Here is a 139,801-nt window from a genome sequence, read left to right on the forward strand (position 1 = left end):
TGTTTGGCAGACGTTTTCCGCCCCAAAGCGACTCACAGGTCAGCCTGCACAACTAAACAAAGAGCATCAGCAGAGAGGCAGCCGGTAAGTGCCGTAGGTCTTCTGCAGCATTGCAATCGGAGATACAGCGATGTTACCCTTTTAATATGAGTGAACTAACACAGCAGACAACATAGTGAGCCCATTTAAGAAGTGATTCATTATTGTACAGCCAGATTCACGAGTAACCTACAGACAGTCAACAGCGAGAGCCGACGGTGGGCAAAGGGCTGAGGAAGCAGTCAGGACTATTTTGTTGAAGTGAAGTAAAAAAAATAGGATTTTTCAGATTGCTCAGTCCTCAGACTGAGGGGAAGAACATTCCACCCCACAGAGGCCATGGTCAAAACACAGGATATTAATTCCTGATGTTTCAGGCCCGGAACTGTCAGACGACCTGATGCGGAGAAAGGTTAGTGGCCCTGAAGCGGTGCTGGGTTTGATCTTGCAGGTGTGGTGCTGTCGTTCCCTCGGCAGCCTTGAATGCCAGCATCCTACACTTGATGGAAGCGGCAACTTATAGCCACTGGAGAGACACTGGGGGGGGGGGGGGTAGGCTGTTTGGGGAGGCTGATATGGAATCCAAAGAATTCTGCGAACTAGCCAGCAGTTGAAATCCAACCAGGAAGGAGCTGCGATTATGCGGGACGACCTTATCCCGGAGCAACAGTGTGACTGACAGCTTCATAAAGTACAGGCAGATTCATCAGACACAATATAATAGACATTTACCAGGTTACTGTTGCTATGCAATGGGAGAAGGTGAGGTTCCTCTCAAGGATGACAATAAGATGACGCTGTCATCAAATTGTTTAGCATGATATGCACCTTTTGTTCATATTCTGATGTCAAAAGATATTAGCGCATTTTGAAAGACGATCGCGGCTGTATAAGCATTTGAACATCAGAACAGTGCAATGAGATGCAGCCTCAGCCCCCGCTAGGGGACATCCAGTACCACTCAAGTCATTGCACCCAAGACAGACAAAGACAGCTCAGTTGAGTTTTTTTTAATCCTTCCAGCCGCCACCCAGGCAGATGAGGCAAGCTGAGTGTCGTGCCAAGGGAGACGACTGCCCTGCTTTTTCGATGTTTCCTTGCACCTACGTAGAGTTTGCCCATCGATCCCTGGTGCCAGGCGTGCACTTGCCTGGAGAGTGAACGTTGGGCTTGCTAAGTAAAGGTAAGGTGCCCTTTAATGGCAAGGCTCCACCTTCTCTCCCTGAGACTACCAGACGTCTCGGACTCTCTTCATGCTCCAACGGGTCCAGTGTCAGTTCTCTGTCAAATACTGTAGCACTGCATGCTTACTACATGCAGCAGTTTTTTTTTTTTCTTTGCTTAAGTCAGATTCGTAATTTCCGTCATATTGCCTTCTGTTCTTTCAACGCCCTTTTGCGCGTTTGAAAATCATACTCCCATAAAATGTGCCACAGCCACTCTCTGGGGTTTTGCTCACGGTTTTCACAAGCGGTTTTAATTTAGAAAATACCTGAGCATCCCGTCGAGGGCGCCAAGTGCAAGAGATGCCCTGTTCCGGCAGCTTCCGCGGGAGCAGGTAGGGAGACGTAATTCGATCCGGCGCCGAGGGAGAACTAGGCCTAGCTCCCACGGATGCTGTGTGCCATTTAATGAAGTCTCCTCTCTTTATCATGCTTTACTTAGGGGAACTTGATGGTGTTGAAATTGCCATGGTAATGAATCGTTTCGGAAGTGATTCTAGAACCCCCTCCGGTCGTCTTCTGAAGCCATAAAGGGGGGGGTGTTTGGGTCGCGGTATCGACTTTTCACTCACCCCCCCACCCCCCAACCTTCGTCCCACCTTATTAATGTCATGACATTTATTATTGTGTGCAATCATCTGGGTGTGGAGTCCCCGTCTGTCTCACACTAAAGGGTAAAGCTCATTTTGGGTGAAAGTCGGTCCCCCATACTTTCTTTTTCCTTGGAACCAACTGTGGACGTTTTCATAGAACCAAAGAGGTGGCAGTATCATGAGCCCAGGAATCCTCTCCATCTTTTTCAGAATTTTCCCCTTATCGTGATCCGGCATGCGGCGATCCTGTGTGATACCGTTCGGCACTCGCGCGACAACACTCTCAGCCCTTTTTTCTTTTAATGTGTCCGACTTGGACGTGTTGTTTTAAGGATTTTTTTGCCTGCCAATATATATGTGGTTGCATTCTGAGAGATCAGGCCACTTAGAAAGTAATTAACCTGAATTAACTTGGGGTATTTCCAACAGGCTTGCCGAAAAGCTACGTCGGACACTTAAACTCCTTTTTATTCTAAAATAAATCTGAACATGTCTGAGGCAGGGAGCTGCAGCCTTGTTTGAATATTTAAATATTTACCAAGAGCTGTCCAGCACACCGTTAGAGATTGCCAGTGTTCCTATTAATACTTATTCGTTTAACAAATGGTCTTATACAACATGAGCTGCACAGCCAAGGTAGCGAGGGCCTTTGCCTGCTTCTTACGGGACGGCAGACAGAACGCCGGCTAACGAAGGGGAGATAACGAGCGTGGAATTAACACGGGGTCGAAGCGGCAAGTGGCTTTAACCGCAGATGACAAGTGGGAGGGGATTCTGTGTGGAGGTGGCTTATGCGCCATGCTCGTGTTTATACACCATGCTCCTGTTTATGCGCCATGCTCATGCTTATGCGCCATGCTTGTGTTTATGCGCCATGCTCATGCTTATGCGCCATGCTCGTGTTTATGTGCCATGCTCGTGTTTATGCGCCATGCTCGTGTTTATGCGCCATGCTCGTGTTTATGCGCCATGCTCATGCTTATGCGCCATGCTCGTGTTTATGTGCCATGCTCGTGTTTATGCCCCATGCTCATGCTTATGCGCCATGCTCGTGTTTATGCCCCATGCTCGTGCTTATGCGCCATGCTCGTGTTTATGCGCCATGCTCGTGTTTATGCGCCATGCTCCTGTTTATGCGCCATGCTCGTGTTTATGCGCCATGCTCGTGCTTATGCCCCATGCTCGTGTTTATGCGCCATGCTCGTGTTTATGCGCCATGCTCGTGCTTATGCGCCATGCTCCTGTTTATGCTCCATGCTCGTGCTTATGCGCCATGCTCGTGTTTATGTGCCATGCTCCTGTTTATGCGCCATGCTCGTGTTTATGTGCCATGCTCGTGTTTATGCGGCATGCTTCTGTTTATGCGCCATGCTCATGCTTATGTGCCATGCTTGTGTTTATGCGCCATGCTCATGCTTATGCGCCATGCTCGTGTTTATGTACCATGCTCGTGTTTATGCGCCATGCTCGTGTTTATGCGCCATGCTCATGCTTATGCGCCATGCTCGTGTTTATGCGCCATGCTCGTGTTTATGCCCCATGCTCGTGCTTATGCGCCATGCTCGTGTTTATGCGCCATGCTCGTGTTTATGCGCCATGCTCCTGTTTATGCGCCATGCTCGTGTTTATGCGCCATGCTCGTGCTTATGCCCCATCCTCGTGTTTATGCGCCATGCTCGTGCTTATGCGCCATGCTCGTGCTTATGCGCCATGCTCGTGTTTATGCGCCATGCTCCTGTTTATGCGCCATGCTCGTGCTTATGCGCCATGCTTGTGTTTATGTGCCATGCTCGTGTTTATGCGCCATGCTCGTGTTTATGCGCCATGCTCCTGTTTATGCGCCATGCTCGTGCTTATGCCCCATGCTCGTGTTTATGCGCCATGCTTGTGCTTATGCGCCATGCTCGTGTTTATGCGCCATGCTCCTGTTTATGCGCCATGCTCGTGCTTATGCGCCATGCTCGTGTTTATGCGCCATGCTCCTGTTTATGCGCCATGCTTCTGTTTATGCACCATGCTCCTGTTTATGCGCCATAAATGGCATTGATAGCAATACCTGCATACTGTGCAATATCATTGCTCTGTATCCAACATCTCCACTCTACTCACTGCACATGATCATTATTACCATGTAATACCTAAATAATGTACGATAAAGTACACTGCTTATCACACTGTATATTCATATATTCAAAATCCTAATTTAGTTATTTATTACATATGTATATAGCGCTACAGAACTTTTGCACTATTTGTTTATTGTTTGTTGTGTGTACATGTTTGCACTGAAGGTGCTGCTCTTCATCTCATTATATATGTGTATAGTGACAATAAAAGGTATCCATTCATTCATTAATGCAACACATATTAAAATTTTATATATATATATATATATATATATATATATATAAAAAACATGAAGCTGCCAGTTCAAGTACAGGAGACTCCATGAGCAGAATGGTTAACCTGAATCGGTCTCCATTTGGTATTCGGCAGTGAGCATGGCAGTGTGGAAGTAGTGTATAAGACATACTGCTATTAATCTAGAATGGTAGAAAGCCACCAGCGCTCTTGTTGGACCCCACTTAAAACGATCCTTTTGGGCCCCCCCTCTCCTTCCAGGGTAGTGACCGTTTCTGGCCAACAGGGGGCCCTAAGCAAATGCATGGTGTGGGTAGTGGTTACCGCTGCTGCCCCTCCCTCTCCGATAGCCTCCCAGTGGAATATGTGCAGTGCGTCCCTCTGCTCATTTGCCTGGTGGAATGGACGTTTTTTTTTAGTCTGGCTTGTAACCCTTGGGACCAGGTGGTTGCACTTCCAGAAACGTGTGGCGTTTCGCTTTCTACTGGTAGATATTTAGCTACAAAATAGAAGGCATCGAGCAAACCTGTTTACTTTGCGGAAGCGCATGCTAAGCAAGCGGCTGACACATGTAATAAGACGTGATTTCAGACTGGTAAACACTCCGCGGCAGGTTAGCTGAGACAGCTTGAACCGGAGGCTGCAGAAAAACCTTTTATATTTCAGATCCTTTCTCTGCAAGTGCACAATTTACATGCCGTCTCACTGTTTCAGTTCCGGTTCCCATGTCTGAGAGCTGCAACATGTTTTCCAGGGCGAGTAAACATCCCACAGTTAATGTCGTAGTGGAGATGAATCCCAGCTGGTAAGTCATACAAAGCGGAGCTCTTTCTCGTCTAATACCTTTATTAAGCTAAAGTGCTCAGTCTCCTCGCAGGCGCAGTTAAAAAGCCAATGTAGTTGTCGATCTGGGAACGGTAAAGGAAGCCCTTCACTGTGGAAAAAAAAATCACAGAGGAACAGAAAGGCTTTGATGGACTTCCTGTGAGGCGGCCATATGCACCCATCGTCGATAACCTATCCCCTATACCCTTGTCAGCAAAGTTGTTTTATTGTCTGCCTTGGGGAGGGATAGCTTTAAAATGAGTGTTGCTCCCTCCCCTCCATCAAGGCAGGGACTGCCTTAATAGGCCGTTAAACTGGGCCTCGGAACCAGCGAGGAAAGCCAGTGAGTTAACCGAATGAGGTAGGTGAAAGATAGTGTCGAATTTAGGCACCGTCCTGACTGACGCGGAGTGGAGCAGGGAAGCAGGAAAGGGCAACAGGGCTGGGATAAATAAAAGGGTTTTAATCAGAAAACGGAGCACGACAGACATAAAGACGTCAGTGACGGAAATGGGGATACAGACTCGAACGCAGACTGAAATACACAGTCAGGACTAATCACAGCAACGAGAAACAGCTGGTGAACACGGGGAATCCACACGAGGTAGATGAGGGGGCGTGGCCGACGAGAGGGTAGGACGAGCTGAGCATGACAGGCACATTCATTGTCCGTATGGCAGAAGGATGGAGGTTCATAATTGATTTGGTATTTTTTTTCACCTGTCACTGTCTTCTAACATTAGGCAGTTATTTAATCATGCGTGGGGGGCTTATGTACCCTGTCACGTCACCGCGGGACGATCATTAAAGGTTTGCCCACAGTTAACAGCTGTGTAGGTTTTCACCTCCATCCAGTGTCTGAATTGCTACAGTAGAATAATGAGCTGCCCTCGTTAACCTCTGCTTAATTTCCAACCAATTAGTTAAAAAACATGTTATGTCGCCGTAATTGATAACACTGGGTTTATGGGGCTTATTTACAGGTTGGACAGGCGCTGAATATGTTACCATGGAAGCACTTTCTCCAAAAGTCCCGGGGAGTGGAAAGAAACGATGCCGTTGTACGTCCACAAATTCACATGTCTGTTTCGTGGCGGGTCTAGAACAACAGTGTGTGATTTGAAGTGTTTTGACGCTCCGCGTCTGTGACACGAATACCTGAAGAGGTCAGAGTTATACATTTGGCTCAGAAACATCGAAGAGCGAATTACCGTAGCTAGAGATGTCGTCCGTTTGATCAGTGCTGCGGTGTCCGACTCTGCGGCCAGCTGCAGGCCCCTCCCTCTGGCAGCCATACCCACACCTCACTGCGTTTTGTTGCCATTCTGTTCGGCTACTGGAGGAACGCAGTGTGTAACGGTGGCTAAGAGAGTGACGTGAGCAGTCGATGTCACACAGGTGAACATCTGCTTCCATTTATGTATCATCATGGCAGCTGCATATTTCACCATCCAGTGGTGGACTTAAAGAACGTGCCGTCCACTGTAACGGCCCAGTTACAGTTTCGGAAAACTTAAATTAACGGCTTGTGTTAAATTCACTGCTCGTTTTCTGTTAACTGCTCAGGAAAAGCTTTCATGTACATCCAACGGCTTACGGTTTTATACCGCGCACCTTGTTTTTTATGGGAAGAATGGAAATTAGTGCCATTTCGCTGGTGCCAAGGTTAACTAACACCTTAACTGCCTCACATAATTATACAAATTTTTTGGATTCCAGTGAGGTTTGTTTGTTATTCCAATCTTGTAAATTCACAGTGACTCTATGAGGCCGTGTATAGTTACAAGGTTATGTGTGCAAGTCTCAAAAAATAAATGAATTGTATATCATAATACCTCCCGATACTTCAGGTTCAAGTGCTTTTACACCCCGGTCACAGACCTGGATTCCCTGTGTGAGATAGATGTAAACAGACCCCCTATGAAGTCAAATTCCTGAAATACCATCCGCATTTGGGAAGAGTTTTTAAGATTAGAGGGGAATGATTAAAACTGTCAGTCGAAGGTGCTGACGAAGGAATGTCAATGTGTCCGTTTCCGCTGCGTGGGATTCTGAGCACGAAGCGAGGTTTTGGCGAGAACCTAACGACCGCGCGATGAGCTCCTCCCACTGCCCCGCCTCGCAGAAACGGCTGCTGAATAATTAAATGGCCGGGATTAAAGCACCTCGTAAGTTCAGCCGCGCCATTTGCCAGTGTCCCGATCATCCACGCGATTTCCCACATGGGGGGATTAGAGCCAAAGCCACATTTCTGGGATCACGGAGGCCTATTTCATGGATGGCTACGCAAACCTGAAGGTAATGGTGGAAAAGGGGCATTGGATTCCATTACAGATCTGTTACCTCATGGCGCAAGTTAATTAAGCCAACTCCGGGGATAAGGACCTCAGCTTCAACTCCATGAAAGATTGAGAGGAATAAATAATTAATCACTAAACAAATAAAAGCAGGACGGAACATAATAGGTCATTTCTCACGGGCCCGTGTTCACATGATGACGGATAACGCTGGCTCCGCTAATGGATCGCGATTTATAAGTTCTGGGCCTTTGTTTTCAGCTGCCAGCTCTGCCGCAGCATCCATCCTGGCTCGTTGGTGTCGTCCACCCCACTGTCGCACCCCTACTTTCGGAAGCCACAATTAAATCCGGGAAGGTTGAGTGGGCACGCTGGCTGTAGCCACTGGCCCCGCTGGGTTGGCCTTTCAGAGGTCGCAGTGCCATCTAGTGTCCGCCGGGGGATAAGGCACGGTGAAACACAGCACCGCCGCGCGTTTATTCACAATAACCGGCTATTTAGCGGCTTGACTTGGCCTTATTGCCAAGGCGCCACCTACTTCTCATATGAATGAAGTCTTTCCTTATGTGACGATGAGCAGAGCAGCATGTATTCGTATATTACCGGTGTACGTGGTTTGATAAATCGTTTGTGCATCTAGTGAAGTGGATTATGCACTGATAGTAGTGAACACAAACAATCAAAAAAATAATAATTTGGGAAAATAAAGAAACTATCGGGACGCTCCAATACATTCTTTTCCGGGTCTTGTTTATGTCGTGTCTGTGGATTATGCCATTCTGAAATTCCATCACCACGTTCTCCACACGTAGCAGAGATCTCTTTGTGTGATCGCTCCTTGACTCCATCTTTTTCTTTCACAGCCAAACAGTTTTCTCTTAACCCCCCCACCCCCCCCCCCACACACGCACCAATCGCCCTCCCCAGAGAATATGCGACCCATGGACTCATTGTCAGCTTGCCAGTTATAAACGATCCCCCCCCCCCCAAACTGGTTCTGAAGATCCGCCAAGGATGCGGCCTGACTTCTGTGTCCCCGATGTTGTAAAATAGGTCGTCCTTCTGACACATCTAGATACAAAGGAAAAGAAGGACGGAGGAGCTTCGCCGGAAAGCGAGTGGGCTGCCCGTGGCCTCACTGTACTCCTTCTCGTCTTGCCAGGGCTGCCCAGCAGTTGCGGTGCCTGGGAGAGGTTTAAAGGGCCCAGACTCAGAGACGGACCACTGAGCAGAGAGGCTTCCGGTACAGGAACCAACAGCGGATAATAGAGCCCGATAAAAACATTGGTGCCATTGCGAGCTACAGGATCTTGCCGCGGACTGGTGGAGCAGGGACTGCCCTCCTGCTGTCCGGCCAGCAGGCAGAGGCAGCTCACACTGAGAAGATCTGCAGCCTCAGCATAGATGATCCTCAGACCGGAGCTCCTCAAACTTGGCCTTCGATTCCAAATCTAGGCTTTGTCTTCAGTTCTCCCAGGTAGTTAATTTGATAATTACTGACTACAGAAAGGTCACACTGACTCATAGTCAAAGGAAGCCTGGAAAATCAGCACTGCTTGGCCCTTGAGGACCGTGAGTTGTGTAGACCCGCCTTATAGAGAAGAAGCTCTTGGCTCTATTATCGTGACGTGACTGGACGCACCTGACAGCCCTCTCATTTTCCTGGCGGAGTTCTGACAGGATTAGCTAACACTCAGCATCCGAAATGTCTCTTTCATCAAAAGTGGGGTGAGAATCAAGGCTGAGTAAAACAGACCATGATAATCACAGCACCCTTCCTGCTGCACATACCTCTTCAGAACAGCCCTGGACACACTCAGCCATGAAGGCCCGATACGTGGTCGCAGTTTTCTCAGTGGCATTCCTAGGCTTGCACATGCCTCCGTGCTGTGGCCTTTGAATCGGAATCCCATTTGTTCCTCCATCGTGTTCAGATTCCACGTACTTGGCATTGTACTCCCACATATTGAACCTGACCCCTATGACCCCGCCTCTCACCCTGGCCACACCCCCTTTGCATATCCAGCCCCTCGGCCCCTTTCAGCCAGTCGGCCAGCAGTCATCGTGTGCCTGCCACCAATCGGGATAATCTCTTCGCCAAGCCAGGCTCTCAGCGCCGAGACACTAGCGGTGTGCCCGCACTTGAAGCGTATCAGACTTTCATCTCCCAGATGTGGCCTGAATGTTTCTCTGTGGGTTCCAAATTTCACATCTGTAAAGCCGAGGTAGAGAGAGCGGCGCTACGTGCTGCTGGGTAATCACATCCATACTCGCACGGGGCACTTCACACCTTGATTGGCCAGGTGGGTTTCCACAGGCATTGCTCTCCTCCTCAAAGCTCACGCTAAGAATATCTGCAACCTCGACATAATTAACGTGAATCTAACAGTGGAGCCCTCGAATGTTTTCGTGCATCTTGACGGTAGGCGGCAACATTCCCCGACTTTGTTCAAGTGTCAGCGAAGTTTTCTGTGTGCGACATGTACGCAGACCACCCCCCAATTACGGCGCACAGAGACCTCCACACACACATCGGCCCACAAAGATTTGTGGAGATTAATCTGAACCGAGAACCCGGCCTGCTTGTACCCAGAAGCTTCTCTGTTCAGGGGGAAAGCATCAGGAACCTCAGACCACCTCCCTGGGATTCATGCTTCAGGACGGGGCAGCAGAAGTCTTGACTTGGGTCTTTGAATAGCAAGTAAATCTTCCATGCATTTTACACATTTTAATTAGCTAATATCTGGGTGTTTTTCACTGGGTTATTCCTTGTAGGGCATGGCTTATCCTCTGCGAAGACTTTCTGGAAAACTCCACTCTGTTATTTTCATACGTGGGAAATAGTGGGGTATTCTGACACAAATTCGTAAATGAATACATCCAAGGATTACATTTTTGATCATTCTGCCTTATGCCTGCACTCCATCCATCCATCACTGTAACCACTTAATCCTAACTGGGGTCGCAGGGGGGGGATCGGAGCCTATTTCAGGAACGAGGGGCACAGGCGGGAACCAACCCTGCGCAGGCACCAACACATCACAGGGCGCACACATACACACAATTATAGGGCCGATTTAGACTCACCAATCAACCAACCCTGCACGCTTTTGAACCGTGGGAGGGAACCAGAGCGCCCAGCAGAAACCCACAGGGAGAGTGTGCGATCTCCACAGAGAAAGAACCCAGGACCAAACCCAAGACCTTCTTGCTAAGAGGCTGCAGCGCTAACCACTGCACCACCGTGCCGCCCCGCCTATGCCTGCACTCATTTTCTTAATTAATTCATTATATTATTCACCAGTGAAACATATTAGTTTTAGATATAACACAATTCTACATAGTGTAGCGACAGTGAGATCTGCGCTTCCCGGCCTGTCTCGCAAGCGCTCGCGTACATAGCTCTGTGTATGTGTAATTGTAAATAGCCCTTGTATTGTTGTTCTTATGGTTACAGTTGCCGTCCCGATTGTGTCGTGTATATTTCCTCCTGTCTTATATGTACCCTGTCCTATCCTTGTGTGTTCCAAGTCTGTATAACTCTCCCGCCGTGTGTGCACCTTACAGCTCGGCGTCTGGCCATGTTGTATTTCGGCTGTGTGTATTTGGGGATCTGTGCTCATTGGGTGCCTGTTATAGTCCTCTTAAGGACTGAAAATAAAAAGAGCGTGTTCCACCCCAGAAAGCAAGTCTCCTTGTCCTTCGCTGCTCTCGCGATGTCTGGGCCCATCCAGTGCCACAATATATTTCAACTTATTGGTTTTAGTATTTTTTTTTATCCACAAAGTCAGGTGAGTAATTGTAATTGATAATTATTAACCCACAAACCTTGCCTGCATTAAATCAATTAACCCACCACATCCAGACCCCCCCATCTGTTAATTACTGGAAATAATAAAGATATCACGTACTGCCCACTGCTGCCTATGTGGTCCCATAACACAGAGCTTGTTTATGACACAACACTGAGCTGTAATTAGCTAATGACTTAAAAAAAAGCAATTTTAATGGTCTGTGTGTTTTGTTTATGCTTAGAGGTGTAACGCCATAGCAGAGCAAAGCCGCATCTCTGTGGATGCCAGCTCTTAACTGCTAATGTCCTCTTATTGCCACGAGTTATTTCCATCTCACACTGAGCCTTGATATGAATTCCATGTGTTTTACGCTGAACTGGAGGCTACTTTAAAAGGACGACTTGAGAAGTATTATAATGTATATTTAATATGCGTATAAATAAAATATTCGCGCATAAACGCAGGGATAGCCTTTCCCTGTGGCTGTATAGCTTCCCTCTTTGATGTCACTGCAGCAGCAGCCGGCTCGGAGCAGACACGTGCGCACACTTCCCACACGTCAAACTGCCGGCGTCGCACGCGTGTTACACGCCGGCCAAACCATCTCCGCGGAGCAAAAGTCCAAACGCGGAAGGAGTCGTCCATCTTGGCGACGAAGAAGGGCCCTGCCCGAGCTGCGCTGGCGGCGTACCAGAGACGAGCCGAGTCGTGCCTTTCCGGAATGTTCCCTGTAGAGATTTTTGAACGCAGAGAGGGGCACAGGCGAGGCAGAGCTGGAGAGACATCGAACTGGGGGGGGGCCCTGTGTTCCCGGATTTGCATGGTTTGGCAAACGGGCACAGACTAGCCAAAGTGGCATGGTTTCGGATGGGGAGAGGCGGGCAGGTGGGACCAAGAGTGGGGCAGCCATTCACGATTTTTACTGGAGGATGAGTGGGGCGGGGCCTGTGACGCTAATGCTAACATAGCGGGCAGGTATCGACGGAGTTAGCCGCCGCTAATGGCTGTTTAGCGTGGCTCAATGTGACGACCAAGTAATGAGTGCTAGTGAATACCCAGATATAGCAACAGACCCCCAGAGGGCAGAACAGGCTGATATATATCATGTATAGAGGAGCTATATAGGGCTTGGTATTTCAGTCTTTTTTTTTTTTTTTAAAGATTTGATGCCAAATTCAACTAGAAGAACTTTCCATCACTTTCGTTAAGGATTCCCCGCCTATGTTTGGTCCTGGTGGCTGGGCCTCATTGTAACACCTTACATGCAAGAGAAGTTCACGGCATTTCTGAAGTGTGTAACCGTGAAATTTTACACGTACGTTTCACGCTATGCTGTCTACCGATGGTCAGAAGCAACATGGGATGGAATAAAGGATGAGTAAATAAAAAAAAAAAAAAATATATATATATATATATATATATATATATATATATATATAAAAAAAAATAAATAGTGAATGTAGGTAAACAGGGCGGATGCCAGAGAGAGTGATAGGATCAGGGCTGTCTGAAGTGTGAAGTGTCGGCTCTGAGCAGTGAACAATTCCGCAGCCTCTCCGGAGATGAGGAATGACTCCCTTCAGAAAGGGAATGAGATTTCGGGGGTGTAGCTTACACAGTGTCTCTCTGGTGAAGGAAGGCAGCTCCGCACTGTCTAGCGAGGAGTGGCGGGGGGGGGGCTGGTTCTACACCCTTATATATTTATTTATCTGTATGGATCTTTGTCAGTCTTTTGTTTGTGTTTTTTTGTGCTGTTCTCAATCTAATGGACCCCCGCCCTCAGAGCTCCATCCAAGCGCGGCGGCCCAATCACCCAGCAGGTTCCCGTCCAGCGGACCGGCGCGGGAGCCGTCTGGCGCCCCCTGCATGACGGGCAGATTGCTGACAGCTGTTTTGCAGATCCTGTGCGGGGCAGTTGCTGGGGTTCTGACTGTGGTTCTGAGAATGCAGACCCCCGTGGAGACCTCAGTCCGCCAGTACGGGGAACGGAGCGGGAACCAGGAAGCGTCTCATTCCACGCTGAGATTTAAGCGCCTGGCAGAAGTAACAGTACTTACACATTAGCACCTGCCAATTAATCTGGGGGCTAATTACTGTGCACCCAAAACCCCTAATCACATCGTAATGTCATCTTAATTGACAGCTTAATCACCAAAAATGTGTAATTTGGACGTTGCGTGTAAGACCTGATGGGGACAGGGACATCTCGACTCCAGGTGGCGCTGTCTGCTATACCCTGACCTACACAGTCTCCCTTAAGCACTCTGTACCACTGTGACTCCTGCAGCTTCTTGGAGTGGGTCACTGCATTCTCACAAAAGCATGTCTGAGTCAGCAGACCTTCAGCTTGCCTGTCAGCCTTCTGTTGGTCTTGTGAAGACCATCGCTAGGGAGCGGTAGCTGAAACACACCACCTCTTTCAGCTCCTGACTGACAGCCACCATTTGCCCCATTTAAATTATAAACACATGCCTGTAGCCCAGTTACCAGTGAGCGTTTCTTTGTTACCTCCTCTATGTTCATATCTGTCCATTTTCTGTAACCAGTTGTCCTATTCTGGGTTGTGGGGGTCCGGAGCCTATACCAGAGGCACAGGTGCCAGGCAGGGAACAACCCAGGACGGGGCGTTCACCCATCACAAGGCACACTCACACACCATTCATTCACACCTATGGGCAATTCCGATACTCTGACCTCAACATGTTTTTAGACTGTGGGGGGAGACCGGAGTACCCAGAGGAAACCCCACAACAACATGGGGAGAACATGCAAACTCCACACACACAGAACTTGGGCAAAGAATCGAATTCTGGTCCCAGAGATGTGAGGCAACAGTGCTAACCACTACATCACCATGCCACCCACATTCATAGCCCTAATATTAAAATCCATCCTGCTGTGTTTCGCCAAATTCTTTCTGATGTCAGAACTTGACATATTTTATTGATATTGCTCATCCATTTAATGCCACTTCCATTAACACCGAGCGCCAAGATCAACAAGGACTGTCATTCTTATCATCACATCTCTTCTTTAGCTATAAAATAAAATCTTCAATTAGGTCAGCCGCAAAGAAAGAAGTCAATAATTCACACGTTTAGCAGCACATGACAAGCGTCGATGTGAGGAATCGAGAATATTCCATCTCTGCGCTTATTAATTTCCGTGATTGAAAAGCGTGGCACGCTGGGGCCCATGCGACCCCCGCCTCACAGAGCGAGGTGTCACGGAGTGAACTTCAGCCCATATCATGTGCAGACACACAGCCCCCCATCACCACAGCTCTGACACATCCCCCCGAATTTAAAAAGGCATGCTGTCACCAACGTACGACAAAAGCCCGTTAAGGACGTCAGAGTTCACGGCTCCTCACCGCCGGCTCGCTGATGTGTCGCTGGGAAATCTGTCTCTCTTCAAAACACAAGCCGTCGGAGTTTAGTGTAATTTATGCCTGTTGTCAGTTTAAGTCCCTTATCCCTGTTATGCCACACGGCAGTACAGAAACACAGTGCTGACTGAATGGTAGGGAGTATTACCGTCCAAGGCTGGGATGACATCACGTGACAGGCCTGCTCGGTCTTCCATGCCGAACCGCAAATAAACTAAAACAAGCATCTCAGCCCCAGATAACTAAACCAGATCTAGTTGCCCAATTCCTTCCCCCAAAAGCCAACGCCATTTTGTCTCTTTGGGTCGTCCTCTTTCCAATTTCATTGTTCAATAATTGATTCAGATTATAAACATACAAGATTACAAAGATACAAATCAGATTATAGAGGAGGTGGGTCCAAGAAAATAAAGGAGGCGGGATCAACCAATAAGATGCTTGGACCCACCTCCCCTACAATTTCATTGGTTATCTCTCTGTACCAATTCTTCATTCAACCCTCGGAAATTTTTTTATGCAAGTCAAATGTGGTTTCATTTCTCTCCACATTCATACCCAACTAAAAGGCACCATTTTGCTCTCCCACCTCAGTGTCACATGGTTCTCTTTACCATCCTGACTAGGGCAGGTGACACATGGGTAGCAACCCCTGCTCGCATCCTGAATGTTTCTGGATCAAGTCCCCAGTCACCAGGCTACATTGTAGAGGAAGTCGCTAAACTGAAATCGCTGTAGGAAAATGTGGCCAGCTGTATAAACAGGTAATCAGATGCTTTGAATGCTGGGCTCTGTTATTAGAAATGTGTCTTCGGTGTGTACAAAGTGAGTTCTGCTTGTTTTTTGATTGGATTTGACACAAAGGTGAGCTACGGAGTGTTTACTGGATAAGCTTCTATGGGTACAGAGCCATCGAAGGCAACCATGTCCTTCCTGAAGACCGTTGCCCCAGAAAGACACGTAGATCCATTTTTGTTTGTTTGTCGACACAAACAAAAATGTCCTCGCGCTTTTATAAGCTGCCCCGCAGAATGCAGACGAGGTTATTTGTCATGTTGTTCTCTGCCAACGGCTGGAAGCTCCAGAAGGTGCTGTATATTCATCTGCGGTGTATTTATCATCGTGTGAATAGACCTTGCGGGTGGAAGTTGCCACCTCGCCTGCTAATCTAACTTGATCCCTGTATTGAGTTTCTCAGAGGGAAAGGTTAACCCCGCGACTATCCCCCAAGGACACCTTCCTTTCATACGACTGCACGGCGCAGGGGCCAGGCACACATCGGGGGTGTTTACCGGCGACACGCCGGCGTGCTGGGCCTGCGTTAAGGGAGCAGGGGTGAGGGGTCCTCCAACTTAGTCGTCTTAGTCGTCTAAAGTCGTGGCTCTTTGTATCGAAGCCAGAGCATGCAAGCGGAGTGATGAGAATTTCCATTCATCGCTCGCGGAGCGGTACGCTTCCTGCACTCAACCTGCTCACAGTCACTCTGGTCCATCTTCATCCCCGCTCTGATGAAGTCACTCACTGCTTGCTCCAAAAAAAGGAACAATCTGCATTGTACTTTAATTTTAGCTTGAACTGTAACTCAGCTGAGCATCCAAATCCACATTCAAGCAGAAATGATTTATTTCAAGTGGTGAGCGGGTGATGTTCAAATATGTCGCTCCGCGCTCGCTCCCGCTCCGGCCAAAATCCTTTCGCTCCCACGCCGCGCTCGCTCCCGCTCCGGGCGAAATCCTTTCGCTCCCACGCCGCGCTCGCTCCCGCTCCGGGCGAAATCCTTTCGCTCCCACGCCGCGCTCGCTCCCGCTCCGGCCGAAATCCTTTCGCTCCCACCCCACGCTCGCTCCCACTCCGGCCGAAATCCTTTCTCTCTCACGCCGTGCTTACTCCTGCTCCGGCCCGAAATCCTCCTGCTCCGCTCTCCCTCCTCATTTCCGCCTCACCCACATGCTCTGGTCGAACCAGAAAGGAGCAGCAGCTGAACCCAGAGATCCCGGTTATAGTTTCTGGGCCAGAACGTGGCATGCATGTGCATGTGTGGGATAGAGGTGTTCTTTCCTGGGAGGCGGGTGAAGCAGGCATTGGGGTCACTGGGAGTACTGGACCTCACTGGGGAGTGTTGACTCATGCTTGGAAAGTTCTAAATAAAGTATGGGGCAGGTCACGTACTTTACCTGCACGGAAGTAGCTTGTGTTCCAGAAGACTCTGTAACCGCTAATCCTGGGCACAGGGGCCTGGAGATGATCCCAGAAAGTGCTCGTCCACAAGACTAGGGCAGGGCCTGGACAGGATGCCAGCCCGGGGGGGGGGGGGGGATGGGTGGGGGGTGGGCAGTGGTGTAGTGGTAATAAATAAAGTGGGCAGTCTATATACTGTACATCCATGAAGACACCCCTGTGTATCATTAAAAACGGTGAATAAACTACAGGACTGCATCACCACTGAAATCAAGTCATTATCTTATTATCGTATTGATGGGGAAATGGATAAATTCCTGTCCAAAAATGGAAATACATTTGCACTGATTCAGAAAGGTTACCCCTTACATGTGTTAGCTAGCTAGCTTCAACGCAAGCAGCATCAATCTGCAGGCGACAGTGCAGCACTTGGTGATAACTAACGTTAGCTTTGCTGAGAAACAGAGAACCGCTCATCCTGTTTACTGCTTTCAACCCCTATCCGAGCTCTTTTGGGGGCGGGTTCGCGATTCTTGCAAAATGTCGTCCGATGTCCACCACTCCGTTCGCACACTGCAGGACCCGTCACTGATTGGGGGGGTCAGTTTGTTAAAAGGGCCAGTGTGGTACGCTGTTGTAAGTTAATGCAGTGAACAATGAATTTTTGCCTCGAACCTTTTAGACTGGATGATGACAAGTGAGTAAATCATCATGTAAAGGTGAGGACTGGACTGGAGGACTGGAGCTGAGTACCATTAACACGCCCTATTGGTCCGTTTTAAACTTAACAAGGTGAGTCGCCTCATCAAGGTCACCAGGGCGTGTCGCATTTAAGGTAGCCTGGATAAAATGTAAGTGAACGAATATGAAGCTTAAATCCGACAAGTTACCCTGATAAGCCAATAACCCCGCCACTAGTGAACAATCACTATGGATACAGGGGTTAGCATGTTAGCCCTGGATCCTGCTGTTTTCAGTGCTCCCAACAATATACATTTTATTTATAAAAAAACACTGAAAATATGCCGATTTAAGACATCCATGCTTCACCTGCATTAATATAGTGAACTGAATACACTTATTACTGCTGTGTGGAGGTCTGGTATATTTACTTTGAATTTGTTATATTTAATATCTTCATGTCTGAGTTTAATTAACTTAATGATATAAAATTAATCCCACTGCTCTCCTATTGTCATGTTTTTCAACAAGATTTTGCCTGACATTAAACACACAAATACATGTTTTTGGAATTACATGCCATTTGGGTTTTAAAAAAAATCATTCCTTAGACGGTTTCTTTCATTGCATGGCCTGCAGTGTAAAAGGAAAAGAGTAAATAAACAATAGGCAGAGCAAGTTTTTCTTTTATAACACATTTCTTTCTGCTCTGACCCCAATGACTAAGTGCTAATTACTGTCAAAAGAGACTCTAGAACAGTGGTTCTCAAAGTCGGTCCTTGGGCCCCACTGCCCTGCTTGTGTTCCAGCTGTCCCTGCCCTACACACCTGGATTACCTGGATCAGGTGTGTTCAGTCAATCAGAAGCTGAAAGACAGCCGGGACTTGTGTGTGGGGCAGGGATAGCAGGAGAACAAGCAGGGCAGTGGGGTCCGAGGACCGACTTTGAGAACCACTGGACTAAATGTTCCTGTTAACCAGAAACCACATATTTCCATTGTTCTGTTTTTAGCTGAACATCATGTGTAAAACCAAGAACCCCCCCCCCCCCCCCCCCCCCCCGCTGTAATCATCTTACGCCTTCCGAGCCCCAGAATCCCACTGTTTCATTCATAGGCTCCCACCCTATAAAGTCCGTTCTCACCTGCTTGCTATGAGGTGAGCTGGACACGGCCCCCGTCTTTCCGCTGCTTCTGGGATGGATAAAGGTAACGGTGACATTTTATCGATCTCTCTCCGGATGATGGCATGGCAGTCTGTGGTGCCGGTCTTTCATATACCACAGTCCTTTATTAGGCTTGTGCATGACGAATGGGTTCAGACGTGCATTGAACTGCTTTTGACAAGGCACGTGCAAGCGTTGCTGAAACACAGACACATATAACATTAAAAATTAAAAATATAATATTGAAAAACGATAAACAGAAGGAAAATTTATTTTTTCTCTATTAATAAATTAGACACACATGGGGTTCAGCAAATAATGTTCAGGCAGTAATGTTAGAAAATGTAGTCAATGTCTTCAGCAGCCAAACTAACTTGAATATAACGTGTTGAGTGACTACAGTAATGTAAATGTATTACGTTTGCGTGTTAAGCGCCAGTGTAATATTTGCGTGTTGAGTGGTTTGGTGAGTAACAAGTGGACTATTAAGTAGCTACTGTGCGCTAAGTGGCTAATCAAACATTAGCGTGACAGTAGCGTGTTACGTGGCACAGTACTGCGGGGCTACATGTGGCTGCTGCTGTGGCCTTGCCGAGGCATGCTGGGATACCCGCCGGAGTGCAGGGACCGGACGGACACCAGCAGGAGGTGCACCAACATCCCCGCTGGACAAGCTGCTGGAGCGGGCCACGCAGCACGCCGAGCTCATATACCAGGTTTCCGAGGAGTCGCACATCCTGTTTGTAAGTTGATCCGTTCATCCATCCATCTATCCATCCATAAGCACTTGTCCACCTTGGATGCATGAGGCCACAGGGCTAAGATCGGCTGCAGATGTGGTTGGTTCCAGCCCCAGGAAAGCTTGCTGTGGCTTCTTCGCTTCTGCAGCCTACTTGTCAGGACCAATGGTAATTAACTGGAATCGTGGCAGGACTAACGCCAGCTGCTTAAGGCGTGCACTGCTCTGGATGGAAGCTTTAGCCAACAAACACAACACGCGCTAATAACTCACTGCCGTCTTAATGACAGTCTGGCAACTAGGCGGGCAGCTCCGGTTTTGCTGATGCTGGTGCCAGATTATTTAGCAGAGTTTAAGGTCTGCTGAGCAAGAGGCTGGCATTGATACTGAAAGGCAGAGATGCTTCAGTAAAGGAGGGTGAAAGTAGACTGGCACGGTTATAGATATATTTCAAAAGAAGAAAACCATGAAGCTAACATTATTCTCCTTTAATACATCGGTTCTACTGTTAATCCTAAAGAGCTTCATATTATTAATGTTTTATCTTCTTAAGTCCGTACGTTCAGCAGACCAGTAAATTCTAAAGTAGAATGATCTCCGCTTCCTCAAGACTTTTATAGTATTCTTTTAGCAGGATCTGTCTGGATTCTTGCAGCATGCAGCTTTGTAAAGGCGAATCGTGTGCTCTGCTGTGCAGGTGGATTACAGCAGGGCGAGTCCGAAGGGTCTGCACTCGAATTGCTAAAATCCCGTGAATGAGAGCGGCTCTGATGCGGTCGGACGTGCACTCGTAGGCCCTGAGAGCGGTGTCGGGGGTTCACGCTGTTGTCGTTGGCAGGAGGAGATGTTCATCCCTCTCTCCATGCGCTCCCAACACCTGCAGCGAGGCCAGGAGTGCAACATAAACAGCATCTCCATCCCCGGATCCAAGGTGGAAGCCGAGTCGATATCAGTAAGCGGAGGAATCTGGCCTCGAGCTGGCATAACACAGGGTAACGGGTCTAATGGGGGTAGATGTGCAACAGTGTGCAATCTGATAAGGTCCAGAGGTCCCACGTTTGGTCTGAGGTTTCAACCCACAAGAGCATCCTCAGGAGCTGGGAAAGATCCATTTTCTTTAATATCAACCAGCATGTAGTCAAGACTGCTGCCTTCAGCTACAAAGAAACTACCAGAAAAAAAACAACTGGTTGTAAATAAAAGGAGGTGAAAGAGAAGAATGAAATGATTAACTGCAACATGCTCCTCACTAACACTCAACAAACACAGGAGTGTGCTGATTAGGATGTCGATAATGATAATGGACGTCATGCCCAAAACAGAACGCAGCAGCGAGGTGTTCCTGAATCTTTACTCCGCCTCATTCGTTTTAACGCTTATCTTGTTTACCAGCAATAGTATTTCTACCTTCCTGTGACAATATAAACAAAGAGCGTGCTGTCAAGGCTTATTAACACCTCATTGCTGAAACACTGAGCCTGAACCATGTTGGCACTGTGTTACAAACTCCCCCGGGTTACCTCCCGTGTGTGAATTTTAAATAATGTATCGCAAACTCAAAGCTTAGCTAGCTGCCTGTAAAACAAAACTGGCGAGAGATGAGCGGAAGAGGTCGGGAACCAGTCCCACCTGGTCCGAACCGGTCTGAACCAGTCCTAACCGGTCCTAAGAGCAGTGCATCCTGCTCTAGCGATTCCACTCCCAATGGAGGTGTGCTACAGAGTGCAGAGGCAGCCAACAAGCTAAAGGACGAGGCAGGCGAAGCATTACGATCCATCGAGATGAAAGACAGCACACGTCCCCTTGCTGTTGTACCCCTTGGGAAAGGAGATCAGATTTATAAACAGTATACAAAAAGTGTACCGCTTTAAAAGATGCAACCCCTTTGGGTAAACGCAGCTGCCGCACAACTCGGTTACTTCAATTCACAAAAGTTTAATGTAAGAGAATGATTAATATACACGCAGTAGCTAGTCGATCAGGTACCTGCCAGGTAATGAAAACATATGCTCCTCCACGGCCAGTCACATGGCTGCAGCTGAATACAAAAATACAAAAGAAGGTGACGATTCACTGGCGGCTCTGAGACAACAAGACAGTTTATTGAACTGAAAACAGGAACGCAAAAGTAGCTGAACAGTAGGAAAAAAACAGAAAAGCAATAAATACAAAATAACACATAAGGCCGGCCTGAAACCAGACTTGAACCCCGAATCGGAAGGTTAACACTCTGCATCCTGCATGCTCAACACGCTAGGCTATGTGGCAGTCCGGGGAAGAGGGAAAACACATTAGGGAAGACTAGGAACTGAGGCAGAGGGAGCAGGTTGACCAGCAACACCTGCTGGCCGAAGGGGGAGGGAAAACATAGGAAAGTGATGGACTAAATAACGGGGGGGGGGGAGGCGGGATGGCCTGCGATGCCTGCTGGGGTACGTGGAAGGGTTACAGAGGGTGGGGTCGGAAAGTACAGACCCTGACGATATAAAATATATTGACCAACATAAAAACATCCAGGTGGGGGCTGTTCTGTGAGCAGAGAGAGCAGTGAGCGGTGAGAGGAGAGAATTACGAGGCTGGTTGAAGCTAAGAGGGAGACCGCAAGTGCGAAAACGGCAGCATGGTACCGCAGTGGTACGCAAAAGGCTTCTCCGAACACACGGCTCTTGCGATGGTTCTGGAGACAAAAGCATTTAGCTGGATGGACCTGAATGTTTCAAACAGTTCTTCAGAGTTGGAGCCTTTTTCGGAAACCTCGTGATCTAAGCCATGGTTCTCGTTGTAGGACGAGTGGCTCCTCCACACGGTCCTGGCCCTGATCCGGTCCTGGATGGGGCCCCTGCTGGGCCTGGAGGCCTCACTGGGCCAGTACGACAACGCCCCCCGCGGTCCTGCTGGAGAGCACCCACTGGCTGGCGGGCAGGCTGAGGAGCCTGGAGCAGGGTGTGGTGGTGCTGATGGGGAAGGTGCACCACTCCCCCCGACCCAAAACATTCCACTACATGTTTGTCACCTGATTAAATGTATCAACCAATCAGTTCACCCTTCATTAGTTCATGCTGGGAGGGCTGCAGATGTTTCAGTAGGTACTTCTACTCCAGACACTTTCATGTCTTCAATCGTTTTAATGGATCAATCCCACTGACGGGGGGGGGGGATTTTTCTCCTGAGACAGGGTCAGGTTTACGTTAAGCTCCCCTTCCGGATCCGTCACCCACCGTGATGGATTAGGATAAATAAACATGGGAAACGCAGCCATGCACATTTTCCCAGGATCTCGTGCCATTTATCAAAAGCACCAAGGCAAACAGGCCATCTGGTCCTGACCAGTTCTGACTCCACCAATCATGTTTTAGGGGCAGAACACGGCTTTACGGCAATTTATCTGGAATGTTCCAGGCTCAGATTTCAGGCCGGGACCTGGCGCAATACACCCCGATTTATACACTTATCCTGAATCCCTTGCCTATTTATAATACTTCACTATGAAAATAGGGCGCAATCATTAACAATATTATTACAGAGCTCAGTTGATGAATGACAGTAAAGATAAGCTATGGTTTGACATGTTCTTCATTCGATCCTCTCGACATCTCTCCCCCCCCCCCCCAGATGTTGAATGAGGATGCCGTCGTGGCAGACCCAGTCCCTCCCGCGGGCTGGATGCCGGCGGACTTGCCTCAGGCCCCCCTGGAGTCCGTGATCAGGGATTACATCCTGCTCACCTGCTTCCGCAAGGACGTCCACAAGGTGGAGACCTTCCTGAAGCTGCTCCGGTGCCGGAGGACGGACAGCGCCGCCTGTGTCGCCGTGCGGCGGGCAAACTCGCCGTGAGCCCCGGGCACCGCCAGCGGAACTGGAGGGCCGTGCATTCGGGGCTGACCGGTGAAGCATCTTTCTGTAGGTTCTGCTCCATTCTTTTGTTGTTTCGCACACTGCCACTGAGATTGCTCCTTGTTTGCAGTGGAGAAAAAATTTTTAAAATAAATTGAATTATTGAACTGAATTAATAAGCGACGTTTTTTTTGCTGGTAGTGAGACACCAGACTAATTAAATAAAGGGGCACTTTTCTCACTCGAGTAAAGTAATGTTCTAAGAGGTAGTTCTATGATATGATTCCCTGCTGTGGCCGTAGAGATAAAGACCAAAATAACAGAATGGTACCACTGTGGTGCTCTGCTGATCGTTTTGTGCAGTTTAAACATGACAAATCCAGTCATGTTGGACCAAACCAGGGCCATTTCTCCTCGTGTGCCCCAGATTTACACAGATATTGCCTTCATTAAAGTCACAGAGCAAGACAGCAATACTATAGCTTAAAGCAATGTTTTTAATACCCCCACTGTTGTTATGTATTGCGTTTATTTATATATTTCTCAGCACAATTAACTTACCAATTCGATTTATTTTTACAGGCCAGAGTTTAACTGATATTCTATTATGACTCTGAAAGGTTTCTATTTAATTTTGCCTGGAAACATGTTTGTTAGTGTTAGTTAATCAGAAGTGGTGTAATAAGCATTCTGTCAATTAAGCGATTTAAAACTTCCTAATAAATTTCGCGTTTCCTGGTACAGTATGAATTCCAAAAGTTTCGAGTATGTCAGGACAATTATAAGCACCAGAAATTACGCCGTAATGAGTTCCCAAAGTCCAATTAAACTGCTGACTTTATTTATTTAACTGTCACATTTGTTTTTGTTTGACATATTTATACATTTTAAATCTCAAAGTCCTTAATGAGCGTCGAGGACGGGTGGGGAGGGGGCTCATTATGAACTGCTTTATGAGAATTATCAGTGGGGGAGTGTCATTTCCATATATAATGGCAGTTTTTTGCGTCTGTCCCCGTGACTTTGATGTCATTCCCATCAGACCTCTGTGCCTGCCGATTTTCATCTTTTCCAGAAACTGAGGGTTTGTTAAAACAAACCTTGCCGCTGTGAACACAAAGTGCCCAGCAGGAACTGCCCAGTCTGACCCCTTGGTATGCAGCTCGGTCTGGCCCCAGAGTCTGTCGGTCTATTACCCCAGTTGGTCCTGGTCCCTGCATCTCTGTCAGTTACCCCAGCCGAGTCTGGTCTGTGCGTCTCTCAGTCTGTTACCCCAGTTGGGTCAGGTCCCTGCATCTGTCGATTATCCCAGCCAGCCCTGGTCTGTGTGTCTCTCAGTCTGTTACCCCAGCCGGCCCTGGTCTGTGCATCTCTCGGTCTGTTACCCCAGCCGGGTCTGGCCTGCGAGTCTCTCAGTCTGTTACCCCAGCCGGACCTGGTCTGTGTGTCTCTCGGTCTGTTACCCCAGCCGGCCCTGGTCTGTGTGTCTCTCGGTCCGTTACCCCAGCCGGCCCTGGTCTGTGTGTCTCTCGGTCTGTTACCCCAGCCGGCCCTGGTCTGTGTGTCTCTCGGTCTGTTACCCCAGCCGGCCCTGGTCTGTGTGTCTCTCGGTCTGTTACCCCAGTTGACCCTGGTCCCTGCATCTCTGTCAGTTACCCCAGCTGGTCCTGGTCTGTGCGTCTCTCAGTCTGTTACCCCAGCTGGACCTGGTCTGTGTGTCTCTCGGTCTGTTACCCCAGCCGGCCCTGGTCTGTGCATCTCTCAGTCTGTTACCCCAGCCGGACCTGGTCTGTGTGTCTCTCGGTCTGTTACCCCAGCCGGCCCTGGTCTGTGTGTCTCTCGGTCTGTTACCCCAGCCGGCCCTGGTCTGTGTGTCTCTCGGTCTGTTACCCCAGCCAGCCCTGGTCTGTGTGTCTCTCGGTCTGTTACCCCAGCCGGCCCTGGTCTGTGTGTCTCTCGGTCTGTTACCCCAGCCGGCTCTGGTCTGTGTGTCTCTCGGTCTGTTACCTCAGCCGGCCCTGGTCTGTGTGTCTCTCGGTCTGTTACCCCAGCCGGCCCTGGTCTGTGTGTCTCTCGGTCTGTTACCTCAGCCGGCCCTGGTCTGTGTGTCTCTCGGTCTGTTACCCCAGCCGGGCCTGTAAGGTGCAGCAACAGCAAGACGAGTGAATGGGAAACGATCAATGTGACCGACAGCGGCGCAGTGAAACGAAAGGGCAGTTAGCATGAGGAAATATTATCTTCACTGTGACTTTAATGTTCACAAGTGGACCAAAAGATGCCCATGATTACTCCCAAAAAAACAATACAATGAATGCCCCCCCCACCCCCACCTTGCTCCCCTGCCTCCTCCTCAGGAACATGGGCTGAATTAAACCTAGCAGGGTAGTTGTTTCTCTGCCTGACGCTGGTGTCTAATGGACCCCAGCTGACAGCATTACTACAGCCCCATTGGGAGCCAAGGCCCATTCTCAAGGTTTCTGGGTGTGGGTCCAGTAGTTAGTGACTTATTACCTGAAAACTGTAGGTTGGAGCTCTAGGAAGGGCCTCATCCTAATGACTCCAGCCAAACTGACCAGCTGCGTAAACATTTTAAAAGTGCCTTTGGATGAAAGAACCACTTAAGCAACCTAATGTAACGTTCGGTTGCAGGAAGGAGAGTGGGACAAGACTGCTACACCAGGAAGCTGGATTTAACGCTGGCTTTCTCGGTCTGAATACAAATGCTCAGGGCCAGTGGGGTCATGGCTCTGCTGTACAGTGCAGGGGGATTGTGGGTAATTGCGAGGAATTGTAAAGAATCTCACAGCCTGTGACTGGAGGAAGTGCCTAAACTGGTACGCAGTTTGTACACAGTTAAAAGTCCACTGAACTGGATTTTATAATGGTCGATTCTGAACAGGCTTGCTTACACCTGTCGCCTAAATATAACATTCAGTCCCGTCTGACACTGGTCACTGCAGCTTACACTCGACGACTAACTGAATGGCGGCATTTTCCCCATAAAATACGCATATTTTACCTTTGGATAATTTCCAGTTCTTCTGTGCAGCAAATGGCTCTTGATACGGCTGCTTGGTTTACTTTAATAATCGCTCATCCACTCGTGTAAAGGGAGATTTTTTAAATAGACCTGCGAACTTCAACACTGTATTAGCGAAATTAAATGACAGAAAGCGCGGCAGAAAAAGCGAGGCGAGCTATTAAGGCGGAACGTATTACGGCCGGATTTTAAACCTCCCTGTGCACTGGCTAAATTAACACCCTCACCCAGTGCTGTTTTTTGTATTTTTAAACGCTTTACCTAAATTAAAACCGTTTGAATCAATAAATCAGTCCCAACACAATCCTAAGAGGCAAGGCTACGAAACAGCAGGTAACAACATTAAGAAGAAATCCTACACCACTCTGAAAAAAAGTAGAAGAATTGGATTAAACTGCCAGGGTCTTATTAATCTAACAGAATCTAACGCCCTTCTTAAATAGAAAAAAAAAAAAAGATTATGATCTTTGCTAATAACTCCCATTTTTCATTCCATTTTTGCAAATGTCACAACGACAGAACGGATTAATTCGAAAAGTTTTACTTTCCTGTGCTTTTACATACACAGCTCTGGAAAAAATGAAGAGACCAGAGCATATATTTTGTTTCACTCATTTCTCAATTTATGGGTGTGTGTCTGCGAATAATATCTTTGTTTTTTGCAAACTGCAGCCTGGCAGTGAACATCACACCTACACTTAATGTTTCTCATCCCTTTTGAAGGTCACTTGATGTCATCCCGTAATTCATGAGAAACTGTAGATAAGTTAACGGTCATCTCTGGCTTTAGAATGTCGTTTCCTCCCTCTACCTGGCTGGTTTCTGGTCGTTCCCAGTGTCTCCTGCTTATTCTTGTGTACTTCTGTCTTAGACGATTTGAGCCTGGAAGCAACCTGCTGCTCAGCGTAGCCTTCTGCCAGCAAAACCACGATTAAACCAGGATTTAAAAATGCAGATTCTTTTATAAATGTAGAGTGGTATTTTTAATTTTTTTCCCACGACTGTAGACCTAGATGAACATCCATCCATTTTCCAAACTGCTTATCCTACTGGGTCGCGGGGGGTCCGGAGCCTATCCCGGAAGCAATGGGCACAAGGCAGGGAACAACCCAGGATGGGGGGTCAGCCCATCGCAGGGCACACTCACACACCATTCACTCACACATGCACACCTACGGGCAATTTAGTAACTCCAATTAGCCTCAGCATGTTTTTGGACTGTGGGGGGGAAACCGGAGTACCTGGAGGAAACCCCACAACGACATGGGGAGAACATGCAAACTCCACACACATGTGACCCAGGCGGAGACTCGAACCCGGTTCCCAGAGGTCTGAGGCAACAGTGCTAACCACTGCACCACCATGCCGCCCCCCTATATGAACATATGCTGTATAATGGTATTGCATAGATGCAGAATAAACACAGAGTATTAATGTAGTACCTCTGTGGAATTTCTGTAAATTCGGATTTTGGAAGCTCGCTTTATAGTGGTCTTTACCCCTACTTGGATGAGCGGCTGGAAGACGGAAGGACGGATTCACGGCAGTGAAAATAAACAGCATAGTCTGTTGCCATCTACTGGCCAAAGACGGATACAGCACACAACCGTGTAAGCCGCGGAGGCAATTAAACGCGTCATATTAGGGGACGAGACGGAAAGTTTTTACCCGTTGTTCTGCAGAGGTTTTGAAGAGGAACCGTGAAAGGGCTGTCTTAATGAGCATGTTTCAAAGTATGATGGATAAAAGGGATCGCCTCTTGAGTCCACGGCTGCTCGCAGCTAAAATGATAACGCAGTCAGCGTTTTCCGTAAAAGTGACGGACTGACCTTCTCCGGAGGTGCCACGCGAGCAAGGTTAACTCAGTACGCCGCGTGTGATGATTATTAGCTTAGATCATCGACATTAAATAATACGAAATGACTATTACGATTATTGGGCCTATGTTATAATGCTATATCCACTGCAAGTGCATAATAATAATAATTGCCTGGTCCCTTTTGTAATTACTGGATACTTTCAAATTGTACTTTCTTTTATAACTTGACCCCATATCTGTAATGAGCTCTTGTTTCATCCGTATTCATACATTTTCTCATATGATTTATGAATTCCCATCCATCATCTGGTGGCTTAATTAAGGACTATTTTACTCACTCCTTCTAAGTCGGGAGAGTCTCACTGCGTAACACTGCGAAGAAGATCACACGTCCTTTTGTTCTCCGCAGAAGTTCGCGGAATGTTCCAGAAGTGTCCTTCCCTGATTTTCTCTACAGGCACAGCAGTGAGACTGTGACGTCTGTCGTGATAACTTATCACGTGACCCCCCCTTAACATAACATACCCGTACAATACAACGTAATGTAAAAGAACCAATCAGTACAGCGAAGACAGAAGCACTAATAGTATTTATCTCAGTAATGTAATGCAGGGTTGATTTGAGTTCTAGGTTTCCTGCTACTGGGGCTGTGGGCAGCGCCCCTCTGACGCTGGTGTCAATGCTATGTTGTGGGACTGCAGGTTCAGGGTTAGGGCTGCATTTGTGTTACTGCTGAGGAAGCAGATTTTTTTTTGTTGGGGGGGGGGGGGGGGTGGTGTTATAAAAATGATAGCTAGAACGTGAGAAGGTATAGATTTCATGTATGTTATATCCTGAAATGGGGGATGAATGGCCTTCAGGTTTAGCAGTGACAGATACAGTAACGTCTGATTTAAATTCTGTCTTATTCTCTCTTCATCCTTGCTTGACTGAAGCCGATTATGAAGCTGGTGGGCTTCAAAGATACACCCTATATTAATGGAGCGAAACACAGCTGTTATCTAAAGCATGCGAAGAATGTGACAGCTCCCTAAACGGAACACGCAATCTAAAACCCAGCTGACAGCTCAGGCACAGAAACGGACGGGCTTCAGGGTGGAGAGCAAATTGAAACAGACAGAGATGAAAATGAAATGTAAACCTGGCAATGGATGTGTGAACACGGAACCCCGCGATCATGTGCCACTCAATCAAATTCCGTATTGTAGTGTTCCGTATTTTGCTCGTCTGTTTTTTGTTATTGAATTGTTCTAGTGTTCCGCATTCTAGTGTTCTATATTTTGCTCGTCTGTTTTTTTTGTCATTGAATTGTTCTAGTGTTCTGTATTCTAGTGTTCCATGTTTCATTGTTCTGTGTTCTATTGTTCTGCCTTTTGTATTTTACTCACCTGCTTTTATCATCGAATTAGGCAATCAATTTCCACGTTCTAGTGTTCCGTATTTTACTCTTCTGTTTTTCATCATTGAATTAAACATTAGGCAACTACAACACATCTTTGAAAGGAATCCATGAAAGCGGTTGTCCCGGAAGAGTGTGAATGTCCTAGTGGGGTACATCACCTCTGCCTCATGTCGTTCTGGGTGAGCTTAGTCTGCTTGAGGTTGCGGTATTCTCGTCAGCTGTTTGTGAAGCTGTGAGGTCGCTACTCGCTCAGCAATACGAGCAGAACATCTTTGTCTGTGCACGACATAGCGTCCTCCTGTGGTGCAGCAATCGACATTTCTAACGTTTTTTGGTTGCTCTTCTGCATATCTGCTGCAGTGCCCTGTCTAACCACCAGGTGGAAAAGCAGGTAGCGTATAATTATTCCGCTGTCATATGCGGTGTTCAGACCCACGGGACCCTGTGAATAAGCCAAGTCTGGTTCATGCAGGATTTAGCATTCATTTGCAGGTGTTACACCACCGCCTGTACTCCTCACATCATCTAATAAAAGAAAACTGTTCCTTTGAAACAAGAAAGAGTCTGAAGTGGTAAGTTAATCAGCAACCACAAAGCATTTGTTTTAATGATTCTTTTGATATTCTAATTTTGGTATATCAGTGCCAAATGAATCAGGCAGTCTGGCAGAAAATATATGCAGAAGCGTCAAAATTCAGTATCATTATGAAATATAATAATTGCTCTTTTTAGTGTAGCGCCAGCGCTCAGCGTACTCAATGCAGTGTCATTATTTATGTGTGACTGATTGATTCCACACTAATTAAAATGCCGAAATCATATCACCGGCAGGATAAAACAGCATCCTCAACAGGACAGAAATGGGACGTGTGCATTTGCGACTTGCTCGTTATATAAACCGCCAGCAGGTGGTGCTCTCCGTCAGTGATAGCAGACAGTCAATCAGCCTGGTCTCACAGCGGCGTGCCTCTTCACAGAAATGAAATAGTGTGCTGTCTTTGCGGCGAAGTAGTGACTTTTTACGGCAATATATTTGAAGTGTCATATATTATATATTAGTTCACTATTGCTTCTTCTACATAAAATTCCACACCAATATATTTCACATTTCATCTGCTTCCAGTGCATTTCAAGCAAGCATTCGTCTGATTTATGTCCACTCACTGAGGCCATATGAAATCTCCATCTTTTTATATGATTTTTGTGGCTCCCAGTCTAATTAAAATGGAGAATATTCTAGACCTGTGACCCCCAAAAGTGCCACCCATTACCCAGTTTTACATGCACCCCCTCACAAGACCTGCCAGTAGTACAAAGAAGCATCCATTAATCTGCCTCCCTGAGCTGTGATCTTATGACGGCTACACTGGCTTTGTGGTTCTCAGCTGTTTCATAATGCTTCATATGAATTAGCGTTTCACAGGGCATTGTGTTTAACAGCAGTGATAACATCGGCTGCACCACACCGCTTTTCCAGTAATGCAGGTCGCCACGGTTACCAGTGAGGGAAGGACTGGAGGGAACATTTGCAGTTGTTCTGGGTATCGCCTGCAGTGTTTAACCCTTTCAGACCTGCTACTACCCTGCTCACTATGTGGGCTTTTGTGGAAATATTGTTATTACTACAGGCAGTCCCCAAATTAAGAATGTATGACTTACAGACAGCTCGTACTTACTAACGGACTGCCGTAAAGCTGATTTTATTAATAAATTGAGTTAAACGCAACAGCTTGTGATAACGAATGCACACGCACCTTTATGACGCTCGTGAAATCACTGCGTAGCTTCAGCAGTTCGTGGGTTTGAGGTACAGTACAGTACTGTAAGTAGTTTTATTTTTACTGTATACTTATCATTGTTATAACTTTTAAATTAATAATTTAATTATAAAGACAGACTAGGGAACTGATTTCGTTTGTAATCTGGGGACTCTCTGTATAAAATGCTATTAAGTCATAAGGTCTCTCTGCTGCAATTACAAAAATCGCCTCCAGGTGGCAGTAAAACTCCTCATATCAAAATGCCCTCCCCCCCCCCCCCCCCCCATGGAGTATAATAAATTTAAGAAAATGTATCCAGGGGGTTTTGCCGCTTGTATGATCATCCAGCCATCCTTAATTTAAGTGCTTATCATAGTCGGGGTCACGTTACTTCTGTAAATATAATTATGTCATAGAGATGAAGATAAGCACTTTGTAATGGGAGCAGCTTCCTGTCATGGTAGGTGGTATCACGTCACCAGCTGCATCCCGGCTCCTACTGCAGACACTTGGATTTGAGTGCGCTTTGAAATCTGAGGTCCCCCTGGCAGTGAAGAGCGTGAACGATCACTGCACTTCAGCCCAAGCTGGGCCCCACCTCTCCTCCCGCACAGGGCACAGCGACGGCCCGGGAACCAGCCTCACTAGGTTAACATGGTTCCAGGATCCATAAGTTCCACCGCAGGCAAGTTCCTCTAAACTAAGAATGGATTCCTAGAGCCGGGCACTATTGCATCACACTTAAATTTGATAAAATATGTAGTATGACGGGTGGCACAGTCATCGTGGCACCAGAGCTGAAGACCACAGGTGGCTTTGGGTACACTGTGGCCCTGTCAGCTTTTTGGCCCCTGGGGGCCCATAGGGCCACTCTGCCCCCTGATCTGCTGTGCTGATGAGCAGACAGAGGGGCGCCAGTGGCCATGCCCTCCCTCTGCCCCCTCCTTCCTGTGCTTCTCCCTCGTTTCTGGAGGCTGCGTGTTTACGGCCGTCCGGCCTGCTTTGATGTTGATGCCGAGGAGTCACGCTGGGTCTCGTCCCCCTGCCCGTCTTTAAGGACCCTGCACCGACTCTGACCTGAACGCAGCATACTTGTCTGGCTGGGGCTATAACCTGCACAGCAGACTCTGTTCATCTCAACATCATTCCCCTAAAGCAGTGTTTCCCAACCTCGGGAACTCCCAGACATTTTCGCTCCCTCCCAGATCCCATCACACCTCTACCAGGTATTCCATGTTCTTGATCAGCTGGGAGGGAGCAAAAACATGCATCATCTGGGGTCGCTGCGGACCCCAAATTTAAATTAGAATGCAGGACACACGTCAGTCAGGATTCTGTCTGCACATCCTGTATATCATTTTATTGTTAGATTTTTTAACCTATGATACAAGTCATTGAAAGCTGAATTTACCTCGAATAGGTGCTACAAGTAACAGAAGGGAAAAGGCACCTTAAAGTGAATATTTTCAGCTGGAAAGTCCCAAAATAACTTGAGACGTCCTTTTCCAAAAAAGCACACAGGAAGTGGTCCAAGCTTAAACAGGAAGTGCTTTGAGGCTACAACTGGATGGCGGTGTTTAAGAGGTGTCTGTAAAGAGAAGGCAGGTCACAATCAGGACGTGTGCTGTCTGCATTTGTCTTGTAGCAAAGCGAACGTTTGTGTGAGTTACCGATCTTCCAGAGGAATCACCTAAGAAGTGTGCCCATCTCTTCCTGAAGGGGGCAGTATGGAGCAGGGGACAAGCCCTGTCGGCCTGCTGCCTCGGGATTATGAGCCTGTATGCAGTGTCTGGAAAGCTGTTCCGTTCTCTTGTACAGGAGCTTTGATGTGTCAGGAAATTGCTTGTCATTAACCCCATGATATCTCTGTGTAAATAATTACCCCGTTTCTGAGGCGTACTGACTTAATGGTGGGGGGTGTCCCCTCCACCAGACGACCCCCTCCCTAGGCCAGCATGTGCGGCAGGGTGGAGTTCCTTCTTCCCTGAGGGCTGGAAGCAGGAGGGCAGGAGGTGTCCATTGAAGTTGGGTCTCCAGGATGCATAGCATGTAAGAGGAGACCCCTCTGATCTCACGCCACGTCGTGACGCAGAAACGTTGCATGAGGAGCGCGGCTGATTGCGGGGTATTATGAAGAATGTCATCGGGGTGGGGGGAGGGGGGAAGGCGGAGCCAGGGTCGTGACAGGCTCTTCAGAAATATTTCATGCTCGAGGTGGGGGGGAGTGCGGGGGTATGGTGGTCTGCTGCATCGTTTTATAAAATCCCCCAGATGTATAATGGATGGAAGCTATGACAGACGTTAATGATAAGTCAGTAGCAGGTGGAGCAGCACCCCCTTGTGGCTCGTTAAAGAATACTTTAACCCACTGCTAGTCCATGCTGGCAGGGCAGGTTGAGGATGGGGTGGGTGTTCCCAGGTTTGAGGAATCCTGAAATCTGTGGACCTGAATGCTACAAAAACAAATATACATATACATCTCTTTATTTGTTTGGCTGACCTGTGTGTAAGTTTTCTTTATAAGATAGATATTTTACTGGAACTCTTTAGGTTAAGTGTGTTGCTCAAAGGGTACCTGTTGATTTTATTTTAATTACGTTGCTGTCGTTTCTCTTGCTATGCCTCAAAATAAAGATGGCCACAGACGAAATTCTGTGTAATTAGTGTATGGGACGCTACTATAAATCACGCCTTACATGCCCAGGATGGGGCTCCGAGTGCAGCGATGGGAGCCAGAACCCTCTGCTGTCCGTAATGTGCTGTAATCCACTTAATCATAAGCACGTCAGCTCCGTACCCACGCGGACCTTCTCTCCGCCGTGCGGAACCCATCGTCCTATTAAGACCGAGTTCAAGTCTAAGTCCCATTTTCATCCTTATTCTCGAGTAAAGATGAGAAACACATGTGGCCGGTATTCGCAGACCGATATAAAGTTCCCCTGCGTCTGTCGCGCAGCTGTTAACATCTGGCGGAGCGGCAACTTAGAACCGAATTCGGCTACCCGCCCTCATTTGAATTCGAGGAAATCGGCCCTTACTGAGCGCGTGCAAACCCAGCCCATTCCCACAGAGCTGTTCCCGCCACAGTGTACTGTGTACGATACACCTGGTCTGTATTCACTCAGAAGTGCACTTTGAAGTCCTGTCCTGTAATTACTGTAACGTTTATCCATTTCGCATATAATTATAGGATCTTCTAATATTCTTTTTTGTTTTTAACCGAGACGCATGTGGTTTAATTTTTTTTTTACGTGAAAACCAGCAATGCTAGCATTTTTTTATGAAGAATTTACGAAAGAATACAAAACAGAAAAGGCAGTAATCATGCTTCTGGATGTGAGCCTCTGATCAAAAGGCTACGAGCGTAAAATACCGTCAGTGACTTTGTTCAGAAGTAAGAACCCGACAGTAGTTTATAAAATAGGTTCGTAACTCAGTTCTTTATCTTGATTACTTCTTGATTATCTCATTTACTGAAGAGTTCTGTGTGAAATTAAATAGTGATTTGTCCTTAATTCATGAAGTACCCATGTAATGATTAATTAGTAATACATTCTATCAGTTATTTTTCTGTAATTAAAAAATAACCTTTAGCATTTATACTGTTGATCATACAATCACTGTATAAGTATTAATTTCTTTTGAGATTCCACGACAGGTATGTGGGAATTAAATCAAAGCGGGCGCGGTGTTTGGTTTTGAGGACTTCCCTCTTCCGTGTTAAGGCTGGGGCATCTTTACCTTCATGCTGTCCACAAATTGCTCCGACGGTGTTCAGACGAGAGGGACGCTTTCCTGCTTTACAATCTGGCCATGGGACAATCTGCCTCATAAGGGAAATGGGTAACTATTGACGCGTCTTAGATGAAAGTCGTGCTTCACTTTTGTATCCTGGGCCAGGAGTTCAGCTTCGGTGTTTGACAGGGAGGAAATGTTTTGAGAGCCTGCAGCTGTTCTTCGAGTTCCTGTGCTTGAGTTCCTATGCTTGAGTTCCTGTGCTTGACTCATCAACCAGCCGTTCTTTAGCATCTCTGCATGCTGCAGGTAAGTGAGACTCGGCACTGAGCGGACTGACATCCAAAGGAACCAAAATGACATGATAAAGCAGCCGTCGGGTCGGGTCGGGTCGGGTCGAGCTGCGCTCCGTCTGGATTCGTGTGCCAGATCACAGAGATAACCCAACAATTACAGAACCTCCTGGCACAAATGGACCGGCCCGGACCAGCTCAAGTCCAGTCGTGTTACGCACAGTGGAGCCAGTAGAAGATAAACCTAACCTTAACCCTAACCCTAACCCAGCAGCCAATCACTTGTTCTCCAAGTTCAGTGAAATGTCACGTGTCCGTGAGTCAATTTTAATTCCAACTGAGAGCAACAGTGGCTCCCCACCTAGAACTTGGGGACCTGCAGCCAACTGCCACTTAGAGAGGGGCAATCCTATCCCTTACAGGGTGATGGTCCGCTGTCAGGGAGCCCCGTGTCTCCACACCCACCCCCCGACACACCATGCTGCTGAGAAGCATGCTCAGAGCATCCAGCCGGGTCGGCAATGCCACAGCGATGGCCTGTGATCCATTATTTCCCAGCATGCCGCAGCGCTGACTCCTGCTTTATTTCAGACACACACACTCTAGTCTGGCTCTCTTCTCTTCCCCCGGGACGTCCCGCACATGGTCTGCATCTGAGAAACCCCCACCTTCACCAGATTTCCCAGCCAACCTCCTTGCTCCCGCTCACTCCCTTGTCTTCTGGAGCAGGTGCGGCCAGTCCGTGGGCGGGGGAGAGTGGGGGGGGGGGGGGGGGCAGCACGACCATGATGGAGGATCCGCAAGGGCTTAGCGGCGAAATACCCACAGCGGAGGCGTGAAACCACAGACGTCACAGATGGCAGTATCCAGTTCGCAGCGGCGATCTGGCCCATTTTTATTCTGGATTTCACACTCATTTGCTGAATCTCCAGAAGACCTTGCTGTCATCTTAGGAGACTCCAGCTCCTGCACATCTGCATATCGTCCACCGGGGGGGCGCCGGTCTTGTCTCAGTGCTCATGTCAGTCATGCAACCGCAAGGACAAACGGGGAGGGGGAGACCACATCTCTTGCCCAAAATACCCCCCAGCCCACAACACGACAGCTTGTGACGAGGCACCAGCAGTGCCGGCCCCGGTTCCCGCCATTTCAATCCTGTCAGTCTGAATCCCCCTAGTCTGAATCCCACCAGTCTGAATCCCGCTAGACTGAATCCCACCAGTCTGAATCCCGCCAGTCTGAATCCCACTAGTCTGAATCCCGCTAGACTGAATCCCACTAGTCTGAATCCTGCCAGTCTGAATCCCGCCAGTCTGAATCCCGCCAGTCTGAATCCCGCTAGTCTGAATCCCGCCAGTCTGAATCCCGCTAGTCTGAATCCCGCCAGTCTGAATCCCGCTAGTCTGAATCCCGCCAGTCTGAATCCCACCAGTCTGTATCCTACCAGTCTGAATCCCGCTCACCTCTGGTTCACTTCCTGCCCCAGTGCCACACGCCGGGGGCACGTCACATTACTTTCCGTGTTGCTCATTACTGGGGTGCCTGCATGCTGTGTCTGTTTCATAATATGCATACCCCCCCCCCCCCCTCCGGAGTGGGCCCAGGTATATTACTGATTTTAGGCAAACTTCCTTCCAAAAAGCCTGCAAATCTCAAAAGGAGAACTTTCTCCCTCACTATTCCAGCACTCCTCTTGCCCCCCCCCCCCCCCCCCCAATCCCCCCTCCCATTTGGCCACGCTTGTCATCATCTGCTCTGGCATCAGACAGATGTGTCTGCGGAGTGTCTGCGGGGGTGTTTAGCACAGATCGGCTAACGCTGCCTGATGGGTCCCAGGCTGAAATGATGGGGGGGGCATTAGAATGTGACGGCGGTCATTAGACGCACACGCCGCGAAAGCGACCGGCAAAGCACCCCTTCTGCACCTGGGCTTTACTCTGCGCGAAGCTCCAATCATTCCTTCTCTCTGCCCCTGCACCTGGGAAACAAAGCCACATTCACAAATAATACTCACAAATAAAATGCTCAGAAACACGCTCAGATACACTCACAAATAATATGCTCATAAATAAGATGCTTGCAAACACAAATATGGTCACAAATACGCTCACAAGCAAGCTGGCTCTCTAAGGTGCTGAATATAGGATACAAGACTCCCCAGATTGTGTTATCTCTTCCTGGTTGAGTGGACTGAGAACTGGCATCTGTGTCTGGGGGAGCATTAAAAGCCAAATGTCGTGTCTGTCGCTGTGGGGAAATTCCCTGCTGCCTCAGGTCTGATGAATGTCAGGCGTCTCTGCAGCGATTCAAGGGCCCTCTGACACAGGGACATTCGGAGGGCAGACTGGGTACGTTCCTCTCAGCCTCGAGGAGGCCGCCATCTTGGTTCACCTCAGTCCCTTTCCGGGCCTCTCGTCCGTGTTTAATGTACCGAGGGCCAAATACCAAATGCTGTTTTCAGACATTCGCATCTGATGTTACCCTGGATGCAGAATGCTACGTCGCACCTCAGAGAGGTCACATGCACCCCACAGAAGGTTTGGAAGTCCAGTCTCCACTAAAGATCACTCAAAACATGGAACTGGACGTTACAGCCTTTCTATGGTGCAGAATCTGACTGACACATCAGAGCTTTTGCGTACATGATAATCTCTCGACATAACATTTGATCCCTTAAGTTAGGGGTTACAAACCTATTGATGACCATGGTCCAAGATACGCTATGCGATAAACAGATATGGGGTCTGGTGGACCAAATTTAACTAATTAATAAGATTAAAGATTATTACGTTTAATCGTTCCAGTTTTTTTCATGTGAGCAAACCATGCCAACATTGGTGTTCACAAAAAAGGCACGCTGTTAAGGGTCCTCTTCCACGGGCTCAGGGAATTGGGTGAATTCCATTTTCCTGCTGTTCAAAAGCTCTTCTTCTCCAGGCACAACTCATAGTTTCCTGTGAAATCAGCTACGTTTAATTCAGTATAAACATGTTAATGGACTGACTGACTGAGATAAGTAACTGAACTTCAATGTTGGACACTCAGCTAGTCTGTATGTGGGATAAATGAGCAAAATTAAAAATAATGATCAAAAATTACCTCCATCAGCATGAGCTTCTGCTTTACGGCTTATTTGCGGAGTGCTAATGAATGCAATTAGAGCTACGCTTTAAGTGGGAGAACCCTGTCAGCGTCAGACTGGCTGGAAGCCAAGTCAGCTCGCTGTTTGGGAAGTGCATCAGAGCAGGAAGAGACAAACTCCCGCCATAATTCTACTGTGTTAAACTCTCTGCCCCCTCTCTGCTTTCTGTGCTGAGATGACCGCCCTCCATCCGTTCCCCAATCCTGGCTCCAGGACCACCCAATCTCACTCATAATAGGTTTCAGGATTAGCCAGCTGGTTAATCAGGCCGCCTGGTGCTGGAATGGCCGCGATTGCTCCAGGAGAGCAGAGAGATGGTTCGGTTTGTACTGCATTGGAACCCGCGGTTTTGCAGCTGCGAGGGGAGATGAAGAACGTGTGGGAGGCTGTGACCAGGGCTCAGGTGAGGTAACAGCAGGCCTGTTTCAGGTCAGTTTGTACCGAAGTGGATTCAGGTGAACTCTCCATAAATGTCCAGGACAAAAGCTGCTTTCCCACCATAAGAACTTTTTTCAGGAACCAGAACCTTTTTCCAGAACCAGGAACATTTGTTGCATTCACATTGCATTAACTCGGCCCGACTGTAGTTTCTCAGAGGCAGTTCCGGAACCCTTATTTTGTTTCTAACATGAATTACCCCTTACAGAGCTTGGTGATTGGTTGACCACAAGCACTGGTGCTAACTTAGAAATGACACAGAAGTGTGGAGAAATTGTAGGTCATTGAGAGCGAATCTGAATGAATGTGGGAAAATGGACATTATGTGGTACAGCAGTCAGCTCTGATCACAGGTCAGGTGAGTCTGGTTTTTTTAGATTAAAACATAGACCTTGGAAGGGTGTTTTTTATTAACCAGTGAATTTGTATTGTATGTGTGTGGTCTTATTCGTGCAAACTAAAATTTCGATACACAACATAGACTCCATGGCGGCTGTGCTGCCTGTGGTTTTAACGTCAGTTTGTCGTTTAGTTCACCAACAAGTGTCTGTCAGTTGCTGTTTTAACATCGTCATAGCAGTATTACTAGTATTACTTTCGGTCAGTTAAACTGTGCCCACCCTCGTCTGGCAAAATGGTTCTGTCCGGGACTGTAACATGGTTCTGCTGGAAGCCAGCACCCGGGAGACCGGCAGGAAAGTGAATTCCTGCCTTCTGCTCATACTGGACGTTCAGCTTCATGTTGCTGGTAAACCAGTCGCCTAGGTTTCTGAAAGTCGCACTGTTTAATAAATGGGGCAGTCCCTTCAGCCACTTGAGTCTGGCCATTTTTAGCCCCCCAGCCCAGTCTGTGAATGGATCAGTCCGTGCTGCCATGTGACCCTGAAGCTCCAGCTCCCCAGTCTCACGCAGCATGGAGCAGTGCAGTCCTGTTGAAGGGACCCAGCTCATGCAATGGAGGAGGGGGGCTGTCTATGTATGACACGTGTGTATGTGTGTGGACATGTATATATTACATCGTGGGGACATTTGGTCCCCACAATGTGATAAAAAAAACGATTTGTTATTTTGACCTTTTGGGGACATTTATTCAGTCCCCACAAGAGGAAACTCAGTTTTATAAAAATCCGAGAATGCAATGAAAGAAAATTAAAAATGCCAAAAGTCATTGTATTATGTTTGGTTACTTATGGTTAAGGTCTGGGTAGGGGTCAAGGACACCATTAATGAGATTAGGGTTATGCAATTTGAAATAAACGGAGAGTCCCCACGAAGATACTATTACAAACCTGTGTGTGTGTCTGGGAGTTTGCCAGTTTGCCAGTCTCTCAGCCCACATGTAAACTCCAGGTCGGTGCTGTGTATTCCTTATATGTCAGCTAATATTGATAAAGTGAAACAGACTCGCCGAAACGTATTTCTGAGAATTTTATTTAGCATTTTTCTTAAAAGTGGGATGACTGGGATCTCAGGTCAATCTGAAACTGCAGTTGGAGTTTCAAAGAGTCTCTTCACTGTGAGATTTCCTTTCCACCCACAGAGTTCGAACACAGAAAAACGAGCGTAATGACAACTCGGTCGGCACCTGAAAGAAGAGAAGGACGCTCAGTGCCATTTACACACCGCAGGGTGTCGTTATGCCACAAGCCAGTGCGTTGTTGGTGTGTGAACTCCTCATATGGGTGCCTTTGTGTGGGTTTACCGCGCTTAAAAGCTTAAAAAAGATGCCATCACACCTCAAGATCAAGGTCCTCTTTTTTTACCAAAGTTATTTAACAGGCCTGTAAGATGCGGAGTTTCTGAAGCAGAATGACACCGGAATCTTGCTATAGAATTAGCTTTTTGAAAAACCGCCTTAATTTTATAAACATTTTTTTCTATGTTAAGAACCTGATTTCCAATACAATTTGTAAAACAGGCGCTGTTTCAGTCCGGTAGTGTTTTGTACAGTATTTGCCGCTTCTGCAAAGTGACTCTCGAGCATTTATCGATTTTGAGACACATTTTGAGGCTTATTTAACAGAGAAAGATGGTGCACTAGAAGAACCAGACAAAACCCCAAAAACGTCAGCCATCCCCTCTGACAAAACCCATAATTACTCTCCTGCCCTCGGCACGTAGGGAGGCCACCGAATCAGGACTGGGGCAAGAGGAAGTCATTCTGGGAGGAGTTGTGGTGAGCAACCCTTGGTCTGCATTGAATAATCCCGTGAAACCGAGAGTGTCGAACTTTGTCACCTAAGATAACACCAGTGTCGCGGCAGCACAGCAGGCTTCTGTCCTACAGGACTTTACGCCTCTAATGTACATCACGTTAATTTAGCAGAAGCTTATACTGAAAGCGACATGCTTTTTTTTTTTCATATAGCAGAGGTAGCCAGTCCTTGGAGTAACTGGGAGGGGTCAAGAGCCTTGCTGAGGTACCAAAGGGGACATCCATCTGGCGGGATTTGAACCGGCAACCTTCCGGTCACAGGTACAACAACTAAACTGTCTAAGTCATATCATGCTTTCTGAAATTTTCATGAAGACAAAGCTCATCGTGCAAGAAGACCAACCCCCCCCTCACCCCTGGTGTGAGCACCAGGCTTTGCTTGAGGGTGTGAGTGTGTGGTTCCTGTATACATTACATAATACGGACCAAATGTCCACATAATGTCACGAAACTTATCATTTTAGAAAATCAATTTAATAAAAATTTATGATTGAAATCAGAAAAAGGCCTTCGGTTATGATAAGGTCAGGGTTGGGTAGGGGTTAAGGTCATCATAGAGCGTTCCCTGAAAGATATGAATACACGCGGGCGTGTGTGTGCGTGTGTGCGTGTGCGTGTGTGTGTGTGTGTGTGTGTGTGCGTGTGATGAAGTGACCCAGCATAACTCTTTAAACATACTCTAAAACGACTGCGGTTTACCAGTTCAGTTTAACAAACATTTTTTTCCACATAACCTACTTTAGTCTGTCTATAGCACACGGCTGCTTATCCAGTTCATAAACCCAGACACTCTTTCTGCAGATACTTTACGTTATTTTTATCTTAAAATGTTGCTATTGAGTTTCTTTCCCCATTGTTCCGCATTCTCCTGTTTTAAAGTTACCAAAATTGTGCAGGGACCGTTAGTTTTGCGAGCGACTTCAAAGCTCACTGATGTCATTAACGTAGCCGTCGCTCAACAAACCGTCCTGTTGTCTGTTTTTACGCCTCACATCCCAGCAGGTGACGACTGTTAGTGAAGTAAACATGTATCTGTTTTTGTTGCTGCATGCGCGTGTTCGGTTGTGCTGACTGTGCCGTTGCCATAGCAGTGCTCTAAAGCGCCCTATTTATAAACAGTGTGGTTTCGACACGCAGGTACCTGCGTCGTAATGGCCCTCTTAGGACCCACGCCGTCGCACCGAGCGCCCAAACAGGATAGCGCAGCAGGTCTGTGGCGGGGCCGTCCCAGACCCTAACCCCCGACCTTTGCTCCTGCGTCCTAGTGAGTGTCTTATGTTCTGGTCGCCTAGGAACCATCCTTCTTCAGGCTCAGCCCAGATCGCTGTGGCTCGATGCTAATAACCGCACAGATGCGTTCAGGGACTAGAAACTTGATCTTTTTTTAACCGCCCTCCGCCAGAAAGGCCGCAGCGGAGATGGTGTAACAAACAGCTGTAAAGAGAGCAGAGAGGAGCCCGGTGATTACGCTGTACCGGAGGAGTTTCTGCCTACTGAAAAGATCCGGGGATGTTAAGTATTCCTGGGGCTTGAGGGAAGATTGGCATTGGAGGTAAGATACTCAGGGCTATAGCCCATAGTGATCAGACCCTAATGATGCTCATGATCTGCACCAACTGCTCTGATAGCCCTGGCCAGCTGTGTAGGTCTTGGTAGTGAAAAAAAGGTCAACTCACTTATAACAGACTCTCTGCATGACCACAAAGCCACCACATCTAACTGCCCCGCCACAGGGGTGATGGAAATGTTCTGCTCACTGTGTGCTGTGAAGAGCTACCTCTGCTTCTGCTGACCTAGCAGAAATACCACAATCAAGAGAGGACCGATGAAAAACAGCGCATTGCCCCATACTGTGATATGTCAAAGGGGACATTTAATACATGTCAGTGCGCTTTGATAGCTGCCATGCAAACCACATGTGATGTTGCCGTCGATGCATTTGCACCTGGGTTTCAGAGAAGGACTCGGCATCATATCCCAGCATGCCTTGCGAAAAACAGGGCCGTCACCCTGACCTGCTGGAATGACAGTCTAGTCTGGTGTGTCATCAAACCCAAACCAGAACATTTTCAATCGGATCACGATATAATGGGACGTCGTCATCATTGTCATGGCTAAAGGTGCATAATTCAGGTCCAGAAAGTAAAAATCCAGACCGAGATTTTGTTTCAGCCAACCAGTTGAGTACTAGGTCACTGTGACTCTTTATGCTCAACTGGTTGGTTGAAACAAAATCGTGGTCTGGAGTTTTACTTTCTGGACTTTCCACCTCTGGTTATAGTGAACCCTTATCTGCAGTACAGATTCTTTCTTCAGGACAGTTGTCTGCAGGACACATTCTCTGCTAATATTAGCCTCCTGATATTTCTACCCTTCAGTTTTAATAAAGAATGTCCTGGAAATTTAGGATCACCTCTAAATTCATGGGACGCCCTTTAAAGACGGGTCATCCCTCGATGCTGCGTCTTCTAGAGCAAAGGCCCTCTCAGCCCCCGCCTGGCCGTCCGTTATGCTTTCATTATCGCACGCCGTCATTTGCATACAATTTGCACGTCAGATTCACAAAGCATTAACCACACAGTTAGCAGAGCTCTCGCTAACAGTAACACGGACTCCCTCCCATCCTTTATTGGCATTTTGTTTGTCTGTTACAGTTCCAGATCATAGCTGGATTCCTTTTGATTCTCTAGCATCGTTAGAATGACTGATTTCCATCTGAATGGCATCGGTCTGACACAGGATACGAATGACATGCTCCTCAGTACTGTACTCGTCGCCTCAGTCGCGCTTCTGCCTATTAATTTTTAATGCGATTCTGATATTGTTTCAATTATTTTATCTATGAGGAGCAGATCGGGGGCTGGGCGGCAGTATCCCTGTCGAAATCTTCCCTCAGGTTGTCTCAGTTTCCTCTTGGTTCCCCCTCAGTCTCGTGCCCCTGCCCAGCCAGTTTAAGACCAGTTTCTGTCCCCATAGGGACAGGACAGCCCAGTGACACCGTGACTGGCGTAGGATGCAGGTGCTTCATAAGTAAGATGTCTGTGTATTCATTCGTTCCTCTGATCCTCATTCATTCGCTCTCTCAGGGTCATGTGACCATTATCTATGACATCATCAGCTAAAGCTAGATAGTCCGTTTGTAATATCACAAAGAAAAAGGACCAGCGTGATCCAGTACACTAACATATCTGGATGTGTACAGTACATCCTTGGCCCCCCAGCCTGTCACAGCTGGGTAATCTGATCATGATCACCCTCCCCTTGGCAATTTTTACATCCCATTGACACTATTTCCCAGAACTGTCGTTACTCTCTGTTTTCCCAAATACTTTTTACAGTTACTCAGTTTTTCTCCCCATTTTTTTCTATCCCTTAAAATAAAGACCTTAGTGGCAAACTGTATTCCGAAATCACCGGACCGGTGTCATTTTGGCCAAAGCATTGACAAGGAAAGACAAACTCTTTCGATCCCAGGACGAAACTCTTGAAATGGACTCAACCCGCCAACCTTCCAGTAAATAGCCAAATATGGTCACCGCCACAGAGATCAGAGAGGGAACGGGATGACCAGCGACAAACAGATGGGCTCGATCATCACAACAACGAACGCGCTATTTCGAGGCCTCAAAACCCCTGACAGAAGACAGAATGTTCTGGAGGAACGTAATGTAGATGGTCACTGGGGGTCGATATGGGGCGGACAGCCCCTAATAGTGATAAACAGAATGCATTTCAGACTGATCGACTGACTGATGGATTGGCCAGAGGAAAAAAGCCACGGGTTATGCATGATTATAATGGTTATAAGCTAGTGAAGCTTGCATCAGAAACAAAGGCTGTGAAAACTCACATTTCACAATCCTGGTTTTAGATTCATGACATCCTGGAAAACACAATGTAGATTTTCCTCAGGCTACCGCACTTAAGCAGGGCTGAGTAACTGAATTGATTGCCTGAATGGGAAAACCCAGCGGATCCTCTTTGCTGTTCTCCCGTCTACACAGATCTGTAACCTTTCAGCTCGGCTACTTGGGAATCGGCCGTTTGTTCCTTGCATTCGTAAACAGGGGCTTTCTGAGTGTACAAAGTACCATTGTCTCCATTGTTTTTTCCCCACCAACAATAGACATTCAACATGCTTGCAAAAATGCAAGAAACAAAATTCACGTGAATCCTACATACCAAATCCTCAACGCCAGAAACGCCAAACCCGAGGCTGTGGATACGTCTGAGTAGCTGAGATAAGTAATATATTTTGTCTCCGAAGCCTTCAACATAAACATAACAGGAAATTACATTTGAGGCATCTCAGAAATGCAAAAATATCTTTGTTTCTCCAGAGGCCATTCCTGACAATGGAAGAAAGTGTTGACTGAACAATATAGAGCAGAGAAGCCTGATCATCTGCTGAGGTCATGCCTCTTGTGATGAGGTTGCCTCCCATCCTGCGTCTCTGCGAGCGTGATCTCTGACTCACATGCTGCACGCTTGAATGCGACGCCTGGGGCCTGCAGCTGCTCATTACATTTAAGTCCAAAGGCGTGTTATGACCCACGCCATCGGCCAGGATACCAGCTACTGTCGAGAGGAAGTGAAAATCCGTGCAGTAAGACACCACAAGATGAGCGAGATCGCCAAGAGACCACATTAACTGGGGGGGGGGGGGGGGTCAACACACAAACGCTATATACCCCTATTATTCAAATCGTGGTCCGTGAGGTCCGAGCACTGCTGGTTTCCCAGCCTTCCTTTACCTGTGAGCCAAGTGTGAAGCCTCTGACCAATCAGAATCCGGAATTTTTAAACTAACTACCTGGGAGAACTGAAAACAAGGCCTGGATTTGGGATCGAGGTCCAGATTTGTAGAGCCCTGCTATATACACTGCGCCTAAGGACCGGTTTACACTCCATGGTCACAACACACCCACACACACGTCATGCCCGTCACGCGTTCCCTGTGCATCTATGTGATTAACGCCAGACGTACACGCGGTGCAGTACCACCAAGGATCTTGAGGGCAGTATGATTGTAGCAGTGTTTGTATGTGTGGTACAGTTAGTATTAAAGTAGCTTTTTTAGGAATAAGGGGCCAGAAGATATTCAAAACAAACTTCAAAAATTAATTTACATGAATGAAATTGACACCAATGCATACAGTGAACTGGTTAAATTTGCAGACGACACCAAGGTGGGTGGTGTGGCAGATACTGAACTAGCAGCACAGAGGCTACAACGGGATCTGGATTTAATTAGCGACTGGGCTGATATCTGGCAGATTAAATTTAATGTAGATAAATGTAAGGTAATTCATGCAGGGAGCAGAAATATAAAGTTCAGATATTTTATGGGTTCCACTGAAATAAAGGTGGCTGATTATGAGAAAGACCTCGGTGTGTATGTTGATGCTTCCATGTCCCACTCTCGCCAGTGTCGGGAAGCAATAAAAAAGGCCAATAAGATGTTGGGTTACATCTCTAAGTGTGTGGAGTTTAAGTCAAGGGAGGTGATGCTACGATTATATAATTCCTTGGTAAGACCCCACCTAGAATATTGTGTACAGGTTTGGTCACCATACCTTAAGAAGGACATTGCTGCCTTGGAAAAGGTGCAATGTTGGGCTACAAGAATGATTCCTGGTCTTAGAGGAATGTCTTATGACGAGAGGTTAGCTGAGCTGAATCTGTTTAGCCTCGAGCGAAGGAGACTAAGGGGGGACATGATCCAGGTTTGTAAGATTCTAACAGGTCTGGATGCTGTTCAGCCAAATGGCTATTTCAATATTAGTTTAAATACTAGAACTCGTGGCCATAAGTGGAAATTAGCGGGAGAACATTTTAAAATGAATCTGAGGAAGCACTTCTTTACACAGCGTGTAGTTAGAGTATGGAATAGACTTCCTGTTAGTGTAGCGCAAGCTAAAACCCTGGGTTCCTTTAAATCAGAGCTAGATAAGATAACAACTCTATTAGTTCTCCCCAAATGAGCTCGATGGGCTGATTGGCCTCTTCTCGTTTGTAAATTAGTTATTTTCAGAGGCAAGAAAAAAAAATATCCCAAACAGAATTGTGTGAATCTGTGTACAGCGCCTTCAAGATTTAACCCAGTTTAACCCAGTAACCCAGTTTACGCTTCTTTTGCTTCCAGTCCCATCTGAGCTAAGAAAGCAGCACCATGTGTACAAAGTACAATGAAATTCTAGCCTGAAATTCTGACTTGCCTGCTTTCATAACATTATTTTTCCATACAGTTCCAGTTAGAACTTCAACATTTATATTATACCAGGAAATAAGACTTTATATCAGTTTTAAACAATTTTCCTACAAAAGCAACTTTGCAAAGAATAATAGTGGATATGTAGTGTAGAGCAAAGCAGCCACCTCTCAAAATACCCCAACCTCAGTGTTTTTCCCTCTGAAAGGGTCCAGTGATCGAAATCTAATATTGTTCCTAATCCACAAAACGAGCTAAATTGAGCTAAAGGTTGCAAAAAAAATGCCCCCAGATAATGTCCCATTCACACCTCAAGGTGGGTGTGGGAGCTAATAGACTGGAACCCAGGTCCCAGAGGTGTGAGGCAACACTGCCAACCACTCACTGCCTCCAAATAAACAACTATAAAAATATATGTAAGCTATTTTACTATAAACTTCTTGGTAAAGTATCGCGGATGACAAATACGCAGCATACCAGTGACCTGAGATATGTACATGTCCCGCCCGGCTCCTCCGGTCCTCCTGGGTGCCACACGCCCTCGTTAACCTCGTGTGGAATCCTCACGTTTGCCGGCTGTTCTTTGTTTCCAGTCATTGGTCCTGTGTATTTCAGTCGGCATTCCAGTATGTTTCCCCCAGTCCAGTCATTGACGTTACATGTGTCCTGTGCCCTTGACAGGATCGATTCCCGATAAGCCCCGTATTGCCCAATTCTCCGTCTCCCCGCTCCTGCCTCCTGCTTCCCCGGTCCGTGCTCATGCCATCCGCTGTGACAGTACACAAGGGTTAAATAGAAATTGAAACTATTTCGTTCTGAAAAACTAACCAGGACTAGCTTGTTTTATTATAATTTTTTTGTTCAGTAAGCCATGGTATGAAAGGGATAAACCACTTTGAGGGGTGTGGTTGTAGGAAAAATATCAACGACATTTGACTGGTATGATTCAGATCAAGGACGGTCCTGGGACTGAACTGCCAAGCTGGGGGTTAGGAGTCTGGGTTCGGCTTTCAGTCATGTCCAAACCTGGGGATCTGAACTGGTTACCAAGTAAACCCTTGCCACTGCTTTCATAATAGTTAGCTCTCACTGCTAATGCTAACAGCAGTTGCCCCCCCTGCCCCATATTTATCACAGCTCATAATGTTTTACACTCTTTCTGCTCTGATGTTCCGAAACTTCTGACGGCTAAAACCAGGCAGCTGGGTTACGTTCCCCATTGATAGGAAGCTGTGAGACTCTTAAAACCCTTTAAATACAAATATTTATGCCCCCCCCCCAAGCACCCCCCTCCCCCCCAAAGGAGCTTATGAGCAGGAACTGGAGTGGAATGGTATCAGCAAGCAGATTTGTGAATTTTCTTTATTATTCTAAGATATCTGGGGGCCTGTGAGCGGCACTGGGAGAAAGACGGCGGTTTGGCTTCTCAGAACCAGAGGCCCAGCCTGCCGCCCCATCACCCTCGACCCAGTTACACACCGCGCTTTCACTCTCTTCCGTTTGGCGTGACGCTGGCTGGGTGGTGGGTGGCATTTGCAAAAACAAACATCGCATGTAAAATAGACACACAGACGCGTGCACATACTCCCGCATGTACAATGATGACTTGAGGAGCATCGTACGAGTCGGGTGGGAGCCATCAGGCTTCCTGTCTGACACGCCCATTTCAGACCCCCCCCCCCCCCCCCCCCCACCAAACGAGCTGATTCTCAGCCGACCTCAGAGGCCATTTACAGCCACCAGCTAGCAGCTGCTCATTTTTTTTTCTTGTCCCACAAAATTCTTCCCGTCGGTTTGGAGTGAAGAAAGTTCATGGTTCCCTGTCGGCTACAAAGCTGAATCTATTTAGCTGCTTACTTGACATCTTGGTGACTGACAGCATACATCAAATAACAGCCCTGGGGCCAAAACTCTCATTTCCACCAACGCTGGTTTTATTCAAACAGAGAATATTCTAGAATAATGCAGGTTAATTACTGCGTTCAGCGGTGCTACAGCAGGGACCATCACGTGAGCAGCTCATGTCCTTAAGTTCCATTCTCGGTTCTTGCCCAGATCCAAGCACCTCATTATCCTTGCTGCTGTGATTTCAGGCTGGTTGAGAGTAGAACCCCCCCCCCACCCCCCCCCCCGCCAGTGCTTGTAACCTGATGCCTCCGATTATCTCCGGCTTTCTGGCACAGAGAAATAAACTCGAACTCATACCTTCCCAGCGCTGAGTCCTTCTCTGCTCACAAAGTACAGTAACCCCACATCAAGCCCATCAAATTTTCTCTGTCTGAATCCCGGCACCATGTACTCATGAGTCAATGGATCCAACTGGGATAAAATACCGTCTATACTCTCCAAAAAAGGCTGAGAACAGCTCACTTAACATCTGACTCAGTTGCAATAAAAGGTTTCCCAGTCCGAAAAAGACAGGGTCATTCATAGATCCTCCACAGGTGACAAGACCAGCCACATCCCTGCTGGCCAGACCCCGCAGAGGGCAGTTTTTGACCTGGAAGGGGGCTGTGTTGAGCATGGGCTGCCGTCTCCGTCCAGTTCGCAAGCCACGCTGTGAGGCCTTGGGAACTGCACGTTTTTCCAGCTTACAATGAAACAAATTGCAGCCTTTTAATATTTTTGGGGGATTTTGCAGAAAAGAACGAAACAGCTGTTAATTATTAATGCTTAAAATTGCAATCGTTGGCACTGCAGGAAAACGAGGGGCGATTAAAAGTTCGGAGGTACGTTACTAAGGAAACAGAAATACAGACCCGTGGGCGTGTGAGCACCAGCGCCGAGAACTTGGATGTCGGCAGGTTACCGTCGTGTTTCGGCTGTTTATTTCGCCAGCTGTGTCGCCACGGCAGCAGCAGCGCGCCCTTTCTGTTACTCCTCGTGTAGATTGGGTGGCTTAGCGAGTCCACAGGTAGGCACACGCCCGGTTAATCGATTTTACATCCCGCGGCGAGGGGATTTCATCATTCAACTGCACCATCCATGATTCCAGTCATGCACGTTCTAGGTAATTCTAATCTGTTTACTTCGTGTGTGTAAAATCACCGACCAAACTGCCGTGAATTTTATTTTAAAGTAGGGCAGCATTTCGGGTGGTGAAGAGGCCGCTTCTCCTGATCGGCTTTCACAGGTATCGCTAATTTCTGGGAAATGTTTTTTTTTTTTTTTTTTTTTTTTCGTTACAGGTGCCGTAAACTCTCGCTTCTCTGGAACACTTGACTTCCTGTGAAGAAGCAGTTTTTCGAAGAGAGAGCAAAGCAAGTCCACACAAGACATAGATAAAAACCACGCGTAACGTCACTTTGGACTCTGCTGCTGATTAGCCTGCAGTATCTGAGAATTTTCATCTCTTTATCTTCTTCGGTTGGGTGTAACCCCACTGCAGCAACTCTCTCATTTATTTTGTTTACACGAAGATGAAGGATCAGAAAGGGTGCTGTGTAGCGGGGAAGGGGGATTTAGGGCGATTTCCAAGGGCCTCCGAGTGACAGGGGCCCTAAAAATTTAGAACATAATTGGATTGTTCTGGGCTTGGGGCCCAAAATGAGTAACACTGCTGCCCATCGAGGTAGATGAATGAAATGTCCTTAAAACAGACACAACCGTAATTGAAACCCCATTATATATTGACCAGATTCAAGAAAACACATCATAAGATTTATACATAGTCAAAGAATTCAAATGTAGCATATAAACAAAGTATATAAACATTTGCATACACTGTTGGAGCGAATTCACATGAAAACTTAGGGATTATTATTACTGCAATGATCATCTGCAGATTTTAACTCTCAGTTCAGTTGCTTCGCTTAACATTATCCTAGTTAATGTAGCTGCTTTTAAGCGTCAACTCAAAGCAGATGGATGGTAAACACTCATTTAAGGCCTGGATTGCAGTGACTCATCCACGAAGGGCCTGGTCGCCACTTTCCCATCACCAGTGAAGCGCCTTCTCTGTACCTTGTAGATGAGCACGGTAAACTTAATGCCATTTATCACCTGGAGGAAGCGGGCACCTTTGAAGGCAAAAGAAAAAAAAGTCACACCTCGGTGTGTATGTGATAAGATGTTCTGCACAGAGCGCAAAGCTAAATATCGCACATATTACCCAAGCGGGTGAGATGGAAAAAATGTCTCACAGATGAAAAGCCCCACTCTATCAAAACAGCTATTTAAGCGCGGTGGCAAACAAGCTAGCCAACCACACCCCTAATACCTCCTCTGAATGAGCCTGCATCTCACCAACACACACCGGGCTCAGCCACGACCTCTTCGATCGAGGGAATGTGAAGTAAAGAGAATTGGGAAACTGCTTTTGCAGTCGGCGAATTCTGTTGATTGGGAAAGGTGCACCCTGCATCGGGTGAACACCCCACATTGTGCCCCCATCCCCAAATCCTGTTGCTTTTTCTTTTTAACGGGTCTGTGTTCAGGTGTAATTCTGATGTGGAAATAGCAGATGTGGCCGATTGCTCCACACGGTCTGGGTGTGACACACGTCAACTCATTTTTAGAGCATTTTACTATGTGTTCGCTCCACGTCCGGATTTCCTCCGTGATTTTTTTTTTAACCCTCTGCAGAAGCTGAAGGTTTTCCCACCATGGCTTTGAGCTTCATTATCCCAAAATACCTTGTTTACTCATGTTAAAGAAATTATGAAAGCAGGGTTTTTGGGATGTATTCTAACCGCTGGCGACACATGTGCAGGAAACATTTGGTGCTTAAACCCCGAAATGGAACCGATTTGTTGTGTCGCCCTTTAAAAATGGCAGTGGTTCCCATTCCAAGGTTCACCTTACTTGCCAAACCTACTTCTCATTTAAAAAGTAAAATGACGAAATGCTGCAGCCGCCCCCCCCCCCCCCCCCCCGCCTGCTGACTCACATCCAGTTTCCAAGACAAAAAAATTGGCTTAACATAATAGTCCTGTTGCCAATACAGAAACAGAATTGAATCAACATAACAGCCCTGTTGCTCAAAGAGAAAAACGATCCGCTCAACATATTAGCCCTATTAGCAATACAGCTAAAATATAGACAAATTAGCCCTTGCAGAGAGTTAGCAAACTGAACTATCTTACAGAAAAAAAGTTCCACAAATCTGCCCTATTGCTTCTACAGAGTTAGCCCAACAATTTAGCTCTTTTGCCTATATAATGACTTAGAAAAAATAGCCTGTTGCCTATACAAAGTTAACGCAACAAATCAGTCTTGTTCTTCATACAGAGAAGATAACACTAGAAATTAACCTTATTGCCCCTATAGAATAGTGTACACAATGAATTAGCTTTCTTGCCCACATAGAAAGTGCTATCTCAAAAAATAGCCCTTTTGTGTACACAGAGAGTTAGCACAACAAATTAGCCATACTGGCCTCAGGCAGAGAGTTAGCATAGCAAATTAGCTATGTTGCCCATATAGAAAACCTTAGCTCAACAAAGTAACCCTGTCAACCTTAGCGTTGGCTCAACAAATTAGCCATGTTGCCCTTTGAGTTAGCACCACAAATGACCTGTGTTTCCCTTAGAGTTAGCCCTTTTGCCTACACTGCGAGTTAGCAGAACAAATTAGCCCCGTTGCTCTTAGAGACAGAGTTAGCTCAACGTATCAGGCGTGTGGCCAGATTAAATCTGTCAGCCATTTGTGGTCTCCATTATATCAGTAAAAAGCTGAGCCCAATCATGATTCATCCATGACCAGAGAGTGTGGACTCACCCCGAGACACGGCCGAGATCTTTTCACAAGTTCTGTGACATTTTCAGAGGGTAAGAGGCCTCTTCTAGTAAGAAGGTTTACAAAGGGCTGTGAAGGTATTCCGATCACAGGAAACTGGGGTCCTCAGTGGTGTCACCCAGAAACAGAAGCTCAGATGAAGAAGAAGAGCATCATGAGAGGCTAGATAGCATCATAGTTGGCTTTGGTGGTGGCATTTTTAAGAAGCAAAGCAATCATTTTCACTCCCCATTCAGGTCCCACTGTCTTCTGATGCCGGTGGTTATGGTTCCCTGCCCATTATATATTCCGTGTCCATAGCCATAGTCTGTCTTCAAACCATCTTCAATCCATAGGTCAGTAGCTACGTTTTTTATTGGTTCAGTAGGGAAAAGCATTTAGGTCTGTTTTGGCTGATTTTTATTACTTTTTGTTTCGCGTTCAGTTAGGTACTTATTTTTGGCGATAAACAAGCGGGCTTCAACAGTAGCGCCTTGAAATCTGAAAACGACCCATTTGTAAATAGTCAAAATGAGGTTTCACACATTCAGTTTTACTTTTCTTGGTGTTCATAGCCTTGTTACACGCAGGTTCGAGTAGCAAATCGCCGCGATGCTTGGCAGTTTTTTGCAGACAGGCTGTTTGGCGGACAGCGTAGTCCATCATAAAGGGTCGCCACGCTAAACCGTCTTACCGCCCAACTTCCTCTTCTGTGTCAAGCCAACCGTGTGGCCAGACCGAGTCTCCTAAAACATAAGGTGCCAACAGATATTTTGGAGACCAGGCCAACTCCCCAGCTGGCTGCAGAGTGGGAGAGGAAGAGTGCTCGAGATACGACAGTGGCGGAAAAGCCAGAGGGCCATCCCTGTGGACGGCTGCAGGCCCTTGGAACGTGAGCACGCGCTGTCCACTCGTGCAAACAGAGGCTCATCCGAGAGAAGCCTTAATGATCACAAATCCACAGGAAGCATCCTGAGATGCTGGCCGAGAAGTCGAGCTCGACCGGCATCATGAAGGATTTTGGGAATCCAGTCCAAGACGACACATCAGTCTTTGGCACAGAAGCAAACGTGATGTTCTGCTGCATTTAGTAGTAATACATTTTTAAAGGTATTAACCAGCAGAAAGGACATTGACTGCCATCCATATATGTAGGTCTGGTTCACCAATAGCGGTGAGTCAGAGGGATAACAGCTGGGTGAAAATGACAAGGGACACTCTGCGGTTGAGTCACCTCGCAGATCAGTGAGGGAGGAGCTTGATAACCCTGAGAATATCCAGGCCCCGAACATGATTTGGGAATAGCAAGAGATTTAGCAAGGGGGGAGCCTGTCCTGAGCAGGGCGACTGCTGGGATCGACCACTAGCAGCTGAAATGAATACACCGACTGAGCTCTAAACTGAGCTCTTGATGAACCCACCCGTCTTGGTATCTTCGAGCTAAAGCACTTCCACAGCTAATGAGGAAAACAGTCTTAAACGTCCTCTTTTTTTAATCTCAGAAGAAACCCGTGAGAATTTTCCATTTGGACTCTGACGTCACTGAGACCAGATGTTCCTCGAAGTCCCCGGACAACCTGCTCCTGCACACTTAACCCAAGAAAAATGAAACTAGATCGGGTGGAACTGTCCCGGACAATCCTGGTCTTTTGCACTGCATAAACCGGTCAGCATTACGTGGCACACACGTTTCATGCTGGGAAGCTCTGAAGGACCATGGGAAGCCACATTACTGAGGTCTCCCTGTGGAGCGTATCTGCAAGAGCAGTGCCCTCGCAGTCCAGTTCTGATGTAGGTTGAACTTCCGTGAACATGGAAGCTACTGAGCACCATCTGGCTACACCACAGCCATCTTCCATCCATTTTCACTTCAGACTGCAGTTCTACTCACTGGCGGAGAGGTTCCCTGTATTGGCCAGACTCCTCGTCGCAGGATTCCTGAAAACACGCCTTTACATCGTGCCTCTGCCTTCCTGTCGGAGAGGAGGAACAGACTGCAGCGGACCGTACAGACAGCAGAAAGGATCACCGGTGCCCCCCTGCCCTCCATCCAGGACCTGTACCTCTCAAGATCCAAGAAAAGGGCAGGAAAAATCATCACAGACCCCGCACACCCTGGACACAGACTTTTTGACCTGCTGCCCTCCGGCAGACGTTATAGAAGCCTGCAGACCAGCACCACCCGACACAGGAACAGTTTCTTTCCCCTCGCCATCTCCCTCCTAAACAGCTGAACTGTCGCACTGCCAAACACCTTCAGCACTGCACTGCACTTTATGTACACTCCTTGGTATATATCTGTATATATTCTGGTATCTATTCTGTAATCTCTGTTTTTTTCTTCTGCTTATAAGATTTAGATTATTTTATTGTACTGTTCATTGCTCATTTATACACACATATATATACTATGTACATACATACATATATTTATATTTATTATATATATATTTATAAATAGTATAAACATATTATTATACAATATGTACAAACAACACTTACATACACCTGTTAACACTTGTCTTATACTGTAGAACAATCCATATTCACAGTCATATTGTAACTGTATATTATAGTATTTACACTTGCTCTGGATATTGTTCATTGTATCCTTACACACTGCTGTTTTGTTTTTTGTTTTCTTTTTACACTACTTGAGAGACAACATCTACCGGAATCAAATTCCTTGTATGTGCTTGCACATACTTGGCCAATAAACACGATTCTGATTCTGATTCTGATTCTGATTCTGATTGGCAGCAGAGCCTTCAGACGAGCGGCTGGGAGGGGGCTGGGTGGGTTGACCTGTTGGGCCCCCCCCCCACAGGCATCTGACCAGCCTAGGAAAGGGAGACTGTCAGGGGCCCCACGTCTGCTGCCTGACACGCGTTGCGGTGCCCCCCCCCCCCCCTCCGCAGCACAAAAGCTGAGCCCTCCCCCCCTCGGTCCCTGGGCCACCACTTATCTCTCCGTGTATTATTTTTATTACAAGTTCGTCGTTCGTCTCATTCTGCTCCAAGGCGGCGGCATTGAACGCAGTTAAAAATAACCAGCAATGAGCTGGGAATCTGTGTTTGTGGAAAGAAAAATAATTATGAACAGGGAAGTCCTGATAGAGGATTCAAAGGGGTGGGGGGGGGGGCATCAGTGGTCCGGGTGGGGGGGGCCGGATCAGGCTTAAAGGGCCATCTGCAATAGCTCAGCGTCCAAGTGGCAGACGGGACAGCAAGACTCGAGGAGGGCCTGCGTGTCGGGGGGGGGGGGGGGGGGGGGGGATGGGGGTCACAGACAACAGATTTCTCAGTGGGATGGTGGGGGGGTGTTCCGGTGAGCCCCACTTGCTTCACCGTCGTGTCGATGCTTTCTGGTTTGTTACTGGTCCATCTGCAATTTTCACTGACATAACAAAGTTCATTCATTCCCCAGATTGGGGGAGGGCGCACACTAACCACAACCACGTCTCCCCAGGGCGAACACGCATAGATCTGCACCCCCCCCCCCCCCAGCATTGTGACTACATCTATTTTTATCCAGGTAAATCCTTCCCTCCAGATGTAGCGCATTTACTGCAACGTCATTCACGGCTTGGAGCCCAGAAGACGGTACAGCGTCTGGATGTGTGAGAGGAACGGATGAAAGGTCTGCGTCTGCGCGCGTCTGCGCATGTCTGCACATGTCTGCGCATGTCTGCGCGTGTCTGCGCAGTGATGCCTGGAAGTCCGTGGGGCCCTAACGCTGTAACTCATTTAAATGCTGGGTGTGCGTCGTTCTAAATTTAGAGCGTGTAAGAAAGACGAGCTTTTCCCAAATGGTAATAATTACACATACAGGTTGCAAGTTTTTTTCATTCAATATATATTTTACATAACAAAAATTCCACATACAATATACGAGTATATAAATTTTTTCAGTAGATGTCCAGGATGGGCCAGCATCAGCCATTCTTATACATTATATTTTTTTCCATTTTTGTGGCATACATATTTGTATTTTTTTTTTTTTTAAAAAAAAAAAGGTACACGATTTTTTTCTTCTCCTATTTCAACGTTAATAAAATATAAATTATTCATAAGATGTGTAACCAAGTACAAATAAAAAACAAAAAACACCTCAACATAGAAATACTGGAAAACAACAGGAATGGCAATAGGAAGGTGCTACAGGTGAGCTTCCAATGTCTCTTTGGTCTGATGGGGGCAGAGCGGCAGAAGTGCTGTCAGTCTGAAGGGATGGCAGTCAGGTTGACTTTGGTCCAAAGTCCTACAGGCTCAAAGCACTGCTGGTCCAGATCAGTGTTGGACCAAAGCCATTCCAGTCCTGAAGAAGTCCAAAGTACTACTATCGTTACAGTAACAAAGTGCTACTAGTTCAGAATAATATTGGCCTAAAGTGATCCTGGTCCAAAGGATCATTGGTCTAGATCATTACTGGCCCAATGCACTGGTCTAGATCACTGTAGACCCAAAGCACTACTAATCCGGATCAATATAGACCAAGAGTACTACTAATCCAGATCAATGTAGATCAAAACTGGTGCTAATCTAGATCAATGTAGATGTTAAAATGTTAGAATTCAGACTGATAAGACTCGTGCACTACTACTAGTCCAGAACAATGTTAGTCTAAGGCACTTTTAGTTAGAGACATGAATAACCAACAATACTAAAAAATAGGCTACCGTTCCTGTCTAAGTAATACTGCAGGACACCTCCACACAGCCGGGGTGAGATGAGTCCTCATTCACTTCCCTGTCTCTCTCGACCACGAGGGAGCTTGACCTAAATGGCCTTTCTATTCCGAGGCCACTGACGCGATCCGTGCAAGTACTGAACTAGCACGGTTTGGGGGAAATGATTTCAAAGGGGAATCGGTTGCAGTCTGACCTGAATTCTCGCACCTGCCTTCTCTTGAAAGGTAAGACTTTGCTGCGGCTGGCGGTTTGATGGAGGAACTCGCCGTCTGATTTCGAGGTATGAGACAAGACGGGGTAACTGAGAGCGCCCTGAAAATCTACGCTTCTTTTTAGGCCGAGCTGAGCCAACAAACCATACCTGTTTCAGCCTTCATCTGGTAAGATTCAGCCAATCCTATAACAGGGACATGCCATCCCATCATAAACATGGCTGCACTACACAGCTAATGCGACCAAGGTGAGCCAAACCAACAAACACCATGCTTCCCCAGAGAGGCTGCAGTTTCCATCTTCAGACACTATAAATAGACTGTGCCATTGAGGACCCCAAAAGTTCTGCATTCATGACGAAGTCCCCCTAACATTTAAATACCATGAAACGCAATCTGTACAAACCGTAAGTCTACGATCATGACTGCGGGAGTTCAGAGACTGTAAACACAATATACGGATTAAATACACCAACAGGCCTCGGCTTACAGCACCGGCCCTGTTTACAGTGATTCCCTGCTGAGAAAAAAAAATTAAAATCACACGATAAACTCAGTGATACCGCTCTCCAGTCATAACAATAAATTGCGGGAATTTCATCCAGAAGAAATAAACGAGGAGAGGATCTGCGCCTGGAGGCCGATAACTCCATTCCGTGATTTCATTCCTCATCCATATTCAGTCAAACGCAATAAACAGCATTCAGCGGTCAGATGTAAAAAAACAAAAAAAAAATAATCGGCTGCACGAATCCCCCATGTCCTGATTGAATTTGTACTGGCTGGTGTTTGGCTAAGCGAAACCTGAATGAGCACCGACGCTGTCGTTGCCGTCTTAAGACCAGAGACTTTTCAGAACATTACACCTAAACCAGGAAAAAAGCAACTTCAAAACAACGAAAATAAATTGTCACTGCTGAGAAATTAAGCCATTTAGGTCAAGTCATTTGTTCAAAAAGTACAACATCAAGTCACCTCCCATTTCCCAAAAGGACTTGAATCTGTGATCTTGGTACCATCCCCAGCTAGTGGGAAGCCCACTTAAGGAGAGACGCCCTCAGATCTCTTACCAAGTTTCAGTCTGAGCAAAACTGACCCACCAAAATATTGACTTTGACCTTCTGAAAAATACCTTCACTGCACCAGCATGTTGCCCCCCCCCCCCCCCCAGCCCTGACGAGGCAGGTTCTCCTTCATCGAAATGCGCTACGACCGAAAAACAGTGAGAGCGGCGAACCCAGGATGTCAATTTCCCAGGTTCCTTTGCTAAGATACAGTTATAATAACAGTACATTCAGCTCTATGAAATGGGTGGTTGTGGAATAATAGAAGCTTTTGCTGGTTTCGTTTAAGGCACATGAACGGCAGACAGAAACAGCAACCAGAGAGAATCTTTGCTAATAAGGGGTTTCTTTTTTTTTTGCTTTTACAGTTGAAGGCCGTTGGAGAAAAACTGAAGTTTTCAATTGCATACACTCACGGCTCCGGGTCTCAGTCATTAATACTTTTTTTTTTTTCTCAACGAGTGCCTGACCTAACCAGGCCCAGTGTTGTCAGGGGAGCCGTCGAGCTCATGTCCCCATTTCTCATAAGAGGGACATTCAGAACCGCCTTGGAGATCCACAGTGTTGATGGACTGTTCGCTCTGGCCTGGACGAACAGAAATAACAAGCCACAGGCATACAAAGTGAGAGCTCACCGCAAGGCGTGGCGGGAGGCTGTCACAGGTAATACTGGCATGAATCAGCAATAACAGAACAAAGGAGGACACGTTTTGAAAAGTCGCCATGCTAGTCTGTACCCAGAGGGGTAGGAACATTATATTTAGCTAAAAAAATGAAACAAGTTTGCATAGATCGTTTTCATTTTGGTCGCTCACTGGAAGATCGCTCATCCCTGAATCCCCAGATTTGTTCCCCACAACATCTGCTAACAAACTTGTCGTGCTCCATGTTGGGTTGGGTGGGGGGGTAAGAGGGCACACGGTAGGCTCTGTTTTTCAGCGTGCATAGTGCAATGTACACTGGGACGTGAAAGTGAATCCATCCACGTCTCCTTACAGCGAGATCATGCCCACCCTCTATCTAGGCCCCCCAGCCGCACCCCCTCACTCGTCCACATCGGGCTTGACATCCAGCATGGCGTGCAGCTCTTCGGGGGCGTACCCCAGCAGGCTCCGCAGGTCGCAGACGAAGCGGTACACGTAGCGCTTGCCCGACGTCTTGTGAATGATGCTCTTGTCATAGTAGTATCTCAGGCCACGGCTCAGCTTCTCATAGTTCATCTTAGGCTTGTTCTTCCGCTTCCCCCAGCGTCGCGCTACCTGTGGGTTTACGACATGATCAAGACCCTCCAAGTATCACGACAGGGTTTCTCCACTTCTCTCATAACGCGATCCAGCCTCTCCAAGCATCGCGATAGGATTTACACCAAGGTTCTTACAACATGATTGAGCCTCTCTGAGTATCGTTTTAGGGTTTACCGACGGCCCTTACAGCATGATCCAGACTGTATGAGCATCATGACCAGGTTTACTGACCGCTCTTACAGCATGATCCAGACTGTATGAGCATCATGACAAGGTTTACTGACCGCTCTTACAGCATGATCCAGACTATATGAGCATCATGACCAGGTTTACCGACCGCTCTTACAGCATGATCCAGACTGTATGAGCATCATGACAAGGTTTACTGACCGCTCTTACAGCATGATCCAGACTGTATGAGCATCATGACCAGGTTTACCGACCGCTCTTACAGCATGATCCAGCCTGTATGAGCATCATGACAAGGTTTACTGACCGCTCTTACAGCATGATCCAGACTGCATGAGCATCATGACAAGGTTTACTGATGGCTCTTACAGCATGATCCAGACTGTATGAGCATCATGACAAGGTTTACTGACCGCTCTTACAGCATGATCCATGTTCATTCCCCAGCTGCCAGTTGCACTCACCTCATCCGGGTCAGACAGCTTGAACTCCCAGCCATCACCTGTCCAGCTGATGAAGGTCTGGCACGACTTGTCTGTCAAGAGCTCCAGGAGAAACTGCCACAGCTGGATGGGTCCACTTCCTGCCAGCCAGACAGACACAGGGATGGGTCAGATGAACCGGGTCAGTGCACAGCACAACATCAGCGGCCCAGTGTGATCCATTAGCTTCAAACAAATTCATTCATTAATTTTCCTTTCATTCTATGCGTTTATCTGCGTTTTTAGGCTACTGGTTAAAAGCCATTTGGGGGGGGGGGGAATGAATGGTTTAAGACACAAGCCAACCCCAACAAATCCTACAATTGAGTTACATAACATGCATTTGAAAACCAGTCACCCTGCAGGTCTCGGGTTGCCTGCATAAATCCGATTCACAGCAATGTTCCCCTTTGTGCAGAAATTCAAAGCCAGCAGAAGAAAATGCTTTCCAAGAAATGAATCAAATTGTTCAAATAGACACCGTGATGGGAATTCCGGAACGTGACCGCAGTAAGTGTGTGTGTATGATGGGATCCATCGCTCTTTGTTTGAATGACCCTATAAAATGTTTTGTTTTCTATTAGCAAGTCCATTTCCTACCTAATAATCATCACTAGGGGGCAGAATTCTTAGCCTAAATGAGCGTACAAGAATTGGTGATCCTTAAATAATTAGAAGAGACATTTACTCGCGTACCGTAACTTTAGAAACGTGCAGAAAATACTGAAGTCAGGAAAGCAGCGAGAACCTGCCTAACGCTGTCTCCAGGTCGACGAGGGCCTTACGGTAAAAAAAAAAAAAAGAAAAGAGTGTGCAGAGTGGTCTGAAAAGCGCGGCACTACGGCAGAGCTCAGCGCCTGTCGAGAAGCCGCCGGCACCGGCTGCACCCCAGCTGTGAAAAACAAGTCGACCTCAAAGCTCACACGTGACTCTCTCACGCATCTCTAGCTCGGCTCCCTTATCGTCACCTCCATCTCCACCCAAGTATGAAGACCTTTCAGCTGTACAGGGATGCAAGAAGGTGCAGGGTGGAGCATGTTCTGTCGCTCGGATTAGTCCTAGCATCTTCGGTTTATCATCACTGCACTCCCACCCCCCGCGACTTTATTTCAGTAAGGTGGCCAACAAGACCCTCCCCTCCCTGCCTACGCGCCCGCATTCTTGGCACGGGGGGGGAAAAGGGAGCGAAAAAATTTGCGGAGAATTCACAGGCATCCCCGAACCCTCCACCCTTCACCTAAGTACTGTGACCCCTGTCGAGTGCCTGGAGGCAACTGGGCCAAGAATGCGGATAAATAAAAATTAACTCAACTGAGTTAGAATTATTATCCATTTCATTTCAGCTGCTACAGGTTCACTTTCCTCTAAGCTTCTGTTACTAATGGCTAGTAGATGTTGACAGGTGTGTATGTGTTACCTCCACTGCCTGCGTGGCACCGGGTTACGGTCACTGAACTGCTTCCTAGCAGAACTGGACACATTTTGAGCCAAACCCAAAACCACATGGAGTTTGGTTCAAGTGTCAAACATTTCCGAGTATGTGAACCCAGGATGGTGTGCGCATCTCTGCCTGCAGCAGCTCGGAGTCTCACAGATCTAACCGCACCTTCTCCACACCTACGTCCTGCACCCAGAGATCAGCTTGAAACCACTTTCTTTTCTTCTTTAGATCTCAAAGAAACATTCACTTTTTACAGAAAGAGACGCAGGGTCACGCAGGTGGTGACGTAGGTCGCCTGAAGCTTGCTAAGATAAGGCTGAAGACGTGTCGCTTGCTGGTAAAAAAGGGGGTTTCAAAAATGAATTTTGTCGCTCATGCTTCCAAGTTGCCAAGACAACCGAGCAGGATGTGGGATCCAGATGAGCAGAGCAGGAGATGAGCAGATGTGCAGAAGCTTTGGCTGCATTTGCAGGAGAGTGAGAAACATGCCAGGTTGTGGTGCCCATTTCTTGTTCAGCTCCGCTTTGTCACCGTGCTTCAGATCATCCTGATTTGGTCACCCAAGACCCAGCAAGTCAGGAACATATTCAGGGTCGGGGAAGTTATTTCCAAAAGTAAACTGTTATAAAGAGAGGCGCATAAAATACAAATACACACCAAAGTTTTGTTCCAGCCAAATAGTATAAAGAGTCACAGTCACAGAGTACTAAACTGGTTGATTGGAACAAAATGAATGCGTACTTTCTGGACCTGAACTATCCACCTCTGTCTATAATGGATTTTTTGAGTAACTTCCCCAACACAACATATTTAATACTGCATTGCTAATGTTCTCTGTACCGGACTGTACTAGTTGAATCAAATAATGAATTTTCAAAAATAAATTGCCATAAATGAATCCACAAAGAATTTTGGGATTCCTTTCCTTTATTGAGTCACACGGAGCGAGGCCCTCCCACGACGCACCTGTGTATCCGGCGAGCACGGCCGCTGGAATGACGGACTTGTCCGTGCTGAGCTCGGGTCGCTCCCTCACGTAGTCCTTGAAGGTTCCCTTGGCCCGGTGGGCCGGAGGCACCTCTGGGCTCTCCTCTGAGTCGAAGCCGTCGTAGGACGGCACCCTCTGCAGGCCACTGAAGGGCGGCAGCCTCCACTCGCCGCTCTCCGTGCTCTCCGTGCTCTCGAAGGAGTCCTGGCCATCCAGCGTGCCTGCGGACCCCCCGGAGAAAGTCAACGCCCTGGCCTCGTTCCCCCATCCCCCAGCATGTGCCTTAAGCTTAGGCGACCTCAGCGTTCACATGGCTTTGGTGTAGGTGGGTCGCGTAGCTCTGCTCACTAACTTTTAAAGGTCAACGTACATCAGGCTGTGGAAAGGAAGAGAAAATGTACACAAAAGTGACACTCGACACCACAGTATGAGGCACGTGTCTGATTGGCATGATTACAGGATGGCTATTGAATACATATCATTGGTTTCCGTGGTTCTTGCGTTATTTATGATTATTCTCTTATAAATAAAGACATTAGTACAACCACTTTCAAGTTATCTATTACCTAACTCACCCGTAACAACTCAATATTTTGCTGAAGAATCTAATTCCTGATCCAAGACGCCATTCACAGCACTCAGCAGTACGTCAGAAGTCGCCTGAACCGTTCGATCAAGCCTTTAATAGCTTCCTTGAACCCCATGCTACCTGATGTGTGGATTTAACATTTCCACTTCTAAGCTCGCTTCCATGGCAGAACTGCAATTCGTATGGCCGGCTAAAATCGCTGATGCGCGCAGAATCTGCATTTTGCTATTGAAAGCTGCCGGTCGTTGATAGAAAACCTTGAAGCCGCGTGTAGGGGTAGTCTGGGGGTTTGGCCCTCGCATTATTTCCCACGAGATGAACGACGGCACGCTGACGGCCGTAGGACCTGTGGCACGGGAGCCGCGGGCGCGGACTGGCAGCACAAGCGGCAGGGTCCAACGTCAGTCTGCCAGTCACCGGCCTGATTCGGAGGCCGAGACGCACCTCTGTGTACCAGGCCAGCCAAATTCCGAAACAAAATTGAGTTGTGGTTGGCGTCCCCTAACTCTGCAGGGAGCCTTAAGGCCTTTAGCACGTCCCAATGGGGCACTCACGTCACGCTAACGAAGAAATGTGCTCAAAGCTAAAACCCACTGAGGCCCCTGTAAGTTTCGCTATGACATGGACCATAGAAGCTCCCAGCAGTTTTTTTATTTAAAAAAAAAAATAAAAAAACCCACAACTTAGAGCCTATCTCTTCTTACGTTTGACAGCAGGGCGAGCACTAAGTTAACAAAAACCAGAGTGCTTCCTGTCATCACTTTACTGGAAGACAGAAGAGAAAAACACGCCGCTGTCCTCAGGCATCTGTAGAGGTTCTCGTTAGTGGTAAAGTTTTTTTAAAATTTATTCACAAATTGTTTTGATCTTATCGTTTAATGTTTTCCTGGTGTGTCAGTGGTGCAACTGGCTTGTCAGAGTCTCACTCATGTTGAGTAATTAAACTTGGGCTGTTAAAGAGAATGACGCTTAACATCATTGTGGTCGGACTCCCCATCTCAGTGGCACGCGACTCTCAGTTGGACTCCCTGCCATGGATCCGGACCCCTGGCGCTCCCCCCACCCGCCCACCCCGCACATCCTCACCTCGGCTGATGTGGCCGACGCACATGTTGTCGAGGGAGACGACCTCCTGCTTGACGGTGGGGAGGTAGTCCCTGGGGAGGGGGTCGAGGATCCCAGCGTGGGTGCTCTCGTACTTGATCGGGAGCAGGTCCTCTGAGCTGATGGGGTGCAGCATCTGGTAGGACTCGGTGATGAAGCCTGGATCTGAGTACTCAGATGGCGGGACGCACTGGGCATGCTCGATGCCATAACCTGGGGGTGCAGAAATGAAAGTCCTTCTTTTTGCTAATCTAATTAGTAGAATCTGTGCACAGTCACGTGACGCCGACACAGAATCACAGACAGAATCACAGACAGAATCAAGCCCAGGCATGAGATCTTGCATTAAATAAAAAATTATTAGCTAAAACTAAAAGCTGTACATTGTATTAAATTCTTATTCTTGGTACCTAAATATTGCTAGCATACGTTTAATATTATTAATTAAAAATAATATCATTATTTTTTATTCATTTTGTTTGTTTGCTTGTTTGTTTATTGTATGTTTGCTTTATTTTGTAGGGACAATGAACTGTGAGTAGCTGCCCCAGAGTTCGCTAAAAAGCTGCATTTCATCAGCAGTCCCGTTGTCATCATTCATTTTGGGGGCTAAACCAAAACTTCATGCTGTGTTACCGTGCTCTTACCTCCAAAATAATCCAAAGGATAGCAGGCATCCTGGGAGGTGGGGTTCACCACATCAGTGTGGAAATATTTCGCGTCTTCAGGAGAGACAAGCCATTGTTAGCGAAACAACACTGCTCAGTGTCTCCCGGTTTATCAGGTGACCTTGTGCTGATCCTTGGTCTCCCTGCATGCTTTTTCCTCGTACACAACAAACAGCTTCCTTCTGAGAAGGTAGAAGAACATCCATGCTTTGCACTCATTAATACATGAGGAATGACGTATCGTCAAAGTGTGAAAGGTTGTGGGTTCAGACGCCACCAGGGGGGTCTGTGTGCTGCTCTGCTTCAGCACGGCCACTGCCTCAGAGCTGGAGCAGAAGATCCTGTTATTGGTTTGCCAAAGAGCAAAGGCCAGAACCCAAGGGAAGGGATCAGTCTGGCTCAGGATCCAGCTAAGGGGATTCTGCTAAGGGGATCCAGCTAAGGGGATTCTTAATAGAGGGATGATTCTTGGATTGTTAACATTTACATTCCAGCTCAATAAATTAGCGGTTTTCAGGAAGCTTCTGTTTATGCGAGAGAAGAAATCGCTAAATGTGCCTGGAATGCTGCCAGGACGAGGTATTAGACAAAATGGAAACAGGGGAACACTACAGGTCAGATGTGTGACATCACTGAAATGTTTGTGCAAAAAAAAAAGGCAGCCAAACATTCAAGGAGCGCGTCACTTAAAACAAGAACCATCTCATACGTTCCGTCTCAGGTAGAGAACATAACTTAACACGCCTTAACACGGCACGTTGTGTTTGAGAAAGTTTGTAGCACTAACATTTACGAGAAGTTCACAAGCTCTGCAAATATTTGCTGCAGAAGACACCTGCTCTTCACCCCAAGGGGCCCAGGATGATGTGTTGGCCTTAATGCATGGCCTACCTCTCTGCAGCATCTCCAGATGCTCCCAGAGGATGTCGCCCACGAAGTCTGGCGCCAGCTCCAGGAAGCGCTCCTTGCCCAGAGCACAGAGGGTGGCGCCGTCCACACAGAAGCGGCAGAAGTCCACGTTGCGCAGGCTGAACTCGTTCACGGTCCACAAGAGCCAGGCTGCCACGTGGCTCTCGCTCCACTGCAGAGGGTCTGCACAGACACAGCAGCATTGAGGGGGGGGGGGGGTTAGAGGTGTCACTCTCATCCAGCTGGAACTGGGACAAATTCCTTTCACGAGGCACCAGCCTTCTGCATGCTCAGATAGCTGTCACCATGGAGACGTGCTAGTAAACATAAGAGTGCCAGGTAGGGGCTACAGAGCTATCCTGGAAAAAGGTTAATGCACAAGCAGAGCATCCCTGTAGAAGAAGCTTGCTGCAAAGAAGATCCATGAGGGACGCTGATGATAAGATAAGACGCCTCGTTTCCACTAAACCGCTACCGATAAACAGCAGCCCACACTTGCACAGCACACTAACTGGACTGTTTTGGCTACAGTCCTTCCTAACGCTGTGACTATGTGTGTGAGCCCGCTACCCCTCCGTCGTACATGTGTGTCTGATGCAGTACCCCTCTGCCTCCCTAGGCGCGCCCCACGGCCCCTTACCGATTGGGATCCCCAGCCGCTGCTGCTCCTTACTGAAGCCGTTGAAGGTGGCCCTCAGGGCCTGTGACATCATCTCCTTGCTGCCGGGGGTGAGTAGAGGCACGTCCTCACACTCCACCTCTGGGGACGGTAGGGGGAACAGCTCAGCCAAGAGACAGAGGAGTGGCCCCCGCCCACCCCCCAAGATCTACTGCTCCCTTTATCAGCAGATCAACGCACAGGTGCCACACAGGCGAGGTGAGATAGAGACAAGCAGTGTATTAAAATCCTTTCTTTGGTTCAACCCTCTCTTCAGCAACTTCCAAAGACATTCTCAGGCAGGCTGTAGGGGGCGTAGTGGTTAAAGACACATACTTGATAATTACGGACACAAGCTATGTGTTGCACCCTGAGCGTAGTGCTTGTGCTGCTTAGTTGGGCTGTATGAACTGCCATCGAAAAGCACTAAAAGTTGATGTTCTCTCCCATGATCAAAGCCATGTGCCGAAGCAGTCAGAGGGGGGCGTTGTGGTGAAGAGGGAGGGTCAGGGGTTTGGGGTCAGAAAGGTGATGTCACTGTCTAGACGATCCCCGATTGATTCCCCATTCACCGTCTCTGGGTGACATGGCGTTCCCATTGGGGGATCAGACCAAATCAGTCGAATACTGGGGGGCGGAGCTTGTCCTGGGATGGAGAGGCACACTGCAGTGAATAGTGGCTGGAGAAAAATCCCAATGGAACAACAGACCTACAAAACTGAGTGTGGGGGGGCAGGCAGGCGGGCCTTTAACACGGTTTATTTGTTTTTCAGCAACACACAGCAGCACGTTGGACAGACGCCGGCCACTGAGAGGCGCCACCAAGACAAGCGTGAAAATGCCAGTGGATCGCGGAGAGAGCCAGCAGGCACCAATCAGGATACCAGGAACCATAAACAGGACCTTCCGTTATACCAGCCTGTCACCGGAGGGGGCGCTGACGATGTGCTTCAGTTACTACTTTAGCTGCTATTTTTTTTTTTTTTTCACGAAACATCCCGCAAAGCAGACAGGAAACTGACATCTGTGTTTTGAAAGTAAATGAAGGACAAGTGAATGAAATAAGAGGATAATGTATTAACATTACAGGGGCTTCTGTCAAGGTGTGCGACCTCGGCTCCGCGAATGGCGAGGAGCATAAGGCCGCCAAGTGTTTCCATGGGGGCGAGTGTGACCGCACCGTGGGTGTTTTTTAAAACTGCTAGCAGTCATGGGGGGGGGGGGGGGGCGGGCCCTCACCGGGGCCACCCGGACCCCAACAAGCAACCCACCGCTTTCGGGAACCACCTAAATGCTCAAGGGTCCCCTGAAAGGGGTCTTGAAAAGACTTACGAAAAACCAGGGCCACTTATTTACATCACGTTAATTATAGGCACTGCAAACCACATTATAAGTCCTGAATGCTAGTACTGTTGCTGTTCTGATGCTGGTACGCAATTACGAATTCACCTTTAAAAGCGGTTCGTGTGGCAAGACTTGAAATCACTGTGCATTTTATTCTTTATACCGCAAATGAGGTACGAATTTGCATATAAAGCATAAACTGCATGACAATTTCTTGTCAAGCGAGAGCAAATGCGCGTAAATGTACGCATTAGCGCTGCTGTGACCGTGCACTGTTACGACCGATTGCCGCAAGTATCTCTTTTAAAGGTGAATGCGTTATGTGCAGTTATGTGCTTCCCCGTACAACATCATACATTTAAACAGACTTTAACACTCGTGCTTCACACAGTTTTAAGTGTAGATATATTCTTTCTATCTGTGCTGAGGCTACAGTCACTATTTCCTGCTTGTTCCCGTCTTACCAAACAGCTATTCATCCTCTAGCTACTATTTCTAAGCAGAATTGCCCAAAAATACCAGCCTGATGCAAGATTTTTTTTTTCTTTAGCGTTCTAGCATATTCCAGTTCTATCCCAATGCCTGTTTATCTTGAACCTAAGAGAAGGTGTCTGAGTCAGACCCCCCTCCCCCAAGTATGCCCCCCCCCCACAAATAGGGTACTTAAGCTGTTATTCCCCAGAAAATTACTCAGCTGTTTCATCCAAGTATTAACAAGGAAAGCGTCTCCAAATGGCTTGTATTTAAAAAGCCGAGGTCTGCTGCTGGATGAAGGTAAAGTACCTCTAGACCGTGCTGTTCAAAACTGAAAATGATTGGAACCTGCGACAATAAGGTCCCTGCAGGGGTCAGGGGGTCATGGATTCGGGTCCCCAGCTCCCCGCTCTTTTTGAGGTCGTGTCTGCCCTGCCCGTCCAGCACGCTAGCGCCCTTTGTTCCAGATCAGTCTCCCGTTCATGTGAACATCAACAAGCACCCTGGTCACTAGAAACAAATTCAGAACTTCTACTACAGCCCTGCCCGTGACTCCACCCCTGATCCCACTACTGACTCCGCCCCTGGCCCCGCCCCACGCCCATAGGGATCAGTAGGGTAGGAGTGGCCAGGAGGAGAGCATCAAGAGGCAGATTGGCCCGAAGGCACAGCTGCTGTAAACAGCCCCACTGCCCAGAAACACACCCAGCGTCTGCGCTTAAAGAATGCGGGGGATGTTTACATGCCCACACAAACATACGCCGGCCAAATAGATGTTCTGTTTACACCAGCAGCTATCGCCATGCCCCATCCAACTTCAGGCCGTGAAATCCCAGTTCTCCCACAGGACAGTAGGTGGCGTAGCTGTTAAAGACATGAAGTTGAAGCTTGAAAGGTCATGGGTTCAAATCAGGAAAACTGGCTGCTGCGTTTCAGAGAAAGCACGAAAAACGCCCGAGCGCAACGCTCTTGTGTTGCGGCCAAGCGTGGTAACAATAGCCTATCAATCTGGCCGCTACAGCGTTTTTTAATACACAGAAATGTTTTACTTCAATTCCCTGTGCGACAGGACTGGCTAATTGTTTCAGTTCATACAGAGACAATGGCTGACAGATGTGCCCTGAAGACGGAACAGGCTGCCGCTGACTGCGGGGTGTTCGCCGTGGACGGGCCGCATTCCACGCGCGACTCGCGCCAGCTAATTTAAGGCAGGTCTTTGTTTGTTTTCCTTCCTTTTTATAAAGTCGGCGTAACCGAGGGCAGCCAAGGGGGAGAGCGTCACCAGCCCCCCCCCCCCCCCCCCCCGCACCCTTCCTGAGAAGACAGCAGAGAAGTTTATGAATGAATGAAACCGCACGGCTCTGGCCCGCATCCTGAGGTCACGCCAGAATCAGCGGAATGGCCTGGATCCCCGAGGGTGACGGTGCGTAATCAACACTGGCTTCCACATACCGCTCCAACCCTCGCTGTCCGTCCGCCCCCACACAGACGCTGAGGTAACCACGCTGCAACAATGCAGAGTAACACTCCCCCCGAGCTGCACTGTTGGGGGGGGGAAACAAATTAATTACGCAAGAATGAAATGGCAAGGTGCAGCTACAGTGATTAAGTACAATTGCGGCCTGACCACGCCCCCTGCCCGGCTGAGCCAATGAGGGTCTTATGTGAGACCCATAAGGAACTAGAAAGCACATGACGCAGGTGTGAGGTCCAAGGCCAGGCAGCCAGCGGGATCCAGACTGGGGCTGGGGTGTAGGGGGGGGGGGCATGCGTGGGAACTGGTAGCTCTGGAATCATAAACAGCTGGGGGCGCCTCGAGGCTGGGTGACTCACCGCCAGGAGACTCCCGGTGACGTCAGTGGTGTCAAAACGACTCGTTAATTAGCTGCCCCCGATGAGACAGACGCCCTCCAGTGCACCAGGGGGCAGCGCTGACCTCAGTGTAGCGTGCCTGCATGCGCGTTCCTGCTCTCCTCTGTGGATTCTCGGAAGCTCTTCGTTGGTCACTCAGCGTCTGAGCGCTGAGGGTCGTCCCCCCGGACAGGGCCGCAGCGATACGTGTGTGTGGTTGGCGTGCGTTTGCCGTGTTTTCGTGTCGACTGCGTGAATGTTTATACACATCAGTGTGACTGTACGTGCTTGTTTGTATGTGTATATGTACTTGTATCTTGTTGCTCGTGCTTGTAATGGCTGAATTTACCATGGCTCCAGTCGCACAGCCTGCTCATAACCCTAAACGGAATGTGTCAGACTCAGACAGGCTCCTGACTCCTGCTGATCAGTGACATCCGGGACTGTCAGCCTGTCCGAACACAGACAAAAATGTCTACAGCAACATGCTTTGATTTGAAAAAAATGTATGCAGGCTACGATTGTAAATACCATGTTTAGGGTAAATGTTGCATTTAGATGGAATGGTCTGTCATGATTCGCCATGCAGTTTCAGGAACCCGCGGACACACACTGTCGCCTGTGACTAACCTTGTGACTAACACTTGTGGTAGTGCCACATTCCTTCTAGGGAAGTAATTTCACAATAACACTGGACAAGAAGGTGGGGGGGGGGGGGGGGGGGGTCATGATCCCTGAGAATGAAAAGACATCTATTGCCCCAAAACATGAAAATCAGGGTTTATTTTAAAACAAATAATAATAATAATTCTCTTGTCAGGATGGCACTCAGGGCCGAGTAAAAGAAGGTAAAACAGCAATAAAACCAGTTCCATCTGTTGGCCAGCAGGAGGCGCTATTCGGGGCATGGTGATTCAATGAGGTTATACTGCCATTCACATTCAGTACGCACGTCCTTCCTCAAAGCCAAACGTGCTTGGTCTCAGCATCCCGTGGCCTCCATGTGCTCCACCTGAGAGAGCTGCATATGATCTGAAGCTGTACTGACCAGCTCTCAGCCGTCGTCAGCAGCAAGGCCCCCGCGACGGCATCCGCCCACAGACGGCCGAATCGCCGGCGATCCCAACCCTACGCTTTCAGTGCAGGCGTCGTTTTAAAAAGTCTGCCAGGTACAGGACAGGTCAAACGGTAGCTGGGGACCGAAAAGACCCCACCCCATGAATATGTCACGTTATAAAAGACAAAAGGTCGTCGAGTGAACCCAACCTTAAGGACGGTCTCGGCTGAACTTGGGCTCCGAGCCGTGCAGCGTTGGCCGGATCGGACAGATCTCGATCACCGGAGGTAAAACTACAAAGCGGGACATGTTACTGAGGTGCGAACCCACCCACGCGGCTGCGAGTGGCGGCAGCCACACGCTCGGCGGGGGGGGCGGGCAGCATATCGGGGCCCGGGGGCCAGCTTGCACCAGCGTGCAGAGTCTGTGGTCTCCCGTTCCCCTTGTTTCTGGTGCAGGCTTCACAGTAACCTGGATTCTGGGGGCATGCTGGTGGAGATGAAAGTGCAGGCGTCACGGTAACACACAGATGGGTCCTGAAGGGGAACTTTTCCAGACCGTCAGGCACCTGTCCAGCAGGGGGCAGAGCGGTTGGGGATCCTTGTGCACAGCAGCAGGTGTACTTCCCCTATGGAGGATTTCTGCACCCCAATCGACTTCCAGCAGAGATATATTAACAATAAAGCTATAAATTTTGCCTCCGCTGAGCTGCTGAAATGTAAATCCGAAGCACTCATGAGCACAGTTATCCTGTACAGCTGGTTAGGGGGGGTGCCTGTGGGGCTTTCTACCTGTCACACAGCATCCAGATATGAGCCTGCAAAGGGTTGGGAAGGGAGTTAAGGTCTGTCCTGCAGGCCATTACATCCCATCCAGCCTTAGTCAGGCCAGGCTGATCCAGATCTGGTGGACTGCAGATCTGATCGGCAAACTGCCAACTCAAAAGTGAGCCAGATCACTGTACTCATCCATAACTATCAATGAAGTACAATTCAGTACATGATTTCAGACAATGGCAAAGACGGTTTAATATTTGGGGGGGGGGGGGGGGGGGGGGTACGCAAGTGCCGAGTTTGCTGACAGTGCATATTTTCATCCGTCTGTACCAGTTTCACCATCTTTGACTATGAAATACACCAGATTAACGGTAACAGCAGCCACCGCACCTACAAGTTGCAGTTCTGAGTAATAACAGTGAGTTCACGATTCCCCTTCACCCCCACCCCCCAAAACTAGCTGGGGCTAAGTAGTCATATCTGTAAAATCCGTTAATCGTGCTGATCGCCTGTTTTGTCCTGGTTCAATTGTGTATTTTACAATAAATTACGGATTGGCCTCAGCAATACATCCCGGTTTCACCATCTCATCGTTGCGGTTCGCTCATGCACAACGAAGCAAAGTCCCCCCTTAAACTTGAAGGGAACCAGAGCACCCAGACTAATGCCCTGCAAGATCCCGAGCGCATCCCTCAGAGCCAGGGCTGGATTTTAACACTGAGCCGAAGCCGTGGGAGGCGCTCCGGGAGCGTTTCAGCTCCGTTTTGCAATCGTCTTGAAACTTCACAAGAGGCGCCCCAGTTGCTAACTCTGTGGAAGAAATATTCAGCTTTTTCCAAACGGGCGAAGCAGCATGTGCGCTACATACGTGGGTGTTATTATTTGGTTTATGAGGATAAAACATGAGAAGCAGCACAAGTAAACAATGGCATTAAAATCGCATAACAGCAGCAGCGATGATGATGATGGTGTCTGAGTAGACCCGCGTATTGAATTGCTGGCATTGAGCCTTTCATGATCTGCACGCACCTCTCGTTCTCAGACCGCGAGGCGTCACACAGTCCGTGCAAGGTTTGCAGTGTCAGGTCGCATTAAGAGCCGCTGCGTGTGTTATCTAAAAGCATACAGATGTTACACTTATGAGCAATGGGAGGCTCGGATGACAGAATTAACGCAGGCTTCTCAATGAGCGACAGGAAATCTATCTGAGTACAGATCAGCGTTCTGTATTATATTTGCAGTATAGTACAGAGTGTCACGGTTTTGAACATAGAACGAATTCAAGAATTTTTTTTGGCTTTGATTAAAACTGAGATCCCGGCTGACGGTGTCATTGCATCGGACAGAGCTAGCGCCTCATTAAATTGCACGATATTGCATTGTACCGAAAACCAGTAAAAACCAATAGGCAGCGCCTGTAGCGCGCTGCAGAACCCGGGTGGCGAAGAGAAAGTCAACTTACCGTCTACTTTTTCGGACTTGATGTTCAACGTCGGTTTCATATCCACCGCCGCCTTCATGATCCCCGTACCCAGGAGCCGAAGCAATCTTACTGTATGACAGACCCAAAACTATGATATTCTCCTCCTTGTTCTCTTGTGGTCCCAAAAAGAAAAATAAATGAAATCCTTTAATTTGCTTAGTAAAACAGAGTCCGATGCTGCTCCGTCTTCTATTCTCCCACCAGAAACAGTAAATTGCATTTGTCGTTCTCTCTATTAATAGATTTATTATCCTAGATAAAAGACTTCTTATTTGAGCAGTCTCTCTCTCTCTCTCTCTCTCTATCTCTCTCTCTCTCTCTCTCTCCACTCATTAACCCTCCCTTCTCTGGGCGGGTCTGTGTCTTGGTCTCTTTCAGGACCTACGATTAATGTTCCCAGTACAGCTGGGAACGGGTGACCAAGGGTTTGAACGGATCGTGGTGAATCAGCCACTATCCTTTGTGCAATGCAACTCGGGTAGCTGAAAGGTGAAAATAAAGCGAAAAGTATCAGGGTTCAGGCGGGCAAAGATATTGCGGCTACCATTCGTACAGAGACGGCGACAGATCCAGTCGGCGCTGCGAGAGCCGCTTATCTCTGCTCTTCTGATCCATCATGCCTAGTATTTCCTAGTCTTGAAGGGAATATTATTTGGAGATGTGTAGAAATTGCATTGCGTCTGAAAACTGCATCTGGTGTTTTCTATCCACTACAGTCAGAACTTTACTCAGCTATATTATTATTATTATTATTATTATTATTATTATTATTATAAGCGATCAAAATTTTTCACTGATGAAGCTCGGTCAAAGGGCAGCGATCGTTTGCTTCAGGCGTCATTTTTAACCAAAGCAACGCACATGTTGTCTTACTCTCCCGCGCACTAGTCATAAGAAATTTTATGTATACTTTGGACCAAAGAGGCGATGAATTTTGAAACGAAGCTGGAAACCAGGCCAGTCTAGTTCATTAGGAAAAGCAGGCGGTGGGTGTTTCAGGTGAATCGAAACCAGACAGGTGTATCCCCGAGTTCTGGTAAGGAGCTGGTCCCTGTGCAGCCCAAACGCTTCGTTTCGTTTCTGTAGGCAGACTCAACCTGTCGTCGGATCGGGGTCATCAGGTGTCAGCCGGCGATGTATACAGGCTGCGAGACCTGCGATCTGTATTCGAGTCGAGAAGAGCCACTGGGGCGGAGAGTGAATTAAAGGGAGTCGAATTTATATTCATAGAAAACTCATATGAATGTAAATGACCATGCAAATAGAGCGCGAATTCTGTTAGGCTTCCAATCTTAAATTAGCATGATGTACCCCTATACAAGAAGCGTATGATTGTGAGGGTTTCAGGATAATCTCAGAACTATTTGCAGGAGCCCCGGGCGAAGACGGGATGGGTCCAGTTCAGCACTCCAGACAGACAGATTACCGTACCGCTTGTTGCTATCTTTCAGTGCGTATTTCATTCTTAAATATGTAGAGCGTCAAAACTTGTGAAAACAGTACAAACATCTGCAATGATATCAATGAAATCAGTTTGAACCGAAACAACTTAAAATAACTCTTAAGATTAAATTGCCGCACCTGTGTGTGTGTGTGTGTGTGTGTGTGTGTGAAATTCGTCTCCGCCAGCTATGAAATTGCTGTCAGGAAGTGTGCGTGCGTTTGCATGGCTTTAGAGGCGCTGAGCAGACTCGCCGAAAGCGCATGGGCGCCGGGTTACATCGTGCGATGCCCGGCAGGGCAGGACCTACAAGGAAGCGTCACCGGGCTCCGTCATGCAAGCAGATCTCTCCGGGAAAAAGGCCCTCCCGGCGCCAGGGGAATGCAGTAAATGGCGAGAAAGGCGTGGGCGTGTTTGAAGGGCGGGAGCTCCGCGGCCGAGGGAGGCGAAGCCGGGTGCAGCGCCGCTCCGCACGCCTAGGAGGTATTTCTTACATCTGCAAGAAGCATAAACAGCTCTCTCAATAGTAATGTATTTATACAAGTGTGTATTTTCGGGTCCGAATACCCAGTTGAAGTAAATTCAAATGCGGCTGTCTTTATTCTGGTGGGATTTTAACTATAGCTGTTACTGACTACGTGTTCCAGGCCCATAGCCAGAAATAAATTGAATGGGCTGTCCAGCCATTTTCCGACTGGGGGGTGGGTTTCAAAAATGTAATTCTGATACCTGGATTTGTGCCGTAAGTCTCACTCTCTAAACATTCAGAAATTGTTTTAGTACTTTGCATACCTCATTACTTTACCCTGTTCTAGTGCCATGCAATTACAGACATGATTCAAGCTGTCCGCCTCTCTTACAGCTGCAAACTTTAACAATCAAAAAGGGGATGTCATGGATGAAGGAGCAGGAGGAGGTGAACAGGAGCTGTCATGTAAGGTCCCCCCCCACCCCTCCAGGCATGGGAATTGTTTGTGGACAACTGGGGTCCTCCAAATCTTAGCCCTCCCCCCCCCCCCATGCAAGTATGTGGTTTGAATGATTGTGAAAAATGCCACTGGTGCTGAGAATGAAACAGAAATGAATCAAGAAGATGACAAATCTGGTGTCGCGGGCCCAGAAGGTTGAATGTCAGCTGAGGTCATAAACCTAGAGGTTCTTACTTTAGCCGAGTCTTTTAAATTGAGTTAAATGGTCTCTTCCCTGCTCATTTCTTAAGGGTGCTTTAGCCACTTAGCATGTAGCTTAGCAGTTTAGCTACTTAGCAGTTATCTTAGCACTTTAGCCCTTAGCATGTGGTTTAGCGCTGTAGCTGCTCAGCTTGTAGCACAGCACTTTAACCACTTAGCATGTGGTTTAGCGCTGTAGCTGCTCAGCTTGTAGCACAGCACTTTAGCCACTTAGCATGTGGTTTAGCGCTGTAGCTGCTCAGCTTGTAGCACAGCACTTTAGCCACTTAGCATGAGGTTTAGCGCTGTAGCTGCTCAGCTTGTAGCACAGCACTTTAGCCACTTAGCATGTGGTTTAGCGCTGTAGCTGCTCAGCTTGTAGCACAGCACTTTAGCCACTTAGCATGTGGTTTAGCGCTGTAGCTGCTCAGCTTGTAGCACAGCACTTTAGCCACTTAGCATGTGGTTTAGCGCTGTAGCTGCTCAGCTTGTAGCACAGCACTTTAGCCACTTAGCATGTGGTTTAGCGCTGTGACTGCTTAGCTTGTAGCACAGCACTTTAGCCACTTAGCATGTGGTTTAGCACTGTGACTGCTTAGCTTGTAGCACAGCACTTTAGCCACTTAGCATGTGGTTTAGCACTGTGACTGCTTAGCTTGTAGCACAGCACTTTAGCCACTTAGCATGAGGTTTAGCACTGTGACTGCTTAGCTTGTAGCACAGCACTTTAGCCACTTAGCATGAAGTTTAGCACTGTGACTGCTTAGCTTGTAGCACAGCACTTTAGCCACTTAGCATGAGGTTTAGCACTGTGACTGCTTAGCTTGTAGCACAGCACTTTAGCCACTTAGCATGAAGTTTAGCACTGTGACTGCTTAGCTTGTAGCACAGCACTTTAGCCACTTAGCATGAAGTTTAGCACTGTGACTGCTTAGCTTGTAGCACAGCACTTTAGCCACTTAGCATGAAGTTTAGCACTGTGACTGCTTAGCTTGTAGCTAGCCCGTTGTTGTTTGTTTGACTGCGATGGGTGGGAGATGTGTGCTTAAGGCTGATTAGCTGTTTCCTCCTTTCTCATAACCCCTGGGCCAGTGAGTCAGCATCAAAAAACAACAAAAAAAAGAGAGAAAGAAGTCACCAGGGAACATGCTGGGCCGACTCCACGCGACCCTCCCATCCTCAGTGGCCCCCCAGCTCTGGGCACCCTGCCCCCCCGCTCCGAATCCATCTCCAGCTGCAGAAATAACCCCCTCGACATTAACAGCACAGATGTTTGATGGTTTCAGACCACAGCGTGTTTGGGTGCATGAGATCTCGAGTGTCTGTGTTTGTGCACGTGCGTGTGCGTGTGCACGTGCGTGTGCGTGTGCCCTCGTGTGTCCTCAGTGCTTAGGCGTAGCCCATCAGCATGGCCTGCAATGTCGTCTGATTGGCTATAGCGACACATAGGAGGGGCTAAAGGCAGACTGCTTTACCCTGGAACAAAGTATTTCATCCAAATCCTCCCAGTAAATTACCCAGATGTATGAAAGTGTAAAAATCTGTAAGCCGGACGCATCAGATGATTGCATCAGGAAAGCAATTTAAAACTTGTGGCCCCCTGACCTTCAAGTGCCTTTGGACCAGAACTGGCTGCCAAATATGCATGAGCCCCCCCCCCCCCCCCCCCCCCACACACACACATACTTCACCAACCCCAAGCTAAGCACTATGGAGTCCAGCTATCACCAGCCTCTGTGTGCTGCTCCCAGGCTGGGCCGACGCAGAGCATCCAGGCCAGATACGTGTGATGGTGACATCCAGGATGGTTGAAAGGATAAAGCAACGGAAGGCAGAAGTGATGATGATGTTCTGCAGGAAACCACACTTAGCCCTCAAACTACCCCCCCCCCTCAGGCAAAAAAGGTCAGCAAGATTTCACCCTCCCAACCTCCTGCGGGCAGGTGCGGCATCCTCTGCGCTTCAGAACTACCACACTATAGGGACATGTAACACGGGTCCTGGAGGGGGCACGGCTTTGGCGGCCATTAACCCCATCCCCAGTCTGACCGTATCTCTTTGAATATCTGCTCCTCAGAATTTTGCACCATGGAAAAGCGGCGTCTGTTGGCAGATTTTTAAACAAAGCAGCTTCCGGCTGCCTGCCACCCTATACCTGTCATCACAGAGCAGAGGATTATGGGATAGCCTCACTGGACACCCCCCCCCCCCTTGGCACCTTCATGTGATATTGATATTTCGCTAATTTACCGTGATGCTCCTATGCAGTAGTTTCGGAAATAGTGTTTCTTTACACCTGAACATTTTCAACACACATTATCTTAATGTCAGACAGTCCCTGGAACGGTTGGGGGTTAAGGATCTTGCTCAGGGGCCTGGGATTCAAACTGGCGACATTCTGGTCCAGGTATAATAGTCTAACCCAGTGAGTCTCACAGTGCTCCCATCCTCTGCAGGCAGCACGTCCCATTGTGAGCGCCAGGCAAAGGGAGAGGAGTCTATACCGACCCCAGGCCCCAGTGTGCCCCTCTTGGGCGGGATCACACTCAGCTGTACAAAAGACCCAAACCTTAAAAGCATGAGCCACGATAATCAGCTCAGATCACAGTATCTCCCAGAGAAACACCACGCCTACAAATGTCACGTGACCCTGACAAGGGGTAATACCTAGCAGGGAAACATGGGATCCTGACCTAGTGATGGATCTGTTGGGATCTGACAGTCTGTCCAATCAGGGTCCATGTTTTATCTGGTGACCATAACCAATCACCCTGTCATCTTGATAAAAATGTGCCACAGAGAGAGGCTGAATCATCTCCAATACTCCCCCAGTGTTGGGATCCTTAAGTGGGTGCCACAGATATTAGGAAGAAATGTTTCTCCTTGTTCCTAAACACAGGGTCACATACGCCAGTTTACAGACAGGGCTCCTCTGCGCCGCGTTTCTGAAAAGACGACGGTCAGCGCCGCTTCTGCTCTGCCACAAATGGCTTTGAAACAGCAAAAGCCAGGGACAGAAATATTGATTCCTGTAGGTCAGGACTGGCTGCTGTCGGTCTATTTAAAGTCCTTGTCACCAATACAGAAGCGGCAAGACTGACGTCACCGTTTTGTGATGGCTTTTGGTCGCTTAGCAACGCCGGCAGGTTGCGAGGTGGATATTTTCACATTTAAAGGTGCACCGGCTGGAGGCTTCAAGGAAAACATTCAGGGTCAGAGAGGGATTTGATCTGAAGGCTCCTGGGGACCTCAGTACTCAAGTATAGCTTGGTCACTCTTAGCACTTTTAAATGCAAACTAATGTCCGGAAGGTTGTTGGTTCACGTCCCACTATTTGCACTCCTCCAGTACCTATATGCAAGACACTGAGCCTGAAGTGCTTTAGTGAAATACCAATCTGTCTAAACACAAGTATTTCTGCGTGAAAAGCTTCAGATAAACCTGTCTGAAAAGCAGTATGGTGGTCTGTTTAAACATGGCTGCTCTCGGGCCAGGGTCTTCCCAATCCATCCTGCACGATATCTCCAGCCTTCGTGGACATCCCACCAATCCGCTCCCCCGAATAATCCCGTCAGCAGATGTTGCTCTGCTGAAGAAGGCGGTCTTTGTGAGGGCCGCGTCTATTTTTGGTCCTTGCATTTCCGAGCCCAGCCGCTCCGAGAGGTCAAGGTCGTACCCTGTGAGCCAGAAAGCTGTTTTGTTTCCTGCCTGACTATTTTTAGACGAAGCTGTTGTATGAATGAACGCAGTGATGTGTTCTATGGCTGTGGGGCTCTCTGGCTGCACATGTGGATTTCAAACACAGGAAAGGTGCAGTCTTCTTGTTTAGTGCCCCCATAATGCCCCTCTCTGAGCGATCGACGCGTCCAGCAAACCTACATGACGTTTCTTGTCCGCGGCACCATTCCAAAAGGTAAACGGGAAGGCATGCAAAAACAGAAAGGCAGAGCCTGCTGATACCATCTTGTTTTTATGGTTCCTCGGTAGACATTTTTACATTAACCCTTCAGCTGCTGGCACTGGAAAACCATGAAGCCCATTCATGTACAACGTAACAGATAAAGTAGCCACTGCACCGGCATGAGGGGATTCTAAAATGCGCGTACGTATGTGTGTTCCAAAACTTCACTGTTGCCGCGGGAACACCAGTGCACCCTGGCTGACGTTTAGCCACCTTCATGCTTGGCAGCCCTGTAAGTCTGCTGAAGCCTCTGAGACAGACATCAGTCACTGATGCTATCTGGCTCAGGGGCTCCAGTCACCACTGATAGTCCTAACATCTTGAAACAAGCCTGTAGAGTCAGGGAATCAGTCTGATGTTTGACGCTCGCTTGGGGCCTGGTAGGGGAAACAGGGGAACTGGAAGGGGGGTGCAGGCCAAGCCCGTCAAAACAACCCCTGTACTTGAATTAAGGGAAAACACTGAAATCTGCATTAAGAGTGTATGGCTAGACAGAATCTATCAAACAAAGAGCTGCTGTTTGGTGTTTCGCTGTCCTGTATTGATGTACTTGGGGATTCATTTATACTGCGGCAGATTTAAGAAACCAATGGTAAAGCACCCTGCTGGAGTTTACACCCCTGCTTGATACTTTTTCAAATGAAATGAATCCGTTGCGGGGTGAGAGCATTGGTACAGACTGCAAGGCTGAAGGTACCAGGTCGCCATGGCGCAGAAAGAGAAGAAAAAGTGCGGTCAAAAACGAGATTGAAAGGAGACAATGAAAAAGAAAACTGAAAGAGTGGTTTTTTCGTAAGGGAGGGTGGGGCGGGGGAGGGGGGGGAGCTGGAGAGACACCCCTGTGACTGCAAATGGTGAGCGGACCCTCGAGACGGGGTCCTGGGCCACTGCTGTGTCGCACACATGCACACACACACGTCCATATGCATGGACACATGCTTTTTTGCAAACTACGGATATTACACATGGCTGTACACACACACCAACAGACACACACAGGACTCCCTGCACACACACACACACACACACACACACATGTGGGACTTCCCACTGCCTCTTATTTGGCTGTTAAAAATCCCTAACCCCCAACCTGTGAAAGCTAAGAAACCGATGAAGATTGCTTTGAAATGAGCTTTTTTTATGTTTAAAAGCATATTCTTTTGGAGCTTTTTTCTTTGGGGGGGGGGGGGGGTAGTGATTAGGCTACCCCACAGCATCTGTTTTTTTCCACAGTTCACTCCTAAAATGCCCCCCCCCCCCCCCCCCCCCCGATCATGGATGAGCCAAAAAAGTCCACAGAGACACACTATTTAAGGCCAGTGACCTGAGCAGACTAAACAAGGATGATGTCTCACACACCCCAGACAGGTGTATTGTGGGTGCCGCCTAAACATACAAAGCACTCTCCTGATAAAGCCCCCCCCCCCCCCCCCCCCCCACACACACACACAGGGTGCCTCTAATCAGCACACCAGCAGGGGGCAGTCTAGCTCTACAAATGCTTTCCTCAAAATGGACGTAATGTCACTATAAAAGAAACTACAGATGCAGGTGCCAGGTCACCTTACTCATTTACTATCAGTTGGCAACTTTCTGTGCTCAGCACAATGCTGCCCCCTATTGATGAACTTTGGGTAACATAACACGATTCAATGTGGAATGCAAAGCACAGTCTAGCCAAACGCGATGAATCGCTTTTTAATGCATGTGACTAAGGGCGTTTTAACGAGTGATCGCGAGCTGTATAAAATGCATATTAGGGCAGCTGTGAGTTTTCAGTTTGCTCTCTACTTTCTCCGTTCATCATCAGAAGGAGAAGCTCGGCCCCTTTTTGACCCCACGCCACCCCCAGTTCAGCGTCTGTATCCTGAAACTCACACACCACATCCTTGGGGGGAGCATTTCCCTTATAATCGCATGTGATTCGATCACCGAAACGGCACTTCGGAACCCCTATACTGTCTCTGTTTTTCTTTCCTGGGATGAGGGGGGCACGCCTCGTTGTCCCATGTCACTTGTTTTTTTTTTCCCAACGCTCTGGGGGGAAAAGCTCTGTTTTCCACAGCAGTGTTTTTCCTGGCCCCCACCCTCTGAAGCCAGACACGGCAGTTACCGCTGATTGCTCCGGCCAAGCCTAAAGCAGACGTGTTTTTTACTAGACTATTTTAGTCTTGTGGTGTTATCACAGGGTGAACATTAGTTATCAGAAGAGAGAGGAGGTTTTCTCGACTGCCGATTCAAACAATTAGCTTTTCCTTAACCTATGCTATTCCTTAAAGAAACTTGGGCGAAAATAGACGAAACCACCAAGACTCCGCGACACGCCATTGCTGTAACTTGGAGCACGGCGCCCTCTAGCGGGAGAATAATACGACGACGCTGGGAACAATGACGGACGGCGTTATTACATCCAGATTTGAGCATCTCTCGGCACAGATTAAAGAATTTCATAGTCTGGTGAGCAGCCCACATCAAGCCTGGCCTGTCAGGCGAGTCTGGCCTAAAAACAAGCTTCTCCGAGTGTATGTCGTAACATGCTATTGAGCTCCTTTGACTTTGTAAAGCACCCTGCTGACGGAGGGTCTGAAACTGCGGATCTATAACTGCATATTTACTTTGTTATGGGTTCGCCGTAGCGCTGCTGAATGATGAGCGGTTTCCAGATTTACGCTCTCACGTTATGGTGGCTTTATTTTTAGATTTCACGCAACTAATTGAGGTGAACATTGTTTGACAGCGGGCTCCCGAGACTCGTGCCCTGTAGCTGGTGCGGAGTTACAAAACAGAAGCATATGGTGCGTTGCCGCTTGTGCGTTTTAGTGAGATTTTAATCTTCACCGCATCTTCTGTCCTAAGTCCAGAGATAATTTTTCAGTGATGAAAAGGCAGACACGCATCTGCGATACCAGCTAATACTAATTAAGACCGACAAGACTAACTTGGATTTTTTTGCCGAGGGAAGCAAAACAAAAAATACCTGTAATTACTAATTTCTTATCTGCTGATAAATCATTTGAGAACAGCCCTCTAAGTCTTTAGTCATGCGTCCTTTATGAAACAATTAAGTTTTCCAGAAATACAGTCAGTCTTCAGACTGGGGAAACTCGGTTTCAATAGCTACAAAAATTAGTGATATATAAGCGTTGATATAGAAGTGCTGCCTGTAGCGTCCCATGATAAACACAGATCCCTCATCTGCGGTTCGTGTGGTGTGAAGGGAACCGACCTCCGCTCCCACCGTAAAGAAACCGAGATTGTCCCTTAAACCCCAAAACACACCAAGGACAACATAAAACACACCCACCGAAACCAACTAATCGCAGCCTCTCATGTGCCTATTTAAGCATAGTGATGACAGGTGCATCAACTAATCAACAGACCCAGTAAACAAACATCCATCCATCCATTTTATGAAATCGCTTATCCTATTCAGGGTCGCGGGGTATCCGAAGCCTATCCCGGCTCAAGGCAGGTTACAACCCAGGATGTCAAAAATTAAACAATAAACTGGAAATGATTCACAGAATCTCAGTATTGCTGCTCTAGTTGTAATTTAATTAATTCTAGGGATCCAATTAACACATAATAAAAAGGAAAAACAACACAGAGTAATAAAAACAATTGTACATAAATCCAATTAAATGAGTTGAAGAGCTGAGCGCGCAGCCCCGAAAGGAAAACCCCGCGAAGGATCCCGCCGACTCACCACTTTACAGTCTACGGTCGTTTAAAAATTAATTCTATATTCTTAAACACTAAAACCTAATTCATCCTTTCCAGGTTCTTTAATCTCCCGCTTTCCCTGCTTGCGGGTAACCCGAAAATGCCTGACAAATTGTACCATTATCGCCAAAGTGAATGCGATTGAACGAGACTGAGATAATCCTGCCACGCTTCAGGTTTAGTTTCATATGTCAGTCCCGGGACAGCCGCCGTCTTCGTACTGTAATACGTGTGTTCATGGGACCAGGGCTTCAGAACGCATTTTTTCTGGGGCGGGGACATCTGGAATTTATTTTCTTTATTTTACCTATTTGTCTTGGTTAAGAATAAAATCAGACTCGTGTCGTGAATCCAGATGAGCGACTCCTGCCGCTCACTCGTTCCTCCCGGTTATTCCCGGTGCGGCTCGCCGCCCTCTGGGACGCCTTGGGCTTCACCATTAAACATTATTAGCCTCAGAGATTCTGGTTGTATTTTCTTCATTAATGTTTTACGATGCCGGTCGCACGTGGGTAGGTCTCGGCCAGTTTCACGGCTGATTTGAGCCACGCTGCGCTGCGTGGCGCCTCCTTCCCCGGGATACGGTGCACGGGACTCCGCTTCTTCGGTGGCTGCCGACGGCACCCATGCAGAATCATTGTCGCAACTCCAAGTCACGGGTCGAATTTATTATTATTTATTGTTAAAAAAAAAAAAATCCGAGCGTAATCAGCTGCAGCAAACTTAGTTAAGGTAGTTGGGGGAGCAGTTTTATAATAAAAAGCTCTACTTGCAGCAGATCCAGGTTAGTGAGTGATATCCACACTTCCGCTGAACTTGTCTTTATATGTCTAACGGAGTGTCTCCGAATTGTACCTCTTCTTGCGCATGGAGAGAGATGACTGATAAACCGTCAGACCTTTATATTAAATTCGACATTTTTTTTTCTAATTCAAACTGAGGGATCTGTCACTTTCTCCCGTTTTTCTCTCTCCACATTTTTTCTTTCTCCCCTTGAATCCTGGCTCCTTTCGCTTCGCATAATATTACTCCTGTCTGCCAGTGAGCTATGAGCTTGGAGCTCTGGTTTTGTTGATTTATGATGGAGCAGGACAGAGCTCTCCTGCACGGCAAGGTGCTTAAAATGTAACACTAGAGGCTCTCTGACATGAATGGTGTCCCTAGGAAAGCGGAGGCGGTCATTTAACAGTCCCGGCGAGTCACTGGCTGGGTAATTGGGTGCAGATGCCGGACTGCACGGCCTTCTTACCGTTTAAGAATTGGATGCATTTTGGAAACTTTATGAGGCGATCCCAACATTATCCTGTAAAATGGAAAGAAAATCCGAGAGTTCTGCGTTTTCTGACATCAAATTACGTCTATTGGCCCCCGACAGCGATAGTCCGCCAGGCATGCAGACTGGAGAACGATAGCAAAACAAAGTCAGACACTCAATACGGTGCAGGACGAGGGAAACAGACGGCGTTTATATTTTCATTATGAGATTATTATGAATGAAAGAGTATATTTCCAGGGTATAGTTTTATGCCGCTGTTTAAAAGCAGCCACGTGTGAACTGTCAACTGTTAAACTCTGATTTGTTGTTTTAAGGATTTTATGAAATCTAAACATGATTTTCAAGATGGATAAATCCTTGCAAAGCCGAGCCGCGCCATTTAAATTATACAATTGGTGCCTTTATATGACGTACAGGAGAGAATTCGATATGTGATAAGTGTGAAAATGACGTGTCCAGACGTGCATCTTGGTTTCCGAATAACCGTCGGTGATAGTTAGTATACAAACTTAACGACTCTGGTTTCTTGACCGGCTCCGCCAAAAAAAAAAAAAAAAAAAAGAAAATCGGTAAAACAGAAGCAACAAAATAGTTCATCTTCAAACTCCGCAACTTTGAACAGGCTCACGCCGCAACAATACCGTAATACGCAGACTATCACGTCAGCTAATTAAAATTCAAACAGTCTGGTTTGTCTGTACAATTAGTTTTTGGGGTTAGCACTGACTTGCATGGTGGACTGATATGCCTTGTTCAGTTTATCGAACTAAATATTCCGCCGAACCACTTGAGGTTAACTCCCCTTGATACATGAACACATGTGCATGAAAGCGCGGTCTCTACATAGGACTGTATACCCCCCACCCCAGTATAAAACACACCAATTTGCCAGTATAAAGCAACTGTGTTTGTCTCTCTCGGTTATGATGCCTATAGTTTGACTGCTTTGGAAAGCAAAATGATCTTTCCTGACCTTATGCTCAGACCCCAGGCTTTGCCTTCAAGGTGTATATATGCATATGTGTGTATCTAAAAGCAGAGCATTGTGGGATACGTCCAAAGAAGCATTCCAATGTTCCTGTACACATATGTGGGCAAATGAAGCATTAATTCATTTGTGCCTGAGAAGCAGTTATAAGCATTAGGGACCATTGGTAGCCAAGCTTTCTGAGGACCGCAAACTGATTGGTCCAGTCGGCTATAATCTGACAATCTGGAAGCGGTGCAGCCAATCAGGAACTAGCATGGTGGTTAAGGATGTAGACATGTGATGGACAGTTGGAAACCTGGGAGGGGCACTTCTGTAGGACCTTTGAGTGGGGAATGAATTTTAGAGAGGTGTGATTTATCAGATTTAGTGTTTTTACTTATGTTGAGAGTGGAAACTGAAGTGGACACACACCTCCATTACTGCCCAGGATATGACATCATCAAGGCTGTTGTGCAAAACCCGTATTTTATGGTTTGCATATTATCATCACTCAGAAGTGGGGAAAGAAGGGCTGAAGGCCAGAATACACACGGTTCGTAAGAGCTTGTCCTTCTTGGAGCTGCTTCTAAAGTGCCATGAATAAATCATCAGGGAGGCGTTAGAGGAAGCTCCCTCCATCCGCGTTACGCATGGTGGCGTCCCTATTATTTTACGCTTCTTCTATATGGGCTTTTCTCCTGTACTCCGCCTTTGCAGAGACTGTGAACAGACGGCTTTTAAGACCAATTCTCATATGAAAGTATTTCAAAGAGTCCCGAACGCTCACGTTCACTTCAAAGCCGAACAGAAACGATTGCCGTCCCTTTTAGTTCAAGCTACAATCAGAGGTGGAAAGGTCAGGTCCAGAAAGTACAAATCCAGACCAGGATTTTGTTTCAACCGATCAGTTGAGTCCTCTGTAACTGTGACTCTTTATGCGCAACTGGTCGGTTGAAACAAAACCTCGGTCTGGATTTAAAATTCGTGCGCCTGAACTTTCCACTTCTGGCTGCAATAAACAGTATAATGTGAAAATACACACTGAAAAGTTACCAAAAGGGCATCTAGGTGTATTTGCATTGAGACATATTTAATTGATGTGACATCCCTACAGTCGACGGATCTCGTTATGTTTCTCTGAAGAATGTAAATGAGGCGAACAGCTGACGTGTGCAAAAATGCGTCCTGGACAGCGTGCAGAAAATCACCGTCCTTAGGCTATTTTGTGGGGCAGAGGGGACAGTCCATCCGAGAATTATAATTTTATGGGTTACGACTACAAATTAAACTAAAGAGCAACATTAATTAAAGTTATTTTCTTTCTTAAACAAAAAGAACATCTGTGCTCTACAGCTTATACAACGTTGCTTGGAAATAGTGTAGAAGGTATTATGTTAAAACGGTGTTTTTATTCAACACCACAATACAGACATTTTATTAGATATAGGCGAAAATAAACAATAAACATTACTGCGTTGTTTTCCTTGTTGTGATATTCTAACTGTACAGCAGTATTTTATTTTAACAAATAAAATAGGCCCACTATGAAAAACTACTGCCTTCGAAATCATGCGGTTTAATTCACGTAGCCTAGCTGCACTGTATTGCACTGCTCCAGTGCATGACACATTTGAGTTTTCGTGCAATCACTACATAAACAACACTAGTAAACACAATATTTCAGTCTTAACCGGAAGTGGTAATTAGGATATATCTGGAATCCTGAATTTGTATAACCTTTTGCAATTACGGTTGTATAAATAATCCGATAGAGGCCACATATGGGAGTTTCCTTTGAAGTTTTCCCAAATTGGATATTTATTATTGTTTTTGCGTTTTAATCTTCCGCAGACCTACCTTTATTTCAGCAGTGCGGGAAATTAACAGAGGAGTGTCTTGGTTGAAGTTATTTGGATGTGTTGTTTACTTTTTTTTTTTTTTTTGGGGGGGGGGAACCGTTGGTCAGCACAGCTCAGAATAGGAACCAAGCTCACCTCAGAAGAAAAACCTCGCTTCATTCGAGCAAATCCATCGCCAAGCACCACTTTGTATTTGCTTAAGGTCTGACGGGATTCTATATCGCCAATACAAATAAACCTCAAATTAATTATGGCCTCATGCCGGACTCCAGGCCTGTGCGTTGCAGCCTTAATGTTTTTTTTTATAATTATTTTCCCAAATTTTTCGTTCTTTTTCCCTTCACTTGAGAAGTACACAAATCATGACCTTCGTAATGGGTATCCACAGGGGTCACGCACAAAACGCTTGCAGTGGTTGTAAAGGATCAAACATCTTGGTCACAGACTATAATAACACACAATGGCAACTGCATAAGTAATGTGGCATTCCTCGAAATGTGTTTTTCTTGGTGCAACACATCAGTGCCCTTCAATGGGATTATGGAAGAAATCATAACCGCTACATTTCTTAAACGTGACAGGTATAAAGCAGGAATATCAGATTAAATTCTACTTCCAGGTTAAACGTAGTGTGGGGGGGCTTGGAGATAGGATTTCAGATTCTGCACTGACTGTGTGTGAGCTCTGTATGTTCTCATGTTGTGCGTGGTTTGTGCCATGGGCGTCATTAAGTCAGATCACTGTGGGCTACAGCCCTGTGTATTTTAAGCCGAGTTTAGATGTGGAGTTTGAGTGTTTTCCCCATGTTCTGTGAAGGTTGCATGTTCCTCCCGTATTGTGTGGGGTCTACATGTTCCCGTGTTCTGTGGAGTTTGCTTGTTTTCCCCATGTTTCAGTGGGGTTTGCATGTTCTCTCCGTGTTGTGTGGTGTTTGCATGTTCTCTCCGTGTTGTGCGGTGTTTGCATGTTCTCTCCGTGTTGTGTGGGGTTTGTATGTTCTCTTCGTGTTGTGTGGTGTTTGCATGTTCCCTCCATGTTGTGTGGGGTTTACATGTTGTCTCCATGTTGTGTGGGGTCTACATGTTCCCGTGTTCTATGGAGTTTGCTTGTTTTCCAAATGTTCCAGTGGGGTTTGCATGTTCTCTCTGTGTTGTGTGGTGTTTGCATGTTCTCTCCGTGTTGTGTGGGGTTTGCATGTTCTCTCCGTGTTGTGTGGTGTTTGCATGTTCTCTCCGTGTTGTGTGGGGTTTGCATGTTCTCTCTGTGTTGTGTGGTGTTTGCATGTTCTCTCTGTGTTGTGTGGGGTTTGCATGTTCCCTCCGTGTTGTGTGGGGTTTGCATGTTCTCTCCGTGTTGTGTGGTGTTTGCATGTTCTCTCCGTGTTGTGTGGTGTTTGCATGTTCTCTCCGTGTTGTGTGGTGTTTGCATGTTCCCTCCATGTTGTGTGGGGTTTACATGTTGTCTCCATGTTGTGTGGGGTCTACATGTTCCCGTGTTCTATGGAGTTTGCTTGTTTTCCAAATGTTCCAGTGGGGTTTGCATGTTCTCACTGTGTTGTGTGGTGTTTGCATGTTCTCTCCGTGTTGTGTGGGGTTTGCATGTTCTCTCCGTGTTGTGTGGTGTTTGCATGTTCTCTCTGTGTTGTGTGGTGTTTGCATATTCTCTCCATGTTGTGTGGGGTTTGCATGTTCTCTCCGTGTTGTGTGGTGTTTGCATGTTCTCTCCCTGTTGTGTGGGGTTTGCATGTCCGCTCCGTGTTGTGTGGGGTTTGCATGTTCTCTCTGTGTTCTGTGGGGATTCCATGTTCTCTCTGTGTTCTGTGGAGTCCCCAGCCTCGAGCCCTGTGATACCTGGGATAGGCTGCAGCCCCCCCACCCCCGCCCCTGTGACCTTGCCCTGAATAAGCAACTGGAGGATGACTGGAAACCTTAATCCAAATGCTCTGGCTAAGCCTGCATATTGTAACCCTAATCTTGACTGGTTACATACTGGTGTAATCTGCACAACTGGTTTTAGAGAGTAAATGCAGAGCAGCATAGTTTGCATTACGGCTGATTTGAACTACCAGTTTGTACACTGAGACGCATTCTGCTAAAATGCAACATTAACTCGAGGACTGACCTCCATCACAGAAATAGGGACCTCCCCCCCATCTTAATTAGACTGCCACACCGGCCTGAGGCAGGGAAAGCCTTGACCTCGGCAAGATCCAGATGTGAGGGTCCCAAGGGGGCCACCCCCCCTCCCCCCCAAGCAGAGCCCCAAATCGAGAGCAGACAGGCCGACCCCTTGAGCCAGCCGTGACGGAGCAGGCTGTTTGCACAGCACTCCGGGCCCCCGGCTGCCCTGTGCAGGGTTAGCTGGCAGAAATACAGCCTCACTGATGGAGGCTGATTCATGGGGGGGGGGGGAGGGGGGCAGTCTCCTCCTAAATTAACCTTAAATAAATTCTGATGTTATAATAATAATAATTATTATTATTGCTTAATAATAATAATAATTATGATTGTGATGATGATTATAATTAGTATTATGAGCATTATTATTATTATTATTATTATTATTATTATTATTAATAATAATAATAATAATAATAATATTCTTGCTGTTGTTCATATTGTTATTATTATTACTATTATAATCTCTTAGTAGTATAGTGATAGTATTGGGGGGAAAACTATATGTATCATTTACGCCAATGATTTAATGCCTGATCGTATCCGTCTGTTTTTAATCTTGCACCTACAATTCCCCCAAAGTCAGGGGATGGGGTTAGGCTTGGGGGCAGTCGAATCCGAAACAAGGGTCTTATTATTGAACCCGACCAACATGCCCCCCATTCATTCGGGGAGACATACTATCCATCACACGGCCCGATGCCGGATAAAGGAAACACACATGTGGAAGCGGACTGAGGCATCCAGCAGTTACGGTCCGGCCTGGTTTTATTGATGGTGTTTCAGGGAAAGCTTACCGGGGACCGTGGGCGGCCGGAGCTGCTGAACTCCCTGTCACAGGTACGCTGCCACGGAGCCTGTGCAGTTCCCTTAGTTTGATTTACGATGGTTTTTTTTCCTACTTTAATGCGATGCGTCTGCATGCATTTTGTCTTCAGCCCGTTCCCGTTTGAGGCTGAGGTAAGACTAAAATGACGACTTAAATTGTATAGATGACGCAGTTTCATTTAATTCATAGAAAACTGGAGGGATTTGTATTATTACGCATATGTAGAACAAAATCTAAAAAAATATTTATATTTAATAAATAATAAATAAATTAAATTAATAAATAAAAAAGATTAAAAAAAAAGAAATCAAACTTAATAAACGGACATATCGTTGTTTTGAGTCTTTAAAAATATTTGGAAAAAAAATTGCCCATGACGTGTACATTCGAAAGGCGTCGCAGATGTTAAAGATGAATGCATCAAACATTTCCAGGGAAAATATTCAAAGAGAAAAAAAAATCCATTGTCTTCTCTGCTTATCTCATTGGGACAAGTATCCTGCTTTTTGGGAGCGGTAACGAAGGGAGCACTGCAGTGACACACACAGACCGCTTCCTTCGCATACGTACTCACTTCACTTGCCACATTTTGCGAGTAAAATCTTCCAGTTAACTTTTTTTTTTCTTCTCTCTCTCCATCTCCATCCCGCCGTAACACATGGGTTTGTGGATTTAATGCGGCAAAGTGTCATGTTCGGATTATTTCTGGGGTTCCCTTATAATTGCCCGACATGGATGAAAGCGTTAAGGTAAGGCACCGGACCGGGAGGCTGGTCGCGCGGCTCTCATCTACCCCGCCGCGGCGCTCAGAAAGCTGGACACTTCGCCTCCTGAAACCGATTATCACACTTCGTTGTCCGCTTCCACGGACTCTGACGTGTCCTTCTCATTTCATCTGCTTTTAATCTGCAAAATAAAAATACAAATTATTAGCAGATTAAATGAGAAACGCTGTCAAAGTTGGATAGAGTTTACAGCAGAGTTGCAGCTAAAGAATTATATATATATATATATATATATATATATATATATATATATATATATATATATATATATATATATATAAGGAATTATGCATGTTTGAAAAAATATACTACATTAAAAAAGTTCGCCTTAGTGTTATGAGATGGTCGTATAGTTATATGTCGGCTACTTGTATTTTGTCATGTAGCCTAAGTAACGTGTTGATTAGTAGTCCAGCCAGCACTCTTAATAAAATCAATTTTGTTCTAACCATACCGAAAGTAAAAATGTAAACTTTAAACCAACGTTTTGCATTGGTGCGCCTGATGTTGTATCTGCAGCGAGCCGAATTATGCGCTGAGTAACTTTGACTGTTGGAGGAAAGTGAAATTATCCAGCGCTGCGATTCGCCACGCTGTGTTTTTTAAGTACAAGTTTCAGGCAATAGTTTGAAAGCTATATATTTTGTTATTAGTGATATACTCCATTTATAATCTAAATAAGATGGTTCAGATCGTGTTGAATGGGCATTTTGTCTAGTTTGTAATCATACCAATGAATGTAAAGGGAGTATTCTATGTAAATATCTGAAACGTGTATTTAGAGTAAAAAACACTGTCTTTAAGTGCTGTGTTTTATATTTTATATATATATATTTTTTTTCTCGTTGGTATGTCCTCATCTTAAGGACAAAGGCTCTCTATGTGAACAAATTTCAGGAAAAAAACTCCGAGCTGCTCCCCCGGGCACGATTGCGGGATCTGAAACGCTGTCACGGTGACGGTCATGTCTATCGTGCGGTTCAGCAGTGAGAAGTGAAAGATTGCCGGACCCGAGCGGTTTGCGGAGCGCCTCATACACTCGGCCATTCTCGCCCGGCTCCCCTGATCAGTTCGCTCCAGGATGCAGCATGGCCTCTGCAGACTTCCTGCGCTACACAATCAGGCTAAATGGCCAGATTTCCTTTTTCCTTCTCAAACAAACGGACCCCCCCCCTAATGATACCCCCACTGGCTGCCTTGTGGGCACCCTTAGGACCTTCACTGGGTTCCTCAGCCATGGGTCTCGCTCTTTAGCCTGGAAAGAACCTTCTTGCAGACCACACCCTCCTCTTGGCCTCTTCCCAATTAGGAGCATAATGACTCTGCTTTGAAGAACAGCTTCTTCAGAAGTCTACAGTCTTCCTGGAGAAGTTCTCTCTCCTGTTCTGGAAAGCCACATCCCACCAGCAGGTGGCGTTGCTGCGGCGAGTTCCGCTTCCTTCCCCTGCAATACATCCCAGCCCCCACGTTGACCGTGTGTCAGGGTGGTTTAGAAAATGTGACTGGAAGACTATGGGTGACAGGAAGGACACTCAGTGCCGAGGCCCAGTTTACTGTCCCTCGCCTCAGCTGTGCCAGGAAAATATTGAAAGTGCAGAACCTGGAGAAACTGGATGTCTTTTAGCATGAGCACGTTGCCCAAGCAACCAAAAACAGCCAATGGGCGCGAATGTAACAAAACAGTGAACCAAACCTGCACCTCCTGACAAGAGACAGGAGTGGCTTAGCAAATGAAGGACCCGATACCTCAGCTGGGGAGCTGGACACAACACTGCCTGACAAGAAAACAGTGTCACTATCAATTTTAATAGACTGCTAATGTTTAATAAACTACTTACACTGAGCCCACAGGTTGTAGTAGTTCTAATAGGGCACAGAATAATACATTTCCTATTTTGTCTATTTTGGCGGTCCAGATTGTAATTACATGATTTTTATACTTTATAAATATTTTTTTATGATAGAGGAACATTGATTGAGATGCTCCTCATGTTTACCGTCGTGGAACGTTGCACATTTTTTTGTAAGTAATGTTCTATTTCCTGGGATGCAGATCAGGGTTGGTAGGTGGGAATCATTTGTATGATTCCCAGAGCGTACAGTATATTTCCGTCACCTATACTGCCGTTTACCTTCTTACAGAGCCAAGGCGTCGTGGAAAAGCAAGGACTGAAAGTGGGAACGGGGTACGGGGGACGCTGTTCTTCTGTGTAAATACCGCCACCTTCCAAAACGCTAACGCAGAATTCGCAGATAGGCAACGCAATTCATTTAACAAACACATTTCATTCTCCGAAGCAAAATATCTCCCACATAGTCATGTTGGAAAGATCTGAAAAGATATGGCTCTCATTTCCTTTGGAAATATCAACCCATGGCTGGTGGTGTTTTGGTGTTGAATGGTGTTGTGTTGAATTCTCCTTTTAGGAGAGATATAGCAGTCAAACAGCTGATCTCAGGATCAGAGTTTTGCAAGTTGTGAATCCATCCCTTTAGGGATATCCTTGCTGTTTTGAGGTGGTTTGCATACCAAGGTCAGGGTTACGGACCCCTCCCCTCCCCCACCAGGGGGATTTGCGAGGGGCGCTGGTTATCAACTGTCGTGCCTGATGATCTCAAGGCGTGTTTGCTGAGTTTTGTTGGAAAACAGGATGTGGGTATACTTATCGTATTCCCACTGGTGGCCGAAGACCTCGCCACTGATTACAGGAGTCGCCGACGCCCCCCCCCCCCCCCCCCCCACAGAAAGGAACGTTCCAGAGGTGCGAGGCTGCCACATGACATCCTCAGCGAGTCTCTGTGTCACGACACAGGAGGAAGCAGGACGTTGCCTCCAAGGGGAAGCATCCTCAGGAAGCAGCTGGCCGCCTGGCTGAGGTCGGGGTAGTTCTGACCCCCTGCTTCCCTCAAACCCGGGCATTTACTGTGTGTGTGTGGGGAGGGGGTGTCCTTGTGTCCATGGATGTGGGTGACCATCGTCCTCCCTGTGACTCTCGTCCTGAGTTCTGGGTAAAAATGTCGCAACAAAAGGCATGGAAACAAATCTGATGCCTCTCGGGTTGCGGGTTCGAGTGCATGTGCGGTTCCCCTGTTCTCTTCTGCCATGCAGCCTGCATGTCCCAAGTTCCTGCCACAGCCCCAGGATGGGCAGTCAGAATAACTGGCATCTGTAAAATGACAGCTGCGTTTGCAGGTCATGTATATGTTACATTGCTTGGACCAAATATCCGCACAATGTGATTGAAAACGGGTTATTTTTACATTGTGGGGACCAGCTTTTCGGTCCCCACAAGGGGAAACTGAATTTTATAAAAATCTGTGACTGCAATCAAAAAACTAAAGATGCCAGAAGTCTTGTATTTTCTTGGGATACTTATGGTTAAGGTTAGGGCTGGGTAGGGGTTAAGGTCGTCACTGTTGGGAATGGGGTTTTCCCCCATAGAAATGAATGGAGAGTCCCCACAAAGATATGTGAGATGGTTTTGTTCCTTGTATTTTCTCTGGAGGGGCCCAACCTGAACCTGTGTTTACTTATCCCTCCCCCCAGGAGGCGCTGTCTATTGTGAGTGAAGACCAGTCCCTGTTCGAGCCCCCATACGCAGCTGCCGCCCCCCTGTCTAAGCCGGACATGACAGCATCGGGATCCCAAGACTATGGCACCGCCCCCGACATTCACCCTCTGCCCCCCCAGCATGAGTGGCTCAGCCCAGCCCGGCACATCAGCGTCAAGCGGGAATACGAGCATATCAACGGCGGCTCCAGGTGGGTGGTCCGAGTCACGGCGGCTTTATCAACACGCCGAATGCTCATTGGCTGACCGTTTTATCACGCCGATTAAGCAGAGAGCTGATATTATTAACACCCCCGGGGCTATTCCTCCCCCCACCCGCTTTAAATGCCCCACTGGAGCGAGAATCGCCTGTAAGGGTTAAAAGCATGGAGAGTGTTTGGAATGCTACCCAATGTTCTAGGAGGGGGTCCCACGTCATCCTCGTACCCCCCGCTCCCCCCACCTTCCCCGCTTTACAGTGACTCCACGGCGCCGCCCTGCCTGCTGAAGAGCACCAAGCAGCCCAGTGGCACCGACAGCACTCGCACCGGCTACGGCTGCTATGCTGATGAGAAGAGTGGCCTGCTGGAGAGCTCAGGCGTCGCCGAGAGGAGGGTCATTGTCCCGGCAGGTAGGTGGCGCTAGACAGGCTGTCATAGCGGGAATCACCATCATCAAGTGTGTGTGTGTCTGTGTGAGTGTGTGTGTGTCTGTGTGAGTGTGCCGGCTCTCCATTATTTTGGTTACTCCGTTTATTTTGAAACTAAAAATGGCAAAATACTTACATTTTGCTTGGTTACTCATGGTTACGGTTAGGGCTGGGTAGAGTGTAAGGTTGTCATAGCTGGGATTAGGGTTAGGCCTTAGAAATGAATCGAGAGTCCGCATAAAGCTAGGAATACATGGACTGTGTGTGTGTCTGTGTGTGTGTGTGTGCGTCTATGTGTGTGTGTGTGTGTGTGTGTGCGTCTATGTGTGTGCGTCTGTGTGTGTGTGTTTGTATGTGTGTCTGTGTGTTCGGGGGAAGCTGAGATAATTTCTCGAATGTATTAATACCAATAAAATCCACAGTACATTCCCGGTTCCGTGTTTATTTTCTTGGATCCCCGGGCCGGTTACACTGAGGTCGCAGGCCTTTCATTCTAATCACAATATGGACACAAATTATCATGAAAGCCCCTTTTCCGCAAGACGGCTCGTGCGTCCGAAGCCTCATCTTTTATTCAGTGGCCCCCGCTGGAGCGGTTTTCTGTGGCCGGCGCTGTGCTGCTCGTGTGTCGCGGACCCTTTGAAGCCTTTGTGGCAGCAGCCCACGGTGTCCCCGCCGCTGTCCGGCCCGCTCAGTCCCTCCCATTGTCCAAAAGGTATCATGAAAATTCAGCCGCGCTAATTAATTCCGAGCAGCCAGCTGATGGTAGGTAATTAGGGGCCTGGAAGGCGTGACGTAGCCAGAAGTGGAGATTTCAGGTCCAGAGAGTACAAATCTAGACCAGGATTTCGTTTCAACCAAGCAGTTGACCATAAAGAGTCACAAGTCACAGAGCACTCAACTGGTTGGTTGAAACGAAATCCTGCTCTGGATTTGTACTCTCTGGACCTGAAATCTCCACCTCTGGACGTAGCGAGCGGCTCACTGAGGGACGTAACGGCCACGACGCAATGGAAGAGCATCGTCGCCATGGAGACAAGGACTCCCCGGCAACACTGCATAGTGACCAGCGGCTTGAGGGCAACAACAAATCATAACAATAATAATGAGGATAGTGACAATGAGAGTGATAATATTTGTAAACTAGTAACTGTTATAATGTTGTGCAGTAATTAAATGGCGAGGTCTTTGTAAGGAAAAGAAACATCAACAAAAGCTCCATTAAGGGCCATTTTCAGTTTCTTATTATCTCAAAGGGAGGATTAATAGCATCTTGTATTTTTACAGTAAATGTTACCATCTGATACTTCCTGTTAATAGTGGGTGTGGTAGCAGTGAGCTTATATCAATGCAGCACCGTGACATTGGTTGCCTAGGAAACAGCACTAGCTTACATTGGACTGGTCCCCCCCCCACAGACCCCGCCCTGTGGACCCCGGAGCACGTGCGGCAGTGGCTGGACTGGGCGGTCAAGGAATACGGGCTGCTGGAGGTGGAGACCACGGCATTTCAGGGCACCGACGGCAAGGCTCTCTGCAGGATGGCCAAGGACGACTTCCTGCGGCTCACGTCCGTGTACAGCGCTGACGTCCTAATGTCCCACCTGCAGTACCTCAGGGAGAGTAAGTCAGGACGCCTCTCTCGCGGTCCACTAGCTCCAACGGCGTGTTGGGCTGGTGTCCAGCTTCTGCTCAGTCAGATCCTGCCCTCAGTTCCTGAACCAGTCGTGATGCACCGGTGCTCTTTGTTCGCATCTCTACGCACTGGCGAGAATCCCGCGCAGTTCCACGCCACTTTCTGAAAGCTTCTCGCTGAGTTTTGAACTTTGCTCCTCATAATTCAGACCCTCTGTTCCCCCCGGAGCATCTGGAACTACTGTCTTCCTCTTGTGGGCAAAATCAACTTTTCCTTCTTTTTTTGTGGTCTTTGCTCCCTGTGGCAAATGCCCCTGTAATGTTCTTGCTGTGATCCTCTCTATCAGAGTTCTTCAGCTTTTTCGGAGAGCAGACCAGCTCCAGGGGCCCCCGACCATGAACACTAACGTTCCTTCCGGGGGGATGGGTTGGCTTGCGTGAGTCGAATGATAATACCAGCATTTCCTCAATTTACGACACGTCTTTGCACCCCCCCCCCCCCAGCCGCGCCTGCTCTACAGGTCCCCAGGGTCCCCCACTCTATGCTAAATGGAACTTTATGGATGGAAATTCATCTTCTGTGCTATAAACTGCTGTTTCTCTTGGGAGAGGGCGAGGGAAACTTTTCTGGAAGTGAGGTCTACCTCTACATGTAGCGGTGAGCGAGGGAGGAGTGGGGACTGGGCCCAATGTGCGCACGTCATCAGGGGGCAATGTAGTGACACTGCCATGGCCTCCAGATCACCTGGATGGTGGGGCTGTTTTTCCAGCTGTGTGGCCAGGCTGGTCGGCCTGCCCCAGCTTGTCCAGTAAACACTGTCCTAAACGAGTGCGGGTGAAAAGGGCAGTGGGTCACTGTGGCTTATGAAGCAGATGCTGCTTTACACCCCCTGACCCCACCTCGATCGCAGCGCCACCTGCTGGCAGGACAGGAAAGTGCAAAAGGAGAATTAAAAATAATAATTAAGGACTCTGTATTTGCTTGTTTGGGCCAGCCGGATGTGCAGCATCCGCCGAGGAGGCTGGATGCTGGAGGCAGCCCCCCAACGCCATTCTGCACAGCCCAGCTGGCCTCCGTTTGCGGCAGGCGGTAATCGCTTTCCAGTCTGGATGTCTTCTGCTTACTCTCCCCCCCCCAATCAACACCAAGCACAGGGGCAGGACGGTTATTCTCCCACCAGAGACACGGACCTGGATGTAGAGTGTGATTCCTGGGGCCCCGGAACCCGGATTAGAGGGCGAGGGGCATGTCTGACCTACAGCTGTAAGCCAATCACGAAACAGGTTAAAGAGCATCTGTTACTGCAGCGTGCACCATCTGAAAATATTTCCAGTTATATTCTTCTGATGTTCCTCACCTGAATACACTCCCTGGTGATGTTCATATGATGGTCCCCACCTGAATACATTCTCCAGTGATGTTCTTCTGATGGTCCCCACCTGAATACTTTCTCCAGTGATGTTCTTCTGATGGTCCCCACCTGAATACATTCTCCAGTGATGTTCTTCTGATGGTCCCCACCTGAATACATTCTCCAGTGATGTTCTTCTGATGGTCCCTACCTGAATACTTTCTCCAGTGATGTTCTTCTGATGTTCCCCACCTGAATACTTTCTCCAGTGATGTTCTTCTGATGTTCCCCACCTGATTACATTCTCCAGTGATGTTCTTTTGATGGTCCCCACCTGAGTACATTCTCCAGTGATGTTCTTCTGATGGTCCCCACCTGAATACATTCTTCGATGATGTTCTTCTGGTGTTTTCCCTGTCCTGCAGGTAACTCTTCGCTGTCCTACAATGTCCCGTCTCACATGAACCAGCCCCACACACGGCCAGTGGCTAAGGAAGGTAAGGTGATGCCATGACTATGCTGGGAGGGTCAAGTGTGTCTTCGTAACAGAGCCATGCTCATGTTTGGGCTATGAAAGTTCCATACAGTTCACTGAAGAGCACTTATGGGGTCTGGAAGTCATGCAGAAATCCCTTCAGTATCAAAGTGTCCCTGAGGTATAGGAATCACATTGGAGGAAATGAACTTCCATACGCCCATCCACAACCAGGCCAGCGCTTAGACCAGCAGTCTTCTATAGCAACATGTCCAATTTGGTCATGTGACATCACATGGGGGAGGAGGGGGCATGCTGATGAGAGGATCAGTAGCACATTGCTAATAAAACAGAGGGCCTGACAGTACCTTAGGAGAGACGCGGGGCAGAGTCCATGCATGGACAGTAAGGAACCATGTGTGTTTCATCTGGGATGGGGTGGGGGGGCTTTCAGGCTGCTGATGCAGGCAGTTTGTCCCCCCTCATCCCCCACCTTCACCCCCGAGACACTAAGCGCTTCCTGTCTGTGGATTTATTGTCCAGATTTACAGCCATAAGCAGACATGCACCGTCAGAGTCTAAATCAGTTACCTGACACAGTCCAGGAATCGGTAGCCGCCTCATTGTCCTTGGGCCGGGATTCCTCTGAGCAGGAAGCGGGGAGCCAGCGGGACACCCTGCTGCAATAACACTGATAGGCAGGAGCCTCCTAGGTGCCGAGCCAATGGAAGCACATGGCTGATAAGGGCCCCACCAATAAGGTGCTCCTGCTGAGTCACATGATGCTGTTATGGTCACTGATTCAGGGAGAGCAAAATGTGAAGTTAAAGCTCCTGTTGGCAGGTTTCCGCTGCCAGAGCACAGACTACAGGTGACAGTATTATGCGTGTGGTTATCGCGTTTGGTGGGCTGCGCACGCTTGGACCATTGAAGCCTCCTCCTCAGTCCAGACTGCTCATAAGCTCGGTTTACACACCCGCAAAATAGTTGTTTGTATCTTCACAATTTAATATGAAATATCCGCAGTACCGCCGGGTTCGTCAGCAAGTCCTATCGAACGATCAACTAACAACAGGACACCACTAGAGCCCCTCTTGAGTCTAGAACCGACACCTTTCTGGATAGTCCCCTGGGTCCCCCCGCCCATGGTCTACATTCAGCTACCATTATGTCCCATTAGATGCACTCATTGTTTTCCTTCTTCTTGAAGGCAGCACCCTCCAGGGGGCGACATTGTCACCTCCCCCCCCCCCCCACCACACTCGGGGCGGCTGCCCTTCTCCCCTCGCGGACAGTAGCTGAGTCGCTCGCGTCCGCCTCTGGGCCTGAATTCCAGCGTCTTGTTTGGACTGCACCCCATCCAAAAATAACATACCGTGTTCCTTCCCTAACCCCCCCCCCCGATGGTTTCCTTTCATGGAGAAAAACAAGGGGGGGGGTGGTAAATGGCTGGCCAAACAAAGAGGGGCTGTCTGAGGTAAGGCAGGCAGGAAGTGAAACTCCCAGCAGGCCGCTGGGCCTCGTTTTAATGTAATTAATGATTCCTGACCTCAGCAGATGAAAGGTTTCTGCCACTTGCCACTATTTTGAAGTAAAATGATAAAAAAAAAAAAAAAGGCATTTATTCCAGAGGGATGTGAGACTTCACTGCCAGAAAGGTGGCGAGACATAAATATTAGAGACACATGGACAGAAAAAGGTAACATTTCTGGTTATATTTAGTGAACATTAAAGCAAAAGAGCGTATTCCCCACTGAGAAGCCGTAAGAAAGTGAAATAAGGGCCTGATGCTGTTTATCGCTGGATCATCAGTTTCTGAGTGAGCTGCTCACTTTCTGCCTGTTTTCTTTGGATTGCTGGTTCAGTCCAACAGTTACCGTAAATATGAATGGGGGGGGGGGGGGGTTCTATCATTTAGGTTATGGAAGCATAACAATGTTTAAGTGAAGGTAAAAGTGAAACTATCGGGAAAAAATATGTTCTGGGACACGTGTGGAGTTTTCTTGCTTTCGCTGTTGTGTTTTGGGCCAGTAGGGGGCAGCATTTCTCCGCATTTCACACCGCAGAAACTAGCCTTGCCTTTTTAGAAAGTGGTTTTGGAAGTTCTGGGTGCTGTGAGGTCAGATCCTGAAGTGTGTGGCACAGGGTGAGGTGGGAGGGATGTGGGGGGCAGCTATGATATGGGATTACAGAAAAAGAGTACAGCTTTCCTGATGCCAGAAGCTGACCCCACGTTACAGACACCTAGCTGTAGTGCCCCACTTCTCCACCAGAGGGTGTTCAAGTCTCTGGCCCCAAACTCAGGCTCAGTCAGATGCAGAATCTCAGGTGAATTTTTTTCATTTCATTCTGAAATAACATATTTGTTGAAAAATAACTGGTACAACCTGGGCTCTTCTGGGACTTCAATACTCAATTATTAAAAAGCATTCAATTAAAAATTTCCTTCTCGATTACTCAGCAGGGGCGGCATGGTGGTGCAGTGGTTAGCACTGTTGCCTCACACCTCTGGGACCCGGGTTCGAGTCTCCGCCTGGGTCACATGTGTGTGGAGTTTGCATGTTCTCCCCATGTCGTCGTGGGGTTTCCTCCGGGTACTCCGGTTTCCCCCCACGGTCCAAAAACATGCTGAGGCTAATTGGAGTCGCTAAATTGCCCATAGGTGTGCATGTGTGAGTGCCTGGTGTGTGAGTGTGCCCTGCGATGGGCTGGCCCCCCATCCTGGGTTGTTCCCTGCCTCGTGCCCATTGCTTCCGGGATAGGCTCCGGACCCCCCGCGACCCAATAGGATAAGCGGTTTGGAAAATGGATGGATGGATGGATGGATTACTCAGCAATATGGCGGAAGGCAGACAGCACATGCGGGATGACGATCCAAATGAAGGGCGAAAGCATCATTTGTGTGCAAGCGCTTCACATTACAAGTGAATAAGAATGCAGTCGTCTGTCAGTATTGCAAGGCAGAACTTGAATATCACCACGGCACGACTGCAAAGCAAACACATCGTAGAAGACATTCAGGTTTGACGGACTCGCCCAGTAATGCGAGATTAGCCATGCCATAGATATCTGCCATGTAGCCTCTCAGTGTAGTTTATCATGTCTGTGTCATCACTTTGACTCCATTTATGTAGCTTATTGTATTTCCTGCATGTGTAAATAATCGCTGCTAAAACGAAAGTTAGCCTGTCGCTTAGGCGCATCATTTTACTTACACAACGGTACACAATAACCAATTAGCGTGAATTATTTTTTCTTTAGGCAAGGCGTATTTTGAGTACGGCTAAACGAGACTATAAAAAGATCACGATTGCGATATTTAGAGAGAAAATTAACTATACAGACGCTCCTGTACTTATGAACTTTCAGACATACGAACTAAGAGGACTGCAAGTCCAAATTGTGTTCGTTGGCCTCCCGTTCCCTGTCCACAACATCAATTTTATTTCTGCGCGCCAATTCCGCCTAGTACGACTTCTGGCCGCTACTCCCGGCGCGCAGCAGCGTAGCGTGCGTACTCCCAGCATCTTAGTACTTGCGTAAACCCTTAAAATGATGTTGAATAATGACTTACGAACATTTCAAGTTACGAACGGCTTTTCGTGACTAGTCTTCTTCGCCTTTCTCCTCTTCACTCAGTTGCTTAATTTCTCCCAAACGCGCCACGCAGTCCATGAATCAGTCCAACAGGATGAAGACGATGTGGTTGGCATACAGCGCTCATGCAAAAGCAGTGGCAGTAAACTTCAGACTGAATTTTTAAACCTTTAATAGATAATGCTGAAAAGGAAGCATCATTAAAACTGCAAAGCATACTAAGTTTGGTTTCCTGTAACTAACTAAATGTTTTAGCGCAATTTATCGATGGTTTGAACCCAGCAGACTATCGCGGTCCTTGCATGAAATGCCATGTTGATATTCACTTCGCACAGCGTGCTGGCCTAGCGGCAGCGTGGCACTGGGAAGCGCTGTCACCACACACCGCCGCTTGCGTGTGTGTGGAGTTTGCACGTTCGTCCTGTGTGTCGGTGTCTTTTCGGCAGATCTGCCGATTTCCTTATAATGTCCAAAACCTTGAACATAGGTGGATTGGAGTGCCTAAAAGGACCATATGTGTGACTGAGTGTGCACCCTGCAATGCGTGGTTGGTTCCTGCTGTGCAGCAATTGCAATTTAATTGCCTGAGGTCTAGTTCTTATTACTGAATTGCAGTCGTGATATATTGGAGTACAACCACACTCCTTTTCATATGTTACTGCTTAAATATAAACAGTTACTCGATGAATCGTCAGATGAATCGGTACTCGATTACTTATATATTAGGCATGGAGCAACCTGTGAATTTACCCCCTCATACAAATAGGGAGTGTGTCTTGTTGAAGCATCCGTCTTGACCGTAACTCTCTCAGCGTTTATATCTCTCTCCCCCCTCCCTTGTCAGACACCCCCTATGAAGTTCCAGGGCAGGCAGCTTGGACGGGGGCCATGCATGTTGGGAAAGGTGAGCGAAACATTAAAATGATCCTAAAGAAATGTCGTGAAGCAGCAGAAGTCAGTCAGAGGTGAGTGTTTGCTAGTTTCCATTAGCATGCGCTATGCTCAGGTGATGACAAAGCCCCGCCCACCTTGAAATTCCTTAAGCCCCATGAAGCACCTGGTGAGACGCCACGTCTCAAGGCCGTCTCCTCGGGAAAGAAGGGGCAGGTGCCCATTTCCGCGTCTTATTCCAAACCTTGCACGTCCCGTCCCCCAGGCTCGCCGCCAGGAGTCACACAGAGTGTCTCCAAGACGACGGAGCAGCCGGGGGCCCAGCCAGGTGACCGTGCCATGCCTGGAGCCAAATACACCATCCCTGAAATGCTAAATGCTAACAAACTGAGCCAAATACACTGTTCCTGCAATGCTAAATGCTAACACCTGGAGTCAAATAAACCTTCCCTGAAGTGCTAAATGCTGACACCTTCAGCCAAAATAAACATTCTCTGCAATGCTAAATGCTTCTGCCTTGAGCTAAATTAACCGTCCCCTCAAAGCTAAATGCTAACGCTCCTTTTTTCATACATGTGCAATGGTCACCTTAGCACTCTAATCTGAGTGACGGGCAGAGTCATCGCAACAAGGGATCCAGACTCCGCTACACTTTCTTCACTAGTTCATCCACTTTTCAACTACTTATCCTGGATCATATCAGGATAAGTGGGGGTGGGGGGGGCAGTGTAGAGCCTGTCCAGGCAGAAGTACACCGTGGAGAGCGTAGCAGTCCATCACAGGACACATACGCACAGCAGGCGAGTCAGAAACCCCCAGATATCCTGACTGCATGTCAGAGTGTGGGAGGGAATCTGCATCAGGAGAGCACACACAGCCTCCGCGTGTGGGATCCGAACCCACGTCCTCGGGGGTGTGCGGTGGCAGTGCCTGTCTCAAACCGTACATCATCTCCCCCTTACAAACTATCCTTTCTCCTAAATCAGATCCTTACCAGATCCTGGGTCCAACCAGCAGCCGACTGGCCAATCCAGGTGAGCTCCGGTTTTCAGCATATTTTCACAGGTTCCTGCTCTGGGGGGCTTCATCAGACCACGTAGCGCGGATGCAGGTCTCAGTCCCAGTGGCGACTCAGAGAGCTGCCATTCCAGCTATAAATAAATAATGGTGAAAGCCGCCCTTTTCACGTGCATAACATTCAGATCTGTGCAAATGGTACGGATAACGATCAAAGTTTGTAGTAAAAGAGCGCCCTCTGTCTGCAGGAATGTGTAACTCAAAGGTGGCCTTTTTTATTTATTGAATTTGTTGGGTGTAGCTGCTGCCCAGCTGCCAGTTTGATGGCTGCCTGGGAGAACATGCAGCAGCAAGACAGTTGAGGAAAAAAATCACGAAAATAAAAACCTTTTTTTTTTTTTGCTGAAACTCATTGGTAGAACTTTCTCCTGCACGCACGCCTCCCCCCCCCCCCCCCCCCCACCCCCACCCTGAATCCCCAGGATCTGGCCAGATACAGCTGTGGCAGTTCCTCCTGGAGCTGCTGTCGGACAGCGCCAACGCGGCGTGCATCACCTGGGAGGGAACCAGCGGCGAATTCAAGATGACGGACCCGGACGAGGTGGCGCGGCGCTGGGGCGAGAGGAAGAGCAAGCCCAACATGAACTACGACAAGCTGAGCCGCGCGCTGCGCTACTACTACGACAAGAGCATCATGACCAAGGTGCACGGCAAACGCTACGCCTACCGCTTCGACTTCCACGGCATCGCCCAGGCGCTGCAGCCGCACCCCGCCGAGCCCCCTGCCTACAAGTACCCCCCCGAGCTGGGCTACGCCCCACCCTACCCCCCACCTCAACAGAAAATGGCCTTTGCCCCCCCACACCCCTCCCCAGTGCCTGTCACCTCCTCAAACTTCTTTGGGCCGGCCCCCCCTTACTGGAACTCGCCTGGGGGGGGCATGTACCCAGGCCCAGGCGTCCCTCGACACCCTAACGCTCATGTGCCCTCACATCTGGGCAGTTATTACTAAAACACCACACACACACACACACACATTCCTGTTATGGTGTTTGTACTCTCAGTTTTCCTGAAGCAGACCCTTCCCCCAAACCGGCAAGATGAAATTCTTCTGACATTCTTCATGAGGAAATATTTCTTCTGTTTTTGCCAAAGGATACAAAAAAAAAAGAAAATACTCAATTTCAGCTTCAGTGCCAAATGGATTATAACTTTCATGAAGGTGAGGCTCTGTATTCCCAATAACACAGCATTCAAGTCGTCATGGATACAGCTGGGATAGAGACCTTCCGCCTTTGGGTTTAAATGGGCCCCAGATCTCCACTCTCAGTCCCTCCCTGTGCCTCGGGAATCTTGCAGGATCATGGTGGAGCCTGGAGATCTGTCACCTGGAAGGAGCAGACCACAGACAGATTCCATTCTCTAGGTGTGAAGAGTAAAATTCTGGAACTCTCATCAGCCTCAGAGTCCTGTATTTTGGCCAGTCATTGTAGTAGAAACGGATCTGGTCAGATCACTGCTGAGCACATCACATTCTTAGATTTTGTGCGGATTCATAAGAGAGCCATGTCATGGCGATGTTCTCAGCATCCGAGCACACCTAGAGAACTTCAGAAGACCACCACTATTTTTTCTTAATCTATCCCCATCTCTGTCTCTCTCTCTCTCTGTCTCTCTCTTTGTGTATCTGTCTCTCTGTGTGTCTGTCTCTCTCTCTTTCTCTGTCTGTCTCTCTGTGTCTCTGTATCTGTCTCTTTTTTTGTGAATGCCTGTGTGTCCGTCTCTCTCTGTCTGTCTCTCTGTGTATCTCTCTGTATCTGTCTCTCTCTTTGTGAATGTCTATCTGTCTGTCTATCTGTCTCTCTCTGCATGTCTCTCTCTTTGTGTATCTGTCTCTCTATGTGTCTGTCTCTGTCTCTCTCTCTCTGTGTCTCTCTCTGTATCTGTCTCTCTCTATGTCTCTCTCTCTTTGTATATGTCTATCTGTGTGTCTATCTGTCTCTCTCTGCATGTCTCTCTCTTTGTGTATCTGTCTCTCTATGTGTCTGTCTCTCTCTCTGTCTGTCTCTCTGTGTCTCTCTCTGTATCTGTCTCTATGTCTCTCTCTCTTTGTATATGTCTATCTGTGTGTCTATCTGTCTCTCTCTGTATCTGTCTCTCTATATGTCTCTCTCTCTTTGTATATGTCTATCTGTGTGCATATCTGTCTCTCTCTGTATCTGTCTCTCTCTATGTCTCTCTCTCTTTGTATATGTCTATCTGTGTGTCTATCTGTCTCTCTCTGTATCTGTCTCTCTCTTTGTGTATCTGTCTCTCTGTCTGTCTCTCTCTCTGCTGTCTGGTTTGCCCCATGTGAAGCTTTGTTCGCCGTCTCCTCTTTTCAAACCTGTGGATTGCCAGGGTGCTCTTGACCATATTCAGCAAGCCTACCCACATCGCCACCTCCCTTTTCCATTGTTAGTTTTGTAAAGAAACTATCAATGAATCATCAGGGCTGGAACATAAACAAGCGAAGGCCTATCAAGATAAAAGCAGACATGACGAGACCAGCAACGGCTGGGAGGCTTCCCTGATCGATTCACGAATGCTGTGCATTCACCAGACCTGCCTCTTCAGTCTCAGACATTAGCTAGTTGTTCAACCAGCTACATAAGTTATGCAGAGCTATTTTCATATTTGACGCAGTATTAAAAGGTCAGGAGAATGAATGCGAGTTGACCTCGCCCGTAAATGCAGTTATTTTTTTGCAGTCGTCTTTGAGGTATATTTGCACATCTGTATTTTGTTTCAAATTTGTACATTTGAGCCGTACCGTAAATACAGGTAACTACTAAATACAGGTCATTCCCAGTGCCTTACTATAACAGATACAACTTACTAAATAAACCCACCCAGCACAAAAAAACACCTGGACTCTTTGTCCCGGTCACCAGTCAGCCAAATTCACCATCCAGAGCAAAAGTCACACTTAGTTAAACGTGCCTGAATTCAGTTGAACATCCAGCACATTCCAAGCCATTCCAGTTCAGATGACACTAACGAGCTTCTGGCCCCATTTGCCTAAAGGCAAACCTAAGCAGGTAGTGTTATTTTACATATGCAATGTACTTTGAATATGATATATTTGTAAATAATGTCATTATTCATGTTCATGTGGTAAATTTTTTTGTAAAAGAGTTCTTATACGGAAGAAATAAGAAAATAAATGCTTTTATATTGTTTACATATGTTTCCTGTAGCAATGTCTCCAGCAGAAACTAGATTACCTCCTTATCTAGACATGAGTGGTGTCTGGTTAGCATTATCCATCAGGTTTACTAGTCAAGTGACATAATAAACCAGTTCAGCTGTCAAAAATGCATCTAATACGCAGAAATGTGATTTTACTGACAAAAACAATAACATTAATTAGCTTGAGAATCAGTCTTTACAAATTCCACAGTCGGAGGGGCTGTTTGAATTTTACTGAAAGTTTTATATTTCAAGGACATTTAAGAGGCAGAAGGTAGAATGTTTCTGAATGAAATACACAAGAAACGAGAGGATGTGTGACAAATATCTTTATTGTGACCTGACATTATTTCAGTCATTTCTTCCCCTGAGAAAATATATAACTACTTCCTGCTTTGCAGGGATCTTGACTTCCTGTCAATGCCAGTGTTCAAGTTAACAAAATACATACTCAGACTTTACATGAGCTGTGTTATTCAGAGGCTATAAAACACACAGACACACACACACACACACACACACACACAAATCCTGCTACTCCTTCAGACGTTAAATATTTAATTAAAATCGACTTAGATCATAATCCCCTCTTGTGGACCCGTAATACAGCCTCTTTCTCATGTAATACACAGAAGTAACGGGTCCAAAGCTACTGCAGTGTTAGGACGTGAGTTTAAGGTGCCGAGGGAATTTTCCAAAACTCTGGCATTTAGTGCTGAGAAAAACACATCAACAAATTGTCTTAAATAGCTGTATATTCCATTTTCTATAACTTTACAGTCATGAATGGTGGCAGTCTTACTGCTACCTTATCGTTCTGTGTGCGTTAAAGTGTTCTCCAGGAGATCTCTCTAAAGTGTGAACAGCAGCAGGTTTCTTCTCCATCTTGACAGGTGTCCTGCTACTTCTGCATCGAAGTCGAGCTCGAATCCTTGGCAGAAGATGCATGTCGTCAAACACGAGCATTCGCGATTTTGATCCTGCCCCCATTCAACTTAAGTTTTAGTCGTGTGACTTCAGTCGTCGCATGTCCAGAGGCAGGAGTGCCGCTAGGGATTCAGAGCCTCATCGAAGCAAATCACAGTGGACCCCCAACCCAGATCAATCCCATTATGTTACAAAAATGTTTACAGCCCCTATCACTCAGGGGGTCTTGGAATCGTCCTAACTCCCTCCCTCCCTTCACAGTGCTCCTGCTCAGAGGGTCCAGGTGGCACCACCCAGTGGTTGAAGCCTTTGGAGACTTGTGGTCACTACTTCCTTTGAGGCTCACCTGCAATAGCCATAGCTGCTTAGGTTTGTCCAAAAGGGTTTATGCTCCCATACATGTGTACAGAAAACCAGAGCCAAGGCTTGGCATCCGCCTGGCTCACATTTTGGTGAAGTCCATTGGATCGTGGATATCTATCACCTCAAAGGCAGGGTTGTCGATGCCTGTCTTGGTGTGTCGGTGGTTGTGTGCCTTCTCGTTGTGGAAGCACTGGGCACAGTGAGGGGTGGTCACTGGCACGATCTTGGCAAAATTGGAGAAGTCCACGCAATACTTGCCTTCCTTGGTCCGGGAAATTACAGGCAGGAAACTGTAGCCCCACTTGATCTCGCGTGGGATGTAGGAGGTCCTCACCTGGCAAGAGGCGCTTGTGGATTCTGCCACGCCGTCCAGGAAGACCACTAGCTCAAACTCCTGCTGGTGCAGGGTGTCCATGGCCAACTCGAAGAAGGGACTGGTATTGTCAATGACGTGGTACAGCGTCAAGGGGCAGACGAAGAACAGGTTGTCCTTACCAGCGTCCACCACAAAGCTGATGTTGGTCTGATCCAGAATGACCGTTTCCCCATCCGATGTGACAATTGTCTTCAGAAGCTTGCCATATATCTGGCTTCCAATCAGCAAGGTCTTGCGCAAGTTAGCCACTCGGATGAGGAGGCACAGGCTGCCATTCTTCAGACAGATGACAGCCGTCTCGCTGAAGGTGATGCTCTTCGCCCTCTTCTTGGGCAGTGCCATCTTGGCCAGGATGATGCTGCACATGAAGCAGTTGAGAATGGTGCCCACGAGGGTCTGTATGATGAGGAGGGCCACGGAGCTGGGGCAGACGCCTGTGATGTACCGGCTCCCATACCCGATGGTGGTCTGGGTTTCTAACGAATACAGAAAAGCCGTGGTGAGCCCATATACGTTGCGTACGCAAGGCGTGTGGTTCATCGGTGGATTCTGATGCAACAGGTCCCCGTTGCTCTTGCCGATCCAGTACCAAATCAGGGCAAAGCCGAACCAGGTGCCAGTGAAGGTGATGACATAGTTGAAGATGACGTAGCGCCACCGGATCTCCACGACCGTGGTCCAGAAGTCCACCAGTAGGATAAAACGCCTGTGGTATTCTATGTTTCCCACCTCGATATTGCAGTGGCCGTCCTTCGTCACGAGGCGGTTCTTCTGGGTCCGGCGATCCACCAGTCGGTTCTGGAGCCGCTTCTGAAGGGACTGGAACATCTTTAAACTGTGGGGATGAGGAAAGTGAGCTTGTAATTCACGTGACTGAACATTTTATAAAACCATTTGAAAGGGGTACATGGTTCTTCTGTCAGTGATGTTTGACCTATGAAATGTATATCTACACACTTAGGAAGAGCTTTGTGGCAGCACTGTTGTGCAAGGCACCAAACAAAAACACATTCAATTAGATTAAAAGGAAAAGCTTTTAACACTGGGTTTTTTGCATTCTGATACTTCTCTCTATAAAAGCAGATTAAAAAATTAAACGCTATCAGAAAACTCAGAATGCAATATAAAGATAAAATAAAGAGTTCTTACAATTTAAGTTTGATTTGCCCACTGAAGTGATGCAAACGCGGGAACAACTGGCTTACTGTGATTAATTTTCCAGCATTTTCTACTATGACGCCTTGAAAAACAGACGGCTTTTGCGCACGACGGCCAAAATGCGTAATGCGACGTTTCACGCATGCAGAGTTCTGACAGAATAGGCCCCTCGCCAACCAAACGGAAAGGATACCCCCCCAGGAATGACATGACCTTGACTTTAATGACCGCCATTGGAGCTGAGAGTGGAAAAAACTCAGTCACTCTTTAACGCGGGTCAGTGACCTGAACTTATTACGGGAGTAAATTAAGTGGAGAAAAGTTCAAACCCAGGCATGAGTGGAAGCTGTGTGGAGCCCAGAGGCTCCATTCCTGTGAGCGTATCTACACACAGCGCACAAGGATCTCCATCACGCCGCTAGCTGATCGCAGCCGACCGCACCGGACGTACCTGCGATCCGACACCACGGCGGTACTCTCCGGACGGCTCCCGCTCCACTCTCGCCACGGCCCACCCGAGTGCAATGAACTTTAATCCCCGGGAAATGCTCTAATCCCAGGCACATGTCCCAGTTTTGCTCCCCCCCCCCACCCCCCCAAGAACAGAGTCGTCGGTGTCACCCACGTGTGACGCGAGCATCTAGGTGTCGACTGCTGGACTGGTGCAACCTCGCCCCGAAACTAACCCCGAGGAAATTTGCACGGCCCTGCAACTCCTCCCCGCCCCCCCCCCATTCCCCCCCCCCCCCCCCCCCCACAACAAATCCTCTCCAGTGGGGCCCCGGCTCAGCCCTCTCATGACTGTATGCTGTTGGCTGGGTCGGCTGCAAAAGGCACAGCAGCTTGAGGGTTCGGGGGCTGGGGTGGTTACTGAGGGCAGTGTTGGAATGTCCACCCCACCCCCCAGCCCCCTTAGCAGCAGCAGGTGTACCATACAAGCTGCCGAGCCGCCTATAGAATCCGCAGCAGGAAGGTCCAGCCGGCCCTCGGGTCGCGGGGTGACAGCACAATGACTTCCCTAAATCACATTTCACTTTGTTTTGTTTGCTCTCCCCCACCCACTCAGTCACTCCCCCAGTGATGGAGGACGTGGGCTTAGACAGCATGTGGGGGGTTGCGGGGGGGTTTCTTCGGTTTGCAATCCTGAAGTCTGGGATCAGTCAAAAGACCAGCCCCAGTGTTGCAAGTGAGTAAAAGCTGCTTTAAAACACCATGAACAGACCTCCGCACGCAGACCTCCGCATGCAGACCTGTATATGCTGACCACAGCATACAGATCCCCAAGTTCACCTCCCCATGCTGACCTCCATGCACTGATTGCCACACACTGATCGCCATTCACGGACCTCCATACACAGACTGCCATATGTGGAACTCCCCACACTGTCCTCCATATGCTAATTGACATACATTGTCCTCCCCACTCTGACCTAAATATACTTTTTGCCATACGTTGACTGCCTCCATACACTGATCACCATTTGCTGACCTCTCTACACTGATCTCCATTCACTGTTCGCCATATGCTGACCTCCATATGCTGACCTCCCCACACTGACCACCATACATTGATTGCCATATGCTGACCTCCCCAAGTTCACTCCACATGCTCACCTCCCGAAGTTCACCTCCATATGCTGACCTCTCAAAGTTCACCTCCACATGCTGACCTCCCCTAGTTGACCTACATATGCGGACTTCCCCAAGTTCACACTCCCCAAGTTCGCCACACACTGACCTCCACACACTGATTGCCATACATTGATCTCCCCACGCTGACCCCCATATGCTGATTGCCACACTGACCTCCCCAAGTTCACCACCATATGTTGACAACTGTATGCTGATCTCCATATGCTGACCACCACACGCCCTGGTTCTCCTCCATATGCTGACTTCCACACATAGACCTCCATAGGCTGACCGCTACATGCTGACCTCCACACACAGACCTCCGAATGCTGGCTGCCATACGCTGTCCTCCACACACAGACCTCTGCATGCTGGCTGTTGTACGCTGTCCTCCACACACAGACCTCCCCATGCTGGCTGCAATACGCTGACCTCCACACACAGACCTCCCCATGCTGGCTGCAATACGCTGACCTCCACACACAGACCTCCGCATGCTGGCTGCCATACGCTGACCTCCACACACAGACCTCCCCATGCTGGCTGCAATACGCTGACCTCCACACACAGACCTCCCCATGCTGGCTGCAATACGCTGATCTCCACACACTGATCTCTGCACTCATTCACAGGGACGATGATCTCTCATCAAGTGTATTTTCCAAGACACTTTCCTCATTCCCCCTCTCGCCTATTTCAGACATATATCCTCACCAGCCCAGCTGACCCTCCATTATATTCCAGTACACACCATCATGCTCTCAGTGATGCAGATCTATGAACGGCGTCTACAGGAATGCATACACTCGCAAACCCATAATAAAACAGCAGGGGGTGTCCTCTGAGCGGACTTATGATTACCTCATTGTCACAAGAGCCCTGCACAAAGCCCGGCCCATCAACCAGAACTGATGCTACGTAAATTGCCTTGTATCATACTATAAAACACGCCATGCAACTGTTTGGGGAGGACATTAAACGACAGGACATGAAATAATGAACCCTGAGGAAAGCAAAAAAATACTTTTAAAAAAGCACTAAACAAAACGGCGGTAAAGAAAATCAATGCAACAAACAATTGCAGCAATTTGTGAGAAGACAGGCATGGATGTGTGGCGCAAATGACATCACAGCACACGCCACTTGTAAAGACACAGACATCCTCAGCTTGGTGTTTTTTGTAGGCAAAAAAAAAACAAGATGCTTCAGCAGTGAATCGCAAAACATTCTCACATAAAAAGCCACATCTCAATACCAAGGCTTTGTTTAGCTTGCAGGACCACAGCTCTCCGATCTTCAAGGACACTAAGAGATGAGCCAACGAAGCATCAATTTAAACAACAAAAAAGCTGCAAGAGTCTTTCTCATGATGGTGGGTAAATGTGGGACGGCTCTTCCGATTCTCGTGACTTCTTGTGCGCATATTAAAATGGGACAGATATGTGGAGGTGGAAACTCATTGGCTTAACACCCTATGGTGTAAATTGTACACTATTAGAGTTAATAAAGATTAACACTGTAAAAACACTTACTGCACACTGTGATGTGTGAAAGGTAACACTGATTGGTGTGGACACATATAAACACCACGCAGTGTTAGTTTAACACTGGCACATTCGCTGGGTGCAAAGGCTACGCTTTGTTTCATACATGTAACTTGTTAAACTGTAGTTTTTTTTGTGCAAATCCTTGTATTTGGTTGACAAAATATAGACACTCTGCATATTTAACTTGCAAACTGCCGCATGTCTAAAATAAAATCCTGCCATCTAAATAATTACATAAAAAAACCATACTGACAAAATTTTAATGATAGGAAAATTAATCTTTCTCTTCTCTCTTATCTTTTTAGTGTCTTTGTTTTTCTAAAGAATCTTTTAGGGAACCCCAGGCGTCCAGGTTTCTGCTACCGGGAGCTGGGAGTGATCAAAAACATGGACTGCTGGGGGATCCCTAAGGACCGGGTTGAGAAATACTGGTGTAAAACACCCAAACAGACACCGTCACTTCCAAGAAACCAAAACAGCTGACGCAGTCCGAATTTGTTATCCATTATTCCAAAATCACCCGGGAACCTTTGGCCACCAAGCAGGATCAGCTGGGACCGCTGAAGTCCGCAGAGAACATCTCTGGTGTCCCTCTCCCCGTTATGGGGGGGAAACTGCATCAAGTGGAGATGGAGACGGCAGACGTGACGGAAGAGAGAAGGGAGGCTTACCGTTCAGCGGAGGAAGCGCAGAGGCCAAGAGCAGGCAGCTGGAGGAGAGCCGGTTAGCACTGTGGGGGGCGGTCTGGAAGACAGGCAAAGGCTTTGACAGCCTGAGAGGAACTGGCTGGGTACCTGGCACAGCACCTGTGGCATTTATAGACCAGGTTGGGGATAATTACCCATGCATATCCTCGGCCTGCATGGCCACACCCCCTCCCATAAACACCCATTACACGCTTAACCTCCAGACCTGTATTTGGAATTATATGGCGAAATGGAAAAAATTCTCCAGTGTTTATGCCACAACCCCCCTCCTCATCCAGGGCCAGGCCACCCTTTCACCAGCCTGACCCCCCCCAGCCCTCCTTCTGTGAATAGTATCAACCTATTAGCTATTAAGTTAAGATGTAGCAACAAAGGGGCTGTTTACCGTTAACGCAGTAAGTCACGGTTTAATAATGAGGAAGCAAAAAAAAAATTAAGAAAAAGTAACCTCTGTACAGCACAGACAGCCACTGGGCTCCCTGCCTTAAGGAAAAATGAAGGTGAGATTGCCCGGATGTCATAATGTGTTAATTTTCCAGGTGAGGAAACTTGTGCTCGTTTCAGAATGTTTTAAACTGCATACAAGGACAAGTGTCGTATTCATAAGTTTATAAAACAACGTGGACAGCCAAAACAGCCAGATAACAAAGCGTATGGCCTAATTCGGAGATGCCCTCAATAACGGTATTGTAATCGCCTGTAGCCTATTACGAATGCATAAAGGTGTCGGAGCAAACGACACTTTCACACGGGTGTTAGCATACGTCTCATGCCCTTTTACTGCCACACAAAGGGCGGTGTTATAAAACCGCCCCCAAACAGGTTCTGATATCTGCTTCATTCAACCGTCTATCTTTATGCTGGACGCAGAACAAACGGTTTTACTAGCGTCCCGTCAGCTTGGCGAAAGGGAGCGCGTAGGTGTGCGCATGCGCGCATCTGTCGAACCCCGCGCCCCCGGGGTAAGGGGCTAACCCCAGTGTATTCGGGGTAGGGGGGGTCTCCCTTTGTGTCCTGGAGGCGAGGGCGCTGCTAACGATGCGTAACGATGCCTGCTTTAATAATCAGCCGAAAATGCTCCAAAGACCTGTTTATCTTTCTCTAACATCGCACACTATGTCTGACTTAGCAAACCCGGTCCAAATTGTGTTTCGGTTTCGAGCTGCTGAGGGGACATGAGAAGAAGAAAAAAAATAACAGAAGAAAAAAAAGTTATGCAATGCATTTGCGTTATCTCGCAATACATAATAATTTTCAATTGCACTCTGGCCGGTCAATGTACAAAGAGTAGTACAAATGGACCAGGCACGTAGCCACGCTGTAAAATGTGGAGTTTGAACCCTCCTCGAAATTTACTTCAACCCTCCGGTCGGTTAAATATATCGAGAGTAACACCCCCCCCCCATGTTGGTAAAATGTATACCTATCGGCAGGGTTGCCGGACCCCCAACAAAATGTATTCCCTCGAAAAGTCTATGCACATCATAGTAAATTGTGCTTTAATTAAGCAATAGACTAGGGCATTGCACACCATTTAATTTTCAGATCATATATTTTTATCCATATTTATTAATAATTGCAGTATGTTCATTTACCAGCAGAAAATGGTTTGCGTGCTAACGCAAAAACACAAGTGATCTGTACCAGCTACTTCTTACTGGCACGAAAACCAAGGAGGTATTCGGGAAACTTGCCTTTATATTCGAAAGTTTTCCGGCTGTAATGGGCCAGTCTTTCCGTAAAAGCAAGCAACGCCTTTTTGGTTTACCAGATTTCGTTTCTAGCGAATTTTATAACATGTGACTGTGCACGTTCAGTATCACAGCCGTCGGTCGTTTACAGTCGCTGGTGTTGCATGGAGTGTAATTTTATTTTATTTTTTAAAATGCGTATTAAAATACATGATGAAAATGAAATGGTGTTCCTTGTCCTTCAATCGGTTGCTTAAAGCACAGTTTACTGGGCAGGTTTATGTCACTTCTAATAGTTTAATAGTTTATTTTAGCCTTTGAACTTTGAACGGCCACAGTTCAATAATTAATAAATATATATTTCAAGATAACGCAAAAGTATTGCAAGATCACACAAAAGACATGTTTTTTCCTTCAATTAATTTACGTAGGATGCCCCCGCCCCCACCTCAGTAAATGTAGTATTTGTAATTATTTCATTATACCTCAATCCATGCAAGCAAGTCGGAGAAGATGCAAATAAATAAGGCGACTGTTATCTCGTTAATCTGTTAAAATGACTAGTTTTCTCTTTTTGTTCCATAAACGTTCAATATATATAATGTACGGAAAATACTATTTATAAATGTCATGCATTAATTCGGCAATGTGTTGGAAAAACTGTGATTTTAAAGTAAGATACAGCTGTTGTATATACCGTGTAGTCCCGCGATTGATGACAAAACTGTAACTTTCCACTTGAAGCAGCCGCTCACCCTGTGTGCCCTTGCTCGCCCGCGCCGCGGTGCCTCTGGCTGGCCCATGCCACGGCCGGGGGTCTGGCTCCGGTGTCTTCAGCACTGGAGAGCTCCCGGGCGGCGTTCTGCTCCGGGGAAGCGCTTTAGATATCGTTTTTGGCAATTCCCAGCCTAAAGCCTTAGTAACATTAAGCAAGACACGTTAACATATCTGATATACGGAAATAGTAAGTATAGCAAAGTAGCATAAATTATTAAAAAATGCATATATCTGCGGCTGGATGAGCAGAGGCGTTAATGTCCAGATAATATTCAAATAGACTCGACATGACTTCATTACTGCTAATTAGCCACAGTTTGGCAACGGTAATTATACGGATACCGACGCTTTTCTTACACTACGAGTTCAGCCTCTACTTTTGACGTACAGCTTGGCGCTCTGCGTTTTAAGAGGAATTTGAAACGCCCTTAATTAATCATCTGGTATCCCTCTATCTGTATGTAGGAAAACCGACACACCCACAGTCACGTTCCAGAACATGTAATTATAAGTGTTAATAACAAAGCAAACTGCAAATTGCATACCAGTCACTGCAAGGCTACTGTCTACTGATACATCCGAGATTTATCTGAAATATTTGGATCGGTTAGCTGCTTTATTCGTTCAGAGCTTCATTTTAGGTTATTTGGTCCGTTAATGTTAATGAGGAAAGATTTCTATGACTTGGGTGCATAAACTGGGTGTTCCATTATTTGGAAAAATAAAATCGTAACTTTTCACGTTGGTCGCCTCTCACCTGGCACATATCCTGGTAGTACAAAAAGAAACAGGTTTGCACCTCCTCCGAATTTTTTTTAGTTACCGATTCGACACGTAGCCAAGTAGTAATATTACGAGCTTGAAACCCCCCCACCCATCGAAATTTGCCTCGGGCGTCCAGTCTGCGGAATGTACTGAGGGCGGAATCTAACAGCACCGATTTCCCGTAAAACTAAAGCAGAGCAGAAATGGAGTCTGGGAGTCTGGGGCAGAATGTACGCATATCAGGACAGCAGCATGCTAAGGAGAGCCACAGCAAGGTCTGGGGAGTTGCTCTGACCCTCAGTACGCTGTCCTCAGCACACTCTGCACGCAGATGCTGCTTATTCCTGCCACACCAAAGACTTCAAAGAGTGGTTGACTAACATGGATTTTCACACACAGGTTCTAAGGAGATGATGGTGATATCTGGAAGGGCAAATCTCCAAAAAAAAGGACTTTTTACTCAAAGATTTTACAAGCTGGGTAGCTGTGTTTTCTCACACTGAGAAGCGTAGCCCTCTGGCGTCACCTTGCGCTGAGCCGCACACCTTCCGGCATTACCACGGAAGCATCCGGCATCAGCGAGACTGTAGTTTCACATACAAATGTAGCTGGAATGATGGGCCTTGTAATTTAAGAGTTCGGAACACACTTTTTTATTTTCTATTTTAAAATTGGGGATTCTTTTTCTGGGACACTTTATTGTGCCCCCCCTCGAAATCCTGTTCAGCTGTCGTGAGGAGGGCTGCAGAAGAAATGACTCTCTGGCTCAGAAGTAGAAAGGAGTTGTGATTGAAGATGAGGAAAATGGAACATAACTGGACAACAGCTATTCTGGGACACGAGACAGAAGCAGAAGATGCCGGTATTCCTGGAGTGTCAGCCTACTTTGATGGGTGTAATGGCAGAAGGTGAAGAAGATGAAATGAATGAAGGTGAATCCAGGGGAGATGATTAGCTCTACATGGGTGAGACACAAATTGCTTAATTAAATTATGTTTTACTGGGTAATTAAGGGAACAATGTTTAAGTGGGTTAGGGCTGAGAGCAGTAAGCAATATTACATGTACAAACCAGAGTTCAAGTTATCATAGTGGCTGCTGAAGAAGACAAGACAAGGTATGTCTATGGAGGTCCATGAGGATCAAGAGATGCTCCTTCAGATCCAGATGTGAAGCAGGGGAGAGGGCAGGCTGCTCATCAGTCAGGGGACGCTGGAGAAGAGGCCTTCCGGGATTCAGGGGTTTTGGTTTCAGCCTCGTTAGCAATTCTGTTCAGGTGAATTAGTGTTTTAGTTTCTGGTATTCCAAGAAACGTCCTCAACCTTTGTCTTGTTAATTGAAACCGCTGCCCTCATTGTCATCCTTGCTATTTGAATCACTCTTAGGCAGCTTTGTGAGAAATTTACGCCAAACTCCTTTTTTGCTTTAGAAATATCCCAAAATTTATTGCAACAAAATCATATTGTGATATTTGAAAAATTGGCAATATCATGCAGCCCTAGTATATTATAGCAAATGCTTTTTAACTCTTGTCATGCCATCCTGACCAGATCAGACCAGATTGCAATTTAAGCTTGGTTCTCTTCATTTGTCTACACATCCATTATTATTACTTATGTTTCACTTTGTTTACCATTGTTTTCAGAGTTTGTAACTACGCTTTTCCAGAATGGTGCATGTGTTTTGCGATTGTGCGGCAGGTTATTTGTAGGTTATATACATAAGAAGTTCCCCAGTTGGTTTGGTACTTTTGGTCCTTGTACTTCTGGTCCTTACACTTTTGGTCCTTGCACTTTTGTTACTGGTACCTTTGGTCCTGGTACTTTTGGTCCTTGTACCTTTGGTCCTGGTACTTTTGGTCCTTGTACTTTTGTTACTGGTACTTTTGGTCCTTGTACTTTTGGTCCTGGTACTTTTGGTCCTTGTACTTTTGGTCCTTACACTTTTGGTCCTTGTACCTTTGGTCCTGGTACTTTTTGTCCTGGTACTTTTGGTCCTTGTACTTTTGGTCCTTGTACTCAACCAGAAGTTAGTGGAATAGGGAAAGCAGCACTTTTTTATTAGCAAAAGTGCAGTATCTGGTGCGGTGGAAAAGTGTCCTTAGCCACTTGATCTCCCTTGATATCTACATTGATAAACCACTTCCTCATCCTCCTGACCTCCTGATTTAGAGACCTGGTTCTGCATTCCTCCTCCTCATAAGGCTGGACACGAACTTGATTACAGCCATGCACTCTCTACTAGCAGGTCTACCAGCTTGTGCTATCAGGCCACTGCAGATGATTCAAAACCCAGTAGAATGTCTGATACTCATTCAGCCTGGACATTCTTATGTCACACCCTTGCTTGTCTCTGGTGAACTATCAGTGCTCACATCAAGTTCAAGGCCTTGCTGTGATCTTATAGGTCCTTTGATGGACAGGCACCTATTTCTATTAAAAGGTTCCGCAAGACCTATGTCCCATCTCGCCCTCTTTGGTCAGCAAGCCAACACTGTTTGGAACTCCCTCCACCATGCGAGACGTGTCACTCCATGCGGTTCCCTTGCATGGTTCCTCAATGCTGGAAAGAGTTGCTGAAGCATGTCTGGTCATCAGATCCCCTCTCCACCCTCAAGAAACACCTCAAGGGTGGGCCAGGTCAAGGTGGGTCAGGTCAGGGTGAGCGGGGTGCCTCCTGGGTATACTGTATAACAGCAGTATGCACAGAAAGTAGATTGCAGGGCTGAAGAACTGGTGTGTCTGGCCCGGCACACCTGCCCTGTAAAGCTGGGGAGGTGTTGTCCATGCTGAGTTGGGACCTAGCAGGGGGAGTGTAAAACAACCCAAGGGCAAGTGGGAGAAAAGGCATGCAGAAGAATGAAGAAGGTGAGGAGGTCACCCAACCTGTCGGACGTGAAGGAGATGGGGGGAGAGGGGAGCAGTGAAGGAGAGAGGACACTAAAACTGAGGGGACAGAGGTGTCACCCAAAGCAGTTTCCCAGCAGTCTAGTGCTGTGGAGCATTTGAGACCCATTAACTAATACAGCACAAAGGTCCTGAAGAGGGCTACAAAATGCATCCACATTACTCGTGTTCTTCAAGCCCGTACACTAAGACCCTCAGGTTCCAATTAGCCCAGGTCAGGTTGGGAAGCATGCACGGGTACACTGGTACACCACACGACGGAACACCTTGAGATCCCAGTTGACACATGGTCCAGTCGCACCCTCCGGAAATGGGCATCTTTCTGTCGCAGCCAGGTGTTATGTGGGCGTCTCCCTTGGCCTGGCCCTGCCGCTCAGGTCCTCAGTAATGACGCTCCCTCACAATGCAGGTAATGTTCTTCATCAGGACTCCATGAGCAACTGCTCATTTGACACAAAGTCAAACTAGTGGTACCCAAGGATTCTCTAAAGAGACACAGTACTGAAGGAGTCCGGTCTTAATCTCAGATTACTGGACAGCATCCATGTCTCACAGCCATACAACAAGACAGGGAGTACCAGGACTCTAAAGACTTGGAAAGATAACCAGATTTCCACATACCCCTTTCCGGCGACGTCATGACCCCCCATGCTCTCCCAATCACAAGAAATTTACAAACAAGAGATGGCCATTCGGCCCTTCAAGCTCGTTTGGGGTCTGCAGACTTCATAGGAAGAGTCACCACAGACATGAATGTCGTTGCCGAGGCTAGTCAATTTCTCAACAGTCGACATTCTCTCTGCAGACAGACACACTGCTGATGGCCAAAGAGGTCATTAAAGGCCTGCATCTTGCTTTAGATCCAGGATACTCGCAAACCCAGACGCTCAGAATCCTCGCTCAGTCTCCTGAAAGCTCTGATCAGAGATTCCGCAAACATCAAAGTATTGTCAGTAAAGTCAAGATCAGTAAATCTTTCTTCACCAACGGACGCCCCAGAGCTGCTGGACCCCACGATCCTGCCCAACACCCAGTCCATGCAAGCATTGAACAGAGTAGGAGTAAGAAAACACTCCTGGAGAACCCCAGAATCAACTGGGAAGAACGCAGAGGTTTTGCCTCCACACTGTTCAACACTCACAGCCAGTGTACAGGCCCGACCATGACATCCAGCAGCTTCGGGGGTGGGGGGGGGGGGATCCTGTGAAGTCTCAAGATGCTCCACAGGGCTGCTCGATCAACTGTGTGGAAGCCTTTATGAAAACTGACAAAGGCTACAGAGAAACTCTGCCAATATTCACATTTGCACACTATGAGAACCCTCAGTGCCAGGATGTGGTCGATGGTAGACTTCTTAGGTATAGAACCAGACTGCTCCAGTTGCTGGTAGGCATGCAAGTGATTACAGATCCCGTTGAAGATGACCCTAGCAAGGACCTTATTCAGCACTGAGAGCAGTGTTATCCCCCGAGTAGTTGCCGCAATCCAGGCGATCACCATTCACTTTCCAAATAAGGACTACAGGTCCAAGTTTTCCAGTCAGTTGAGGTGATGCCCGTCTCCCAGATGGAAGCACATATTGCTTGCAGTGCTAGGACAGCCTTACCACCAGCCTGGAGAAGTTCACTGGGCCCTGAGGGTCGCAAGTGCAGTGAGGATGTGGGGATTATTTCATAAGCACTGTTCCCTCACCTGCCCTAACTACAACTCTCAGAGGAACTAATTTGGATGTGCCTAATGTTCTGTGAACAAGACGTGGGTAACTAGACCGTAGATGGTGTGTCACTTGCTCACAGAGCAGAAAAGAGTCCTGTCCGCTGTTTCAGCACTGGGTGAAATTTTTACAGCGACTGGAGTGCCAATCCCACCATCAACTCCCAAATGCAGTTTAACATCATACCCAGTACCTTGGTTTAGATAACATTTCACGGGTGGCGTATTTAGTGTTGTAGTGCTGAAACTTTGGAATGCACTGCCACAGTCTGCGGGATGAACAATAAATTTCAACTTTTAAGATTCGGTTTCGTAAATACAATTTTGTCACAATACATCATCCTGTTTGTAAGGTTGAACTATGTTTTTGTTTTTGAGCTTAGCATTTTGTTGTCAAAGCAACCAATCTGTAAGCTCAGACCTGCTCGGAGCAGGTTTATTCAGTGTAAACAAGAGTAGATCACTGACAAAAACAGAGGAGTTCATTCAATAAACCCGTCGAACCATAGCCGCGCCTTCCTTACGAGGGCAACCGATTGGTGTGATCATAAGAAGAGCATCTCTCTCTCTCTCTCTCTCTCTCTCTCTCTCTATATATATATATATATATATATATATATATATATATATATATATATATATATATATATATATATATATTTGTGCATTTGTGAAAATAAAGGTCTCACGTTTATTAACTTCTCTTTGCTGATATTATTCATTTACACTTCACAGTAATTTTACCATGGGGGTTGGATGCCCCCCTAGGACCCCCAGAGTCCCTAGAATTACCCCTGTGTGTGTGTGTGTGTATATATATAGAATAATACCTCTCCATATCTTCACAGCATATTATTACATATTAGAAAGTCCATGTAGTTACTATGTTACAGTAAAATGCAGAAAAATAGTTTCACACCATTAGAGTTACATCTATCTATACATTATTCGGCAAATAAGCATTCCAAATTGAGTGTATATAGGGTTATATATATATGTATCATCAATAACCTTTAGCGTGTGCTCCTTGACAGCTACCGCTTCGGTCAGGAGGGAATAACATTCAGCGGCAATTTACGAGCTCCGTATATTACGAGCCAAAGCTGGCGAAGTCGTCTTCTCCACAAGACTGGTCAGACACTGTGTCCTCATCCAACAATGTTATTATATATTAATATAATATATATTGCTAATAATATAATTCATATATTATGTCATATATTTTTCATTAAATATCATGTGCCCAAAATGGTAAAAGCGAGAGCGCAATTCCTACGAAGCGCGCAATGCCCCAAAAAAACGCGTAAGGATTGCGCCCTCGCTTTTGATGTTTTAGACAGCCAGTCACGCTTGTGGATCATGGTTCTGAGTGCCGATATACGATATACAGCCTAGTCAGTGTCCACAGAAGCGTGCCGTTTTCTCATATCATTCAATCCAACTTTGCTAATCCGAGTGTCCTGTGGCTTTGAAGAACTGAAACAGCCGGATAACCGTATCCAGGATTAGATGATGCGGGATATGTCCTCTGATCTGGGATATCTTAATCCATGTACGAAGAATACCCCGCTGCTCTCAGGAAGGGCCCTACAGGTCTCTTGAGGTGAAATACCCAGCTGTCTAAATAATTTAAAACACTACAGGAACTTGTTGCCGTAGAGACGCCTGCCTACACTTGATGTTGCCGAGCTGGTATGCGTGCCATTCAAACGCAGGCTCTCTCTGTTTACTGTCCTAGGAGTGAGTTGACAGCTAGTGACATTAACAGCCCATAGCAGTGGCTAACCTGTGTTTGCTCACCAAACACATGCTGAGCGACCCAAACACTCATCGTCCCAGCTATGAGGTCCTCAGCTTCCATTCTGGTTTAACAAACATGTTTAAGCAATGAAGCCGCTCTACTCCGATAGTTTGTTGTAAGTGGATCTTAAATACGAAGGTGTCTATCCTGGTTCGGTAGTCAGTGCTCTACAAAGAAGTCCACGTCAATTGCCTGGTCAGGTCCTACTGCTTGCCTGATGATCAGATTCTATGAAGGTTGATAATTTCCCATAGCATAAGATTATAAATCCTGCGTCTTTTTTGTTTTTTAATAATTGTAACACTTCCCATCGATTCCATGTCTATAAGAATCGATGAGCACATTTATAACACATTATAATGCATTATTAACATGGCTACGAGAGAGGTAAGGAATGCACGCTGATTACAGCATGTTGCCACCACACGACAAACCACTCAGGGATGAGAACCCAAGTACAGTCAATCAAATACATCAGCATCATGCTAGTTCAGATGGAATGGAACAGTGTGAGTTTTTTCCAGTGGGTGGGGGGGGGGAGTGCCAATTCAGTCACCAACCCTAAAATTTTTGTAGGACCTGCTTACAGGGCTGGATGTAGGTTAACGTCATACCCAGAACAAAGCAATTACAGGTTAAGGGCCCAACGGAGTAGAATCGCTCATGGTATTCACGGGACTTGAACTGGAGCCATTCCGGTTGTTGGCGCAGATCCCTAGCCTCAGAGCCAACACTCCGCCCTTAAATACAATTACGTACAGCACTGCCTTGCTGTGTACAGGGGTCTGTCAAACGTGCTTATAGTAAAATGGCCTGGTCATGTGACCAGCATGTTTGTACATGTGATGAAGCTCGTTGCCTTTTTGCTTGCATTATAAAGACATGTGGAAAACATGCCTATAAATATGTATGAAAAGGCACAACACATTATAGGCATGTTTATTATGCATTATGAATGAAGTTCTCATCTGTAATGCACTACAGATACCTTCATAATGCAGTACTAGCTTCCATAATTCTTGTACTGACCACTATAAGTCATTATGAAGGTACAGAATCTAAAATACAGTATGGATGATAGTTTTATTATTATCAATATATAGTCTATTATTATCTTAATACATTAATATATTTAGTTACCTCCAGTTAGCTAACGAAAGCTGTCTTCTTGGGATTCGAGCCCATACCATCCTGGTGAGCTGCCTGGCTCCTTAACTGCACTGTCCCCTGGCAGCAAGAGGCACGGTGCACTGGGAGGGAGTGGGCACTGTGCCAGGGAGGATTAGTCTGGATTTTAATCACGACTTCAGGATTCCTTTAGGCTCTTTTGTCACCGTCGTCCCTCTCTTCCTCGTTGGCCATCTTTCAGGGCTCCTTTCATTGGAAAGCGGGGCAGGGAGATACTGTAACATTCTCAGAAAGTGAAACCTTTCGCCTCGCCACGCCTCCCTGCCCCAGTATCGGCCCGGCGTGCCGCGTGACAGATGCGCATCGCCTGGAAACTTGTTTTTTTACCTTCCTGGTGGATTGCGAGAGAGTAGCTGTCTGATAAATGGAGGTGTGGCATCAGACAACAAAATCTCGTGTTCCTCAAGAGTGACAGTGCACGTTTCACAAGCCTGCGGTAACCAGAAGCGTAATACTTGTAATCCCCACACCACATCCTTAGCTAGTACAGTTACGGCCTGTTTTAGCGACAGAACGGACACGATGATGTCACACTTTGTGAGCTGAACACTGAGGTATATTGACTCACGTTTTAGAGCATCTCACGCAGACTCGTATGTTCCCGCCTGCAAAGTACTATGCTGGGAAGCGTGCTGTTTTTGCCAAGTTCACCGATTTCTAAAGAGCATCCTGTTCTTTCAAACTCTACTGAGACAAAGTTCAGCTAAGGCTCTGAAAGAGATAAAGGAGGTTCTGCTGAGAGGAGGGGGGGACAGAGAGAGAGGCACAGTTATTCCAGCTGCACACACAGATTGGCACTCAGTTAACACTCTTAAAGAGAACCTTTAGTCGCATGATATTTGCAGTCGCATGACTGCAACAGTCACATGACACGGCCTTTTTCCCGACCCACTGCATCCACTGCAGGATCATAGCACGGCTGCTGTGAAACCAGCTACTTATGCATGTCATACTGTCTTATAACCTCACTCACCCCGTTTGAAGCCATGCTGCTGTAAATCGCATTAAAATGAGTCATCGGCTGCATCTCCAGCCACGTGGGCCCTTGCCCGTGATCAAAACTGCAGCGCCTGTTCTACGGCAGAGATGGACCGCAACGCATCTCGCCAGCCCCCTCTGTCCACAACTGTCCATATCCATGACAGCTCCTGTCAAACTTTAGCTGCAGTAGCACTGTTGCCTCACACTTCCAGGGTTGCGGGTTTGAATCTCGCCTCCGCCATTTGTGGGGTTTGCAGCCCTTGTCAGGCTGGTTCAGGGTTTCCTCTCACAGTCCAAAGATGCACAAAATGCTTAACTGCTACCTGGCACCTAACTAGTCCTGTCCAGGCTGTACCCCAGACTCCCCCACAGCCCTGACTATGGATATATGGGTGGTTGTCAGCATCCTGCTTCAGCAGCAAAACATGAAATATGGGGCTCGAAGGGTTTGGTGTGGGACTCAGAACCATTCTGGTCATTTCACAACATAGACTTTGAGAGGCATGTTTGCAGACATCTTACGGGGTTCTAGGTCTTCAGCTGGCACCTTCGCTAGGTCTTAGTTCAGCTGTTGGAGGACGGGCATGAGGAGCGGCGGCCCGTCTACCCACAATGCACAGGGGCGCTTAAACCGACTCCCCTGCTGGGATAGATAGAAGAGGAGGAACAGGAGACTCGCAATCCACCTCGCGCACGCACACACACACACACACACACACACACAAGCGGGGCTGAGTTGAATATGGAGAGCGGAGCTGACACACGGTGTCTCCCCCCCACACACAGACACCGCGAATCGACAGGACCTGCGATTAGGGCTGAACACAGACAGAAGCAGGCAGACGAACAGGCACCATACTCACTCGCACGTTTGCACGGTCGCTAGCTGGCTCAGGGATGGACAAGGGGGTACAGACGAGCGACCACGCGGGAACATCAGCTCCCAGAGCAGGACATGGAGAACCCTCCAAGGCAGAGGGGCTCTGATCCAGAAACGGGGCAGGCACCAGGAGGTCCAGTCTATCAGGAACCACAGGTAGGAACCATCGGGGTACAGTGCGGAGCTGGGACAGGGTGCGGGGGTAAACCCAGTCGCCACACCAGACCACCCGGTTCCCCCCATCTGCTGGGTGACCGTGAGTGTGGAAGGGTCTGCAGTGCGGCGAACTACGGATCTTTCAGACTGAATTCCAGGCATGTTGCCCACACACTCCAGAGCACAGCAGCGTGGATCTACTTGTCTACGGAGTCCGGCCGTATTCCGCCCACCCAGGCTCTGTGTGTGTGTGTGGGACTCATGTTTAAAGGGACAGCGCAGTAATTGTGAGGTGAGAGCGACCCTCAGAGACAGACGCGCTCCTTCCAGGGCTCAGGTCCAGCTCAGGAACTGCACGCCTGAGAGGAAACCTGGAGGGAGACTGAGACCATCAGCAAACAGCTGTGGGTCTGTCAGGGAACATGGTCAGGTGACCTTTATGATCTTTGCACCAGCAGACAGATTTATGCAAAGTTACCAGCCTTGCTAAAACCCCGAGCTGCCCCCCCCCTTTGGTTTGTCCTGGGGGGGGGTCTCTGTGAGTGGCCCGTAGGTGGACATGGTGCCCAAGACCCTTTAAACAATGAATATTCATTCCTAACTTCAGTTTGCAGACAAAAGAACTTGATCAAGGCAGCTCTGAGTAGCTATGTGGTTCTAGGGTATAACAACGGAGGCACTAATGCGTTTCGAGCTGGTAAGCGCTTTTTTTTCTGTCATGCTAATTTCACGCTAATTGCCCCAGCGTTCACCACCAAGCTCCTATTGCCCGACGGTCACGCCTGACTGCCCCCCTTTAGAGTATGAATGGAAAAACAAACATTAACTTTAGCCCAGAGTCAGGTTGGGTTTCACTGTGAATAGTGTTAAAGTCCTAATGAGCTGGACAGATAGACAGAACACCAAGAAGGCGCACTGCTAACATGCTAACATCCCTGTGGACTGGTTCCGGTAATTCACTTTGGCTTCAGGAAGAAATGGAGGTGTGGCGTCAGACGACAAAGCCAGAAGTGTGCACTGTCTGGCAGGGAGCCTGAAGGGAACCGAAACGTGGACCTGTGGGTCCCTGGGGACTGGGTTGAGAAATGCTGATATAAGACATCAAAGACCACAGTGGCCTGGTTTATCATGACTGTCAATCACCAGTTGCCATAGTTACCGGCAGTGATTGGCGGCACACATGGGTCCCACCCACTCTGGGCTATTTGAGGCCTAATTTCTCCGCCATGGCCGTGCCAGACTGAAGGTCCTTATTGCGCGTGGGAGAAGACATGCGATCCCGAAGGTGCAACAGATGCGGCGTCCATGCGGCACTGTTCCAGGGCCGGGAGACGTTACGTTCGCCAGAAAGCGTTCGAAAAACAGTGAGCTCGCCAGTGGGGCCGCTCACTTGCACGTGGGGGGCATTTCCTGGTACACTTGCTCTCATCCCAAAGCATCAGGTGGGATCTCAAAGCCAACGTGAAACGGCGCCTCCCAGGGGGTAGATGCAGGGGATGACTTAAAAGGCACGCAGGCCTGTTTTTAGAGAAATTTTTCAAAGAAGAATTTAAGTCGATAGCAGACACTTTGTGGAGTTAAACCAGGGCTAGACATGGCCGGGAGGGGGGGGTGGGGTAACAAGAAAATCTGCGGGAGAGAGTCTGCTGATGATGCAATTTGCTGAGCTGGGCCCCCCCTAGCGTCTGGACCTCTGAAAGTCTTACCCTTCCTTGCTCTATATTGGGTGGCCCTGAGTTAACCCTCTGGGGTCGAGTGCGTCGTCGTTGCCGCAGCTCACTTTTCGCGTCTATTTCAGTTTATTTCTCGCTCAAATCTTCATGTAGAATCGTGAAAAGACCACTGACTAAATCCGTAACCTGTCTTCTTTTCGAAACGCCAATTGTGGGAAGCATTAAAGTTTTTAAAATTAGGTTAAATCGGCAAAAAAGTAAACCATGTCACCTTTTATTTGTTTTACCTGCATGGGGGGGGGGCGTATAGTGCCGCCCCCACCTGAAGATCGCTATTCGCATTCTAAATAGCCGCATTAGCGTGTATTCAAATGGAATTCGCTGTGAAACGCGATCCAGATGCATCCCCATCAGCGCAATAAAAAGGGCGGGGGGGGGGGGGGGGTGTGGCCAGGTGTGAATGGCTCATGCAGACACATGAAAGTTGCTACATATTCAATTAAAGGAGCCAGAAATAGTGACATGAGTTCGGTTTTTCTTACTTATTTATCCAACTGAATGTTGCAACTACACCATTTAGCCGTCTTCATGTAGCCAAGACTTTGGTGATCAGATATGTGGGATCAAAACCAGTTTCCCATAATTGCTTACTATGTACTCTTATAATTTTTCTGCAAGTATTCCAACCTGCATTTTTCAATGTCTATACTTTGATGTCAAATTACAGACTTCACATAAATCTGACATATTTACAAAGTACACTAAGATTAAGAAGAGTTTAATGCCAAAACAAATATATAAGAAATAACGTATTTGCCATGAATTAAGTTTATGATATTGAATGAAATGTGTGACCATGCCCCAGTCAGCGAAAGTGTGTTCCTTACCCCTAGACCCCAAAGGGTTAAACATCAGACGTCCTCAGACCTTTTGCCCCTCATCCCCCCCCCCCCCCCCCCCCCCCCCCCGTTCCAGGTGACCAAATCGCACTGAGGATGGCTGGAGACTCGCGGGCGTATACGGACCACGACATGGAGATAGGAGTGCTGTCCACCAAGGTGAGGATCATCTCAGCTTCGCTCTCCACACACCAGGCCCTGCTAACTGACCCACCCTTCATCACCCTTCAGTCCCTTTTACCCGACCGTCACACCTCACTGCACAGTACAATATGACTGGGAAAAAAAAAATATTAGCATTAGCCCAGAATTAGATTGGGTGACATTGTGAGCGTCAGTCTCGCCGACAGTCTGTTTCCAGTGATTTGCCGATGGCTGCATCTCACATGGAGATATTCCCAGCAGTTCCATCTGGCCCGCAGGTGAAGAAGCTCCCAAAGCCTGTGAGAGAGATCCCGATCTGCACGGATCGCATGTGCCTGGTCTCCGAGAGCACCAAGCCCAGGCAGCGCTACGTCCAGAAGGATGGCAAGTGCAATGTGCACCATGGCAACGTGCAGGAGACCTACCGCTACCTCAGTGACCTCTTCACCACACTGGTGGACCTCAAGTGGCACTTCAGCCTGCTGGTCTTCACCCTGGTCTACTGCGTGACCTGGCTCTTCTTTGGGTTGCTTTGGTGGCTAATCGCTTATGCGCGTGGTGACCTAGGCCATGTTGGCGAGGAGAGCTGGACGCCTTGCGTGGAAAATCTCAACAGCTTCGTGTCGGCCTTCCTCTTCTCCATCGAGACGGAGACCACCATCGGATATGGTTACCGTGTCATCACCGACAAATGCCCAGAAGGAATCATCCTCCTGCTTCTCCAGGCCATCCTGGGATCCATCGTTAATGCCCTGATGGTGGGCTGCATGTTTGTCAAAATCTCTCAGCCCAAAAAGCGGGCGGAGACATTGGGTGTTCTCTCACAAGGCTGTGGTGTCGGTGCGGGATGGGCGGCTCTGCCTCATGTTCCGCGTGGGTGACCTGCGCAACTCACACATCGTGGAGGCCTCCATCCGTGCCAAGCTCATCCGCTCGCAGCAGACCAAGGAGGGTGAGTTCATCCCACTCAACCAGACCGACATCAACGTGGGTTTCGACACGGGAGATGACCGCCTCTTCCTCGTCTCACCACTCACCATTGCCCACGAGATCAACGAGCGCAGCCCCTTCTGGGAGTGGACTCAGGCACGGATGGAGAAGGAAGAGTTTGAGATGGTGGTCATCCTGGAGGGTATGGTAGAGGCTACAGGTAGGTCTTTGGTCACAGCCAGAGGTGGAGATTTCAGGTCCAGAAAGTAAAAATCCAGACCAAGATTTTGTTTCAACCAACCAATAGAACACTCTTTTTGACTGAGTGTTTATGCTCAACTGATTGGCTGAAACAACATCCTGGTCTAGATTTTTACTTTCTGCACCTGAAATGTCCACCTCTAGTCACAGCGTCCCGATATGACCTCTTTGTCCCCTAATGTTCGAGCCCCAATTCCAATCTCAGCTGTCGGTGATGCTACTCTGCCAACCAGGACCCAAAAGATGGCTGATCCGTCTGCTTTTGCTAAAGCCGGACCATGGGTCCATTTTTCAGGACTGTCCTTTACACAGTGTTACAATGCCGTGTTTATAGGAAAAAGGTCACGTTACTTGCCAATTCACCACCACAGATCCTATCTCATTTATACCTTGATGTCAATGATGTTTAAGGTTCTCGCTCAGCTTTAAAAAAAAAAGTGCACCGACACTAACGGGGGTACCTGTCGAGTGAGGAAGAGGTGGAGTATGAGGGGGAGGCGGAGGAGGATGGAGCGAGTAACGCTTCGGTCTGCACTGCCGATGCCGCCTTTGCCGGTCCAGGTCACCACTCGTACTGCGCTGGTTAGCTGCAAGGATGCCGCGTTAAGATCGCTGTTGAGTTTTGACAGGAGTACTCCACAAAAATAGATCTGATAGAGCGTAACTCCCAGAGCAATCCGCCTTTTTCACTGTTATCAAACCGAAAGACCTTTCTAATGGGGCCAGCACCTATATTTGCAGCCATTCCTTTACCCGGCAATCTTGTGTGCTGGCATTTTGTCAAGTAAAGTTCTCTGGATGTAATTTATTATGCTATAATTAACATCATGCGGTGCTGTAAATACAGAAGGGCCAGTGCTGATCACCCTGGTTCAAAGATATAACTTTGTGTGCCTCTGAAATATAGATCAGGAAGCCAGTATAATTATTCTTCACAGGGAGCTGAAGTGTTGCATGAAGCTAATTGCTTTTTTACAGTGCTGCTTTTGTTGGTCCGTAGCCAGTGAACTATAATGAGACCCAATGTGCAGCTATGGTTATTTTTTTAACTGGCTACACTGGAGGCTTCATGCTAAGCTAATCAGCTAGTCCAGGCCACACTCGAGCCTTCATGCTAAGCTAATCAGCTTGTCCAGGCCATTTTCTTGTGCCGTTTTTCTGTCTGCCATAAAGTTACCCAAGTGGGGAAAACCCTGCAGGCATCACCCGCCGTCGGTTTTAAACAAAAGCTTAAAACCGGAACTCATGTGACTTTTGGGGACTGGAGATAAAAGGAAGCAACCATCACCTTGGCTTAAATGCCACAGAGCATATCACGCGTAAGCCGGATGGAGGTTATTTGGTTATCACGGAAACTGATGTTCCCTGGTAAATGCGCCTAAAAATGTGACAGAAGTAGTTTGGCAGGCGAGACCTGTCTGAAAAGAATAACGAAATGTCGTTAATTATTCATCGTTTAAAATATGTGGAAGGTTTCTGCTTTCCCTCTATCTTTCTGAGAAGGGCATGACCCATATCCCATCAATTTCCTGATCGTTTGCCCCAGCCAATCACTCAAACACCTCACTGGTATCCACAGCGATGGACCTGCCAATGGCATAGCGGCTCCAGGTCAGCTGACTCACCGTCCCTCAACACCGATGCAGTGCTTAAGTGGGCTGTTGGTGACGCAATGCGCAGCGGGGGTTAGGTTCAAAGGGCCACTGTGCTTCCTTCCTAAACGCCTGCCGTGTGAGTCAGCGCAGGCAATGGAAAGCTCTTAAAACCACTGTAGTACTGCACCTGATATTAGGCTGGACCCCCCTGATATATATGGAAGTGAGTTTGCTACAGTGTTACTGAACTAGATGTTAGGTCTTAGATTTGTGCTGTTTGGCCTGTACCCATTTAGAACATTTTACCTTAGGGGTCCAGTGGACCCGTAAGAGCCTATACACACCAGGACTAGCCATCAGATCTTGCCAGACAAGGGCCTTGGAAGTTTATGAAGTGTGAGGAGGAGTGAAGAGGAGGTGGGAGGAGGCATAGGAGGAGGCAGGGGGGTGTCTGTGTGTTTTTCAGGTCCCCGCAATATAAACCTCAACTTTTTAAAAATCTGTGACTGCAATCGAAAAACTAAAATAGCCAAAAATCTTGTATTTAGTTTGGTTGCTTATGGTGAAGGTTAGGGCTGGGTAGGGGTTAAGGTGGTCATGAATGGATGGTCCCCACAAAGATATAAATACAAATGTGCATGTTTATGTGTGTCCCCTGCCTGTCAGTATGTGTGCTTACTGTATCTGCATTTGCTAGCTACGCCTGTCTTGTCCTGTCTTTCCTGAGCTTAACCCCACTCTGTTGGTAGAGAATCTGATATACAGGGAACCTTCCAGAAGGGCATTGATAGCCTGGGATGTGCAGACCTGCCCCTCTGCCGCTGAGCTCGAGGGTCACGCCTGTGATCTCTGAGCATCACAGAGGTATAGGTATCAAGCGTCTGCCCTCCTGCTCTCCTCCTCTCCGCAGGAATGACCTGCCAGGCCCGCAGCTCCTACCTGGACACGGAGGTGCTGTGGGGTTACAGGTTTACCCCAGTCCTCTCCCTGGAGCAGGGCTTCTATGAGGTAGACTATACCAGCTTCCATGAGATCTACGCCACGGACACGCCCTCCTGCAGCGCCAAAGAGCTGGCCAGTGGTCCAAGAGGACCCCAGACCTCCCCCCTGCTGCCCCACCCAGGCCTGACCCCTAGACTCCATCTCCGGGACTTGCCCATGACCCTCGAACCCCAGCTTCTGGAGTGCGATGAGGAAGTGGAGGTGGAGGAGTCCAACAGCCCCGCAGGAGGGGTAGGGTAGGTGCTAGATCAGTGGACACAGTGGCTTGCAGGAGGAGCTTTAGCTCGACCACGTGGGCATCTAGCGAATGTGACCCTACGTCATGCGGTACACCTGCCAACGAAGCCCACCTGGAAGGGCCCTAATCCAAAAGATCCGCGTCAAACGGCATGCGTTGCTAACAACAGACTGCACCGAGAATGGAAGGAGCAGCAGAGGCAGCTGGGATCCTTCCAGGGATGGGGCTGCCTCTCTTGGACCATAGGATATAAGACGTTGAGCACCGTCAGGGTGTTAAATCCCCCTCTTCAGCCTCATTTAGGGAACCTGATGCTTTTTGTAAAGATCATGCGGCATACAGCTCCACTCAGAACCCTGTTTGAGTTTTGTGCGAACACATATTTCAGGTGCAATTACTTTACAGCCTGCCGAAATATTAAAAGGCCAGAAGAAATACCCCGAAATCAAACCTTAAGCATGATTCTATGATCTGTTTGAAACACAAATTATCTATAAATCACCACTGACATTAACATGCATTGACCGGTATTATATGGCCAGTATTCTTCAATATGACTTTCTACGTATAACACAGCACGCTGGAAGAAAACTCAGTATTGCTAAATATACAAGTCCTGTAAATTCTTTTGGTTTTTTTTTTTCCCCCTGTGGATCTTATAAATAGATCTGATCGATAAAGTACGATTTCGGTTAAGCCAGGGTCGATTATAGCTCCGAGTGCTGTCTTCAGTGCAGACGACGTACCGTTTTTAAGGAGTCAAAGAAGTATACGAACGCCAGCAAACAGAAACCGTGCTGCAAAAAAGGGGAAAAACGCACAGCACTGTCCAGGTGAGAAAGAGACGGGGAAAATGATTCGCGCGCAGCTTCAAGGAAGCGGAAGCGCAGAGCCTTTCCCGCCGGCGCACCGCCGATAACGCGTCTCGTTTAGTATTCGACGGCCCAGTGCTTATTGCAGCCATGATTCAGAAGAGCCGTTTAACGTTAAACCCGAAGCTGCGTGTCCAGCAATGAGTAGCGCGATTTCCCTGAAGCTACGGAATCCTGACCACCCCAACCGCACTGATTTCTAAGTCGCTAAGTTTTGTGGGAAGATAAATTAATAGCTACATACCAGGTGCATTGGAAACCTAGTTTACTCAGAGGTTAGCCCTGAAGTGACAATTCGTGCACAAACCAGTGTTTCTCAAGCCGGACCTTGGGCATCCCAAGTCCATGTTATTTCTCTTACTGGGAGATGGGAGGGAGCAAAAACATGTACCATCTGGGGGTCCCCTAGGAACGGATAGAGAAACACTGGTATTAATGTAAATGAATAGGGTAAAATGAACACATAGAACTGGCAAATATATAATAAATTTACATATAATATATATCAAATTTACATATAATATATATCAAATTTACATATAATATATATTACATTTACATATATTAAATGTACATATATTAAATTTACATACAACATATATATTAAATTACATAAAATATGCACTAGACTACACCTGCTTGTACTAAATGCAACACTCACTGTAGAGTCACACAGCTCTAAAGAGACTCAAAATGGTTTTGATCAGCCTGTGGGAATGAGTTTCTGGCTAAATCACAGAACACATTTTTCATTTTTCTATATTTAAACTTTACATTTATGTATGAATGCTGACATTTTAAATCCAGTGGTGAACAGAATTTGGCTTCAATACTGATGCATCCTTTTTACCATAAATTTGAATAATGTATCTGAAAAATATCAGGTTATTTACGTTGTACATAGAATTTCATTTTAGAATTTCGTGTGTGGGTTATTATTATTATTATTATTATTATTACTCTTTTACCATAAACTGACTTTTTTTACTGAATAGATTTCAGTCCAACAGCAAAATAAACAAACTTCTGGTTCTTTTGATTGTCTTGTTAACTTTGCTTAGAAGGGAGTTCATTTCTTGAGTCTTGAGTCTTGATCTACCTGACGCGTCTCCAGAGGTAGATGGACACAAACTCAATCATTAGGTTCAAGTGCATCAAGCCCAGCTTATGAAATGAAACAGGTCTTATTAAAGACTGGGGAGTGAGCAGCACGAACCGCGGAGAACGGCGGACAGCGGCGGGGGGCGGAGTCCAAGCACGTGGCAGGAACTTGACGCTCCCAGCCAGTGTGCTGGAGATGTTCCAATGCTGGACCCGAATTACTACAGGAAAACCTCGATCAGCAGATGAGGGTTACATCTGAGTGAAATGGAATGGCAGATGAAAAAAATTTAAAAGAAATAAAGTCTTGGGTAACCACTGCCCAGTGACCTAACAAACACTTGCACACTCACCTACTCACTCACTCACTCACTCACACACACAGCTGTCAGGCGCTCACGGAAAGTTCTGGTCACCACTGAAAAGAGGCCCATTCACCGTCCCTGAAGATTTACAGCAGAGTTCGGGTTATTGAGACGGAGGCCATGCCGCTTCCCTTTCCGGGTTCGGATTCCCATCCTCGCCTGAAAGCTCACGTCACGCTCAGTGTTTATATAACCGCCTCTGTGGCCTGAGGTTGGAGTTTCAGTTGACAGGAGAGGGACCGCCGTCAGGCTCTCGAGCTTGGGGAGATGTCGGTGCACGCCCATGTAGGGCGCTTGTTTTAACCAATTGGGGCGAGCAAAGGACAGGTGGGACATGTCGCCGCAGATGGTGACGCGCGACTTGTGTCACCTAACCCGCTCGACAAGGGCACGCGACGAGAGATGCGCTAGGGCATAAACATCTCTTTCACCCCCCGCGCACCCCTTCCCGACACACCCCAGGCATACAGGCTGCCCACTGCCCTTGTAAATCAGCCCACCATAAAACGTCTATGCAGAATCACTACATTAAATTGATCATATTGGATTTTTCTATAGTCCTTCCGGCACATTCTGAGACCCCCCCCCCCCCCCATTGTGAACCACCACAAATCATCAGAGAGTACGATGTCTGGAATCAGACTCCCCTGTCTGTCTCGTTGACCAGGGGGGTTTGGACGGGTTGATATTACAAGCGAACCTCAGACATCAGCACACACTGTACTTGCCCTACAAGCTTCACAGGATTCCGCCCCCCCCCCCCCCCCCGGTTCTCGGGTGCATGCAAGCAGGCAAAATAATGAGCTCAAACACAAGAAATATCTCAAAGCCTTCTGACCCCGCTGCTCATATTAAACATTATTAAAAGACAGTTTGCGGTTACTGATTAAAAGTTTAAAGGAAAAAAAAAAGCAATACATTTTTAGGATGGACGCTAATTTTATTTGTTTAGATTGTTGTGTTTCATCATGTTCTATATGTTAAGCCGTGGGGGTACGATTCATTCTTAGGAATCTGTTGAGTGTTTGTCTTTTAAGGTCTACAAATCTGTGAAGAGCTACACACAGAAGGGCGGCTGGTTTTTCTCTTAAAGTCTGAGAAAAGCTAACAGAACGTGCCCTCCTCCAGCCTGCTGGAAATGGATCGCCACAAGCTCAGTTCATTCAGAATCCCCCTGGTTCTTTTTCTTTTCGTGTTCTTACTTTTCTATACCGAAGGTCACCCAAGAGCAAGTACTTCAAGGGGACCTTTTTAATGAGTCAATTAAATTCAATCAGTCGGCAACGCAGTCAGAATGACTGATCGCTAAAGCTGATGTCCTCTTACAAATATAGTAATGGCTGCATAATTTCAGAAAATGTACGATGTCTTTTAAGTAAAACCTGGAACTGGATGTTATTGGCGTTTTTGTGCGCGGATCTCTTTGTCTGGGTACTCTGACTTAAAGCTGGTCTGCCCTTGAAATACAAAGCGCGTCAGGAACGCACTCCCTCCTACGAAGCAAAAGGCACCATTTAAAACGGGCATTTTCTTCCGTTCTGTGATTAAACAGCGCTTACCGCCGGGCTGAGACGCGCTCCAGCGGTCCTTGAGCCGCAACCCCCGAGATCTAGCCCGGTTCCGCTCCAGGGCAGAGGGGTGTCTGCTCTGTACCAATGGCCAGGTAACTCCTGAGACACGTAACGCTGCAAGTTCGTTTGCTCATTATGAGTATTTTTTCCCATCGCGTTGTGAACCGTTTCGTACTTCAACAACGGACTCATTGCGTCCCCAAACCCCGCCGTGTCAGTAATTGTGTTATGTGTTATTTTGTATTGCGACATTAGATAGCGCATTAGGGATCAAACGTGTTTCGGGTAGCTGCACATCTTAACTAAACTTTCTTTTTTTTTACGAAAACTGAACTCTGCAATTTGTCTTGTATGGTACGTATTCAAACTATTTATATTAATACAAAAAAATGTGCCAATGACATGCACAGTAGGACATACTATAGACACCCGGCTTGCATTTTGACGACCGTCTGCCTTTGATCTGACACAAAATGCGTGAGTCATTTACACGCTAATGTCACACCAGAGATCCTCATCCTGGCCTGTTACATAATCGTTCCCCGAGTCTCTCGATGAAAATCTTTATGTTGCGTAACCAGCCTATTGCATAAAGATGAAGTTTCTAGACGAATTTCTTTCAAACGTTTTCCTTAGGCAAAATACTCTTCTTGGGGTATAAAATAATAATGTTGAGCTTATATTTTCAGCACTTTACCAGTGTGATAAAATCGACACACCAGCGTTAGAACATAAAATGAATATCTTACAAAAAATAATATATAATGAAATTTATGGGGACCAAAGAGGTGTTTTCAATCGTTTGGAAAAGTAAAGGAATACATAGTGTTTTTGCCTGTATGTATACATTTTCTTTCTGTAGTTGTGACCACTCCTTCTTAGAATAACTA

At 47.4% G+C, this 139,801-nt stretch overlaps 4 protein-coding genes, 1 long non-coding RNA gene and 1 pseudogene across 12 annotated transcripts; 4 read left to right on the forward strand and 2 right to left on the reverse strand.

Annotated features, from left to right (window-relative positions):
• Positions 1 to 19,109: 19,109 nt before the first annotated feature.
• Positions 19,110 to 23,114, forward strand: LOC125724914 (somatolactin-like). The gene is given in 6 exon segments (XM_049001381.1): positions 19,110 to 19,208; positions 19,210 to 19,284; positions 20,119 to 20,232; positions 22,066 to 22,161; positions 22,163 to 22,246; positions 22,893 to 23,114. Coding segments are annotated over 6 exon segments (690 nt in total).
• Positions 23,115 to 56,816: 33,702 nt separating this feature from the next.
• Positions 56,817 to 74,778, reverse strand: LOC125724971 (protein C-ets-1-like). Of its 2 annotated transcripts, none has more exons than XM_049001471.1 (8): positions 74,087 to 74,770; positions 67,105 to 67,224; positions 66,447 to 66,647; positions 65,535 to 65,609; positions 64,870 to 65,100; positions 63,173 to 63,415; positions 60,748 to 60,866; positions 56,817 to 60,109 (listed from the first exon to the last, which is right to left on the reverse strand). In XM_049001471.1, the coding sequence occupies exons 1-8, from the start codon at positions 74,142 to 74,144 to the stop codon at positions 59,894 to 59,896; spliced, it is 1,263 nt and encodes a 420-aa protein (XP_048857428.1). In that variant the 5' UTR covers positions 74,145 to 74,770; the 3' UTR covers positions 56,817 to 59,893. The 2 variants fall into 2 exon arrangements, with proteins under 2 accessions (XP_048857428.1, XP_048857429.1); XM_049001472.1 differs by lacking the exon at positions 56,817 to 60,109 and adding an exon at positions 60,281 to 60,527 and having other exon boundaries at positions 60,687 to 60,866; positions 74,087 to 74,778.
• A 1,899-nt stretch (positions 74,779 to 76,677) lies between these two features.
• On the forward strand, positions 76,678 to 77,832 carry LOC125724972 (uncharacterized). Of its 2 annotated transcripts, XR_007387270.1 has the most exons (4): positions 76,678 to 76,958; positions 77,015 to 77,238; positions 77,407 to 77,462; positions 77,519 to 77,832. It is a non-coding gene; the product is annotated as an uncharacterized LOC125724972 (long non-coding RNA). The 2 variants fall into 2 exon arrangements; XR_007387271.1 differs by having other exon boundaries at positions 77,407 to 77,832.
• Positions 77,833 to 82,619: 4,787 nt separating this feature from the next.
• LOC125724894 (Friend leukemia integration 1 transcription factor-like) lies at positions 82,620 to 108,685 on the forward strand. 3 transcript variants are annotated; one of them, XM_049001338.1, is made up of 9 exons: positions 82,620 to 83,135; positions 95,845 to 96,059; positions 96,327 to 96,478; positions 97,915 to 98,118; positions 99,908 to 99,979; positions 104,399 to 104,458; positions 104,711 to 104,773; positions 105,432 to 105,479; positions 105,945 to 108,685. In XM_049001338.1, the coding sequence occupies exons 1-9, from the start codon at positions 83,067 to 83,069 to the stop codon at positions 106,472 to 106,474; spliced, it is 1,413 nt and encodes a 470-aa protein (XP_048857295.1). In that variant the 5' UTR covers positions 82,620 to 83,066; the 3' UTR covers positions 106,475 to 108,685. The 3 variants fall into 3 exon arrangements, with proteins under 3 accessions (XP_048857295.1, XP_048857296.1, XP_048857297.1); XM_049001339.1 differs by lacking the exon at positions 82,620 to 83,135 and adding an exon at positions 91,288 to 91,523; XM_049001340.1 differs by lacking the exon at positions 82,620 to 83,135 and adding an exon at positions 91,967 to 92,261.
• A 322-nt stretch (positions 108,686 to 109,007) lies between these two features.
• On the reverse strand, positions 109,008 to 118,326 carry LOC125724897 (ATP-sensitive inward rectifier potassium channel 1-like). Of its 4 annotated transcripts, XM_049001345.1 has the most exons (4): positions 118,229 to 118,241; positions 117,850 to 118,009; positions 115,368 to 115,502; positions 109,008 to 111,194 (listed from the first exon to the last, which is right to left on the reverse strand). In XM_049001345.1, the coding sequence occupies exon 4, from the start codon at positions 111,185 to 111,187 to the stop codon at positions 110,063 to 110,065; it is 1,125 nt and encodes a 374-aa protein (XP_048857302.1). In that variant the 5' UTR covers positions 111,188 to 111,194; positions 115,368 to 115,502; positions 117,850 to 118,009; positions 118,229 to 118,241; the 3' UTR covers positions 109,008 to 110,062. The 4 variants fall into 4 exon arrangements, with proteins under 4 accessions (XP_048857302.1, XP_048857303.1, XP_048857304.1 ...); XM_049001346.1 differs by having other exon boundaries at positions 115,368 to 115,440; positions 117,850 to 118,326; XM_049001347.1 differs by lacking the exons at positions 117,850 to 118,009; positions 118,229 to 118,241 and adding an exon at positions 115,789 to 116,759 and having other exon boundaries at positions 115,368 to 115,440.
• A 9,801-nt stretch (positions 118,327 to 128,127) lies between these two features.
• LOC125724896 (G protein-activated inward rectifier potassium channel 4-like) lies at positions 128,128 to 135,536 on the forward strand (annotated as a pseudogene).
• The last annotated feature ends 4,265 nt before the right edge of the window (positions 135,537 to 139,801 follow it).

Source organism: Brienomyrus brachyistius, unplaced genomic scaffold (assembly GCF_023856365.1).
Source record: "Brienomyrus brachyistius isolate T26 unplaced genomic scaffold, BBRACH_0.4 scaffold58, whole genome shotgun sequence".
NCBI lineage: Eukaryota > Metazoa > Chordata > Actinopteri > Osteoglossiformes > Mormyridae > Brienomyrus > Brienomyrus brachyistius.

What these genes read in the sequence shown, in the direction of transcription:
- LOC125724971 (XM_049001471.1), bottom strand. Translation starts at nt 74,144, where the DNA reads ATGAAGGCGGCGGTGGATATGAAACCGACGTTGAACATCAAGTCCGAA. An exon ending in TCCTTTGGATTATTTTGGAG is followed by an intron (nt 65,101 to 65,534) that starts GTAAGAGCACGG and finishes CTGCACCCCCAG; the next exon opens with GTTATGGCATCGAGCATGCC. An exon ending in CGTCGGCCACATCAGCCGAG is followed by an intron (nt 63,416 to 64,869) that starts GTGAGGATGTGC and finishes GGGGGTCCGCAG; the next exon opens with GCACGCTGGATGGCCAGGAC.
- LOC125724894 (XM_049001338.1), top strand. Translation starts at nt 83,067, where the DNA reads ATGACGGACGGCGTTATTACATCCAGATTTGAGCATCTCTCGGCACAG. An exon ending in GAGGGTCATTGTCCCGGCAG is followed by an intron (nt 96,479 to 97,914) that starts GTAGGTGGCGCT and finishes CCCCCCCCACAG; the next exon opens with ACCCCGCCCTGTGGACCCCG. An exon ending in CCTGCAGTACCTCAGGGAGA is followed by an intron (nt 98,119 to 99,907) that starts GTAAGTCAGGAC and finishes CCTGTCCTGCAG; the next exon opens with GTAACTCTTCGCTGTCCTAC.
- LOC125724897 (XM_049001346.1), bottom strand. Translation starts at nt 111,187, where the DNA reads ATGTTCCAGTCCCTTCAGAAGCGGCTCCAGAACCGACTGGTGGATCGC.